The sequence below is a fragment of the Dromaius novaehollandiae genome, chromosome 6, assembly GCF_036370855.1.
Source record: "Dromaius novaehollandiae isolate bDroNov1 chromosome 6, bDroNov1.hap1, whole genome shotgun sequence".
Taxonomy (NCBI): Eukaryota; Metazoa; Chordata; class Aves; order Casuariiformes; family Dromaiidae; genus Dromaius; species Dromaius novaehollandiae.
Window position 1 is genome coordinate 28838985 of NC_088103.1, and position 144179 is coordinate 28983163.

Here is a 144179-nt window from a genome sequence, read left to right on the forward strand (position 1 = left end):
ATGCATATGTGGTACATATTTTAAAGCATTTTTTCCATTCTTTTAACTATGGCAACTGACATATTAGCCATTTCAAATTTCAAACCAGACTTCTAAAGTTAAAGTCTCATTTTGTGTTTCTCCTAATCACAGCTGTTCTAACTTACCTTACAATCCCTAGAATCCTTTCTACAGCTAATGTTAGGGCAACCAGAATTGTGCTTTCCTTCTTTAACCACACAGTCTAAATTTATGCATCTTGCATAGTGTATTTATGTATTTTCCTGAATGATTTGTCAGGATTTCAGATTTGTTTTTTGTGGACCAGAAGGTTTGTCTTAAAATAGATGGTTTTTTTCATATTTCTTAACATTATATTCTTCCTCCACATAAGTTTAATGCTAAGAGGACCAGAATATCCAAGTGGTAGATATTCCATATGAAATTCCCTTCAGGAACAGGCCAGGGAGAAAAAGGTGCAATCTTTCTCTGAAGAAGTGCAAACAGCTATGAGCATCACCTCTTTAGTAAAGCACCTTTACATCATTGGTGTTATGCCTCCCTCTACTGTTTATCAGCAGAAGTGCAGTTACTTCTAAGATTCTAAAATCTGGTTAAAACATTAGCATCAAAGATAGTTTGCAAAAATTATGCACATTGATTTCCTGCTTTGATATACAAGAATTATGTATGCATTTTAAAAATACTGATTACAAAGAAACAGTGGTTGTTTTGACAAACAGAAATCATCCATAGAAAATCATGGCTCTAAAGATTTTTTTAAGCACGATCTGCATAATCAGCACTATGTCTTCATTACTTTGACATGTCTGCACATTGCCATATATGATACTTAGCACAATGGTATCTGAAGAAAACTCCTCCTTATACCATTCTAGCTCAAAGCACAAGAAAAAGTGATGATGCTCATCTGACTTTTGCTAGGCAAGATCAGAGCACACTGATGCAGGCCAGATTAAATTGGTGGACAGAAAAAAGGAAGTTGGTAAGTAGCCCCCGCATCCTGACAGCAACCTGATTGTTCAGCAAAGTTGTAGTAATTGTTTCAGAAGGACAGTCCCCCTTCCCTAAAGGGGAGTATTCCTGCCATGGAGTATAGACAACGATCAGATTGAACAAGCCAGTTGAAGACAGCATCAGCAGGAGGCGGCGGGGAGAACTTCCATGTCTCATCCTTTTGTGTGCTCCAAGGCCTATGTATTCTCCCCTGCTTCAGTGCAGGGGAAGATCACAATCCATTGCACAAGAGCAGCCACTAGTAAATCTGCCTTATTTTTTTGGCAGTGTCATTCAAGGGGAAAAAAGAGGTCAGTAGCAAGCAAGCAATTCTTCATATATCCAGCTAAAATCTTTTTCTTTAGTAACGATTGTTGAAATGTGTTCAGTTTTCAAACATGTCCTTCTACAAGAACATCAGTAATGCTTACGATTTGCATTGCCACACAAATAACTAAGCTGCAGCATAGTGCATCATGTGCTGTAGGATATTAAAGCTTTACGAAGGAACAAAGAACTGCACGCCAAATGAACTTAGAGGTCTACGATTCTTGTCTAGTATATAAAAAAAGGGAAAACAAAAACTCTTTTCCAAAGGGAAAGAATGTTTACAAGTATTTTACCACCTACTGCTAGAAGTCCAGAATTACCTTGTCCTGAAATCAGTGTCAGTGGAAGATTCTTTGACCAAAGATCGTACTTCAAAGGTCACAGATCACTCTCTCCAATATTCCTGGAAACTGAAACAGCTATACATACGACATTGTACATACAGTTTTGTTCCCTCTGAATATTCAAAGAAACCTACCCACCCTTTACTTGCAGGTACAGCTTAACAAATAAGCTTAATAAAAGTTTCATCTTGTTGATGAAAAATTAGAAGCACTGAGCAGAACTTTCCCCACTTATCTCAAGCTTAATGTTACATGAAAGATTAACTACAGCATGTTAATACTCTCATGTTGTAGTTTATCATCTACAAACAAGTCAACTTTTAACAGGCAGAAAGACTCAAAGACCAAAGCAATGTAACAATGGGTTTAAAAAAAAAAAAAAAAAAAAAAAGTCAAGTACCAATGAATGATCATGGAAATAAACATGTCACACAGCAGAAATGTCACAAAAGTGTTATGTGTTCCACATAATTAATTTTGAGAAATGAATTCCACAGATGCATTAAAACCTTCAAACGGTAGTGGTTTTTATTTCTGTCAGACAAGTTAACACTTCGGTTAATATGAATTTACTTCAACATTTGGGAGATATGGAAATTAATGACTAATCCAGAAACGAAATCACCACCCTTCAAAAAATATATTGGATAATACATGTGTGTGAATTTTATACTGTTCCTCTGATGAGCCCTTAACATTATGTGACACCACATACAGGTCTGCAAGACAGAATCATTTACAGATTGGTTTTCAGCCTCTGATTTGTGAGCCTTTGAGGTGTCTAAGAAGAGCAAGTTGATACATGCTATAAAGAAGCAACCTAAGCATATAGATTTCCAATGGGTCTCGATTAAACTGGAAAAATCCAGAGGTCCACAAATCAAAAAAAGTGTTGAAAATAATGTATTGGAATAAATACTCAAACCTTAGTGCCCTTGGGGGCACTAAGTGGAGGAAAAATTAACATTAGCTTAAAAACAGAAAATACATGACTGTATTTTTCCAATTTTAGAAATCATTGATTTGAATAATGCAGTTATCAGTTGTTTTTGATTAAGATGAAGTTAAAAACTGCAGACTACAGAGAAGTCTTCAAATAAATGGAAGCAGTCTCCCTTTGTCATCTAATACCAAGCATGTACCATATAAATAACATCTGTGCTACAGAACTTTTTACATAGATGAGAGATTTTCAATAGAAACAAGATTTCATTTTAGTGTCGACCCAATAATTAAAGTTTTAGTTTCCATCTTGTTTAAAGTTTTCAATAATATAAATGAGAATTAATACTGCAAAAGCAATTAGCAGCCTGTTCCTGTTCTTAAGTCACATGACTACTGAAAAATTAGGATTTTAAATGCCTCCCACTCAGGTTTTCTTGCAGCCTTGCCAGAAGAAACCCACAGTCACAGAAAGCTTGACATCTTTTTTGCTTGGGGGGGGAGGGAGGGGAAAGGTGTCTCATCTAACAAAGGAAAGGCAACAAATCAATAACTAGTTTTCACAGTAAAACGCATCAGCTTTGCAGTTTCATTTGAAACCAAGAACAAATCATGAAACGTCATGAAAATATAAGATAAAAAAATCTCCTAGAGTGATTACTAAATGAAGTTAAAATTACCACACTAATCAGTAAACCCCAGAAGAAAAGCAGATGCCTCATAGTACAGGTCCTACATTAAACAGTATCCACCTTTTAAAATAAATCCATAAAATCTGTATGTTTGGCCACGTTGCACATATTTCCCCTTAAAAAAGACAGTGTACAGAAAAAAATCTTGTTATTCCCAGTATGAATTTTGAAGTATAAGCTCAAAACCCAGAAGTTAAAGATCAGCTAAAAGGATTTTAAATTATTTACAAATCCAGCAGGTAGAACTACCATAATGGCTTCATTTCCATCCTTGTAGTGGCTTTCACTCTCATCCAGCAGCATCTGCAGTAGTGATCTCTTTGATCAGCTTTATCACTGATCATCTGTCATTTTAAGCAATTCTAGAAGAGCCCCAACAGCTCCAAAATAACCCTACAAACAAGGCAAAGAAAACAAATCCAATCAAATTCCAAAATAAGACACAAACATGACCATGTAAGGCCTTCAGTTCTGGTAAAGCAATTAAAGACACATTGTCTGCAAGATATGCCACCCTATGCCAAGTGTTTTCTGTATCTGAATTATGATTTAATTTGATCTTGCTTATGTACATGGAAGAACGTTATAGCAAAAGTAGTCTTACACAGTTCTCCAAATCTGTCAAAAAAGACGACATTACAGTATCACTGTAATGACACTGTATTGAGGCAGGGCAGCTTCCATTATGAACATATCCATTTAATTGTCACCTCAAGACTACGCTTAGAAAAAATTCACTCTAGTTGAGGCTGATCTGTATCCACAGAAGAACAGGATTAGGCAGTAGGGTGAGGGAGCAGAGGTAACAGATGTGCAATTTTAGCAATAAATACTGCAAGATTTGTAATCAAGTCAGAGTTAACATACGGTATTTTCAAATGAGCTTGTAATTAAGTGATACTTATGCAATATTCAGTTTGTGCTTTCTCTTCTAGGTGATGCCACTGAAATTCTCCCTTTTAATTTCACCAGTTAAGAACCACAAGATTTTTTTTTCTTACAAAAAAGGTAAGTTTAACATACATTTCCTTACCTCATGTTCCAAAAATAGAGCTTTCAGCTGTCCCTTGGACCAATAATCCATAGCATATGCTAGCACCTTCATAGAAACCATATTAATTCTGAGAAAGTTTCCAACAAATACCACCTTGTCGATGTTCTGTAAAATTGAAAAGCAGACCAGCAAAGATTAGATTCAACTATGCTATTATTCTCACTCAACATGTACTTCAGGCTACATTAAAAAGTTAAACTGGGAATTTTGGGTTACATTTCAATTCTCCAAACTAAAAAGCTCAAGAATTGTAGCTACTGACTGCCAGGAAGAGATCTGGCAACAGAAAAGAGGTTTTATTCCAAGGACAGGGTGAGAGGCTGGTATCACAGACAGTGACTATTTACTTAAAAGCCCATGATCTTCCCATCACATGGAGCATTATGTTTTTTTCTTTGTCTGTGTGTGATGTGGTTGCATTGAAAGGCATCTATTAATCCTGCTTGTTAAATGAAGCAACCTTCCAGGCATCAACGTGATCATTAAATCCACATGGAGAGCCTCTGAAGTGTATCTGAGAAGAATTACCTTAGAGATGGGATCTTTCACTATCTATTATCTGAACATTGGTCCCATTTAAAAAAAAAAAAAAAAGCCAAGATAATACTTAACATGTATTGCATTCCCTTTTTTCAGAGTTAACTTGAACTCAGTTTTCATATAGAAGCTTAAGGTCTTTTTGAACAATTGGTGCTACACCATCAGTGAGAGCGCCTTTCCTTTGAGCACATCACTGCCTGTTGCCATGAATTTCGTTACTTATACGGTGCCCATAACTGTTTTACCAAAGCCAATTTTGTCTAGGATGCACAAAAAATGGACGCACTTGCATTCAGAATTGGTGCACCACATGATGCACACCACACACTAGAACTGGTGCAGAAAATTCAGTAGGAGGCCAAACCCTGGAGGCATAAGCTTTTACAGGAGTCTTGGGGGAACCCTAGAAACATTTTCAAGTGTCTTCAGCTGAAAAATACCAGCAAAAAACCTGCCTAGACACTACAATTACTTAGTGTTACCTCATTTGAGTCATATAGCTCTATAAAGTCTAACACTTGGCTCTGTAGCAATTACTTTAGCACAGACAGCAGTTTTGTAGTGTCCACTACCACATAGTTTACATATTACACAGAATATCCTCACCTGAACACTGAGAACTGAAGAGTGCTGACACCCAGATGCAATAATTCATTTAGTATCTAACAACTTTAAGTCAGATATCTGATTGTCCTTCTCAGACTAAACACAGCAAAACAAAAGCATTATTTAAATAATTCAGGTTTATAGTCATCTATCCACTTAGACCGCAGCTACATCAGCATGCATTCACATTATAGGAATGTGGCTATATTGAAACTTATATGGCTGGAAATGAGGACTTATGAAATTTCAAAAAGCTGCTATTAAACAAACAAGGGTAAGAGCACTTCACATCCTCTGACAGCACGGTTTTTGGCTCTGCAAGTCATTTCTGACAAAGGAGATACAAACACAACTAGTTAATTTTCTATAATGCAATACCAGCAAATTGCATTGAACTTGTATTTAAATTTCATTCTCAAAATTTCTTCTTGCTCAACATACACGCAAAGCTACTCTTCTCAGAAATTCAAGCAAGTAATACCTATCATTGAGCATAACAATTACTAAGAATGTTAAATCTAAAAATACTAGTCATATCTATCTACTAGGATAGCAGAATGTGTATCAACATGCAAATTCCATAGCAATTTGGTTTTCCAGCATTTCTTGGTTAGATTAAAAATTCTGTTAAAGACGTAAAATTACCTAGATTTTGGAACAGAACAGAAAACAGCTTTAGCATTTTTCACTAGATAGAAAATAAAGGAATGCTACTTTTATCTCTTAAGAATAGTCTTGCTAATTTTCCTTTTAGATTGTTCACAGCTGAAATATTCAAAGCTGAAAGGCAGAAGTCAAACTGATGAAGGGTTGGTGGTGAAAGGCATACTTAAGCTAATCAAATTACAACATCCTAGAAGAGACATGCGCTTTTCCACTTTGTTGGGTTTTATTAAATTGTTCAACTACCCTGCAGTAGAAAGATACAGCATACATACATTTGTGCCAATTTAATCAGAGAGTGAAGTCTCTATCAATAATGCAATAAAAAAATCCTGTACAATTTATTTTTGCAAGAAGCCTTGCTCGGATGCAGCTTGCACGCTCTGCCAGTATGAAAAATATAAGCCAGGGATATTGGTTTTCTTTATGTAGTCTATTGTGCCTAGGACAGACTGTTTCAAATGATGTGTAGCCAAATGGTTTCAGACTATGGAATTTTTCTACCCTACTGCCAACTTTGTGCAAGCAAATTTAGCTTTGAAGCTCTGTAGACAGAATATTTCACTTATTCCCCAGCCTCATTCTTTTCCTGAACATATGCAAGTCATTTTCAACACAATATTAAAGCTGCAATCATTGAAAAAAGAGTTATCAAAACTCATACTTCAGGTCATAAACTGATTTTGTCAAAGAACCTAAAGTGAGCTTCACCATAATTCTAACCTAACACACGCAATACTCCACAAAAGACTATATCACAGTCAACTGGTGTTTAAGCATCCAAATCCTTTTTGGGCATTTCAATCATCAAGCTTGGTGAGAGTCAGAGCAAAATCTCCCAAATACAATTTAGTTATCTAAATTATCTAAGTGGAACAATAGCATTTCTTTTTTCTGAGCACAAGCTATATGAAGATTAGCTGAATCACTAGAAGTGAGTAGCTTTGCCTTACTGATGACCTTAAATGAAGTATCATGTTTGAAATTTTTCAGTAAAACAAAGCTACAAAAAAGATTTTTTTCCTCTCAAGCTACAGAAGAATCTACTGCTAAAGTTTTGAAGAAAACCTATTTTGACATGGACTGGGAAATGAAGGATACTTAGCATATCAAACCACATTCCTCCATGAAATTCTATGGATTATGTCCAGTTTTTAAGTAAGCCTGTCCACAAAACAAAAATGTTAAGTTTGTTTCATAATGACTCAAAAGCATTAGAGTTACATTAGCGGCCCATTTCCTCCTCTGAATGCATCACATGTGGTTCCCTGCTGAAACTCTCCATGCTTTGATAGCCCTGTACAATGCTGCTTGAACTCCATGCCACAAGGCAACACTGTAAAGAAGCTGAAAGCAAAGAGAACATTGAAAGAGAATCATCATGACTGAAAAAGTCAAACTGCCAAAGAAACCGTATGTAGCCACTTTTCACAATGAAGGGAGGTTATCAGTGGTGTTTGATAGGGGCACACGCTGAGATTTGTGCTGTTGGACATATTTAAAAAGTACTCTAGAAAGGGGGATTAGCAACACAGTGATAACGTTTATTGACATACAAAGTTATTCAGGAGAGTCAAAATTAAAAATGAACAGCAAAGCAATGCTGAAGAGTCCTATAATACTGAGTAACTAAGTAATAAAAAATGGCAGATAAAATCTAGATTAAAAAGACAATGGAAAGAGGCCAGAGGGAGAGACATTCGATCAGTATTCAGACACAGGGATGGACTCTAAGTTAGCCATTATCACTCAGGAAGGACTGTGGAGGGACTGTAGATGATTTCTCAAAAATGAGCTCCATTCTCAGTGGCAAAGACAAAAACCAAGCATTAAAAACTGTTGGTAAAGGAAGTGGTAACACAGAATTCATCAATATGCCATTGCCTAAATTCAAGCACCAGCACATTCTGAATACAGCATGAAGATCTGATCATTCAGTCTTAAAATTAGAACTATAAAAAGATTAAAGGGACAAAATGAAAGAGTGGAAAAGAGATACAATGTCTTCCATAGGAGGAGGAGACTACAAGTACCATATCATTTTGTCCTGAAAAAAGAAAGAGGGAGATGTGGCAAAAGGTTTAGATATAAAAAATAATTAAAAAACCACCACAAAAGAGGACCAGTGATAAATGATTTACTATTTCTCATAAAGCAAAATACTAGATGGCACCCAATAGAATCATCAGGTATCAGAGGTTGGCTTTTGGGTTTTTTTTTTTTTCCCTCCTTTTTTGACAGTAGAAACACTTTTTCCTCTCACCACAGAATGCTGTGGTGCTAAAAACATGAATATATTCAAAAAGAAGATTACATAAGTTTGGAGATCAAAGTGACTCATTATCACACGTATCGAAAGATGCAACTTCCAGCTCAAAAGAAGTCCCTTGATTTTTGCTGCTGGAAGCCGAAAAGGTGTATTAATGAAACAGTCCATCCACAGTTCTCAAGCTTAAGGAAAAGAATGTAACAAGCATCCAATAGGAGTTTGAGACAGGGCACTGAACTATATTTCTCTTCTCTCTCACCCAGTATAATGGATCTCATGCACATCAAAACCTAGACAATTCTAATTCATCAAGCTGTGAGAAGAGCAGACCAAGCAAAAGCCTGAGCAAATGCCTTTTTTTTTTTTTTTTTTTTTTTTTAAATCTCTCATGGAACAATAAGATCTGTTAATAGCTAAGAGATGACTAAGAGTATTGATTTGGATTACAAAGACATTAATATCCACATCTTACAGCTTGAGAGCAACTGGACACCTGGAGGCACCAATTGTTCAAGGATAGCTTTATAGTAAAGCTTTCTCTTCTTCTCTACCTTTGTTAGGACCCAGCATTAAACATATGCATCTTTATCAAGGCCAGCCATGTAACTACTATACCAGCAATCAGCATTTTTTAATTCTGATATCTGTATTGTGTTGTTTGCAAAGGTTTTAAGCTCATAGTAAATATGCCATCTTACCTCATTCAATGCACACATGCGAGCAATAGAACCTATGTTGTTGGTGATGGTGACCAAAGTAGCTCTGGCCAAGTCCTCTTTACTGATGGAATCTCTCTTTTCTTTACTCATCATATGGCCAAAGCTGTGTGAGGAAGATCACTCCTTTTAATATGAAGTATTTAAGAGTGTTAAATGCCCCTAGAAATTTAATTATTTCAGTAAGAGGTTTTGCTTGGATTTGATATTCATTGACTTGAGGCAAAAAGAGGAACACGTGAGAAGGGATCTCACTGTAAGGACAAAACAGTGATCAAAGACACCTATTCTAAAGTAACTGTAATTTAAATGGAAGCAAATTATATTAAGTATTGCTTATACCCGTTTAAAAAAAAAAAAGTAGAATGTAGGTGAGAGATCCTAAGCACAAGCCACTTGATACACCAGGGCGACATTTTCACATGGACATAGTACATAGTCCAAGGATTACGCACTTAGTTCAGCATGTGCAGTAAACTTCCCTGGAACTCTTTAAAAACAACTGAATTAACAAGTACCTTGAGGCTACAGCAGATCCTTGAAGGCCAAATCGCTCATAATCTCCTCCATAAATATCTTTCACCAGCTTATCCACATTGGTGCTGTCTCCTTTTGCAGCCATTTCTAATGCTTCTTCAAATGTCTCACAGCCAGTCAGCAAACAGCACAGGCCCAGGAATGTTCCACCTCCAAGACTAGAAAAGCATAATTCTTTGAGACCAGCAGCCTGAAGTAGCATTTTCCAGAGCTGTTCAGACCCCTGTTTTCAACACATTCTACACAGCTACCCATCATGACCTTGCAGCTCCTACCTTAGGGAAGTGAAGAGAGACACCCTATATTGAGTTTCTGTTTAACAATAGTGTGGCTCTAACTGAAATATTCTTAAGTCCCTAATATTTAAAAGGAAGAAATCATGCCAAATAAAAGGACAGCTAAGAATATGGTCCAATCCCACTCACTAGTCACCAGTTTGCTATTTGTAGCACTCTAGCAAGTTTTCTGTGGCTAGGAATATGTAGCCAGCAGATAACTTGAGTCAGGGATAAAAGAACCACCAGCAACTAAAACTAAATATCTATGCAGAGGTAAGCAGCCAAGACAGACCATATCCCCCTAGCCAGCAGTGGGAAGCAGTTTGGTTGGTTCCTTCTAAAAGACCAGCATCAACCTTAAATGTCACAGCCTTCTAGGGAGCCCTGAAGAAGGAATAATCAGTTTACTTGAAACCTTCAACAAGCTCAAGTACAAATATGTACAATACTTACTGATTACATAAATTTAGCAGTGAGCATTCAACTATGCATAATAAGTTGCTAACTTCTTTCATTAGAATTCTACTTTAGACCCTTTAGTCTCAACAAATACAAACTTCTTTAGCTTAATAAAAAGTTACACAGGTTCAGTGCTTCTGGAAAGCATCAGTGCAACAGACTTGAAAATCATTATCTGCAGTCAACTGGGCTGAGAACAATGGTTGTACTGAACTTTCCTATCTATCCCCTCTGCATCCTTCCTCACTCTTATCACCTTTGAGAAAGTTAGTTTATTTGCACTGATTGCGGTTGCGCCGATTGCAGTCACTGTAAAAACAAGAGGACCAACAAATCTCAAATGAGATACTTCATTTGCACTCCATGAAAAACACAGGGGGGCTACCTACAAACACCATTCAGTCAGTGCTGTTAGATTATGAGTATTTTTCAGAACACTTCTAATAGCAATACGATATATTCACTAAGTAGTAGGAAGCTCTGCACGTCAGCCACAAACAATATTGATTTTATCATCTACAATGAGTCAACAACTCACTGCAGTTACAATTTTCCTTCTGTAATGCAAAGCATTAGAAGCATATCTATAGATATCAAAAGGGCTATGCTTGAAAAAACACCAGAATTGCAGGAAAATGAAGGCCTCTCAGCTTCAACTTGTGTTCACTTTTGTTGTATACAGAACATAAGTTTATGCCTACAGTTCTGACAAAGATATATGCAGTCATGTGCAGGATACAGGTGAAATTTCATTAGTATACACCAAGGACTGAAGAAAAAAATGCAACTTTGGAAGGGGCTAGCAAATCCAGAGAGCTGCTGTGGTTGCTGTTTTCAAAGGGGAGGGTTATTTTGTTTTCTGATTATTCTTTTTTCAAAATAAAAGAAGTCTAAATCTTTTTTCCCAAGGTTTCTAAAATGAACCATTTCAATTCAGTTTGCATGTACAAGCAGCAAGTGGGATAGGTTTATCAGTATTTTTACTACTAAGTCTGGATGGACCTATCTCCAACTACAACAGTTCCCTAGGGCCACAGCAGCCACATCTATACCAGTAAATTTAAACAGACTGCTTTCAGACCTCAAGGACAAATGACATGGGATGCTCTGTATCCACACTGTTGAATTCCCAGCTTCCAAAACAGAGTGATCACATCTAAATCTCTTACTGAGTATAGGCCAGAGACCATTCCAACTCAGCTGTACCTCACAAATTATTTCAGAGATTACTAGCTGACCCAGGCTGAAATTATGCTGAGGACAAAGAAATAATACAGACAATCAAATTCTAGTCTTTCACCCTGGCACTGCTTAATTTACCAGCACTGTCCAAAGAATAGGGCAATCAGTAAAGGAAGAGAGAGATCTAGTAAGATTCCTTTGCCAAAATCCAGTAGTAGCAGGTAATTCCAACAAAGATCTCCTGTATTCTGGATACATGCCCTAACCATCAAGCAAAAGGTTTCAGTTTAGCCCAAACATTTTTATTTTACTGCTCTGGCTGTTCTGGGGGATTAAAGGTAGGGGTGGATTCATTTACTGGAACAGCTCTATTCTGTAATTCACCACAAGAGATCGGAAGCAGACAAGAACACCAAGAGGAAGAAAAAAGCAGCTCTAAGTAGAATGGAGCAGTAATTTTGCTGACATACTCCTCTGCTCAGAGGAGATCCTGGGCTATTTCCAGCCTTGCTACTGGTGGGCTTTTACTAAAAACAAAGATGAGCACAATTTGGGGCTGCACCTACTAGTCACACTGACTACAATCTATTAAAATATTAAGGAAAAAAATACATAGGATTAAGTTTACCTGGACCCTGTGACTCTCTTATAGTTATCCTTAGAATACACAGCTAGGATGCTGACCCCTGAGCCTATGTTAACCAGCAACATAGGATATGGATTATCAAGGCAGTAAGGCTTTTTCTGGCACTGTTCAGGATCCGTGGGATTTTCAAAATAATAGCACTCTGGTTGGCCATTGAAACCAACAGAATCAACATAAAGCAGGCCCTGGATCAAACAGTCCAATTCATCCAGTTTATGGAGTTGCAGATCAGCAATCTGGAAGAGAACAACAACAAGTTAATAACTGAGCATCTCTTGGTACAACACAACACTGAGAAAGACAAAAGGCTCCACTGAAGCACTTTGATTACTTTAATAGTAACACATTATGCAATTTAAAGAGTACAAAGATCTGTCTAAGCATGAAGCCTCAAATAAAAGGAGTTTGCCATCTGCCTAACAACAGGTAACTCCCAGAACAGTGACATGCTGTGCGGAACTGGCCTTGGGTTCCCTTGCCTTTAAGATACTCCATGCTCTGCAAGCAGACCGGGAAGCTTCCCCCTACCCTCCAACAGTCTGAGGCAATAAATGTCCTTCCCCTCATCCCTAACGCAAGAGGACCTGTGCTCTGCACCTTTTAGCATTTCTCAGAATGCAATGGGCCTTAACTCCTAATCCAACTACCTTGCCCAGCAATTTAATGAAACGTTTAATAGAATAGATCAAGAAACTTCAGGTAAACAACAAGATAGTTCAAGCTTTACAAAATGCAGGTTTTATCTTAATAGGCATTAAATTTGCAGTGCAACACTCCTGAAAGACCACATTTCTAGAATATTTCACAAGCAGAGAGCTATTTCTTAAAATTATGATAAATACTTTAAAATGCCTCATGAAAAAAGCCAGTATTCCCAATATTTGGTGAAAAACAATGAAAATCCCCAAGCAAAAATATCCTGAGGTTCATGCCCCAACAAACTGTTTGTAATAACATTATTGTAACAGAGGGCAAAAAAAAAAACAACTGTAAGAACTTAGAAAGGACCTTCTCCTTGAGATCTCATGAATCGCCCAAGACTGTACTTAAGCAGGCATGTCTACTTGTCATAGCATTGTATTTACTAGAATTAGAAATCACATCCCTTTCTGTCATCATATGATATGATGACAGCCTGTAGGAAGTCTCCTTTCCAGATGACACCGGGTTTAGAGCTGTGTTAGGGAGATGGGAGGTGGGGACCAGAAAAATCACCCACCCAAATCCTGAGGTCATCTGCATCCTCACACCTGGGCAGTGTGTCTTACCTACTCCACTCTCTACCCGAAAAAGCAATGGGATGTTAGGAACAGGAAGGAACTACATAAGCAGAGATGGTTCTCAGAGGTTTTCATATTGCAAGATAATTTTTATAACTACCTCCTATTTTTAATTCTGGAAGCTATATTAAGTTACTATAAAGAGGAAAGATATTTTAGTAGAACAGACATAGACAACAGGTTACATTCTTCTGAGCTATTTAAATCTTTTCCCTTCCCCTCCCATATAAGCAGACTCAAAACAGCAGAACAGACCCAGTAATTCATAGGACTCCTGCCTGTCAACAGATAAAAGTGGAGATCATTGCTTCCTGTTTCAGTATTTTACTACTGTAACTGTTGAAATTCCTAGGTATTTTTTTCTTGGTTACCAAGTTGTTACACAAATTACAACTACAGAAATACAGCATAAAAAGACTTAAGCTATTTGCCCAGCACATAAACAGAATGAAAGCAAACAGGAAAAAAAGTGTTTTAAAGAAATGTTACAAAAATCTTAAGGCTGCTTTGCAAATACCATGGATTTCAGCAGTATCCTGCCCATCTAATAGCAGGAAGAACTGCAACCAAGAGACATACAATATAATGGATTAACATAATAAACACTTTGTGCACTCTCTCTCAGAATGAGATATAGAGTCCACTAAGCCATCTGTACTTAGAGGAGGGGTATGTGTGTGGGTGTGTGTACATATTTAAAAAAAAAAAACCCTTAGTGTTGCACATAGCTTGCCAAAACACAAGTAAAGGTTCCAGACTAACCAAGACCTCTTCTAGGTTATGCACCATAAAAATCTCATTTTCATCATTCTACTGCACAAACTAGATGCAGCATGACAAAAACATGATTTAACATAGATATATGATGCACACAAAGCAATGTCACATTTATTCTTATGCATATCATTATCGAATGAAAGATACAAAATACTTTTTCTTCCAACACATGTGATTTCCAAATCTTACTGATCATTGTTCACTCAGCACTGCACAAACATGCTATGAAACAAAACCCTGCTATTTATGAAAGAAGAATTAGTAGATTTGTGGCCCTTACTGTCAAAACCTCTATTCCTCACCTAAGCCAAACAGAGGAAGAAGCTGCTTTTGTCTCTTCAGTGCTGCACTTTAATAAACAGGTAAGCATGAGTGACAAAGCATGAAAAGAAAGGGAAATCAATCCAAATCTAAGAATAAAACGCGGTATCAATGCAGAAACACAGACAAAACCCTTCTTTCTACAAACTCTCAGGTCAGCCTGGCAATTTTGCAGGGGAAGAACAGAAGAAACTAAACGGATGTTTCTTTCAAGCACCAACCATAGGAGCTTTATCAGGTCTGATTTCTCACGTATAAGAGACATACTAGAATTTAATCATACTAGAATTTAACAAAATTTTATATCCAGTAAGCAGAAAAGCGGTATTATTGCTTTTTTTCCATATACAATATTCGCAGCAGACAAGCTGTTCTACAGCATTCTGTTTCTCATTATCGGAGGGAATAAGATCAGCGTCCGTATTCCACGCTGATCCACCTTTCATTTCAGAGAACCCTAAGTTCTTTAGCCATTAAGTCTCCCAGGCTCAAAATAGCCCAGTGAGCTACCACTGTTCTTGTTTCTAAACACAAACTAGGGCACTGTTGCAGGGAGCGTAGTTACCCGGCCTCGTAGGAGAAGCCATTATAGAGTTGGGGTCAGAATTGCCAGTCCCTTTCACTGCATATAAAACTGTCTTTTCTCTATTCATTCTCTGCTCACAATGACTCAAGCCGCTCAACTGCACCACAGAATAGATGTGCCTGTAAACATCATAACTAATTTATGAGTATGCTTATTTCTTTTCTGGTGCCATCACCTGACCTTACCACGTTTTGCTCCTCCTCATCTTTCAGCCACTCGCACCAGTTCTCCTCGCAAAAACTAAAGTTTGTGTGACAAACACAAAATAAAGATGGAAGTTGTATGTAGAAATACATTTTAATATGACGTATTTCCTCCAGCTGGTGTTACAAAATGCATTTGCTGATGCTTTCCAACCATTAACAACCCTCACTAGGAGCACAGACAGCACAGCGCTCAGCTTCTCCTGCTCTGCACTCCTGCAGCTATATTCACCACGTTGCCTCTCTAGAAAAAAATTTATGTCAGGATGTTGTACTATGAGAGAAAGAATAGCAGAACAGAGTAGCATGCAGGACTCCAGAGGGAAAACCTGTAACGGTTACAGGGAAAACATACATGCATTTTTTAAAGGAATGATTTTTCTGTGTTATGGCCAGAGCCTAAAAATTCCTCTTTATTTTAGACTGTTTTCAAATACTAGAGGAGGGGAAGGAACAGAACACACAGGACCTCAAGGAATTCTTCAGGACCATCAAAAGCAGGAACTCAGGACTTCAACCAGATGTACAACTGGGTACCACACAGCAGAGCAGCAGTGAATGCTGCCACATGACAGCTCATGCCTTAGCAGTAACTCCTGAAACGGAGTCAGTTCAAAGGATATGGAAAAGGGCCCACTCTTACCATGTAAAGAAAGATGCTGTTTTAAGGAGAATGAAAGCCTGCCTCTTGCTGTAAACTTGCAAAAAGTGCTAGAAAGTTGCATCTTCAAGATTTTTGTATACACATAATGCCAAACATAAGTTTTAGCTATATTCAGATATCAGACTATAAAAGTAACTCATACCTAGCAGGATCACGACTGCTGTGACCACGGCAGGGCAGCGGACAGACCCTTGATGCCAAGAAACAACCTGGCACTAACTTGCTGCTTCTTTCAAGTGTGGGAGAACAGAAGTCAAAGACATGGGTCATATTTGTGTGTTTTTACGGGTGAGTAAATATTTCCACTCCAGCAACGAAAACATGACACAGCTCAGTCCTCTTGAGGTGAGCTGTGAGGGCAGCCATGACATACGTGCAGGGGTTGGGGAAAAATGCCTAGTGGATCAGCATGGGTACAGATGCATCTCTTCAATGAAACGTCAGCTCATGAGAGATTTCACAAAGTTTGAATTTTTAAACTGTTACTGAGTTATGGAGAAAACAGGAATTTTAGAACCTAGATGCAGTTAAGAGTTACAGCTGTTCACCTGTCTCCTGAACTTCCAAAGAAAAATATTTCTGTAAGAAACTGTTATGGATGTAACATTTTGGAAGTTTTTAACTATCAGTTAGAATAGCCTTGCTTATTATATCACTCTGGCTTTTATAGCCCTTCTGGGCTTTGCTCCAGTTTTTCCTTCTTATAATAGCTCATAGTCTATCTTTTCCTTCCATCTCTCTCCCATTACCTCTCCTCCACTTTCATAAATATGCACTTTGCTTTCTTTATATTTTGATTGTCTTCATCTCGGGGGAAAAAAAAAAAAAAGAAAAAAAAAAAGAAACTCACATCTCTCTAAATCTGTTCTTTTCTAGTTTAGATGATGTATTTTCCCCAGGTCATCCCATATACTGAGGCTGGGAAATTTCCACTCACATTCAAATAAAACAAAACCTAATACAACTAAGGGGTCAACCTAACATATTCGCTCAGGCAGAAAAGAAGGTAGACTCTACACCAGTTTTGGGGAAAAAGCACTAGTTTGGGATCCTCTTCAGAGGCTCCACCTTCTTGGCCACTTAGTTGGAAGGATCCCTTTCCTCTCCTGACAGGGGAGAGCAGCACGTGCTCGCTGTCGCCATTCCCCTCTGACGAGTCTCCTAGCTGCTGGCAGTGGCAGAAGGTATCTTGGCTACTTCACCCATTCCCTGGATTCCACTTTAACTCCAGCCCAGTCTCCACACGACAGTACGATACAGCAGCTTTCCAGCCTCCTTGAGCAAGTGAGAGTCAACAAGAATCTTGAAAGTTTTACACCACCCTCGAGTTAGATACAGCTCACTGTTATCCAACAACACAGAGTTTGCCTGAAGGTAAATACAGTCTACAAGTCATTCAAAGGCATTCAGTTCATATCACAACAGCTAGCTTTAGAATGAGCTAATAACTGGTACAAGGAAAACATTCTCCAGCAGCCACGGTTACTGTTAAAGCATTTTTCTATAGGTTACGAGGAAGGTCAAGACCCGAGTTTTAAGTTTGTGTTGGTAACAGATTTTTTTTTTTTTTTTTAAGTTATACACATGCATACACACACATATATATGAAAGTCCTTCATTAAGTAGTTTTTGGCTCAGGCCCTGCTTCCACTGAAGCCAGCAGCAACATCCTATCAAGACAAGTCAGAATCTGTAGTAACCTACGCAGGACGGTAGTACAAAGATCCCAATTTCAACCCATTGCAATTGACAGAAATCTTGCAATATAGCAGGTTTTAGATAAAGGTCTGGAGAGCCAGTCAGACATTCTTTCCTCCCTCTTCCCCCATGTACTCTTTATATTGACTTGCTGTACAAAACTAAGTGACAGCCTAAGAACTTGTTCCTCATAATATTAACAGCATACTTTTGTGAAAGTAATATGCATGCTACCATGGAAAAGGCAAAGATCATAAGAGATTTATATTACAAGTAAGCAAGCAAATATGCCCAGGTACTCTTCAGTTTTACAAAAGTGATGTTACTTATACATTTACAGAAGATGCAAAGTGACAGCAGTTGGAGGAAGGAGGGAGGATGATCAGAATTAGGTGACAGATTCATCCATGCCTCAACAGCATTGCTACCTGCAAACAAAGAAAGTCAGCCATAAAGGCCCGTCATTCAGAAAGGGATGAAAAAAATACAAAAATCCCTAAGCTAGAAAGAGTCCTTTTAGTGGATCACTTACTGATGCTCTTTAATGAGCATTAAGTATAACCATATGGCTGGTAAAATTACTTCTGTGGTGTAGCTTAATGAATACAGTCAGTTTTCCTACTTTTAAGGAAAACATTCAGATCTTAAGAGTGAATCAAATAATTTGCCAGACTACTGATTATTGCCTGCAGCCAAACAGTCCCTAGAGACTTCTGCCTGTCTCCTCCTATCCATCATCGTCATTCACAAAAGAGGGAGGCCAGGCAGTCAAACCTCGCTTAGACATTTAAACCTAAACCTTATAGATTTAGTTGGTTTTCTATGGCAGAGAGCAAGGACTTCAGGTAAACAGAAGAAACTTCCCACTAATTTTTACAAAAGCAATGGAGATTTCCATATCAGACCTATTTAGCTTATTTAGAGATTCAGAATCAGATACTGTAATAGGCAAGCAGCAACAGAGTATTTGCTTGTTTGTTTTAACAAGAAGAACAGCTGCAATCTTAGAATAAAAGTTACTTTGTAATTTGAATGCTCTTTTGCAATATGCTGAACCTTTTGTCTTAAATCTATGCAATCCTGAGAAACTTGCAAGCATTTAGAAATACTTATAAATACAGAAATGACTGTTAAAAGCATGTGTGTGGGAAAATAAAGGTTTAGAACAACAGCAGGTTACATATATCATAGTTCCATAAGTCTGCTAGCAGTTAACCAGATTTTGCTGTAATTAACACTCAAACATACTTCAGTTTTTCCATGTTGCTTCCAAGTAACAGAAACAGTAACATTTAAGCCTCTGCCATATAAGGCACTATATAATATGGAATACTCCAACAGCAGGATATTGGACTTGGCACTAGTTCTCTATTCCTCCAGGTACCTTAGAGTAATCAAGTATGTGAAACAGACATTTTAATGCTTTGAAGGAGCAATTCTGCAACTGTTGTCCGATGCCAATTTACAGTCAGCAGAGCACATCAAGATAGCCAGCTGCTATTACAATAGCTAACGAAGTGTGCCGATTTAAATGCCAGCACCCAGGACACTTAGCCCTCCTAGAGATAATAAACAAGCAAGCCTTCATATAAGAGATTGTATTTCTTTTGCTTCTATAATACTGTAGAGATATTACAGTTTGAGCCAAGTAATGTTTGCTTTAAAAGAAGGTGTAGAATTGGATAGCTGTAAGAAGAGTTGTGCAAAGCACTCTGCTTAAGCATGACTTCACTCCACTGATTGCACTACACTGCAAAATACCCCAGCCAATCTCCCAAAATAATTTTTTAAAAGAGACTTCCCTTGAAGTGTTGCAGTACACAGAATGTAAACTGACATTGCAGAGCCTCAGGATTTCATGCCCAGGTCCTCTAGTAATTTACTGTGTGTCCTCATATTTTCATACAATAACTAGCAGAACAACCCCAACTTTGGCTAAGGCTCTTAGTGCTACATTAATTGTATTGCAGTAGCAAAGCACTGCAATATACAGAGTTTGTGTACTAAGTGACCTAGAACTGACAGGCGGATTACTAACTTGACTGGAATTACCAAAGCTAATAAGAAAAGTGAGCACAGTGACAGGTTTACTTGCGCACATAACTTGCTAGCTAGAGATGTGTTGGGATCTGTACTGGGTAGAGACACTTGCAGCAAATATTTGCTCGACACAGTTCCCAACTCACACTCTTCCCTCGACCCCCCATTAAAAGCATTTAAAGCAGACAAGCTGGATCGCATCTACCATTATAATGAAAAAATGGACATCAGCAGCCACAAACTATGAGTAGCTTTCTAACTTCCTTGCTCAATTTTGCCCCCAAATAGAAAGTTTTAACAAAAATCTAATACGCCATTTCTCATGTTTGCTACAACCTGATGCCAATGCAAATCATCAAGAAAAAAAGAAAATACAGACGCACCTCATAGGACTTTTTGGATTCACCACTTAAGTTAATGTGAGATTGCAGAACCCAGCTCAGTCTGATACAGGCAAGCTAAAATTAATCTTGAGAAAACCCTGCAAGAACGACTGGGAATCAGAAGATCAAAAGCTGAAACAGCCCAACGTTTGACATGAGAGAGATTGGACCTTCACTGTATACTGCGTATTTTATCCCAAATAAGACCAAAAGTACGAAGAAAGATGCTTAAGTGTGATAACCACGAGGTAACTTTCAGCTCATTTCTACAGCTGCAGGAGCAAGGGACATTCCACTCTGAACTTCCTTATTAAGTTACTCTATCTGCCATTACACGATGCAGAGCACAGATGAATTCAGGAAGACTGACCATACCAGAAGGATAACTAACATCTTCAGAAAGTCTCAAAATGACATCTCATTGTCACAAGAGTGACCTGAATCACACCTGGACATGTGCAAGGAAGGCTCCAAAACTAAACTAAGGCCCCGCAGACTTGTGACAGAACTCACTTCAGACTGTGGACTTAGATACCTCTTACGTAAGACAAATGAAAATTGTCCCTTTTGTGGGCACAATCATCATCAGAGCCTAACTGTTAAGGGACTTGGTCCTCAGGCTGGTCCCAAGAAAGAAAATCTAGTGCTCATAGTCATTTACAGCAATTCAGAAACTTGATAGTCCTTCATTAGATTAGCTGCTTTTATGTCCAACATTTACTGAAAATGGTTTCACAGTATAACAGCTGGAATTTGTGCTCACCTCCATAGTATTCTCATTCCCCCTGAGGGATCAGAAGATCTTGATCCTCTGGTAGGCAGAGAATATTAACAAAGGAAAAAATTCCTGTAATGCAGGAATGGATGTTGGAGCTGAAAACGAACATTTCTAGATTCCTAGAGTCAATTTTGTCTGGAAGGAAGCTGTCAAGAGCAGATGGGCAGTTTCTTCCCTGTGCAATTTCAAGACCCTGGTGTATTGCCTATGCAGGAGACACTAATTACCAAAGACTGGATTCTATTTAGTTGATGCTTGGCAAGCTGTATGCGATGAAGTTCATGCATCTCAATACCAAGCGTGAAAGAGGAGAATCTGGATCTATCCCAACTTTTTTCATTTGCCTTCTCAGATCACAGTGAAGTCACTGTCTGCAGAGTCAGCTCCACAGAGCGCAGCCTGCCAGCCTTCTCTGCTTCTGCAGTAGGCCGGGGATGCGCCAATGCCGTATGTCACAGCTGCAAAATGAGCAGAATTGGAAAGGCCTAGCCTCATATTTTTCCCCAGCATCACTGCTGCAAGCACACTTTGCTCTGGTGCTAAGAGCCTTCATCAGAACAGAGGAAAGGCACATATGCCAGGCAGAGCAAAGCTGTTTTTGCCAGAATCATGAGAGTTTACTTTCAGAAATTTTACTTCCAGTGTCTGCAGGATCTGCAATTTATAGACATTTCTGCACCACAGGCCCCTCACCTAGACAGCACAGCAACTAACATGAGGATCTACACACAGATTACAGCTCTGACAGGTGGGACAAGGCTGGAACACTCCTATTCTCTGCCATGCAACGTGTCAGGTAGATGAAAACAAACCAAGGATAGGTTAACAGTAGAAATCTTAAACTACAATGATTAAGAGAAATGGTAGGTTAAAAGCAGGGCAGGAAAAAAGCAAAAAAGGAGACTACACAAACTTGTCTGTAGATACCATAGTGGGTGTCAGTGAGCAGCTGATAAGATCTGAGATGGCACTGGAACGGACAAGGAACGCACGCATCGCCAAGGACTAGCGCTGCTGTTGGCCAATCAAGGTGGCATCTCTCTAGCATGAGGCAGTTAGAGACAAGCAACTGCTGCAGCCTCTCACCCTCAGCAGCCACTCCTCACAGCCACTCCTCACAGCCAGGTCAGAAGCTAGGGACAGAAGCATCAGATCTGCCCCTCCTAAGGACACTGATCACATTAATCATGCAGAGAACGCTCTGGTACAGACAGGCTAGTCATTCTTTTACAGAAGAAAAAAAAAATGGAGATACACTCCTGTAGAGAGTCATAAACAACAGGCAACTGCCTCCCCAGTGACTGTTCCTCTGCAAGGCAGTTTGCAAGACACCTGTCTATGCCTCTTGTCACAACTGGTTTCTGCAGTGCACTCTAGCTTCATTCAGAAGCTGCAACTATCACAGAAGTTAGTAGAAAAGCAACATCTCAATACTTCAGATTTGCATCATTTTTTTGAGCATTTTTTTGATGTAGGGGACCTTTCCCATGTGACACACTGCCAGAATTGAAATCTAAAGCTGACCATATTACCATGCTTCCCTAGGCTTTCTCCCTCCACTCCAAGCTTGGTCTTCCAGAATCTAGACTTCAGCTTTCAAGGAGACTAATACAGAGAAGGGAAGAAGAGTCTAGTTGCCAGCCTGTATGGTTTCATTTCTGGTTTTGCAATGCATATCCAGTATACAAGATGCATACCTGTAGTCTCAGGCTTCAAGCTGCCATTAACATGCTCTCAATTGATTATGAGCCATATACGGTCATACGGTCACAGCTGCACCTGAAGAAACCGTTCACTGAAGACAGGCTTCACATCAATACTGCACTAGAACACTCAATGAGTCTCCACACCCTCCCCTGCCCTCTTCACGTTCTCAGCAGTTCCATCAAGTAACAAATTTGAATGGATTCTGTTAGTCTTAGCCAGTTAGAACTGACAAAAATGTTATTTTCTATGCAAGTTTTCATCAATAGAAGGACTCCCATAAATTCCGCCCCCCCCAAGGCCGTATGAACTGTTCACATACCGTTCTAAAGTCCTCCTCAAATTTGTAAGCTCCACCTCCTGTGGCACACAGTGTAGTATGCAAACTGGAGAAGTTCTTTTCACTACCCATCTGTATGAATCTGTGCATGGCACAGCTGGGGAAGCGGATAAAATGCAGATTTCCTTTGCGTCCACACATAGTCAAATTTTTCAGTTCAAGATGGACATCACGAATGCCAGTTTTACCATAAGCTGTATTGGAGGTCAAGTATTTCCTAATGCTTTTCAGGTTTTCCACCTCCTCCTGTTCCTCTTCTGCAGTAATGTCTTTAGGTTCAAAGTAGACCAGTTTAACCAGTGTTCCTCCGATGTCCATTCCAAACCACGGGAACGCTAAGGGCAAGGGGAAACAAAGAGAAAGCCACTATAAATATACAGGTTAGCCATATCACAAAATATTTGCTGAATAACAATTCAGTTGGTGCAAGTTACAGTATCAATCTTCTCCTGAAAGCTGTTGGTCACTTACATATCCAACTCACATGTATTAGGTACCTCTCTGAATTAGACTTTATAATCAAGCCTCAGTTACCAAAAACAGCAAAGAAAATCTCAAAATACCCTTCTTCTCTGAAGAAGCATATTCTAACAAAGTGAAAATAAATTCTTCCAGGAAAAACTTTTCTTCTTAAGTCAGCACCTCTTGAGAGAGCACACTGACTGCATTTCACCCAGTCTGACTCCTGTCACCAATTCTTAAAATAGATCAAGGCAAGGGGAGGAAAGGGGGGAAAAAACCAACCAAACCAACAATATTTCTCAAGTCACATTTCTACTGCATAACATCTATAATTCCTTTTCCACTCCCTCTATCCTTGATCAGCTCTGCTCTTGATTAAAAAGTCTCTCCAAAAATAGTACACTCATATCTTTAACACCAACCAGAATTTCTAGCATTACAATGCTCCTTCTGAACTGCAGCAATAAGTAACACTCCTATTACAACGGGAGTCTCCTCAGCCCACCACAACCAGGATCTGTTAGAACTGTAATATTTGCAGATATGAGCAGAAAGAGAATGAGCTGCATGAGTTCAGTGTTTAAAACCCGGTGACAATTCCCTTTTCTGAGCATAGATCCCCTGTGCTGGGGCAGGCAGTAAGCTATCACACAATTATGCTAGATATGGCTAGAAATGCCACTATCTGCCACAGCTGTCCCAGGCGCACCAAAGCCTTTGTTCTGTTAACAGCAAGAGAAGTTCATTACTGAAAACAGACCACTGAGACAGAGGATACTAACTGAACCAGGTTAGTTTGGCTGCCCTAAGTGCTCTGCTTAAATATACACACACACAAACATTTTAAATACTAAGCCAGGTAACATCTTTATGGAAAATGAAAAGTGAAAACACAAAATTTATACACAGGTATTACAGAAGGAGGCAGGTAGCAATATTTCCTACAGAAATTTTAATTATAATTACTTGACTATGTGGCTTACACAAGATCAGTTTCTTAAATAGCAATCACACAATCTTTTGTGAAGGGCAGATGGACAAATAATATGACCACAACTCTATTCATAAGTCAAAATGACCTCCCTACTTTCAAGAAGAATCAGGTAGCCCTGCTAGAAACATGAGTCTATGAACTGGGGCATCTCAACTTCTTAGTGTTGATGCAAACTGCAAGCCACAGACACCATATGCGTTACTGATTTTTCTATTGGCGAACCAAATTGTAAACAACTTGGGGCAAAGATTTCAACAAGCATAACAGATACTGATCACACTGTTATTCCTCAGGTAGTCACAGATCAGTATGAAGTTACTCAACTTCAGGCTAAGAGCAGCTTAGAGTCTCTTCCTTCTCACCACAGGGGACAGCCTGCACCTCATCCTTGTCTAGCTGAATAATCTGAAAGACTAAGTTTCACAATTATTAATACAAAAAAATTAATCTGCAAGTGTCAAACATTTGACACCTATTTTGTCCCAGTGCTGTATGCCAAATAATTAGTCCATCTGTTCCTCCCTCCTTTCCCTAGCTATAGGGAAGGCATAACACAGTAAGTTCCCATGAAGTAGCTTGCCAGTGGTTCAGTTTTCTAAGAGCTACTACTGTTATCTCTTGTAAGGTCTGTTTAATTTCATTTTCCATCCCTCACAAACTGCAAGACACAAAGATATCAAAACAACAGGCTTCAATGAAGTCTAATTCGAGGTTTGGGAAGATAAGCCTCTACAGATGCTAAAATGGGAAGAAGTAGAAACAAGTTTTTTAAAAAACAGGCTTTAAAGAGGCAAACTATTTTATCATACATTAACCTGTAATTTAGTCACTTTACTAAGTGCAGGGTAAATATTTAAACAGAAGTGGTCCATACTGTACAATGCTACAATGCAGTAGAGCTCAGGATGGCAATCCCATTTGTGATTTATGCAAATCTTTAAACTACCAGGAACTTGAATTATTTGTCACACTAAGATAGTAAATCTCCTCTTCAAGATGTATCCTAACTATGCAAACAGTAAGTTCAACATTAAAAGCAGCATGGTTAAACTGTACCATACAGAACCAGCCTATAGCTAAGTATAAGCCAGTTGCCAGTCTTGTTCATTAAAGGCATAAATTCTGCTACGTTCTAATTGCGCTGACAGTTGCTTTGAAGCTATAATGTAGACTGTACAGTAGATCACAAGTAATAACAGCTGAAGAAACTGCCAGGATATTTACTCCTATAACTTAAGATTTTGAAGAGAAATAATTAAATCATTAATACAGAAAAAGTACTGTAGAAAATGACTATCAACTTATTTCAAGACTATATAGCCCTCAGAATAGATGCATGTAATTTCAGATTTAAAAAGCAAGTGGAAATACCAAGACTTTTTTTTGTTTTTTAGTTTATTCTCCCTGTGAGTCTAAGCTCTTTTCATTTTGTGGGCCAAACTGCCAGCTGCAGAGGGAAAAGAACTTTGGTCCTAGAACAGAATCAGTTTTCTTGCAGCACAAATAAGGAGTACAAGATCACTCCACAACCACTAATACTTCAGTTATGCAGAACAGCTTTGTTTTCTTCACAGTTGCTAACACCAGCTTTCTGTTGAAATTCACCTGCAGTAAAGGAGACAAATACTTTGACTAGTTGGCCATCTAGGACAAAGAAACCAAGTCTCACAGTCCCTGAGAAGTCCCACTCAAATCCATAAAAGCTCAGTGTAACTGATATCACAGTAAAAAAAACTTTTGTACTCCAGTAATTACTTTAACAATTTGTTGTAACTTCTGTTACTATCAGTTTATTCTGAAACAGAATGCAAAACTGAAGCACCACTAATTCTTACCACTTCTTTACAGCTTCTTTAGATACCCCATCCTAGTCTGTACCTACACACTTCAACTTTGTGGAGTCTACTGAATGCGGTGCTAACAGAAACATGCACGCAGAATGCAAGGGGGTCCTAGGTCCTCCTGTCTCCCTGACTACAGAAAGTAAGACCTTTCAGCCATCACTGAGATTATTAGGGCCATCACTGCCAGCTGGTGGGTATGAAGAAAGGTATTTGCATACATACCGCCTCTACAGATCTGAGGGGAGAAGGGTGAAAAAACATTTTTTTTAAACTGGGAACCCAGCATTTCATTAATAACATGAACTAGAGTTCAGTTTCTTGTGTTATTAAAATCTAGAAGAGAGAGGGGAGGAAGGAAAAGCCAACAGATCTACATCTTTGCTAAGTTATTCCAACAGTATTCAGAAAAGTGTGATCTGTTATGAAAAATAAAGACACTGGATGTGTCACAGAAATATCTTCAGTGTAAAAAGTGCAATTCTGCTTAGTTAAAATTGTCTGACGAGACTTATGAGTTGATTTCTCTTTTTGCAAAGAGAGTTAGCATCTATTACTGTGGGGAAAATAAGACTGCCCTACTATACGGCTGCACTACAGTAAGTCATTAAAAAAATCTTGATAATACTGTAAGTCTAGTTCTAGGCTTCACAGAGCTGATATGGAAAGCCTCAAGATGAATCATTTACTTTTAAGAGTCTGGCACAAATCAAAGACTCCACTTATCTTCTTAGGAAAATTAATTCTCTTTATGTTAATAGACTGCACCAACGACTTACTGGCTTATTATCTAGAGATAAAAGTCTCCATTACTCCAAAACTTTGCTGCAGCAGCATGTGACTATGCAAACAGAAGGTATCTCCAAGCACTGCATGAGGTAACCTGATGCACACCAACAGCTGTGCTATCTGGGGGAAAGGTTCGCTCACGAGAAATTCCACAGCACACTTCACCTAGTTTCTCCACAAGCTTTGAACAGCATGAAGCCATAAAGCTACCCCTACAAGACCTGTTACGTTCAGAATTGAACACATTTTATTTTTTAAAAATTCTATGCTTAACATAAAATTTAATCAGGGGAGAAAAGTTATCAAAGCATTACCTGTTCCTCATGGACAAGAACTCCAGGGAAGTAAGAATGGAAGGGGACACCTTGGTCATTAAGTAACATTTTCCCCCATTAAAAGGGATAACAAATGATAATCCCTTTCGTATGTTTAAGCAACCTCCACATGAGGTTAGTTGAATCTTTTTACTCCTCTATTCTTACAGAGAGACTGTGCCTGAATCCTGCTGGTTAGATCTTTCTTCTCTCCACTAGGATCCCAAAGTTATTTGTGACCAGGTAACAGCAGCTTCTCCTTTTGCTGAAGTTGTTTCAGCTTACACATCTCTCCTTATTCATTACTGCAGATACCAGTGAAAGGCTGTAATGTCTTTGCAACCTTGTTTCAGCAGTCAAACCCAGCCAATCTCCACTTGTTAGTGAGGAGCTCCATTTCCTTTTCCTGCACTTGTCTGAAATTATTTTTCCTTGAACACGGATAACTAGCGCAATGTATGCTATCTCAATATTTTATAGATAACTTGAATGGTGGTATCAATACTCTTCAATATTTTCATCACAAATACCTCACATAACCTTAGGTTTAACTGCTTTCTCCCCTCTCCCAGATACACACATGATGAAATCCTATGATTTCATTTACATTTTTCCTAATGCTTTGCTGTTTCCAAATGAGCCCATTTTCTAGCAGTCATTCTTAACAGTTATGAGTCCTTGATTAGTCCTATTAACATCCAACAGATAATTATCTAGGCATTCTTCAGAGATCTAAAAAACTTTTATCTCTTACTTAAAACACTACACATAATTAGAACAACGAGATACCAGTTTCTGATCAATAGGAACATTGTGTTTGTGTGCGCGCACGTGTATCTATGTATCTATATATATATCGTCAAGGTCACGTGATGAAGACTAATACTAGTTTCTCTTAATCACGCTATTTAGCAACTTATAATGTAAAGACCTTAGACTCTTGGACTTCAGTACTTATTTGCATATTACATTTTGGGAGCCTTGATTTCAGAGACATGAGAATTTAAAAGCAACTGCGCCTTTTAGAAAAGCAATATCAATTACTACTGCACAATCTGGCTCCCCATCAGTTTGCTGCATAACCAGCTTTTTACACTGCAGATACATATGCTTGATCTTTTGATGAGCTAAGAATTTCCTGTTTCAACTAGGACTGGAAGAGGGAAAAGCAGAGTCAAAAATAAGAACAGAGAGAAAAAAAACAAAATAAAAGTCACACAAGATGGGATAGCCTTCTCACAGCTTCTGAAAGCTGCTTTCTATTAAAAAAAAAAGAAGCTGATAATAGCTTACATACATAGCCCAATTATTTCTTTCTATTTTACACATTTATTTTGAGCAGTCTAAACATATGTTTTAAAATGGAAACATTTATTTTCCTTTGAGCAAAAACAGAATGTATAGCTAGAAAAGAAAAAAAAAAAAGAGTGATCTCTGCCTAGAAAGTTTCTTCAAGCCTTACAAAATTACAGATAAATCATGTGTGCATATTAGATCAAGCTTTCCAGATAATCTAAGGACACTGAGGTAGCAAGGGCTTACTGAATTTCTACCTACTCACTTGAAAAAAAAATTCCAAACCAGAAGTACAGAGCTGTTTGTTAAACAAGTGTGACCATCCACACATACTGTAGTCATATTACCAGAAACTGATTTCTGAAGATAGCAGTGCGAGACTAAGTCAGCACCTGAACAGCATACCTGCATAGAAAAAAACAACCTCCCCCCCAACCCCCCCTCCCAAACTTACAATGACAGCACCCAGCCTAACGGAAGTGAGATGTGCACAAGTTTCCCGTTCTTGCCGACAACGCAACGCTATCTTGGTGGTAACTGTGATACTCGAGTGCAACACCCAGGATGCTGGGCCACAACACACAAACTGGTTCAGCTGTTCTCATGACCAGTCCTACTCCCTAGGCAATCCTTACTCCTACCTATATTAAAATCAACTGGAGACTTGCTTTAAGCAGCATGTGACCACAAGTAATTCTTAAGATTGAAAAATTGTGGGATATTCTAATGTCTTGGACAAAACTCCAGTAACCAATAATGTTATATTTCTTCACTGTGTCATACAGTATGAAGACCAAAACCATTTTTACTCCTGTTCTCTTCATCAATAGTATTATATAATCATGGCATCCCATATCCAACATAACTGTCGGTGAAAAATCCTAGGTTTTCCACAGTTAAGTACCCAGACTAAGTACATAACCATGCTGTACTCAAACATCACAGATGTAACAACGTAAATACGGGCAAAACCATTCCTTACTGTGAAGCTAAACCTTGAAATGTCTAGAAATTAATCAGGGCAGTTGTAACACATATTAGTTGTAAACAGTCATGCTGCTTCAAAATACAAGTTCTTTGACCTCTAATAATTACCAGCTAACTTGGGGTGACATGTAAGGTGCTGACTCAACTTGAGACCTGAAAGCTTTATCTTAATTTTAAAAAGGGCAATACAATTAAGATGTCCAGCTGGCTTCTTCCCTACGGCTGGAGTAGAATAAGGCTGTGATGCATCAGTGTAATTAACTGTCATGCTGAAATCTTTGTTCCTACTTGGCTACAATACCGTTTCACAAGGATCGATTAACGGAAAACAGAACGAGGACAGTTAAGTGCCTTCAAAGATTACATTTAACCTGAACAACACGATACTTCATCAGGCTATTTTTACAGCACTGACAGCATTTGAATATTTTGTTCTCTTCTGGAGTGCCCTACAGTACGAGGCATCATAACAAGATACCCTTCTCCATTCATTAGACTATGCTGTGGTACAAAAAGCTAATGTAAATCCTAGTCTCATTAAGGGTCTGCATTAATGATTTGAACCAGGGACGTTAGGCTTACATCGGTTTTCTGACAACTCATCTCGTACAAGTGAGAAAAAAAACAAAGTGAAGACAAGTTTCTCAATGGAGGGAGAAATAGGGGGAAAGTCAAAGGGAAGACAAGCTAGCCTTCAAGCACCACAAGCCCACCAGCAAAGAGCACGGGTTTCCAAGGGAAACTTCCCTTTCCTGGGAGTACAGAAGTCTACCTCACTCTTACATCACGACAGTGAAAATAACCATGAAAACATGTCATTCATGAGGAGTTAAAGGAATAATTGCTGCAGACAGGTTTTATTAGTTGGAATATTGGGAAATGCCAATTATCTTATCTTTTTCACCACACAAAGCAAACCCCACAGTCAATACTGAAGTCTTATATGCCATGTGGCAACAGCACTTCATTTTGCAATGTATCCTCAGGCACAGAACAAACATCTGCAAAGGCCAGGATTGAATACAAAACCCAGAAAAACGGGACTCCATAATATTCACTAGAGAGGGATGCAGTAGAAAGCTGCGTAGTAGCAGGAGAGTCTGAGTAGAATATAACAAAGTTAAGCTAGTGACAATGTACTCCGTCACACTTTTCTGCAAGACTCATGCTAAATTGCAAATTTACTCTCATACAAAATAAGCCATACAAATTATTAAAGTATAGGATGAGCAAGAACTAATGTCTTCTACTTAGCAAAGAAACTGTCCCCAAAATAATTTTATTGAGCACTCCTACATACGCTTAACTGCTCTTTTTGTTACAGCCTTGTCAAAAACCCCCACATCTGAACACAATGTTGTCATGTGTGGGCAATATAAGCATTGCTGCCTATGCTCTCTACTTTCACAGGCTTTTTTCCCTCCTGAAGATGAGAAGGAAAACAAAATCCTCACTCTCTTATTCAAGTGACTACCTGAATCCCTAGAAGTCTTATCCTTTTTTTCAAAACAGTTCTTAAGATTATGAAGAGTTTGATATGCAAGTGCTGACTCCTCTTAGTTACACCAAAAAGTATGCTAGTCCGGAATCTTGTTTTCCTGTAGAACAAAAACTACACTGCAGTTTTTATTCTTGAGTGAGAGCCTGAAGCCAGGAAGGGACCGGACAAAACCAGTCTGCAACAGAGAATGGTTTGATCACCAGCAGGCTGAATTTGGTAGAAGACAGAGTAAGTTAAATACCCACAGGTACCGTAAGCACTAAATGATTATTCAATGCAGATAACTTTCTAAGGGAAAGGAGCATGCATAGTTCATAAAAACTTTGAAAAAGCCAGTGGAAGCATTGGCTAATAAGCAGCTCCGAAAGCCACAGCTTTTAGAGACGGTTTCCAATCAGTTTGCTATGCTCATACGGATAAGTTTTCAAAACCTGGATATTCATTTCGAGAGAAAATAAAAAAATCCAGAGTAGCTGAACGCACACTATTTCCTACAGCGTAGACACATCCTTAGATGTTGGCAGCGGGTAGCTGTGATCCTGGCCATCCCCGATCAGTCTTTCGGAACACGCTGAACTTTTAACAAGGAAGCAAGTGCATTTGTTGGCTTTACTTGAAGGGCTACAGAAGCGTGAGCATAAAGAACCGGGCTACTTGTTCCAGTGCACTGTTTTAGTTGTAGAATTTACTCTGGAATTATTCAATAGCTCTAAGTTTACGTATAACAAGTCAGCTATGACTAAGTGAGTAAAGCATATTATTATCAACAAATTAACACAATTAAGTATGTTGCAAATACAGAAGCTAGAGACTCACAGCCTTAAAACAAAACCAAGCAGCCAGCCAGCCTACTGACACTTCCCACACTAGCTAGCCAAAAGCTGCAAGCAATGCTCATGAGAAGCATATGACAAGTGTTATCTGAAGTTCACTGTGTCTGCTACATACACATGCAATCTTTTTCTCCCCTAGTCAGGGGAATTTGTCCTCGGCTTCTAATTTGCTCCTAGTTTTAGCCAGGCTCGGGGGAGAAGGCGCACGAAGGCCAGCGCGCTGCGCCTCCCCGCATCCCGCGCGCACGGCAGGGGCGCCGGGGGCAGAGCCGCGCGTTACTTACAGCGCTGCTTGGCCTCTATGAGCTTCATGGGCGCTGCGGCGGCGGGGCGCGGGCGCCGCCCGACGCGGAGCAGGGCGGGCAGCGCGGTGCGGCGCGGCGCGGGCAGAGCTGGCAGCCGCCGCCGCCGCGTTTGTGCCGGGCCGCCGCTCCCCGCCCGCCGCCGCCCCATTGGCGCAGGGCGGGCGCGGCCCACGCGGCGGCAGGGCCGTGCCCGGGCGCCGCCGCCGCATTGGCCGGCGCCGCGGGGCCGCGCTCCGCCCGGCGCGGTGCAGCCAGCCCGGGGGGCGCACGCCGCGCCGCAGCCCCCGGCCGGGGCTGGCGCCCGGGCCCGCGGAGACGGGGAAGGGGCCGGAGGCCGGGCCGAGCCTGCGCCGCCCATCACTTACGCGGTCGGTGCCTGCGGCCCGAGTCCACCCTGCGGCGCAGCCTGCACTTCTTGGCCGGCGAGCCGTGGCCGAGCGGCGGCAGCTCCTGGCGGAGCAGCAGCGGGTGCGGCGCCTCCCCGCAGCCGCCGCCGCCGCCCCGCGGCTGGGGCGCGGGGTGGAAGCCGTTGTGCAGCAGCCCGCCCAGCAGCGGGCAGGGGGCGGCGGGCGGCGGCGGCCCCGCGGGGGCGGCGGGCTGCGCGCGGAGCTGCTCCCCCATGGCGGCGGCGGCCTCGGCCCTTTGTCTGCCGGCCCGGCGGCGGCGGGGCGCGGCGGAGCCCCCGCTCCTGCCGGCTCCCGCGCCCGCAGCTCCGTGCGCCGGGATGCGGCGGCGCCCGCCCCCCCCCGCCGGCGGCGGCGCACGGCGCACGCGTCCTGCCCGCAGCGCGCTGCAGAGGGGCGGCCGCCGCCGCCGCCGCCGCCGCCCTCCCCCGGGACGCGGCGCCCCCGCTCACGTGCGCGCTCCCGCCCGCCGGGCACCTGCCGGGGGCGCGCGCAGGTGCCGCCGCGGGGGGGCGGCCCCGCCCGCGCAGACGCACGCGCTCGTGCACGCGCACAGCCGGTGCCGCCCGGGCCCGAGCGCGCAGCCGGCTGCGCCCTGCGCTCCGCGGGCCCCGCCAGCGAGGGTCAGGGTGTTGTCCGCGCTGTCACGTGTTTCTCTGCGGCTCCCAGGGACTAGGGCGACCTTGAGTGCGTCTGACCTCCTGCTTTCTCAATACCTCCCCGCACAGCTTTGGTTATCCGCTGGTGACTGTCACTTGCTGCCTGACCGCTGAGCCATCCCGAGCTTAAAAACCTATTTTCTGAATGCAATGCAAGTGTATTAAATACCAAATGGTCGTGAAATAAAACTGGGTGAACTGCACCGCAGTGCCACATGTGTACTTGAAAACCTGTGTAATTAAATCCTGCTCTGCACCTCAAGGTCATTTCTTCATACTAACTGCTAGTCACTACATAGATGATTTTCCTTAAAGGACAAACCAGCCACATAATGGCTCCTCGTCATACCTACGTTTAGTACAGGACCCAGCCCCTCCACTGTGAAACACCTACAGAGAAACAGGAGTTGTCCCAATTGCCCCCAGAAAGGGATACTCTATTACTAAGTTACTTCACACAAGGTAACCTGTGAAGTTCTCTCCGCTTCTTGGCCGAGGTCAGAATATTATGTTTAGAAAACTGGTAAACGGGCAGGTCACAGAAAACAGATGTGCATGACGCTGAGGTATAAAACATGAAGGATAAACTGAAAACATCAAGCTTTCCTTTCTCAGAAAGGAAACACTTGAAGGACTATTTCAATCTGGAGCAGGTAACAGCAAGGAAGCAGATAATAAATACATCATGGTTACTGAGAAACACGTAAGAATTCATAAGCATAAACTGACGGAAGGGAAATTTAATTTAGACTTGAGGCAGATATTTCCTAGAACAAAGGAAGTGAAGCATTAGATTGCACAGAAAGATTGTCTAATTGATGCAAGTTTTAGAAAAAGCTTAACCAAACATCTGTGCAGAGCGGTCTAGGTAGAGTTGATCCTGCCTTAGAGCAGGGAGAAGGCAGGGCCTAGACGCCTTTCTGAAGTTCTTAACAATCTTATTTTTTCTAACTAAATATTTCCCTAATGTTTTGCTGTAGGTTATTGCACAACGATGCTGAGGATAGAAGGGAACTAGATTGTGCTGAACAGAAGTAGTAGGTCAGGAAAATATTCTGTTAGGATACGATCCAAATTGCTGACAAGTTTAGGGGAAAGTCTACACCACTGGTACACAACAACAACAAAGTTACCTGCAAATAATGTTGGAGGACAATAGAAAAACTGAGAAATGTTAGAGATGGTCCAAATCAACCTTTATGTTTTCCCAAAAGACAAGTTTTATGTACAGGGATGGATTCCCTTCAGAATGTGCAAGTTTCCCTGATCTAAGCTCTCTGGCAGGTATTGACAAAAAATACTCTCCAAGCTTTTTTATTGCTGTGCTGCTCCCTTATCAAAACAATTTCAGACTCTTGTACTGATAAATATCACATGAATGGATTTATGCACTTGAAAATGCCACTTTTTTGTGTTCTTTTGGTTCACACTTGTTTAATTTTAGAAAGAACTTTTGAAGAGGTTTTATATGCCTTTTTCAGTTTTGATTTCAGAATTTTTCTGCTCTTCCACAATGCAGACTAAGACAATGAGAGTAGAATTAGAGGATGTTTAATGTATTATGTGATCACCTGTAAGGGTCTGAAATGAAGGAGTCTCATGCCCTCAGACGTATATAGCATTGCTTATTTCGGGCACAGGCAAACTACATTGAAATTCATTTTCCATTGAATGGAAAAAGACCTGAGACTTCTGCATTAATAAAATTAAAACTGGGAGCAGCTAATTGCTCATGCTCTTCTGCATCAACTCTGAGCCACAGGTAGAACTACAGCACCACATTTCGTGAAGTCATCGCCTGATGTGGTGATGCAGACAGTCTGTGCTCTCCTAATATTCTGCACAGAGGCTAAATAGGTGCCATGAAGCTCTCACATAAGTACAGTTAATAGTAAAGAGTAATTTAAATTTACTTTGAAAATCTGGAACTTGTGAGAAGAGACAATTCAGAAGAAGAAATATGACAGAAGTGGCACATCATCGCCTCAGAACAGGACAAAAAAAATACACTGAAAAAATACACTGTCCTGCTATTCTCAGTTGAGCAGCTGGCTCAAGACCTGACGTCTGCTGTTTTGGGTTGTTCTTTTTTTTTTATCCATACTATTTAGAAGACAATACATCATGACACAACAGGCTGAAGGCAGATACTGTTTCAAAGAAGAGGCATTGCCCCCTATTGTCTTCACACCACATATACACATTCAGTATGTTAGTGCCTACTGTACATCTCTTAATATTAATTTCTGTGTATTTTATATATATTTGAGTTGTTCCAAATCAAGAACTAGATTGAACATTTGTCAATGAAATCATGGCACATATTACAGTCTCTAAAACTTTGTCCAACCATGCCACAGTCTTCCTCTCCCTTTTACCCTAACTTTCTAAACAGATCCTGTGAGCCAGTTCAGTTTTCAATCTAACTTGAAAGATAAGAATGCAGGTGCTGGTGCAATACTGACAAACATCTAGGATGCTTCCGGGTCTTTAAATATTGACTCAGTATCTCTATCGTCCTTTATGAATAAGCGCAGATGGAAACTACTTGTTTATTTTTAAATCATTTCTTACGTTTCCTTTCACAGTAAACCAGCAATGTGGTGGGAACGGGACTATAATCACATGCTGTACTGAAGAGTCCAGGATACAAATGGATTCAGAACAGTGAACAAACCTGCTAGTACTGAGTCACTGTGTACTACAAATTGGCATGGCAGACATTTCAGGCACTATTCTACACCTCCCTGCAGTTCAGATGCCTGGCTTTCTACTTTTTTTTTAATTATTATTATTATTTATAAGTACACGGTGCCAGGCTGTAATGTTCTCACTCCGTGAGTTAGTTTCATCAAACTAATGACTAGGTTGTGGTTAAGACACTCTCCTATAGGATCAAAAGCACTGCACTCCAGCCCTTACACAGAAGTTCCTTCACTAGAATTGGAAAAAAAGCCCAGGTGCAATAGCATCAGGGAACCTGGCCCAAAATGCTTAAGAACCTCCCCCCACTCCCGATTCTGTGGGGTTTATGCACCCCTAGTCTAAGACAAAGCTAAAATAAGCACCAAACACGTGCAGTCCACATGTAAACCCATTACCCAAGAACCAAAAATATGCTACAGAGCATCTGTGTTGCGATTCTAACTCAAAGCCAGATAGCTACAAAGCTTTGGCCATATTTTGCAGAGAAATGGTAATGAGGAGCATGCATACATCCTCTGAAATTACACAAACTGCATTATGCAATGCAAAGAGCATAATGAAACAGACTTCCCTTATAGATGCCTGCAGATTTATGTTCTAGGGATTTCTGGCTCCCTGCCATTTCTGTTTATATTTCCATTCAGATGACTTCTGTTTTTATCCTGTTTCTGTATTACAGGAAAGTCATACTAGCTCTCATTCAATTTTTTACCCTTAGAAAATAAAGCAAGTACGGTACTGCTTAATAAATTAACATAAAAATACTAAGAATATTCCTTGGAAAAAACAGATACTGCAGTTTGTTTTAGCTATATTCATGTATCACATGCATCAGAAGAAAAGTGTGAAGTCCTAGAGTCCAGTATTTCTCCCTAATTTCTTTTTAGAAAAAAAAAAACACCCTTAATTTTTTTTTGTGTGCATGCAGGGTCTTCTGTAGACACACATGTTCAAAATAGGTTCTAATGATCTTTTTCCCTCATTCAAAATTGCAGGGCCAGAAAACCAACAGTCAAACATAACTATATAATAACAAATAATAGTTGTGTAAATCAAACAGGGCAAATGAGCTCACAAACTGAGTAGAACTCTTATCTGGAAAACGCAATGCCAGCTTTTAGAAAGGGACCCAAGTAGCTCTAGTATTATCAGATGCGATCACAGGAAAGCTAAACCTAATTGTGATGATAGCTGCCTAGCACAACAATTCTGCTCTCCCCAAAGACCTATGGATGAGAGAGAGGAAGCTGACTGCAGGTGACTGAGGAAGTGAAGCGCATAAATTTAGTTGTGTGCCTAAATCTTTGCCAGATTGAGGCCATGAAGTATTATATTGATACCATCAGTTCTTGCCCTCCCTACCCGCCTCTTGGTGTGGGCTTCTTTCAGTTATGCCTTCTGTGTCACTAAAACAAAAAGTGCTGATTTAATGAAGAGCCCTGTTTCCTCTGCAGAGCGGGGAAGATCATCTCCCCTTCGCTTACACGGAAGGAGAGGAAGATGGAGAGAAGTACCCTCGCTGTTCAGGAACCTGGCTTTGGTAGTCTGAACAGCTCTCAGGAGGAATGTTCTTTCAATTCCCTCACTACAAATGGGGCATAGATAGAGCATCTCCCAACCCAACCGCCGAAGGTGAGCGTCCAGTCAAGGCAACGTGAACGTTACCTGAAAAAGCTACCTGGACCAGGGTATAACATGTATATCGAATAATACCAGCCAAGAGTAGGGAGTAACAGTCAGGAGAGTACATAGGTGCAGCCTGGCCTTACCAGTCTGTCCATCCCTGCAGCCAGACTTTGCACTGGCCCAAGTGGTTTCCAAAGTTATTCTCAGGAAGATATGAGATAAGGCTAGTGTTCGTGGTTGCCCTCTTTCTTCCCAACTGAAAAAAAGGCATGTAGCAGTCACAAAGCAGCAAGAACCTTTGTCTTCTAAAGCCTTCTCTTCCAGTACAACAGTCTGTGTGTGCCCAACTAGACAATCACAACATAGTTCGAGGGCATGTTGATTCTCCCCAACTTTAACTGATCCCAGAGTTGTTGGTGCTTCTCTCTTATGGAAAACAAACCCTCAGTGCCTTAGTTCAGACATTTCTAATATAACTCCCCAAATTAGTGAACATTTTAAAAAAGCTAGTCCTTGATTACTGCCGAGGAGTACAAGCCAGTGAAGATAAGGTAGGTGTTGGAGATGAGTTACCTTTTTCCATGCCATAGTTCCTATTCTGCAGAGAGTCTGTAACAAGCAAAATCCAGGTAAGGGATCTAAACTCTAAAGTGTGCAAAAGGTAAAAATCTTGTTACACACATACTCTCCTTTGCCCCCATCAGCTAATCCACTACACCTCCAGTATTTAAGTTCTTGGCTCAATGCACTGCTGCTTATCTTTAATTACCAAACTTAAATACATAAAAGTAATTGGCAAACATGCGAGCTCACAACCCACTGATTGAGAAACACTGTCCATCATCATAAAAAGTGATTGCAACAAGTGGCAGAGCATTTGGTAGAGAAAACAATGGCCTTTGCTCTATGACTGTTCCCTCATAGACAATTATACTGATCTATGTACGGCCACACTAGTTTTGCTTGGCTGAATATCTTTACCTCTTTTTCAACTCAGCATTTTTATATGGTCCTTCAAAAATCCATCAGTAGGGAAGTGACAGTTTCAAAACAAGCAGTTTGAAAGACAACAACAGAGTGGTATTGACAGTTACAAACAACACTCTCATCCTCATTCAGCACTGCCAGACCGGTGGAAGAGGAGGAGAAACTGGTTGTCCTATCAACATTCAGCTGCACTGAGATTTTCACTTGCATTGTTCTGTATTCCCAGAGCTTAAATACAGGCATGAAATTCCCATGGATATTAATGATTCAGGATTTAGTAAAAATAGAGGACCAGACGTTGCTATGCCTATAGGTCGAAGAGGAATAAAAGGCATCTCCCACAAGTTTTGTAGTCTGCCTAGGAATCTGACACATTTCCAGTTTGGACAACATTGGATTACTCCCCTAACCCAGCAGGGAACATACGATACCCATCAGAGAGCAGAAAGGATGCAGAGCCTTATTTTCCCTCTTCCAAACTAGTCCACAGATGGGGATCAGTGCAACAGAGAAACAAACCACACCTTCGGCACTTCTCAAACACCTTCAGTATTAGCAGGGAGGTGTACCTCTGAATCAGCATTTCAGCACAGTCCAAACAGCACAGCTGAGTCTGGAGGTAAAACTTTAATACTTGAACCATATGAGTTTGCTTTCAGATAAATAAACCAAAGGTTTGTTTAGGTTTTTGATGCTGGAAAAAACATTTAATCTGTCCTTGTGAGATTAAGTTAAAACCACAGACAATAAAACTCAATAAATGCTAGTCTTTTAAAAACATCATTTTAAAGTCCATGTTTGCAAAGAACTAGAGAGTCCTGTGTAGGAAGGGGCTGTGCTGTAAACGACAAGTTTGTTCCTGAAGGCTCCAGCTACCTAGTAACCAAAGAAGGGAAAAAAACAAACATTATGGTAATGTCAGGTTGGTTTGATATAGTTACATTCTCTGCTATTTCTGGGATTGGTGACCTTTCAGAGAAAATATTGCAGTGAATAGTCTGTTCTGTGCAATGAATTTTGTTTTGTTCAAGAGGCTAATTTAGAGATTTCAGGTTTTCACAAGGTCAATATGAACTACATATACAGGAAAAATTAAAAATAGAATTATAACCATAGACTTGTGTCTCCTCATTGGACACACTGAAAAAAACACTAAAAATAAACTTCCAGGGCCTCTCTTGCATAGGAAACAGCTTGCATTTCATTGCAGGAACCTTACAGCACCAAAGTGTTTATTTTCCTGTAATAAAATATAACTTGTCTCCCCCCCACACACACACACAAACTCTTGGTCTAATACATATTTAAGACTCAAAGCAACCATCTGGGTCATCAGAACAAGTTCTTTGCAATCAATATCCAATTTGAAAAGGTCTAAGGAACATCTACTCCAAGTACAATGGGCCACAAAAGATTTTCAAACATCCTGTAACATGTGACTGAGCATCTTTGGGCCAAAGCTTTCTTTTGATATTCCCCCCATAAGGTCCTAATTATACACATTAATTCTTTTTAACTGAAGAATGGTAAATTGGACTCCTTCATTGAGCATGGCCAACCAAAATTGTTTTATTTATCCTCAATTTTGACATGGGCGTCACATAAAGAAATTGCAGAATTAGTTTTAGTGTCAACCATTTTGCAGAAGGGAAAATAAAACAAAATCATTATGTATATCCTGTACAACAGGAAAAAAGGACACTTTTTTGTTTAGAAACCTCTGTATAGCTATTGAAAACAAAACTGATGGGGCTAACACATCTGTCTCAGATACTTTTTGTCTAACTGCTCTAAGAGTAGCAAGCACTGATTGATTTGTTTTTCCTTCATTTAGAAATATTTTTAAATACCAAAGACTCAAAGGACACAAACATCCATTATCTCTACTCCACTTCCTCTCAGAAGAAAAGAAAAAAGAGCAATGTATACAAGCCAAAAGGGAAGTGCAGGTGAAGGTATGAGGAAATACTGCTGCAATTGTTATGAGGCATCAGAGGTCAAGGACTGCAAACGCTAAGATCCCAACAAACACCGCAAGTGCAACACTTCCCAAGTTATTCTTTAGAGAACTCCAAGGATTGGGTCTATAATTCTTTGTGGATAGCCTCTTCCCTGAGGGAGTCAGGAGTGAGATATGTTCACAATCTGAACAATGCCTGAGGCTGACAAAAATCTTTCTTTCTCACCTCCTTAAACATAAAACCACCCTACTTATATGATCTAGTCTACATTCACAGGCACAAGATAAGTCTAATAAGCTGACCTAAAATCCTAAACCAAGAAAAATTGTTTTATGACCTCCTTATTTTGCCACTTTTGAGTTTTTAAATCCTCTCAGCACATGTAAACTAACAAAGTACACACAATCCAATACATTTTTAGAGGAGATTAATTCCCACACTTTCAGGCAAATGCAATCAGCATTTGATTGAAGCATCATAACTGCTTTTATAGGATCAGTAAGGACTACTTAATCAATGAAAGTACTTAATAAAACTTCTGTGAGATCTCTTCCCTGCAGAGAGAAATCAGGCTGGAATCCTAGTTTCAGTCAATTAGAAAGTCTGTAGTAAAAAAATAAACAAACAAAAGAAACCCCACATATTTACTAATGGAGTATACATTTGATTATAAGCAGATTGATTCCAGTCACAGCACAGGCTGGCATAAGGAAAAAGGAAGAAGACATATATAGTGCTCTGTACCCACAGATCTTCAGAAACTTCACAAACTGTGAATAATTGCTCTTCTCACCTCACATTTAAAGAAACAGAAGCAACAATGACATAAACAAAACCGAATAATACGAGAGCTGAGAATGGATCTGCAGACAGCCCTCGCCTTCAAACTAAAACCAATATTAGATCAGTTTGACTCAAAAAGGAAACGAAACCCCCACTCCAAACAGGAAAATGTAGTTATCTTATTCCAGAACCACTAGGATTTTTAAGCCGTTTACCTTGGCAGGATCAGTACTGAAATGATCATCTGAAAGACTTCTGTTTGACGACATCATTAAAGTACATTAATTCTCTTAAAATAAATTCCCATTTTTTCTCAGCCAATCACAGAATCAAACAACAGCTTCAGTTCTCCTAGAATTGTATTCTCAGCAAACTGGCTATTAATCTAGAAATGCTTTGGATTGTCTGATTAGCAGTCAAACTTACATTTCATCAGACAGAACATGCTGTCTTCCACTTGATATGGCAGGGCCCTGGAAAGACTCCTCCTTCATGCTGCATATTGAAAACAGGACCCATTTATGTTTTAAAAAAATCTTGCTTGCAATTTCAGCAAGCTAATTCATCAGTATTAGTTTCTTTTGTTGAAGCTCCCTGAGCCTATTGGAAACATACATTTTCACTTCACCAATGTTTTGCTGTTTGTAAAATTCAGTGAAGAGGTACCTATTTATCTTTACATGTACATCCACAAAGGTTATGTCATTTGGTTGCTACCAGCGTGATCAAAGTTCTAGGTGCTTAGGTTACTGACCTCAAAACACACCGTTTGAAGTCCTTGTTTGACATAATTTCTGTTATTCTCTACGTCAATAGTTGTTTGATCTGTTCTCTAGTACATTTAGAGCTGAATAAAATCAGGAGAACAGAAACTCAGTGCAGTTTTCTTAGACATTCTCTTGTGTCAGTACAGGAATACTTTCAGCTAAACCAGCAAACAGCCGACTTTTTAGAATAACGACGTATGGCTACAAGCAATGAATTTGAATAACTTCTAATGTTATTTTCCCCTACCAGTTTAAGAATTATATTAGAGAAACATGAACACTTCTCTAAAACTTGCCAAACCTTCCTCTTCATTGCCTCAACTGAAAATAATAACACTATGATAAAACTGTTCCATGATTTCATTGCGTGATGAATGTCTAGCATGCAGGTTACATCTGACTTCTTTAGGCAAGGGTGCATGTATAGCCAAGTGAGACTGAGTTCCCTGCAACCGGTGACACTGAACTCTGATATGAGTTAATCATACAGAGGAAGAAAGGGGACAAAGGGAGTCAGGGGAAAAGGGGAGGGTGAGCAACAGACTTGCCTAATATGAGGCCAATGTTCCCAAGTTCGTCATCTGAGTTCTGTTTCCATCATATGCAGGCACCAGCATTAGCTTTGGTTTCATCAGATCAGACCCGCACTGTGATTTCACCTTGCAAACTGCAGTATTTAAAATAATAATAATAAGTTGCCAGAGCCTTTTGAAATTAATTGTTTTTAAAAAATATTTTATGGGGAACTTCAGCAAAGCTGTGTACTCCTTGTCTTTTGTTCGTGCTTTGGTAATTTCTTTTATGTCACCTCCCACTTATATCCCAGATCATGATGGGATGAGGCCAGATTATAACGTACAGGCTCTTACAAGCCCTCCTATTTGCAAAGCACTTGGACGTAGTGGGGCAATAATAGCATTTGAATCTTTCACAATAGCAAAAAATATCACCTTACCTACATATACTGCAGTGTTACCAGACAAGGAGTCAGTGGAGTTCTGGAGAATTATTGTTGGGGACAGGAATCTCTGTGCCCTACCCCTGCCTGCATGCTCCTAGGAGGTGGGATGTCTCCCTAGAAGACTGTGATCTGAAATGAAGATTGCGGTGCAAGATAGCACTTGGTCCTCCTCATACTCCTCCATTCTTCCCAGAACACAGGATGCCTTGACCCAACACAGTCCATTCTGTGCAGCCACATCCCTCCAACTGTTTCCACACCTGTGGCAGCTCTGGTCCAGTATTTTGCTAGGGGGGAAGAATAAAGCCAATTCCTCCTCCACACCCCTCCCTCTGCTCCAACGAAGTGGAGAAGCTATGTAAATAGCACTCTCTGGAAATGTTCTGAAAAGTAGCTACAGGAGAGAGGAGGGAGCAAAGGGGATCTGAGCTTAATAACTGGACATACTTTTCAGGGGGTATAAAAGATAACAGTGCATAGCAGTGCTGAGCTGTGCTGTCATGCTCGTGCACGCCATGGCAGACAGAGCACAAGGCTAGTAGTGACCCCACCATTTTGGTATTACTGGGCAGTTCAGAGTCATGATATTACTAGAATACCACTTTAAATTCCACCACTATTTAGAGGCTAAATTAAAAGAAACAGGGGCGTCTTTCTTTTTTTTTTAAAGTTAACTGATAATAAGCAAGCTCGTCGAAATTGAGAAATGATTTGAAAGCTCTATGAGCAGAACCTAGCTAATGTTCCAAATGATTACAGCCTACCAGGAATGTGTGCAGCCAGTAATATCCAATATATTTAGTTTCACAGAAGTCCACAGTGAAGAAAGTATTGTTACTGCAAATTACCAAATAGTGGTCCGAGGAAAGAAAAATTTGAAGTTATTTGCTCAGACATACAGCTTACCATTAGTAAAGGTAGGACTCAATTCCATTATCTCTCGGATCCTCCAAAATAAGCTACACCAAAAATAACTCTATAAAGCACAAATCTCTCAAGGCATTTATATTCTTATCGATACAACACTGGCTGCCTCCATAAACGAAATTTTACTTAGTACAGATCCATCCCAAGTAAAGATGGGATGGATCTTCCAGTCTTCCCCATGTCTATGTTCTCAATAATATCCAACAGATGATTTATTGAGAATTCTGGGATGAAAAGTTTATGAGTAAGAAAGTTCTTGTGATAAGGTTTTGATAAATCAGTGCTTACAGTTCCTGGAAGCAAAGAAATACACACCACACTAGACTTCCTTTTCCCAAGTTCACTGCTGAGATTCCTCGTGGCCGTGTTCCAGGCTGCTTTAGATTCCTTGTAGCTAGCTATACCATCCACCTAAAACTGAAAACAAAACATCAGATAAACAAATTTGGCATGTGCAGTACACCCTCAAACAGCACTATGGCATAATTTGCAGGGTATAGCTATATTTGTTAGACCTGAAATCAAGCCTCATGTTTATTTGTATCAGCAATAGCCATCTGACTAAAACAATAATAATATCATAGCATTTATTTCTGACTCACTTGTCTTGGATAATTAATTCTCTGAAACTATGAGTCACCTAGTCAGAAGTGAGTCATTCTCTAACTTTATACTAATATTATCCTTAAAATAATAGGCTTCCTCCTTTACCCATTAATTTTTGCATGTTTTTGGTTCTCTTCACAATGCCAAAAATGTTGCTTTATATAGAACATTTAGGTTTATTGTTAGAATAATTCATTTTACACAATGGCATGCACCCAGAAGGATCTTATGGTGATAAATCTGCATACATCAAGTGTATATACAGGAATGAGAGTCTATTCTTCACTGCACCCATATGAAAGATGATAGCATTAGAGTACATGCCAACACTCTACAAGAGCATCTCACTGAAACTGCAGCATCCTATAACCAGCTGAAATAGCAAATGGAAGTTAGATGCACAAAAAGGAATTACTGATAACGCAATTTAGTCATTTATACCTCTGTTTTCACAAAATGGGGTTTACATTCTGACTACAGAGGATGTGCTTGGTAATACTCATCATTTGCAGGGGAAACCTTTCAACTTCTTCAGATATCAGTTGTGAGCAAACTCTCAGCAAGGAAGCCTGGCCTGTTTCAAAACTCTGGTTATCTTTGGCTGGAGCATGTTGTGACAACACAGGGTAGGAGAGTATCACAGTAAGAATTGTATGTTGAACCACATTTAGAAATATTACCTCTTTAACTGCGCAAGTCTGGATAGGCCCAAGGGCAAATCTGTTAGGCTGCATTCCAGCCAGCTATTTGTGTATTTGACTCCTTGCTGAAGAATTACCAAAGATGCAACTTCACAAGCAATTTAACCAATCTAAGAGCACTTACCAGAAGAGAAGCAGCCCTGCCCTTCCGCCACTGCCTGAGCATTTCCACCTGCTGTTCTGCTGACCTTAGCACCTGTTCAGCCATGTAGATCTACTTGCTGATCTGGCTGAAAATAATTGTATTAAAATGTGTTTAAACACTGAGAAACAACTGAGACTATCATCAGTTTTCATCATATCTTAGACCTGCTTGTCCACTTTCAGGAAAGAAGACTGTGTTTCTCTTCAGTGCCTGCAAAGAGCAATGTAGCCTGATTACATGACACGAAGATACAGGCTCTTTCAAGAATATGACCTTGTTCTTTGTAGGGCAGATATTTGCTACATATTAAGAAACCCCACCTTCTGTTTCTCCTAGAGGATGGGCACTGTTCAGTCTGAAATACTAATAAAATATAAGCTTAAAAAAAGGATGAACTCAAACCAAAACAGGAAATGGCCTCGGCAATTTGCTATACTTAAAGAGCCATTGTTTTCCAGTACTTTAAAGGTAAGTCACTGGTTAAGAAATTTGTCTTCTAAATATGCATTCCTTGCTCTTTCATCATGCTGCAGGATAATCATGTCACCCAATACTGGACATCAAACTTCATACTTAAACTAAGAGACTAGTGAAGAAAGCAAGGTTCCTCCAGAGAGCAACTCAACTTGTGGTTATATTGTTCAGCTGTACCATGTTGTGTAACTGCACTTCCACAACAAGAATTTAACTTAGGCCTGAAACAATTCTGAGCACTTCTCTCCACAGACTCTACAGCAAGCCTAAATTAAACACTGAAGGTCAGTGGTGCAAATGCGCCACTCCACCTGCATCTTCACATGAGTTCAAGGAAAAGCCCAGCATGCCCAAAGCCATAACGATGTTCTGAGGAACACTACGTAATGTCAGAGAACAGCAATAGTTTCTGAGGCCAAGACAGACAGATGACACTGCCAAGAATAAAAGAAGTTATGTCTTGGCTCTCAGAGCCAGAAAGATGAATTAGACTACACTGAAATACTACTCAGCTCCCCTTCTCCCCATTTAGCTTGAAAGCAGGTGGGACCAATGCAATTGGATCCATTCATAATTCACTAGTAACCACACTACAGTGAAGTGAACTGGCTTGTAACCTGTGTAACATATCCTGCTGCTTGAATTTAGCCCTCTTTTCACCCACATTACATAAGCAATAAGCTTCTGCTCCTGAACTTTGTATTTTTGAGATACAGAAGTGTCCAGTCTTGTGGCTTCTACACAGAACTAAAAAAAAGGAGAAGCTTTAGCTTTAGCAGTTCCACTGTTTCAGAATTGCAGTATCCTACATATATATTGATTTTGTGTTCCAGTTTATCTTACGTTTCTAGTTACATGACAGTGTAACAGTTGACAACATAATCATTAACAGCATGTCTTCCTTTGGTAAAATAATTTTCTGGGGCTGCTCTGAGGGATCCAACATAGGGCAATTGAGACCATTAGACAGTTATTTATAGCTGGTATTTTATGTAACACTACAAAAGAAAAAAAAAGTATTCTCAAAAAAAGTAATCCCAAAGATTAAAGCCTGAATTTCTAAGACAAAGAAAAATTTCCATAAGAATCCTGGAACTGAAATAAAACTTCTGAAATTGAGATAAATACATGTTTCATTTTAGAAAAGTCAGTCCTGAGACTTTACTCATCATGGTTACTCTTGTTGGTCTTTATACAGCTCTATGGATGATTTACAAAGAATCAGTAACACGTGGAGAGAAACAAAGTTTTACTAACAGGATTTGGAATTCACCCCCAGGCCTTAACCTGGAGATTACAAGCTAAGACACAGTCTGTACAGAAAATAATGAACACTCTGTATGGCAAAAAATGGCAACCGGCCTACTCCCACATTCTGAGTTAAAATGATATGCAAATATTAGCAGAACTTAGGCCCAGATTTCGATGTGATAAAAAAAGAGGAGGCATTTCAGGGAACCAAACAAAAGTTGGATACACTAAAGAATACTTTAGTTCTTGTTTAGTTCTGTGTAAGCCACAAGGAGCAAGTTGGATACACTAGTCAAATATCCTTCATGAAATATAAACAGTGTGTATAAAAAAACACTTGATATTCTGAAGTATCCAATGTTCCTGGACTACTACTGTTCTTCCTCATCAACAATCATCTACCCAACAATTTTTGAACGGGAAAGGAGGCAATAACATTGTCCACTGACAGTTAAAGGATTAACTGTAAAACATCAGTGTGACTACCTATATGGGATTTTCTAAAACACCAAAAATAATGTACTGTTATACCTACTCCACTTTTTATGACCAAAGGATATGAGGACTTGAAGTCCTTCTAAGACTAAGATGCAAGATCCTGACTATATGAAATCAGTAGCAAAGCTTAAACTGACATCTCTAAGTACAGGATTCCATCCATTATTCCGCCTGCAGAGCAGTTTCTAATGGTATGTATTGGGTCATCAGCTTAATGCTGATTAGGAGGCAAGAATTTAACATCCTTATTTTATACCAACCATCAGTACTTGCTACTTGTGGATTCTGTATCTAGGCCTCCAGTGATGTGACTACCACCCTTCAAAAATGCAAAGCTTACATGTTTCAACACAATCATAACCCAAAGTGAGACAGGTACATCACAAACCCCCCTGAAATTATATTTATCAAATTTGTATGAAAGAGCCACCTATGCAGACTTGTTCTTAAAAACAGTCAGACAGCACATAATATAAGAGTAGTCACCTTTTCTTGTATAAATACAGTTTTACAAAATACTTTGGACTGTACACTTTTTAAAATAATTGTTTTACTGTTCACAACACACATACTGTCATAAATACTTGATAACTACTTACACGATTCACTACATGACAATGAATTGATCAGATGAAACAGCTGATAGATTTCTAGGACAATACTTGGGTCACTTAATGTGAAAATAGTTCTTACCATTTTCTCCAGTGGAGCACACTTTTGCAGTAATGTTGACTAATTTGGATTTGTGTTGTTTGGTCTGATCAGCAGACTGATGTTCAAATGCTTCAGTTCCTTTCATCAATAAAGAAGCAAAATACTTAGCTATCAGTAGTGGTCCTATAGTATTTGTTGCCAGAGTTACGCAAAGGCCCTAGAAAAGGAATTAAAAAAAAATAGATCTTTTTTGTCCTCCAGTTAGTAAAGTTTCAGTTCCTTTTGGTATTTTTATATATACGTATGCATACACACACATACACAAAATATATTTACGTACTGGGATATCACCATATACATGTATATATTTATGTATCGGGATATCATCATTATCTTTTTCAAATATTTCTCAATTATTATTCATCTTGGACTTAGCTCATTACACTTTACTCAGACTGGCAGTTCAAATAAGTAGACTGCAGAAACACTTAAGAAAAACACTTTATTATCATTAATGCTGTGGTGATGTTAAAAAGCCCCTGTGAGGTTAAGGCTCTCATTATCTTAGGAAGACTAGAGTACAAATGCATTGGAAAACCCTAATGATCCTGTCTTCAAAAAGCCCTCCATTTATAATGACAAAAGATTTAAAAACGGGGGGGGGGGGGGGGGGGGGGGGGAGAGAGAGGAAGATACAGCACACTAATATAGAAAAATTAATTGCATTACTAATTCCTCAGAATACCTAAGTTATTAATTTACTTTAGTCACTAGAGCCAATACAGAATAGTAGTGATATGTGGCATTTCATTATGTGTGCTTATTAAGCAGCTATTCTAATTAAAATAACCTAAGAACCGAAGTACACTTGTAAGCATAAGGCACAAAATTATTCCTTTAGGTATGTGTTATGCCTTTTCATAACTTGGAGAGGTAGAGAGTTCTGATTTCAAAATACTAGATCTGACCTGAACAATGACTATTATTATACTACAGAAAATAAACAATTCTGAAACTTTTCATTTTAATCACAAGGTTGAAAGACTGATTACAGCTCAAATCATCTCTTTAGGTCATCAGAGAATCATGAAATAACAAAAAGGGACAAAATGAATAACCAGAGGGTGGAGGGAGGAGCAGGAAAAAAACAATAGCTTTTTCATCTCAATTACATCCTTTCCAAAGATTAACTTAGTTCTGAGTTACGCAAACTGAGCAAAACACACCTTCCTAAATATACTTCAAACCTTCTCTTACATAATAAAATGTAGTTCCTGCTCAAGGAATAATACCACGTTTACCATACACAGGTTTTGAAGTAAAGCCATAAACGTCTAAAAACAATTATGCTGAGCACATGCAGCACATTTTCATTACGCGAAACACAGACATGGGTCCAGATGGCCAGACTCCGTCTACCAGAAGCACACATACTGTGTGGTATCGAAACAAGCCTTCCTAATCCAACTGTGGCCCCGGCTGGGAGCACCTGCAGCTCCTGCAGCTCCTGCAGCTCCCGCAGCTCCCGCCGCCCCGGCCCAGTCCACGCCTGCACCGCCCAGCCCGCCCAGGCTCCGTTCCCTGAGGGCCCCCGCGGCGGCGCCACCATGTCAGCGGAGCGGCCTCCTGCGAAGCGAGGAAAGGGCTGCAAGCCGCCGCATCCGTCCACGTGAAGAAAGAAAGGTAGTGTCAGTAACTTGCACAGGACAGCGAACTTCAACACTCGTTTGTTTTCAACTGAGGGCCCCTGCGCTTCACGGTTCAAGGGAAAGCTCGAAAGTGTGTATGCTAAAGCTCAAAAATTAGTCCAAGGAACCCAAGCCAGTTTTGCTGAGTTTGTGCTTTTAAACCTAGTCTTGAGGTTTCTGATAGTATGACACCAACTTTTACAAAATCTTGAAATGAAATATGATAGGAAGGAAGAGGGGGAAATAAGAAAATAGGGAAAGAATCAAAAGTTAATCATAGAAAAGTTATATTAAACAAACTGGGAAAATGTGGGTCTGAAGAAATACCTCACGGCTTAAAAGATTTGATAAAGGAAAACATACCTATACTACTAAAGAAAAATACGAAGTACATGAGCAATTTTCAAAGTCATGTGTTCTTAAAAGTAGCTATATATGCATTAGAAATGATGCCCTCTGAAGGCAGCTGATTGGAGAGGGGCAGTGAGGGTACAACTATATAGGCTCCTATTAAAGAAAGTGTGAAATGCACCTACCTCCCCGTGGAAATGACAGGAGAAATGAAAAGCATTGCCCTCAAAGACAGGGGTGAAAAGGGGTGCTCCAGCTGCAGGTCAAACTGGGCTAATGATGAAGCTTTCCAAGAAGATCACATGGACAAAGAGCTGTTCTCCTCCGCGACAATCTTCCTCCAAGCCTCCTCTGTGACAAGGAACTGGAGCCTCTGTGCCGATCGGCTCCAGAGTAACCCTGCAGGAGAGAGACTTCAGCTTCAACGAGGACAGGAAAGCAGTTCTGTCTGGGCCTGATGGAGCATGGGGCAAGCACCACAGAACCAGTAATGGTGATGGCAAATTTACGTGGTTTGCTAATTCTCTGAGGGAGGTGAGTTGAGTACAAAGAAACAGAAGCTGAAGCCAGTCCTGATTTGGATGCTGCTCAGATGTGCTGAAGGATGGTGGGCCAAGTCCCAACAGAGTTGACTGTGTCTCTAATTACTTCTGACAGCAGCGTAAAAGCTAGCTGAGACAGGCTGTCTCACAGGGCAACTTCTCATAACTCAGATGAGTAGAATATCTGTAACTTTTGAATCTTGTCCCAGATAAAAGAAACACATGTTTCTGAGGATAACGGGGAGAGTTCTAACAAGTCATTTCTAAAAAAAGATTTCTTTTTCCCTTGGGGAATGGCAACCTTGCTCTACAAGTTATAGAGAGTTTGAAATAGAAACATAATCAAATTTCAGGGAGTAAGGAGGTACTTTAATAGTTCTGGCAGCAGATAATTTTGTTGTAACTGGTTGTCATAGGCAGACCACTTAAAGAGAGTGTATTGGTGGAAAGCCATAAAGATTATTTGCATAGATGGAATTTCATAATCTCCCACTCCAAAGCAGGCTGGGTTCGTTGTGCTGATCTAATGTTTTCTTTATCATGGTTTGTGTGAGGCTAGAAGCATATGTTGTACTGCATTTTAGTTTGCTGCTTTTGTATGTTGATGATAGTGCTTGGAAATATTAGATTAAGTTATGCAGGGTGTGCAGTATTATAAAAACAGTTTCAGAAACTTAATATTCAAATAAAACCAAAGTGCGGCTTGTGGCATAAGCTTTATGCCTGGGCTTAGCAAGGATTAATTTTCTCCATGAAATAACTCCCAACCTCTTTGGCAATATCACTTGCAAAATATTCTGAGAAGATCTTCAGCTTTCCTTCCCAGCAAGTGGAAAAGAACAACTTTCAAGTTTGTTCACAAGAGCCAATTTTTCCTTTTCTGTGACAGATATTATTAACCCTCTCCTGGTATGAAAAGAGGTGAAATAAGGTGAGTTCAGAAGTTTGCTGTTCTGTTTAGGATACAAACTAAGATAGTTTTTAAAAGTTAGCCTAAATCTTAAATCTTAAAGAATGTTTACAAGGGTTTTGCAGTTTTGTTTCACAAACAATTTCAAATTCAAAGTTGCATCATTTTGTGGTGTTAAAACAGACCAACTTTTGCAATATGGCCTGCATCCAAACTGAAATATGCATCTTTTACTGATATGACACTGCCTCTATTTAGAAGGAAGGGATTTAATCTTAAAGATAACCTCATCAAAGCAGGTGATACAGGATCTGTGTAGAACTACTGTTTTTACAGAATTGCTTGCACTAGGTGATGTTCTTTTCTTCAAATGAAAAAGAAACCTTTGCTTTTTCGTAGTTACTGACTACTTCCAAGTTACCTTTTATTTACAGGCATGTGTTCCTCATTAAAGTTCAAAGAATTCCTGTGTGTATCTAAGGAGAAACTGTGGTGATCTTTGTTACCAACACCTGTACATTTCCATGCCCCAGCACTCTAGGAAAGGATCTGTCTGGGATTATGACAGTGGACTGAAATAAAGCCAAAGGATTTCTCTCTTTGCTGTTTAAGAAATTGACTCCCTACCACACCAACCTCGTACCAAGCCACAGTTTCTATCTGGGGAAGGCTTTAAACCAAGATGTGTTATGAAGTATTTACACTGCTGCCACTGGGTCGATGTTGTAACCCAAGGTGAGGAACCGGCACAGCCTGGACACAAAACACGGGTTTCCTACCGCTGCTGATCCCCGCTCGGGTACAGGGCGTCGCCTGCAGCTTCGGGCAGGTCGCCTCGCCTCGTCCCCTTTCGCTATCTGCGCAATTACACTGGTTGTTTACCTTACCGACACACTGCGAAGCCTTCGCCTGCCTCGGGGCCTCCAGCCGCATGTGGAGAGAGCACTGCCGCCACCCGGGGCACCGCCGTGCGCAAGGCTGCGCCCCGCCCGGGCGGCGCCGGTAACGGCCCGACTACCGCCCGAGGCGGGGGCGGCCCCGCGCGGCCGGGAGCGCGGTGCCGCGGTGGCGGAGGTGCTGCGCGGTGCCGGCACGGAGGACGTTGCGTGTGACGGCGAAAGGGCCGCTCTGAACCCGCCCTCGCAGCAAAACCCCGCCGCTGCCTGAGAGGGAACCCGCCGCACCGCTCGGCCCCTCCGTCCTTCAGACTACATTTCCCATCGCGCCTTGCGCCGCGCCGGTGCCGACGTCCGGCTCCTCCCCCTCTCCCAGGGTGCCGCGCGGCGCAGCGCGCTGCTATTGGGCGGATTTGAAAAGAGTCCGCGGCGGCGGCGGTTGTGCGGCGGCCGTTCGGCAGGTGAGGGGGGCGCGGAGCAGGTGTCGTGGCGGGGTGTTGCGGTCGCCCGAGGGAGGGGGTGGGCGGGCTGGGAGCCGCCGTGGCCTCTCGCCTCGCCCCTCCGCGCCGGGTGGCGCTGGTCGGGGCCGCGGGTGGGCGCTCGCCCAGCCGGGTCTGGGTCCGGCGGTGCCGGGAGCGGGAGCAGCTGCCCCTCTCCTCCCGGCACCCAGCGAAGCCGTGAGGATAAAGATTGATGTTTGTAAAGGAATCTTGTTTGTTTAAACGTCAGGGGCTGTGTTCTTTATATTCTTCATAACCTGCCAGGCTTTTCGCCTGCTTTAGAGCCTTTTATTCCCCACCCCTGTGCGGCCTGGCAGTGTTGCAGGCTGCGTGCTATGGTGACCGTGCTGCTTAGTACCCCCTTCTCTTAAAGTGTCCGCAGCTCTAAAGTGGGTTAGGCGGCTGAGCAGAGGTAAAATAACGTATCTCCAGGTACAAAAATCTTTCAATGGCTACAACTAGGCTACAATTACAGTGGTTAGGTTGGTAGCCCTGATTAACTGAGAGGCTGGAGCTTTTTAGCCTGCTTTTTTTCCCTCTAGCTAATTCTGTTTTAATCAAAACTCATAGTACTTTGTCAAACAATAAGTGAAATATCTAAAGTAACCAGAGTGCTGTTTGAAACTGTAGAGAGAGATAGTCTGCATCTTAGATTTTGCATGCTATCAGTGGTCAGACATTAATGGTCTGAGTGCTATAGTTGTCTGTTGACTTTCAATTCAAGCTTTGAATAGAAACTTATGTTTGCCTTTTGCTTCTTAAGCAACAAGGCATGGAAAGAGAGCATAATCCTGACAGATCCCAGTTTAAAAGAAGCCTGTGTTTAAAGCAAATAAAATATCAGTTATCTAACAAACCTGATTCCTGACAAGGCCTGATAAAAGTTTAGCAGTGTGATTTTTCTTGTAGCTGATGAATAAGGCCTCTAGATTGTGACAGCACAGATGTGTTTCTTTCTGGTCATAGCTTATTCTCAGGTCAATATTTAATTGGGCTGTGGTAATATTTCAGGCCAAGCTTCTCCCTGTTTTTATTTTTTATCCTGCAACTGGTTGAAGAGCTGTGAGTCAGAAGAAACAAAGCAATGTTTACTTTGTTCCCTCCAACCCACAGCTCTTCGTCATGGCCAGGCTCCACAACTGTGGGAAGCCAAACAGTAGGTAACTAATCTCTAGAATACTTGCTGCTATGGGCCATAAGCAGTTTCTAGTAAGTTATCCTAAACTTCATCTGTAATAAAAGCCCCAAAGTCACAACTGTATTTTGCAGAAGAAGCAATAGAAGTACAAAGAGCAGACATAATATACTAATATTTTTGAATAAAATTCACTAATGATTGTAGGGGGATGACCATGCTTCAAGAGGGTGAAAAATTCCAATGGTTCTAACCAGATCTGCCAAAGGGGAGGAGCTGCCTTCCTGATGGTAAATCTGGTGATTGGCTTAGTTTTCTCTCTGAGGTCATACCAACTCTGGAAAGATTTTAATGCTGCTAGATGCCCCAGTTCACTGTGTCTAGTATGTCCATGGCTGCAGTTAATCCGTCTCAGAAAAGGAGGGGGAAAGAATTGTTTCTAGAGTTAACTTTTTAAAGGTTTTATATGAAAATTTAACCTGTTTACTGTCTATTAACACTGAATCAATTTAACTTTCCCTTGCTATAGCAAATGTTCGTTGCCCAAATTTTGAGATGCATAAAAGTCAATAGCTTATGGAGTTAAAAAAAAAAAAAAAAAAAAAAAAGATGAATTACTGATCAAATGATTAGAGTAATAACTTGTACTCTAACAGGGAATTTTCTAATGTCGCCTCAATAGCTCAAAATATGCTAGATTTTGGAATGTCTCTGAATTCTGCCTTGCATTAAGATATGTTGGGTTATCCCTATAATACCAAGCATAAATTGAGTCCTGCATAGAAAGTCTTGAAGCTTGGGTTACTCCTGCAATGAGCTCTCATTCTAAATAGACAATATAAACACAGTGAGATAATAAGGCTGTGGGGCAATATGACTGCTTTGTCACTAATGATATCTCCAAGCATTTCTGCCTCAGACATCATGGCTTTAGTAAGGTGGTAGTATATGCCCAAGATTTTTCTCTAGTAAACTGTTGCTTTTCACTGAAAGAACAATTTCTGTTCCTATTTCATCCTGATGCCAGCTCCTAATCCCCCACTATCAGAAACTTTCTATACAAATTATAAGCAGGTTAAAAAAGCTCTCTCCTTAAAGAAATTGCACTATCACTTAGTCTCAGACTGACTTGCCTTCTAAAAACTATGCATTTTGTGGTCAGAGATGAAAATTTTTTTATTGTATCATCTTGCAGGATGGAACCAGCTTTGGATAAAGAGAAATTTTTCAGACCATCCTATATTGCTAGTGTTGAGCTGCCTCAAAGAACAGGACCAGTAAATGTGGAAGATATTAAAGCAGATCTCTCTGATGAATTTTCTTTGGTTTCTTCAAGCTCAGACACAAGCCAGGTAAGAATGCTTTAGTGTTTGCATTGTCTGGTGCCCAAATGAAAAGACTAAATTATCTTTAACATGCTTTTTATCTGAAGGAAATAAATGAGATGGGCTAAGTTGTTCTAATTGCATTGATACCTTGTTAGGTGCATCAATTTCTTGTGCATGTGCTTAATGCCAGTTCAGAGCAGCTTAATCATAGAATGTTGTTATGGATTTCATTCTCAGTTTCTAACTGACCTGAATGTAATATGTGTGCTGCAAGATTGTTTTGAAACTCTAAGTTATTATGTACAGTGAATTTCTGCGGGAGTCCAGCCACTTCAACTGATGTAGTGAATTAATTCAGATTTATTTGATGTGGGAAGCAAAAGTTAGTTGTAAACCCTCCCCTTGCTCCAGAATACTTAGACCTGATGAAAATAACACTGCTTCCCCCCTCCCCTGCTTTTTTTCTTTTTTTCTTTTCTTTAGAGGAACAGTTTGGAGTCTAAGGGACACATACAAGTTTGCCTTCGTATTAGACCATTCACCTCACTGGAAAAAGAAAATGAATTTCAGGTGTGACACTTTAATTCTAAAAAATATTTCTAAAGTTTTTTTCTATAAGCTCTTCATGTTTTTTCATGCATGTATTGTTTGCACTATCATTTAATAGGATTGCATTTCACTTGAAGACTCAACAAGCATCATACTGAAACCCCCCAAAAACTCTTTGAGTCGGCTGAGTGAAAAAACTGCTGGACAGCTGATACAGAAGTTCACTTTTTCACAAGTAAATGAGTTGTCTTAAGCTTTTAATTCCTAAACAAGTTGTTGAATTTTGGTTAGTTAATACCAAGCAAACTAGATAAATTGTTGATACACTTTAAGACTGTGAACATATAATTTCTGACTTCTTAAAAGCCTCTAATGACTGCTTAAACAAAATGAAGATGTTAATCAATTTCTTGGTGATGCGCAGGTGTTTGGACCTGAAACAACTCAGGAAGAATTCTTTGACGGTACTATGAAGCAACCAGTACAAGATTTCTTAGAAGGATATAATCGGCTCGTTTTCACGTATGGTGTTACAAATGCTGGGAAAACCTACACGTTCCAAGGTATGAGTAGCAATGGTGTGTCTTCCCTCCCCTCCACCATCCTCAAATGGTGCGTGTGTGTATTTGTTTAAAGGGAGGGGTAGCGATAGTGGGTATCGCTCCACTGTGTGGAGTGACAGGGATACTCTAACTTTTTATTTTAGTTAAACTGTAGTCTGTGTTCATTGGCTTATTTTGAATAGTAGTAAATGATCTTCAAAAGTCTCCTCCCCTAACAAATATCACTAAACTGACAACAGTTGGAGTTTACATATCTGTATAGTGATTCTTTGGAGGACCATAACACAGTTGCTATGCCTTGTCCTACCCCCCATCCCCAAGTATTTTGAATGTGGCAGGGGTGGGGGCAATTATGGAAATGAATGTTCTATGTATCAGGATGTGAAAAGCTTGTTTAAAAAAAAAAAAAAAACCCTCAGATGTTCTGCCTTCAAAGAAGGAATACATTTATCATAAAGAATAAACATTTTGAAGCATGTTTAACTGCTTTCAAGTATGTGTCTATCTTCCAGTTGTTTCTAATTGCTGAGCTTAGCAATAACAATACCATTAGTGATCTTTTTTCCTGAGGCACTATTTCTGTACTATTGAAGCTCAGTATCCTCTCTGGGCAGAAGATGTCATCCTTTCTCTAGTTATATTTCAAACCTTTTTAACAAATGAGAGAATTTGATTCAGACAGTAACATTCTTCTGTAACAAAACAGCAGTGTCAGATGCTATGCTAGTTATCTGTTATGTAGAAATTGTAGAAAGATGCTAAACTTTTGTTGTGCCATGTGAAATTAATCTTTATCTGACTGATCCATTGTCTTCTAAGTAATCTAAGTATATAAGAAACTTCTAAAATACACAGTCCCCTATACTTGACTAGTTTGATTTTTAGAACTTTGAGTCACAGCTTTTTGGATTCTGCGGACTTTGTTGTGGTATTACATTTTTTAGGAAGTAACTACCCACTAGTAGTAAGAATTGGCAGGGTAGAACGGCAAACAAATCTTTAATACAGATCACTCTAACTTTTTTTTTTCAGTAGAAAATCGGCACTTTTGCTTGAGGGACTTGCTGAGCACTTGCTGAAGGTCCTTCTTTTAGAGAATCCAAAACTAAGTTTTGGATAAGTAGAAAATGGAGGCAGCTGTAACACCTGAAACTCTTGAAGATGTTGAGGTGTAGTGGTAGCTTTTTAGGTAAGCACTATTGAGCAGCAACTCCAGGGCAGTCTTTTTGTGTCCTCACTTCTTTACACTGGCTGTTACAGTCGAACTAAAAGACTAGATGGTAAGAATTGTAAAACTGTACTTTTAAAGAGACAGATTCAAGTCTGAGTAGTGACACATCTTGTTAATCAATTTATTACATCTTCATCACATATAAGAAGGAGACTGTGAAATCATAATGTAGGAGAATGTACTTACTATTGAGGAAATATTTTCAAGTAAACACTTTTGCTAACTTGAAATACTCCTAGTCTTGCAATGGGTAGATAAGTAAAAGTTGTTGTCGGATGACTATTCTTTCTGGTTTTGCTAGTAAACACAGAAAATACTGCCTATTGGGTGTCAAGATTTCCTTCTGTTTTTTTTTTTTTTTTTTTCTGGAATTGTTAGTATAGCTTTCCATTGTGGCGTTACACAGGAGTCTATATTCATTCAGTGGCAAGGGAGCTTCATGAAGGAAGAATGTCTTCAGGATTATTCATATACCATAGTTTAGCCAATGGTTCTGTTTAAGTTGAATTACAAAGGGCAATAATATAAACAAAGAATGGTTAGAGAAGAGATTAGGAGAAACAAATTAACGTAATGGTATTTGAATTTAAAATACATACTTGGTTACTGGATTTTTTCTTTTGAGTGCCAACCAGATTCTGCTTAGGCTCTGACTTTTGACAAGACACCTAGTGATGTAACTGATAAGAGCCCATCTTTCTCAGGAATAGGAAAAACTGTCATCTGCTGGAGGGTGATGCTGGCAGGAGAAGAGTCTCATCCACTCTCTCTGGGTTAGAAGTCAGAATTAAGTGAACCTTTAAAACTTGCATTCGGTTTAAGAAAGATAAAGCACACACATGGATTTTCATTGTTTGACTCCTTTTTGCCTTTCTGGTACATAAGCAATATGCTCTGAGAAAAGGGCTGAGATGAGGAAAGGAGGGAGTTGCTTTCATCCATTGGTCACAGACTTCTACAGTTTTTGTAGGCTCTGTGGGATTAGTGCAGGGCTGCAGCTGCGAGATAATGTTGCTGGTTGTCTTTCCAGATTATTTCCTTGAGAGAGGAGAAAGCAGCCTATGAAATACAACTGAAAAACTCCAAATATGTATAAAATGTTTTTTCTTGTAGTGAGGTTTGTGCAGAATACCTAACTGTTTTTTATTTTACACCCCTTCCTATTTAAGAGAGTGGGGCATGAACTGTTGCTGAAAGCCAAATACCTTCTAAAATGCCCTATTAAAATTTCTGACATCTAGAGAATACAAAAAGTATGTTTCAGGTGGTAAATGGCCTACAAGTCCTCAGCTGTGCCTTAAGATTGGAATCTCATCTTTCTGTCTTCTTTTTTTCTGCACGCCTTGTTCATGAAAGAATTGGGTCCTTTGTATGTTGCTTACAGGGACAGAAGATGATGTTGGCATCCTTCCAAGGACTATGGATATGTTATTTAAAAGTATTCAAGGAAAACTATACACAGCAATGGATCTCAAACCCCATCGGTGTAGAGATTATATAAAGCTAACTAAAGACCAAGTGAGAGAAGAAACTGCTATTAAAAATTCAATACTTCGTCTAACCAAAGAGGTAAGAGGAGTGCTTCCTTCTATTCCGATGAGTATGCTCATCTGCAGATAGCTCAGTGTTACCCTCTTCTGCAGCGTGAAGAGGCTGTCTGCATTTGAGCATGGATGCTTCCATTTGCTGTTGGACACTTACTCACATTAACAGTAGTTAAGTGAGCAGTGGAACCGGTGAACCCTGATCTCCTGTGGATTTCTAGTCTGTGGCTGAACACTTGACAGGATGTAAACTCTGTAGTTTGGGCATTTTATAACTTGTCCTCTGGATCACTGGTGCTTAAGAAGGACTGAATACAAGTAGTCATGGGACACTATTAGGTCTGCTTCTTAAACAATTGACTCCCTTCTAGGATTTTAAAAAGATGCTCAAGCTTTTGAGGCTGTTCCCTCTTTCAGTTTGGTATAGTATCATTAAAGGAAGCTAAAAATAGAAATCTTCTTGAAAAGACAGAAATAAGCCAGTGAATTTCTAAGGAGTTGAATCAGAATGGGTTTCTAATGGATTTTATTCTTAAACTGATCACTCTATTGTTCATTGCTGAGCAGTCTTAAAATATAGTTCAGCTCTATGAGTTGTCTGGAATTCTCAAGCTGTTTAGTCTAATTACAATTGTGGGAGACTTGTATCTTGTATGAGCATACTTTTTTTGGTGTTCTAATTCAGAAGTGAATGAAACACTAAAAACAAAATTGAGCAGATGTCAAAAACTGAAGTGAGAAAGGAATTCTTGTCCTTTATTTTCCCTCCCCTCCATGGAAAGGCTGAAGCATCTCCCAAATGTCTGCTAGGTTTTACTGAAGTATTACACTGTTGTGTGATGGAATATATCTGCTATCTTGATTTTTATCCATGCTTTGAATGTGGACTTCTCCTGTGTTGGAAGGCAGGTGGCAGTAAAATTCTTTAAACAATATATGCACATTTGTGTGGAAGAAACAAAACAGACAGAATTCTCCCTCCACTTTTTAATTTGCAACTTACTGATTGCAGGTAGGGATATTACATTTCTGAGGAAGTCTTGCTCAACAAAAGCTTTTGATTACCTTATTCCATAAGTATAAAGCTGTGTTTTATCTCTCTAGATGCACTTTTCACTTTTTTTATGGTGATGAAATTCCATTTAGCATAGCAGCCCATTCACTACAGTATTTCACAAGTATTCACATGGATTTGTCACTCTTTCCTTGATCTATTTAAAAAAAAAAAAATCATTGCTAAACCAGTGAAAGCAGATTGCCATGCAGACTTTACCTTGGTGTGGATGAAATGTTCTGGCTTCTTCCAGAATGTATAAACTCGCTTTCCCCAGTAAAAGTCTGGTTTAGTCAGAAGATGCTTTGGTTCACTTGTAACAGTGATTCAAGCTTGTGAAGCCAACATATGGTTCCATTTAGACAGCTAAGAAATCTTGAACAAGTACAGTAGAACTTGGGATGGCAAACTCTGTCCTGTACCCTTCCAGGAGCAACCAAGATTGAATATTGGGTTTCTTAGTATTTTCTTCCTTGCCTGTTTCTCAGTTACTTTTAGTAAAGCCTCAGATCTCATGACCCCATATGTAGCAGGACAATAAAGCTATTACGAAAGTGGCATATTGTAACTGTTTTTACTGTCAACAATACATCTTAAAGTCTTTGTTCTCTTTTGTAGGTAGACCATCAATATAGCACTCACAGCAAAGCACCGGTTGATTCTAAGGGTATGTTTTATATTAAAGAATTGCAATTTAAACAAGGGCTGGCAAAGCTGTCTTTTGTTCAGGTCAACAACTGATTTCTGGCCTAGGTTAATAACAAAAGAACTATTTGGTACTTGTTTACATACCTGTGATTTGGGTAGTGAGTGAATGTCGGGGTAGAAAAGCCAAGGATAAAAACAGTAGATGGTTACCTGCGCATCCAACCCAAAGTGATACTAAATGAGGTGAGACTCTGGCAAAGAGAGGTAGTACTGCTTGGCCTGTGGGCCCTAATGCTATCCTGACAGTTTTTTTGAGCACTTTAAATAAATATAGAAGCTTAATAAAATAAAACCTTTAAACACTAAGTTTTTCTTAAAAGAACAGAATTAAATATTTGTTTTACTAGTTTTTCTTCTTTACTTTCTTAATCAAGCTCTGTTTGATAGCATTTGCAACTGAAAAATAAGTGATAGAATAGGTTTTTTGTACCAATGTAGGGTAAGCATATGACTTCCAGCTACTTGAGGAAGAAGGAAAAATTCCAATGGATTCTTGTCTGGAGAATTTCTTTTTTAGAGGTTGCTGTAGTATCAAATTTCACTTATATTTACTTTTTGGAAATGAAATTCAATCTACTAGGTCCACGTAGACTTGTAATACTTTGTACTTTTTGGCAGATGTGAAAGAACTCTTAAAAGAATCGGAGCAATCTAGTCCAAGTGTGGAGAATTACATGAAATTTTCTGTCTGGGTTTCATTTTTTGAGATTTACAATGAATGCTTTTACGACTTACTGATTCCAATATCAAATGACAAGAAGAGGAAAACACTACGTCTTGCGCAAGATGTCAAGGGATGCTCTTATGTAAAAGGTGATTAGAATACATTGCAAATACCCAAACTTGGCTGTGGAAACCTCAGTTTTCCTGTAATAAGAGGTGTGTTTCTTTCTAGATCAGAAATTCTAAACTGCCTTTACTGTAGCACTGTAAACTTCTGCCTTGAGTAGAAAAGGTGACAGACTCCTTATACATAAATCTGTGTGTGTGTGTATATATAAAAATGTGTGTACATATGTCATTATATTACATGATATACTTGCCCTCCCTTTCCCATGAGAGGGGAATATTGATCCTCCTCATCATCATACAATAGTTTCTATCTGAAACAGACTTACATCTACTCAAGACATATAAACACTGTAGTACCTGATGTGCAAACACTGTCTCCTGCTCCCTTTTTCTTTGCTAATTATATTTACAAGATGATCATGTTTCTTCTTCCTAAAGATCTCCAGTGGGTTCAGATTTCCGATTCTAAAGAAGCTTTCAGACTTCTAAAGCTGGGGTTGAAACACCAGAGTATTGCAAGCACAAAACTAAATACTACTTCCAGCAGAAGGTGAGAAAAACATTGAGTATAGGGTGATTTGAGGAGTAGAAGAAACTAAAATATAATTTGTGGCTTTCAGGAGGGGAGGATGCTTTACTAAATACTAGATATCTTGGTTTCAATTCCGATAGCCTGTAACAGTATGTGACCCAATGTTTTGAGCTATAGGGATTCAATCTTGCCACAGGATGAACACTTATAAAAGCTAGTAGCATTTTTTTAAATATTCTCCTTCAAGCAAAAGCACTTAGCTTCCTTCTATCTAAATGTTAGCTTCTATTATAATATGAAAGGTTGGTAGTACACCCTGAGTGTGTTTAAAAAAAAAAAAAAAAAAAGTCTCTCTAGAAAGCTTGTTGTATTGTAACTGAATGAATAAATACTTGGATATGCTGACAGATTCTGTGAAGTTCTAAACAGGTGTTCTAGGGACTAAAAATACTTTGAAGATGTTGGTCTCATTTCATCACTTCTCAGCTGTCTTAAATTTTTCCTTTTAGTCACAGCATATTCACAGTTAAGATGCTAAAAATTGAAGATTCAGAAGCACCACGAGTGACACGTGTCAATGAGTAAGTTCAGAGCTGAGTCTCCCTCTTTTTCCTGTAGTGATGTTGCCAACTTAACTACCATCCTCTATAGTGGCGCAGTAGTACTGCGTTATGTACCAAGCACTTCCCCCATAGCACTTCATGCACAAATGGTGGTTTCCCCACTTTGTGCACTCATACAGTATTTGGTCCTCTACCTTAAGCCACCAGATAGCAATGCTGTTCTACGTCTTGTCCCCTCTATTCAGCACGAGATTCCTGTAGTCAACAGTACTCAACTTCTGATCCTGTACAAGTCCTCAGAAGGAAGAGGATGGGAAAGCAGTATTGAAAGGGATGGGAGGGTTCGTGTGGTTGAAGACCAAGAAATTCTTTCTCTGCAAAAACTAATTATGTTGAAAATGGTGAATAATTTGTAGGTGTTTTGAAGGAAGAAAATTGAATTTTCCTTATTTGCCTTCAGATTGTCACTTTGTGATCTTGCTGGTTCAGAAAGATGTACCAAGACACGCAATGAAGGTGATAGATTGAAAGAGAGTGGAAATATAAACACCTCTCTTCTGATTCTGGGCAAGTGTATAAATGCACTCAAGAACTGTCAACAGTCAAAGTAAGTCCTTCTAAGAATTGCTAACAGTGGTTTTAGGTGTTGCAGTGTAACAGTTAAAAGCTACTGTTTAAAATATACAGTATTAATACTCACAGTAAGTTTTGGTGGAAAAAATGTACAGACTTTCCAGACCTGGAAAGTCTTGTTGACATACTGAAGTCATTTTTAAACTTGTCACTTTTGCTTTTTGGTAAATTACTCAAATTCTAACATCCTTTAAACATGTTGTCATAGACCTCAGTGATTAACTTTCTCTTTTCTTGAGTTTTACTTATCAAACAAATCTTGGAATAAGTTTTAAAGCTTTTTTCTCTAGTGTCATAGTTAATATTGTGAAGAGTCAAAATTTCACCTTTATTCCTCCTTTTTTAACTAACTCCATTTTCTATGCACTTCTAATGTAACCTTTCCCATCAGTGGGATATTGTTGTGCTCTGTCATAACTGTGTACTCTTCTACAAAATATGTTGGCTGCCAAGTTGATCTTTTTCTTTCTCTCCCCAAATCTCAACATATTTTAGCACTCCTCCTGCTGTCCTCCCCACCTCCACCCCACCCCCAATGGTATAACTAACCATATGCAGACAGACAGAAAAAAGCCTCTGCACTACTTAAGCCCTAGCTTTAGAGACCTAAAAGAGACTGAAGTAATACATACATTTCTGCTAGCTGTCTAAACAGTACCATATATAGTCACATTTAGGCATAACTGTCCAAGAACAGCTTTCTCCATGGGTTCTAATTTGAAGGTCTGTTTCTGCCCCAGAAGCCGACTCCCAGTAGATCTGCTGTTGATTTTCCCCAGTGTGCTTCGCCAGATTAATTTGCACTGTAACATAGTTCCTGACTGCTTATTCAAAGTCGATCACATTTCAAAATTAGACAAAGATTTGCCTTTTGTTCCTGATAACCCTAACTTTTGTGAATTTACAGTTTTTCTTCTCTTTCTGTTGTTGCTAGATGGGACAGATGCATTAGAACTAGCTACCTGTTAAAAGGTTGCTAACACATTCTGAATGGTTTTCTTCTGATCCTAGTAACTCAGGATTTTTAAACAGTACGGAAGAAATGTTCTTAAGGTATTAACAGATGCATCTTTTAGGCTGAGTAGGAAGCATTAATTTTCTTAAAAAGACTGTTTGTCACTCTAGCAGCAAAGCTACTTATGAGCCCTATATGGTGTTCCAAGAGTGTTGCTCTCTGGAGTCCTGTAGTGCTATTTGTGTAACTCAATAGCTGTCATATGTCCAAAATACAGGTGACCTACACAGTGGCAAGTGCATTTAGTCATGGTTTGGGAATTGCCTTATAACTTCCTATAGACATTCAAACATCCACCACTAGCTGTTAAGGTCAATGACACAGCTTCTGGTTAGGAAATGCTGAACTGCTGGGGAGTAGGAAGATGTTCTGGGAAGAATTTCCATGTGTTTTGTGTGTACTCATTTTCTTGCCTGGGCACTTGCTGTTGTCCATTCCCAGAGACCAGATACTGAGCAATAGGGATCTGTGATGTATTGAATGCTTCTTGCCTAGAACTAAACATGTCCGTTTCACTAATGTGATAAGGAAAAGAGAAAGGTGGGATATGGCCTACCCTAGGTTAAATGTTGGACCTACTCTTGATTTAGGTGCTTGCATTGATTGTATTACTGTAGCCTATCAGAAATGATAACCAATAGCTAAATAGCAATCTAAACTGCTATACAGATGGCTATGCAATCTCTACAAACAGCTGAAAATAATTCTAAATCATTTAAAGACTGCTGCTACTGCATGGTATAAATATTTTGAAGTCTTCAGGCTAGATAGGTCTTGCATTGACAGGAAGTCATCTAATTTCTGATTATCTATTTTTGTCTTTTAAAGGTTGCAGCAGCACATACCATTTCGGGAAAGTAAACTAACTCATTTCCTTCAAGGTTTCTTCAGTGGAAGAGGGAAAGTGTACATGATAGTAAATATAAGCCAGTGTGCTTCAGCATATGATGAAACACTCAGTGTGCTGAAGTTCTCTGCCATCGCACAAAAAGTAAGTGTGCTATAGTTGTGTTGTTGATTGTACTCTTCTGTTTTGCATTTAAAGGGAAGGCTTCCTCATTTTTAAAAACATGAATTCTATTACTAATTTTCTTTAGAATCTCTTGTACTGCAATTAAACTTTCAGATTACTTTTTTGTCAGGCTTTATTTCCTCATAAGGCTATTAAAAACCTCTGGGTTTATGGTTATAACCCAGTTACATGGTTATATGGGGGTTATATGGTTAATATAGGGGTTATAACCCTCATAAGGCTATTAAAAAGGCTATGCCGGGGAATACCTTCTTTGGGTATGAGCATCTCCAGCTCAAAATCCATTATTCTGACAAACTTTCACAGACTTCATATTTGGAAGAAGTTCCCTGTGACTTAAGTAAATGTTCCTTCCCTACTCATAACATGTTCCCACCAGGGAGAGCACTGCTAGCTGCCTCTGTACGCTACTGCTATCCTGCTCATGTCAGGTATTGAAAAAATATATTGAGCAGCAAAAAGGGGCCTGAAAGGTCCTTTTTGTGTCCTTAGAGTCTTTGGTGGGAAGGTGGAGATTAAGCAGAATGTGTAAGCGAATACAGTGTTGATAAGCACTGAAATTTGCTGCAGCCTTAAAGGAAAGTCATGGAAGAATGTTGAAAGCTAATGTGTTCAAAGGACAATAGATACAGGCCTTTGGGAGGCAGACTCATCTAAGTAGGTTAAGCATAAGACTAGAGGGAGAAGAGCGTGAGGGTGACGCAATTGTGCAAGAAATAGGATTTGTAGGGTGATATTCAGTTGCATGTAATGCAGCTAGGAAAAGTAAAGTAAGCGGAAATACAAAAATCTTCTTGTAGAAGAGGTGACAGCCCTCCTGTGGGTTGTCCTGCTAATGAAACTTGGTACTCCAGGAATCAAAAGAAGGGTTGGATGTTGAGGTAACTCCTCTGTATTCTAGCTGGAAGCTGGTATAATAGTGACTCTAAAAAGAGCATACACTGTGGAAGTACCATGCCCAGGAGAGCTATAGGTAAGTGCAGGTGTTTCTTGGAAGTGCCAGGAAAGGTTTAAGAAATACTGATGGCTGTTCCTTATTTCCCGAGTAGGTTTTGGTTCTGGACACTTCTATTCTTCCCCAAGATCAGTCATTTGGCCAGAAATCAGCAAGAGAATCAGCACTTCTTAGTGACACTAAAATGCTAATAACAAGGAAAAGAGCTACAATACTTTGGGACAGGAGCTTGGAAGATGTGATTGAAGGTGATGATGAGATGGAAGAACAGCATAATATGTCAGGAGAAGAAGCAGTGCAGAAATACGAAGAAAATAAAGTTGTTATTGGAAAGGATGAATATATGGTATGTACCAGGATTATTTTAAGAATCGGTGTAGCACTGAGTTTTAAAGCAATGTATTCTCCCTGTTCCCCTGCCCCTCCCCTGCTTCTTCCAATCACCCTCATTCTCCCCAAACCCCATGTTGTGAACTGAAAGTGGGATTACCTGTATCAAATGCCTGTAAATCCAGACTGAGTAATGAGAGTTGCAGACTCAGTTTTCTCTCCTATTCGTAACCTGTGGTCATTGCACAGCAAAGAATATCTGTTTTTCAGCAGTACAAATATCTTCTGTAAGTTTTCTATGTACAAGAAAACTCTGAAAATACTTTTAAAGTGACAGTAATTTTGGTCTCTTTTGGAACACTACTTGTTTAAATATCACTCCTAGGAAAGGCAGAAGGGAGAGAATAGAGGGCTGGAGGCTATTTGGAAGTTTCCTTAATATCATTCAGGAAATGGGAATTAAAAAAAAAAAAAAAAAAAAACCTAAATCCTTTATAACTTAGGCTTGATTTTTTTCAAAAAAACAAAAACCAAAAACCAAAAGATTTCAAGGAATCTTGGAATAAACTTAATGTTCTTGGCACATGCCTGTTCTGTGCAGACTTGTAAACTGTTGTGCCAATACTAAACACTAGATACTTTCATCTAGTCATGAATGCTTCTATTCATCATCTAATAAAAGAAATGGAAGAACACCTCCCCCCAGATTAGAAGAATAAAGTGTAGTGTTAGTGTTTCAGGAACAGGGGAAAAACTCACTTCTGGGAAACCACTGCCTTATGGAAAAAATTAAAATACTAATGATAATTCTAGACACTGCTGAGTCTTATAGAAGACTTGAAGAACAAACTTATTACTGAGAAGAAGGATAAGTTACTTCTGGAACTAAAAATCCGTGAAGAAGTGACACAAGAATTTACCCAGTATTTTGCACAGCGGGAAATAGATTTCAAGTAAGTAAACTTAAACAAAACCACTCCTTAATAGTTTTAAAAATGCTTTGTTTTTTGTTTTTAATTTCTTAAGTCTGTCTCTTGGCCAGAATAGACTACACTTTTCTGCTAGAATTGACATTTCTGTTAATATATCATTTTCTATTTGGACTATGAGTTCAGGAATAATTCTGTGTGTGGAATCTATAAGCAACATGTATTCTTGCTGTGCAGAACTTTCTCAGGGTAAAAGGTTTCTTAACATGTCCATGGAAAGAATAGCACCAACAGATTCTTTGGTTGCTGTAGTCTTAGCGATACTCTAAATGAATGTTTTGGCTCAAGAAGTTTGGAAATAAACTTTTTCAGTGGTATACATAGCAAGTTTGCACATACTTGTCTCCCCCCATTCTTGAGCAGGAAGTAATGAAGTAGGGCTGCTACAGCAAAATAGAAGTATTATGCTACTGTGCCAAAATACAAGAAAAACTTTCTCTTTGCCTATAGGAGGCCTGTTGTGATGTTCTTAACATCTCAAACTACTTGGCTTTTAGCAGATGTTTTTCCTTCCTACTGCAGAGAGTGCCTTTCTCATGAACGGGAACGGCTCGAAGAAAATTCTGAAAGACGTTTGGAAATCTTTAAGGAACTTGTAAATGGTTATACCAAAAGCCTTGATGAGGAAAAATTAAAGGATCTGCCTTGCAGTGAGCAAGCTGGGCCTCTGGTATTTTATTTTTTTCTTCCCAAATATCTTGCCTTTTACTAACCTCCTGTTAAAGGGATTGCATCTCTTAGCATTTGAAGGATTGCTTCAAGGAATTGCATATTGTGTAATTGTATCCTTAGAGAAATATACCTGTATCTCATTCAATAGGAGGAATTGTTGAGCCTCAGGCACATTCTAAACCTGCTGCACTCCGCCCCCCCCCCTCATTTTTGGAGTGAAACACAGTGACAATTACTGTATACAAAGACATTGAAAATAACTGCTGTTATGGCATAAACTAGGGAGTTAAGTGCCTATTTAGTGTTTGAAGTTGGGATGTTTTTCTCTCCATATGTGGATTGTACTAAAGGGTTCTTAGGTGGTTCTTCCCCCCCCCCCCCCCCCCCCCCCGGCCCCCTTAAGGCTATTGTAGCTACAACTGAAGCAATGAGAATTGTATGTACACTTAAAGTATAGCTAGACTCTTAGCTTGAGGCAGACTCTTACAGCTTTGGAAAATTTTGAGTTTAAATCTTTTCCTGTTACTTTTAAAATCAATATCTTGTGTATGTCTTTTATTTTGCTTCCTATGAGGTTACCACAGAACTCATTTCACCTTCCAAACTTTCATTTGATGTATGGTAATTCCAGGCATATTCCTCTTTCCAAAATTGTTCAACTACTATGCTCACTCTGTATTCTCATCAGGAAAAAAATACTAGCTTGCATAATAAAGTGGAGTGTCTTCATGGTGGTGTAACAGGGAATAACATGGTCATTAAATGCTGTGAAAATAAGGTGGCTATTAATTGATAATAGAAATCTAGGTGTAGAAAAGACAGAAGTTATTTCATATGCTATTTGATTGCCAAGATGTTGTTGAGACTGGCATTAAAACTGTCTTTATATGGTTGAATTCATAAGGGTCTTTCAAATTTTCTGTAGAAATAATGGCTATTTTGTCATCCTTTGCTATTTCTAAAAGGATGTGTATTGTCTTCCAGAGTGGAGGATATAGCATAGCTCCAGACAGCTGCACTGATCTCGAGGGCATTATTGATTCCCTGCAGAATGATGTCATTGATATTAAAAAGCAAGCAGAAGCGGCACACAGGTACATTGTGTCCCTAGAGGATCCGCAGGAAGCTATAGGTTGGCTTGAAAATCAACTAGGCAAAACTACCGCTGAACTAACTAAGACTAAAGAGGAGCTGACAAAGAAGACCACTGAACTCATGAAAACTGAAGAAGAACTGACACAGAAAAGCAGAGGTGAGTTAGACATAAAAGGAGGACAGAAGAAAAAAATGTCTGAACTTCATATAGAATAGAAATAATGCTAGTTTTTCACCCAATTCAATTGATCAGGAACTTTAAAAAAAAAAAAAAAAAAAAAAAAAAAAGCCTTGGATTTGGAAACCAAATTGTGTATACAGTGATGGTAACTGGTTAACCAGTTCTGTGTTGTTTATAAGTGACTTCCACTGGTTTTGGTTATTCTGTCTTTAAGACCAAGCTTAAAGCCATCTGTTAAACTTTCAGTAAGCTCAACTTGCGATGTGGGGTGAAGTGTCAACATCATTAATTCCTAATTTCATGGTTATATTGTAATCCCTGCACTCTTTTCCATTGTACTCATCCCTTTATTACAAAAAAAAATCTAGTAACACTTTTAGGAACACTTAGCACTTTCACATCATACTGTGCTCATGTAATTTCTTGTTACTTTTTTTTTAATGGCTACTCTTCAAACACTTCTGCTTTAGATAAGTGAATAGGCAGAAGTTAGTGGGTCACTGTATGACTGTAGTGTGGAACTGACTTCCACTGAATACTGAAAATAGAGAGGTAATAGTTGCTGGTCTGATACCTTTCAAAAGCTTCTGGAATGCATGCAAAGCATGTTAAAACTGGTTGACTTATCATATTCTATGAAATCTAATGTCAGCTAGTGTTTAGTACCAGACAAATGCAAACTGCTGGCAGGAATGGCTGATGTGTGATTGCATGATATTAATGTGCTCCAAAGTTAGTAAGGAACATAGTTCACTGGTTTTATATAATGAAAACTGAACTTAAAACAGTTGTCAGACCTGCTCAGTCTTTGACTTGTGAGAGGTAAAGCTCAAAAGAGCTTGCTTTGGCTTATAAAATGGTGTTCATCTGAACAATGTTTATAGACCTCCTTCAAAAGCAGTATGATTATCCCGTAAGTGTTAAAGGCATTCCAGTGTTACTTTACTATTCTTATGAAGACTGAATCCTCAGTTTATTGGCCTTATTTAAACTTGCTGCTTTTTTTCTAGATACATTTCAAAATTGTATGTAATGAGCAATTTCTGTAAGTTGCAGAAATTTTTGGCCTTGCCTATGTTACTCCAAGTACATTTGAACTTGGAAAAATCTGTTGCTGTGTGCTGCAAGTCAAAATGAAGTAAATAGGAGGAATAAAAGTAAATATTGGCTGAAAATATAGAATAAAATTGCTTAAAACCTGTTAATTTCTTTGTGTGTGTAACTTGGGTGTTCTTTGCTCAGAATTGTAGCATATGGTATTGTCACCTTCTTAAGCAACTATTATGCTGTAGGTGCAATCATGCTTAACTTAAGTGTATTTGGTGAAATATAAAACCTGCTGAGCTGCAGATAAGAGTACCAAATCCCTCTTTTAAAGCTCAGTTTGCAAACTTCAAATCCTCCCTTGAGCCACTACAACCACAAGGACTTTCATCACCACAGATAGTGTTTTGCCCAAGAAGTTTATTCATGTTTTAACTTGGCATAGCTACTAAAAGCCAGGGTAGGATCCAACAAAGGAGATGGTTTCTATTTTAAACTTACAGTTTCAGTGGTGACTTTCAATCTTGTGGGACTCCTGACTATGGAGATATTGAACAGAACAAAAAGGAAAAGGGAGCCTTGAGTTAATAAAAACAAAAAACAACCAAAACCATGTTCACCCACACAATTTGACTTTCATACTTGAATTCAAGAGGCTGTATGTGTGTCTGTGTATCATCTTGGGAATAGTAAGCACAGAAGTGTTTGCTGTGGCTTATATCAAAATATGGAATATAACTCAGCATTTGATATGCTCAAAGATGTGTGTTCTGCTCAAAAGTGACTTAATTTTTTTTGAAGATTCTTGGTTTGTTTGCAAGTGTTTGGGAAGAACAGGTCAAGGAATTGCTGTTTTTGAGAGAATATGAGCAAAGGTTGCCTTTGCAAGCGGGTACTCCAGTTGTGCTCTGCTGCAGGCTTGCAGAGTCTGTGGAGGCAGGGAGGGGGAAACAACGATTGGATTCACTCAATAAAAAGCAGTAGTGCATATGTAAGACTTGATACGTAGTTGGGTTTTAAATCAACAGAAATAGTTTTGCTCTACTGGGAGACAGCAGAAGAAAAGAATTCCAATTCTAAATATCTTGTTAGTATTTCCAGTATAAAACCTGGAGTACTGATTTGTTGGAGCAAGTCTATATAAAACAATCTGTCAGTGTTTCCTAAAGAGCTTTTGAAGTGTCCTACAAGTAGAAGCCAACACAAAAACAAATGATTCTCTCCAAAAGCAACTCAAATACCAGAAGATGTAGGGAAATGGGTTATTAGGAAAACCATGTGCTGGCTTTTTATTTGATGTGGACTTCTGTTCCTATTACAGAGTTCAAAATGCAGACGACTAAATTGGATGAGTCTGCTGAGCAACTTAAAGAAGCAACTGAGGTAAGCTGTTGTGGGGTGCATGTGTGTGGGTTTTTTGTTTGTTTGTCCCCCCCTCCCCCCACCGAAAAACCTCTGTAAGATTCTATCTTCCTTTAATTCATATACAATTCCAGTAGCTTTAAATGATATATTATACTTCTAGCTTGTTCATATCAAGCTTAGTTTAACTGACCTTGCTTCTAACTGCATAGCATAGTTCAACTTAAAACACTACTTCAGAAGCTGACTGAATTGCTATTCTTTATCTCTAAGAAAATGAATACACAGAATAAAAGGATTCAAGAGCTAATGGACATTGTGGAGCAAAAAGATGATGTTATTACAAGACTACAAGATTTGATATCCCATTTAGAAGCAACTGTGAAAGACTATGTAAGTCTTAAACATCTCAATTTTCTTTATACAAAAAAAAAAAAAAACCCTAGGTCTGTGCTTGCAGTGGGCTTAACTGTTTTAGAAAGTTGACGCTTCCTGTAAGTAATGGATATTTGTGTGAAATGGTAACAGATGAGTTGGCATTGAAACCAAAGTTATAGTGAGAAGTGGGGAGCGGAAAAAGACAGGACTTTCAGAAGCGTGGATCTAGAGATTTTAATGGATAACTAGATGAGGCTGAAACTGAAGAGCCACTCTAAAGAATAAACTCAGAGTATGGAGACTTAAGCAGTGGGACAATAGAGATTCTGTCACTGTCTCTCTACTTCTGCCTGAATGGAAAGGAGGAATGAAAGGAGGTGTTGCTGCAGCAAGAGGTTAAGTTTGAATGAAGTTAGGAAGATTAATAATGTGGGAAAGACAGTGACTGTGTGAAGTGACAAGAAGAGTGATTTGGAGCATTGTTTTTTTGTGTGTGGTCCCCCTAAAGGAAGAGCGGTAGTACAAATGTACTGAGTAGGTTCTGAAGTATGAGTGGATGGCTGGCATTTCCGTGCTGTTGATAGAAGTAATAAATTTTGTGACTGGCTACTATATTGGTAGCTACTGAGCACCTAAAGGCTAGCTTAGCCCTAATGTGTGTAGACTTAAAAAATCAAAATATGCAGTTGCTGACTTTTTCGAGGCCTGATGTCAAGTAGCCTGAAACAGTTCAGAGAACACTTTTAAAGAAATTCACCTTGTTGGTGCTCTGATCTATTTTTTTTTTTTTTCCCCCTGTAATCTAAGGTCTTGACCCTCTTCTTAATGTCCCACTCCCTCCTGTTGCTCCACAGTAACTGAGCTTGCTCATAGTATGGGTGCTCTAAGGGTGGTAAAAGTTGTGATGACTGCCACCTATTACTACTGTTCCTTCCAAGAACAAGATGCCAACTCTCTCATGTTTCTATGTGACTTTTTTAATGTGATGTGAAATTTAAAACACTGCCATGAGTGTTAACTCTGTAGATTTTTTTTAAGTACTATGGATGAGTAATTGGTACTTGGCTATGCCATTATGGCTTACCACTTGTGTGGTCCTGTGAATAATGAAAATTTTTTGTAGTCAAATATATAGTCCAAAGTATTGATGGCAGAACTTACAAGGCTTCCAGGTTGCATTGTATCTTTCATGATAAACATGATCTGTTCCTTTGCTGAAGTTGGTTAAAATGTCAAACTCTAGCCACTATGACAAGGAAGCAAGGAACTTGTAGAGCTATTTGCTTCTTGAACAACTTGGCAGTTTCTTCGGCTTCTTTGATGTCAGAAATTTTTTTCATGTGGTAAACAAGCTCCTCTTATATGATGCCTTGAATTTCATAGTTTTCCAGTCTCCTTTTCTGCCTTCTGTACTGTGCTTTTTAATATCTGAAGGTGTACCTGTTCCTGCTTTAAGTAACAGGCAGCTGACTTATATAGGGGCTGTCAGAACATGTTAGGCAGATTTTCTAAAAGCACTTGCGTATTTAGTTTACTAAATCTTTTAGGCACTCACTTTGTAAAACTTCAAGGTAACTGATCTTACTTGAACACAGGACAACACTGTAACTGCCATTAAAAGAAAACTGGCAAAGGAGAACTCCAAGAAAATTGAAAGCTCCCAGCTCAAGGAATGTGAGGAAACTGTGGTGGAAATAGGAAGAAAACGTTGCTTTGAAGATAAGCCTACTGTGGAAGAAGAGCCACCTACAAAGAAAGGTACAATTTCTACCATCACTGAACAGGGAATCTTCCAAAAAAACTTGATTCCTGTTCCAGAACAGAAACAAAAAGTTGTGAAGCGTAAATTGTATCGTATGAGGAGAAAATCTACTATGTTGAACTGTAAATGGAAGTAACTTATGTAATTATCTGTTTTGCAGTAGGTCTGTTCCTGTTTACTTCTAATAATCAAAATAAAAATCAGTTTTTTTCGATGCTGTTTCCTTTCTGCTGCTTTTCCTTATCTGCCGATGTACTTGCAAACTCAGCTGTAGTTTTCAAGATGTTGCTTAACAGTAGTTTTTGTACTACATTTGCTGCTGTTAGTTTTCTGGGAGAGTAGCATTGCCTGCTCAAGTGCTTTAAAATTGTTGAAGGAAGCATCAGAGGTGTCTCTGACTTACTAGTTGTTCAGTCATACAGTATGTGCTGTAGAACTTGATCTTTTGTTCTCTAAGAACAGTGTACACATCGACACTGGCCAAGGTGATGGTGCTGGCAAAGGAAAAATGCTTTGCAGTTGCCTGAAAGTAAAACTTTAAGTTCATATGTAGCATGTTCTTCTATAGCTCTGTCATGTCTGCACTTCCTGTCCTCATGCTTTCCTTGCTTTACCTGTGAGCTTACCAGTCTTGTCAGAAGGGGGTAAATATAGAAGCTGGAGTTAAGGATCTTTGAGGATAAGGGACCACACTTTAATGACTTTTTTGAACTAGTAGGGTCTCTATCAGTGAACTTAGCGCTGTGGGCCTGACTTGTGCAAAATAGTATTTGCAATGTCTGTCAGCCTCTAACTTGACCTGTGAACATAGATGGACTTCAGTCCTTCATAGAACTAAGGAAAGGATATGCGAAAGGAGGATCAGACATCTCTTCCCCTCCCTTTCTTTCTTATCTTATTACTGCAAAATAAAAGATTTTCCTATTTGCTTGTAGGCCTTGCTTGGTTGAGGATGGGGATAGGAAAGGAAACAAGCTTAGAAATAAGAAGCAGAAAGTCCCTTTCTCCATAAAGGGAGATTATAATATGTTAAAGAGGACTTGCCAGATTCCTTTCACATGGTCACAGAAAACTGAAGCTAAAGCTGGTGAATAAGCTGAATGTAGAACTGTAGTTCACCAAATCCTGCTGTGTAAGAAATAGGGGGCACTCCAACTCAGACTGGTTTAAAGTGTGTAAAAGCACTTCATGCAGTGTGTAGTGAACTACTGGTATCCCCTGCCTTAGGCAGGGGAAGCAGACAGTTCTCAACAGATTCAAAGAATGATGAGACAAACTAACAGCCAGCAGGTTCATAAATAGATACTGGAAGAGCTGGGACATAGCCTCTAATATTCCCCCAACACCCCCCCCCCCACCCCCCTTTTGAACGTGGGGAAAAGTCTGTAGAAAGTGACTCAGCTTGTCTTGTCCAGCAGTGACAAAGGAGGTAAAATACTGGGGTAGGGCACACCAGTGGTGTGACCAAAGGGGCATATCAAATGTTCCTATCACTTATTTGAACAAGCTTCTGATGTAGACTTGCTTGGTAGAAACTTCTGTCTCCATACCAGGCATGTTTTTGATTTGCCTCTAACATCTTTGATTGGGATCAATACTGGATCCTAGCATAATCATTTGATTGTACCACCTGTATGAATGTTACAGGAACAAAAAAAAAAAAAAAATGAAGCTGATGGTAGACCCTTGGATACACTAGATGGTAGTGAATTTGCTATGATCTTGTGCCTGAAGCCAATTTAAAAAATAGTCAGAAAAGTGATAGTTGTTCTTTTTAATTCCGTGCTTGATTAAAAAGCTAACACTGCTGCTTGATGTTGGCATTGAGATTTTTTGTTAGGAAGCACAGGCTATCTAGTGAAGTTAAACATTGTTTCTCTTATCTGTGGGTACTGGAAATGTAAGGTGTCAGACTTTGAAACTGAATTGTTAGATGTACCATAATGGTGAAACTTATTCTATAGCAACTGTTTACTTACACTTAGCCATTTTTGTTTAAATGTACATGGCACAATAGAAAAACAAACATAGCTACATCATAATGGCTTTTTCATAGAATTTAGAGATACCAGTGGCCTATAGGCAAAGACTGTTTAGAGAGAAAATAGGTTATCTTGGCCTGAAGCTAATGTTTTGTACTCTTCAAGCTTTAGGACTTGCCTGCCATGTTCTGGGTGGGCCTTTCTTGTTTGCTTGTTTCTTAAGGCTTTCAGCATAAAAAGCTTCTAGTCTGAATGTCATGTATCTTCTTGCAGTAATGTTTATCCTGCTTTCCTGTGTGATTGTGGCTGTCAGTACAGAGCATCTAGCTTGCTTCTAAATCCTCTTACAAATGATCTTATCCTTCTCACTACGGGTGTTTTGGCTAGGCTCTGATACTATTATTTTTTCCTCATTCTACCTTAGATCACTGAATAGGTCCTAAGACACCTTATCTTTACTAAAGGGAAAAATTTATAAAAGTTCATGTCTAATATGAGGAATATGTAGTGTTTGATCTGTTTTCCTGGGCCTATGGGACTGGGCTTTCACAGAAAACTGCCTCCTAGTCTGAAGCTCTTAGTCTTGTGATTCAAAAACATGCTTTTGTTCCATAAGTATTACGTTATAAAGCTGCCACTGTGTCTGACCCAACAGGACCAAAAAATGCACGGGGGTGGGGAGAGGGATGGAGAGAGTCCTGTGGAACTTGATCACTTTAAAAACAATGGGGGAAAAAAAAAAGACTTTTTTTTTGTAATCAGCAATCAATGACTGCTTGTGAAATGTCAGCTCTGTTCAGAGGCCATTGCCATGCAGTACACATGTGTCTGTGTGCTCATGCTGGCTACATGAGGGGACTACCAAGTTCTGCCTTACTGTAGTTACAGTATTCAATATCTCCCCAAAATATGTAGTTGTAATAGCCTTACTATTAGGTTTCTCTTTAATACTAAGACATAACATGCATGTTACTGAGGGAACACTGTTTAGGTTCTGAAACACTCAGAAGTACAGCTTTTTCAAAAGTGACTCCAGTGCTGTGTCATTGTAGTGAAGAGTTGCTCATTATCTGTGAAAAATCAGTCTCATGCTAAAAAAGTACTTGGAGGAATTTGAGCTTGTATTGCAATTTTGTACTTATTTCTGGGAGCATTTTACATCCAATATTAAGTGGGGACAGAAATAACTCTTTCTCATATTTACCTAATTGAAAATCCAATTTAAAAGGGAAGAGGGGAAGGAGCCAAGCATTAAGTGAACTTGTGCTGCATTTTAGCTTTTTTTTTTTTTAATTAAAGTAAGACTATCTTGAGTGTGAAAACTTTTCAGAAAAATATCCCCCCCCCAACTGTAGAATGAATGATTACTGAATAGATTAAAGAGAACAAATTGTTGAGACAGTGAGGGTAGCAAACTGGTGTAACTAACTGTAGACACTATCTAGCTCATGAGTGTTACTACATAGTAGTTTAAAAAAAAAATTGTTTTCCACCAGCAGTGCAAAGTGAAAAGTTTGAACAGAGTCATGGTAAAATATTCTTTGAGGTTACTGAAAGCATTTTGCTACAAACTATTCCTAGAAGTCCCAAAGGCACTTACTACTCTGTTCAGAGGGCTTTAATGACTTCAGACTTCAAAATGCTACATGATGTGAGGGTTTAGCTTCTAAAGCGTGAGCGTATTCTACATAACACCAATAGTAATTATTAATAGTGATCTATAGTATTGACTTAACTGACCTGAGCCATATCTTTTTAGGAGCTATCAAGGAATGTTGGGAAGATGATTTGCTAGAGCAAGAGAGAACTGAATATATGAAACAAAATACTTCTGAGAACAATGCAGAAATACTAGCGTTGAAGGGAAGAACTGAAGCCTTAGAATCTCAATTAGCTGCCCTTGAAGAACAATGCAGAAGAGAACAGATCGAAAAAGAAGAGTGCATCGGACGGATGACAAACCTGCACTCTGAGCTCTCTGCCTCTGAAGAAAGAGCTTCTGGTCTGAGTGAAGAACTTCAGCACTGTCAAGCTAACTATCAGGAAGTTGCTTCTGAACTGAAGAAACAGAAAACTATAAATAAGGAACAAGAAGAAAAGATTACTCTGTTAAGTAAGGAAGTAGAATGTGCCAACCAAAATATAATTGATAAAGTGTCCCAAATAAAAACAATGCAGTCCAAGATAGATGATTTATGCAAATGTCACTTAGAGTCTTGTGCTATGGATGTTGATCTAGTTAATCTAAAGGATCTCCTAGAAGATTCTCAAAAAGATGAACCAGAGAGATCTCAAGTTGGTCCTTTATGCATGCAATCCCGAGCTGCTTCTACAGAAGACTTGAGACGGGACAGCTCCTTTCGTTGCAGTGTCGAAAGCATTTGGGAAGAATGCAAAAAAATTATTAAGGCTTCCTCACAGAAAAGTCAACAGATTCAAGAACTACTTCAACAAGTTGAAAACTTAAACAAGGGACTTGCAGACAGTGAAAATGATAATAATCAGCTAAAAATAAAATTAAGTGAGCTTACAAATCAAGGTAGTCTGTCCATAAAGGGAGAAGACCTTAGGAATCAATTACAAGAGCAAATCCAAAAGAAAACCCAGGATTCTGAAAAACAGGCTGCTGAAGATCATAGAGCAATTGCACAGTTTGAAGAGGAAGTTACCAACTACAAAGAAAAAATAAAGGAGCTTGAATGTATCTTGGAGGATTTTAGAACTAAAGAGGACAGCAGAACAAACTTAGAAGAAGTACTTAAGGAAAAAGAATCTATTATTTTAAGTCTAGAAAGTACTACAGTAGTCCTGCAAGAAGAATGTGCTAATTTGGAAAAAAAATTGAAAGAACTAAATGATCAGGAAGCAAATCTGAAGGAGCAAGTTGTGCAATTGAACAGCAACTTGGAGAAGGTGAAACATTCTCTTCATGAAAAAGAGAAAAGTGATAATGAGAAAGTACAATCTATAGAATTGTAAGTAAATACTGAGATACCTCATAGTCCTTTGAGAAGGGACCCAAGATAAAACTACCTTCTGTGAGCATCACTTTCATATAACACATATGTATGCTTATCAATATTATTATCTAAACAGCTTCTTTAAGAAGTTTTGATACATTTCTTGAAACTTGTGTTTGTATGTTCTGCTTGCCTTTTTTTTTTTTTTTTTTCCACCTGTTTGTATACGCCTCCAGGAATATGGATTTAAATCATGTGCAACTACTTTAGGGACAAGAGAAGAGCATGCAAGGAAACGAAAATCTTGCAGAATAGTAATGTGGCCTTTACTTAAAAGTAAACCTGTCAAAGTTCTTAATTATTACCTTGTAGTGCTTGCAACTGAGAGCAGTATTTGTTGCAGTGTTGTGATTTTTTATTTCTGTCTCTTCTTGACCCTTACTAAGCCTGATTAGGATGTAGATATCCAATTTAAATCTACTTGATACTAGCCTTGTTACCCTGTTAATCTTGGGTGTTTTTTGTGTTTTGTTTTTGACTTTGGTTTTTTTTGTTTTGTTTTGCTTTTATTTTTTTTAATTGCAGTGGTCGGAAGTGAAACTGACTACTTTGTTATTTCAGGATCTTATTATGAGAAGCTCAAATCTGAAAATAATGTAAATTTGGTCATAGATCTGAGAGAATGACTTATTTACAAATAGAAATCAGTAGTCAGAGCTTGAGTTAACCTGTATGTGCTGTTCCTTTCTGAGATGCATACCACTGTAATACTATTCATATCTCTTATTTTCTAATACAAGGCTAAATAAGGAGCTCTCTGAGAGTTCTGCCCTCATACAGAGTCTGAAAAAAGATCTCCAGAGGAAAGATGAAGAATATACAGATTTGAAAGAGAAGTGTTCTGATGCCAAGAAACAGATTCAGCAAGTACAAAAGGAGGTTTGTAACTATAAACCAGGTGTTTGTTCTGCAAGATTAGGCTTAGGGGTCTGTTAGTTAAACCAGTTTTCTCAAGCTATGGATGTCAAAAACATTTTATACTAAGGCTCTTTAAAGGCATACATTTAGAACAATAATGCCCCCTAAATAGCAATGTTGTTATTGAAGCTATAAGCTAATGAGAAGATTACAGGTCAAAATATGGATTAATATACATTTTGAAAGGAGGAAATTATTTTATTATTGATATTCTTGAAAAAGGTGTATGAAAAAGATGGCTAACCTGCTTATGGAGAAGGTACTTTCTAATAATTGTTGTAGTAATAATAATAGCCTTATATGGTTGTTGTGTGCTGGCTTTACAGACTTGTGGAAAATACTGATCTTGAGGAGGAAAAGGAGGGTTACCAGAAGAAGAAAGTGCTAACTTACAGACTTAAAGAAAAAAAAAATATATATATATATATATATATTTTATATTTATAATTTTTTTATACATAAATATAAGCTATGCTTTCTGTTAAGCTTGGAGAAGAAATGAAGGAATGCAGTTGCATTTAATAATGTGAATTGTTAGTGTTTAGTTATTAAGCAGTAGCAGTTCTTAAAACCTAGCAAGATATTGCATCAGCTTACAATCAATAAGATTACTGCAAGAGCTGGGGCTTGAAAATTGAGGTTTAAAAATGTATTACTCTTCCTTAGCAGCCGTTGACATTTGCTGTTCTTGTTCTAGTCAGCATTCAACAGTTAATCCTCCTCTAGTTGAGAAGGAGTAAGGAGTAGATGAGATCATATTTTAGAAAATTTTCATTTTAAATGGACAGCTGTTCAAATTTGATTAAGCTATTTGTTGGCTGGTTGTTTTTCTGTCAAGTAGAATACCTCATCTGATGGTGAAGTCCTTTCTTTAGAAAGGATGTACAGTACAGAACTTCCAGCCCCTGAAATAATTTAGCTGAAATCTTTATATGCTTGCAACAATTTAACTTTTAAATTCAAATATTAGGTTATTTAGCTTAAAGAGATTGTCAACACTTTATGGTTACCTATAAGCCTTCCTTGCTATCTTTGTGGGCTCTGTTGCAGGTGTGCACAATGCGTTCAGAGGAGAAATCCCTGCGGAACAAAGTTAACGAACTTGAGAAAATTAAAAGCCAGCTTGGTGAGGAGTTAGATATCAAACAGCGCACAATCCAGCAACTTAAAAAGGTTTTTTTTTTTAATTTTACTTGCTTTTCTTTGTTTAACCAATTTATTAATGAGGTAAGAAATTTTCCAAGCAACTAGGGGAAGCCTACAGAGATTGGGATAAAGTAAGATTAGCAGGCTGAAATGAATTTTCATGGATAAAAGATGTTGAAAGAACTTCTCATTGCAGGGTTTTGTCAACTTTAAATAGAACAATCTGTCTAGTAAATATGTACTTTATACCAGAAAATGCCCTGATTCTGATTTGAAGCATCTGAATGTGTTAGTTGAAAAGTCTCTCTAAACTTTTTTATTTAAGTGCTCCTTTATAGTGTATATAGAAAATCTATTTATTCCAGACTGTCTCAAACATTCTGCTTATTATTTACTAAAACACAATGAAAAACTTTCCAGACTGCTACTGATTTCCTTGTATGTGTACTTGTTTTTTCCATTCATTTTTCTCTAAATTTGCTTTCAATGTGATGTTTAGGAGCAGCTGAGTAATAAGAAGCTGGAAGAACTCTCCATGCAGTATGAGAAATCATGTAAAGGTCAGCAAAAGCCATTATTGTTCTGTTCTTAATGGATAGTATAATGAGTCATGTTATTAATCAGCTTGAAGAATCTTGTAGTAGTTATTTTTAAATGTTGTTTGAGAAACTCCAATTTGGACATTAAAATGTAAGAGTCAGGAACCAGATATTTATTGATTTATAATTATGAGATATATTTGAAAGCAAAGAAACAGATACTAAGAGTAAGAAATAAAAGTGCCAAGGGAAGTGTGATCTTTTTCAGTATCAATATGTTAAATCTTTTTTTTTAAAAGTTATTTGGGCAGGAGTTGCCATTTTAACAAAATCAAATATGGAAACATGAATCAGTACAATGATGGTACCTCTCCAGGCTTGAGAGAGATAGATATACTAGCTGAGCAATGGTGATTTTCTCAGATAATACAAGCAATAATGTGACCTACAGTAGTACTGAAACTCTCAACTAAGTCATGTTGATGAGAACATTAAAGAATTTCAGATAGAGGTATTTCAATGGAGATGCTCTGTTTCTTTCTAATACAGCTTTTGATCCAGGGTAGGGGGAAATATTTGTAGTGAGGGCACTTTGGGAGAGAATGGTGGGGAGTAGGAGAAAAAGGCTTAATTGCAAATTTATTCTGAAATATTCAGATCTGTGTGCAAAAGAAAAAATAATTGAAGATATGCGGATGACATTAGAAGAACAAGAACAGACTCAGATTGAACAGGATCAAGTGCTTGAAGCCAAATTAGAAGAGACAAACAGATTAGTTTCAGGTAAACTATTTCTACATCAAGGTAACAGGGAGGCAATAATTGTGGTTTTAATATATTGTGTTTTGCTGCAAACTGTTTGAAAAATCCATTTGTAATTGTTAACTGTTATTTAGGCATTAACTTTTGTAGTACAACAACAAATTTGTAATAGTTACGTTTCTGCTGTCCCTTTGTGGTTGTAGTGATAAATCCAAGTGATCTTAGTAGAAGGATGAGAGAGTGTGTGTGTGTGTGTGTGTGTGTGTGTGTGTGTGTGTGTGTGTATTTAAAACTATACACCATGTAATCTCATTTTGTATACTAACTAGAATTGGAAGCATGGAAGCAGAAATATAGAGAGCTGAAGAACCAGAGCAATAGTGACTGGCAGCAACAAGTACACAAAAGAGAGGAGAAAAACATAAATGCAAATAGTGAGGAATCAATAAAGCTGCAAGAAAAACTGAAGGTAAAATATGGTGACTTAATTCATAATTAGTTTAAAGCTGCAACTTTCATTTAAGAGGAGACTAAATCTAAATAGTTAGCTTCTGCCATTATATCCAAGAGCTAGGGCATGGTATGAAACATTCATATTGGTAAATGAAACTTCTTCTAAAAGCTGCTGTGCAGCTATGCAGCAAGGGCTGGATGTAGCATCACTGGTAATATATGAGGAATTGCATCACTGATACCCCCTATATAATGTGGAAAGCATCCTTCTTTATGTAATGCTAATGTGGACAATGCTGCCATAGCTGGGCTCCCCTATACAGTCGTCTGAACCAATTCTATTTTTTTCATTAAAGAACCAGTCTGTCACTGAGGTTTCCTGTGTGGTTATACACAGGCCACATATATTCTGTTAGTGGAATTTTTTTTTTTTTTGCTTCTGTCTTCCTGCATAACTTTATAATGTTTCTAATGACCAAAGCCAATGCCATCCTTCAAGCAGAAGGGAGAGTCTGCATAATGTTCATTGTCTCACAATATACCTATGCAATAAATGTACAGTATACTTGCACAATTTATTTGTAGAATATATGCAAGAAAGGAACACTAACTCAGAGCAACTGTGACTTCAGAAGATGTCTCTGACAAACCTGCTTTCTGTCAGATGCTTGGACAACTAAATACAACTCTCTCAAGATCATGGGCTTACTTTTTGACCTGAAAGCCCTCCTTGTTGGGCTGAGGAGCTACCTCTAATTCTCCTTGGGTAAAAAAGGTAGCTTTTTCCAAGTAGTGTCTCAGGGGCCATCTGCCTTATGTGGGAGAATATCTGACAAAAGATTTGATTGGTGGAAGTGGTGGGAGGGGGGGAAAGGAGGCAAAGTTGCTGTGGGTTGAAGTGACGTTCTCTGAGGTACACACTGTCTCTTCCTGTCATTCTTATTTCTGCCTCAGTACTGAAAGGCAAAAAATGCAGTGCAGTTTGTTTTCTAGCATATCCTATAAGGCAGCATAAGAGATTAGGAATTTGGAAGTTAAGAGGTTCTTTTTATCATTACTTCCTGTGTAACTTTCATAGAGCTCATGATATATCCAAAGCAATTATTTAGAAAAAATTCTATTCCATGAAGTCACCTCAGTCTGAATAAAAAGTGCTGAAAACTGTTAGCTTTTTTTAAATAGAGAAGAATAAGTAAAAACTTAATATTTGCACTTAGGAATATGCTGGAGTAAAACTGGGCTAGTATTTCCTCTGTCATTTTGAAACAAGTCCGTTTAATGGTAATCCAACTTTTAAGACTTCTTTTGCTTCAACTCTACCTCTGGTTTTATTTCTGATTTCTTTAAAATAGGAGTATGAGGAAAAGTATCAAACTGACAGAAAGAAGTGGCTTGAGGAAAAAATGGGACTCATAAGTCAAGTAAAAGAAGCTGAGAGTCATCGCAACAGAGAAATGAGAAAATTTGCTGAAGACAGAGAACGTCACGTAAAGCAACAAGTAGAAATTGTAAGTGATAGTGATGGGGACTTCTGCAGTGCTCTTGTGGGAGGTCTCAGGGAAGTCTTGTGTGAGTCTGTAGTGTAGAGCAAGTCTCATGTGAAGTGCTAACAGTATGGGTACTTGAAACTAACTGGCATTTGTCAAAGCCAAAACTCCCCTCATTTTCTCCCATGAGAGAGCCCAGATGAGATCTGCTCAGTATGAAAAATAGAGCAAGGGTCACAAAATGAAAAAGCTTAGTCCATAATAGAAGGTAACATGTCAGTTTTTCTGCAAGAATCTTTCCTTTCTATCCCATCACCTCACTAGGAGTTCTTGAAACCTTATCTTGTGTTTAAAATGCCAATAAGGAACCTACACTAAAAAAATACTGTCTAATGCAGCTAAGAAAGTATTCTTTTAAGAAACAAATCTTGTTTTGACTTTTCCAGAAATAAAAAACTAGACTAACTAGAAAATTTCTAAAAATAAAAGCCTTGTATTCTAAAAATATAGAAGCCTCTTTCTCCTCTAAAAGAAGAGAAAATGCAGGCAGAAGTTGGCAAAAAGACCCAGCTTTTCTCCCTATGTTTAATAAAAATATTTGGTCAAAATGCCACTGATTTTGCTCTCATATCACTTTCAAAGTAGTGTAACTGAGATTTTAATAACAAGGTTGGATACCTTGACTGTTCATGGGACTGTTGTGTCATGGTTTTAACATCTTAAACACATGAAATTGTTTTATGAATCTGTATAATCTCCAAAGCTATATGTGCATCTGGAAATAGTTGGCAGTGAATTTCTGGATCTGCAGCCAGTACAGGGCGATGTGAGTACTACTATTGCTTCGTCTCTGACTTTGCCTGACATTTTGTTAGTCATAGAATCGTAAAGCAAGCAAACAGGCTTGGAAGTTCCTGCCAAAAATTCTCTGCTTTTCGGAGAGTTTAATATAGATGTAGATTTGTTATGTGAAGCATGGTTTGCTTTTGCATATTCTTGGTGAAATTAGATCATTAGTTTTCCTACTGAATTGATACAGAGTCTATGTGGGCTTTAATTTTCAAGTTTACTAGTGGCTTTTTTTAAAGCCATAATATAATATTAACTATATGAGACCAAACAGTCAGGACAGTTCAGATAAAGTATGTAGGGAAAGGGTGTTCAATTCTAACCTATATTTTTCCTATTTAGGAAAGACTTACTGCACAGCTGGTAGAAAAGGACAGCAACCTTCAAAAGTGGCGTGAAGAAAGAGATAAATTAGTAGAAGCTTTAGAAATACAGCTCAGGACTCTGGCTTCTAGCACCACCCAAAAGGATAAAGAAATAGCAGAACTGAAACAGGCTGCATTAAAGGATTCGGGAAAGGTCAGCTTTGATTTTTGTTAACCATGATTGTTGCAAACACCGTATTCTTGCTCTTCTCATTTTGGCTGCATTTGTTTTGTTCTTAAACACTGTCATGCTGAAACTATTTGCAGCTAACTTAAAAAAGAAGAGCCTTATTTACGTTCTTTGGAAACTGAATTTGTAGTGGTGACTGATGTTCCAAAATGCTTAGTTGTTCAAATAATGCTTATAATCTATTTGATCCTTCAATTGCAAAGTTGGATGAGAAATCCTAGATGGACTTTTTTTTTGGTAGCTCCCAGAGCTACTCTGCCCCCAAGCTTGAATTGTCAGTGGGAAGTTTTCTCTGAGATTTCTTTGAGTGTTTCAGGGCTAGCAGTCAGAGTGACAGGAGAAGACAGATGGGGAAGACAGGAAAGAGGTTAAGGTGGGGGGGGAGGGGAATTCCACGAGTTAAATTTTTATTTTAATGTCCTGATGTTGCCAGGATTGGTAATATGAGAACTAGAGTTAAGGCTTCAAAATCTAAATATAAGACTAATTAGTTACTGTTTTGTGGTTGTTTTGGATTCAGCTTCTTTGGGGACAGATGCTCATAATATAAACAACCAGCACAGTTGCTGCCTTTTTCACCACACCAAGGACATCATGAATGAATGGGAGGAGAACTTGTTATTGCTTGAGGAAGAAGAATATGGAAGTAGATAAGCAGAGTAAAATAGAAAATGTTATGTTGCATCTTCCCATGCTTTTGTGTGACTTTTCTTCACTTTCCACAAGGACCCCATAAACACAGGGGATTAGCTGGCTTTTTGTTGGATAGTTTACTTGTTTAGTATGCGATTCTAAAACATATGCTACTGAATAGTTGTAGTGATGCTTCTATATGCTTTAATTTCTTTTTTCAATCATTCTTCAATTTGTGCTAATTTTAATATGTTTTAGGATAATGAAAATGTGATAGAGGAACTAAAAAGAGAGTTGGCAGACAAAGATGACATTATAAAAGAGTTGAAACAAAGCATTCACCAAGAAAATCTTCAGTCTTTAGCTGTACCATTGCCTAAAAAAGAACAAAATACAATGGATCAGTCTGTGTGCAGCAAAGAGGTATATTTATGACTAGTAAATATCTTCTATAAATGTAATGTAGTGTTAATAACTTTTTGTTGTACTGCCTCCTTGGTGTTTATTTCAGAGACGCTTCCAAAAATTAAAAAGAAAAATGTTTTTCCTAATACAATACTTTAAGTGTATCTTCTATTTTAAGTTGTGTTCTCTCTCATTTTTGCTGTGTAGTTTAGTTATGCAAGTATTAAGGGATTTCAGTTTAAAAATCTTTCATATTGCCTATAGTGTGGTAAAAGGAGTGGTTTTGTAATTAGAGACGCTAGACCATATTGGGATTCAGAAGAAAAAGACAGTATCTTGCATTCCACCTATAAAAAGTATCTGAAGGTTGTGCAGAGAGATCAACTCTGCATTTTTCCTGAACAAGAATTAAAAGTCTTGCAATTGTACTAAGACTTGTGATTCTGACTGCGCCCTTGTGTGTTGCTTGTATTTCAATATTTAATGAGGTAATTTTCCTGCTAAACTGAGTTAATACTGTGTGGCTCTGTTGCTAATTAATAATGAACAGGACTAAACATAGATGGCCTAACAACCCCTTCTTTAGCTACTGGGAGATGTAATTCTTCTTTTGCTCCAGAACTGGATTGAATGCTAAAATGCATTCATCTGTGTAGCTGCTGTCTACTACCAAAAATTCTGACTAGTTTCTTGCTTCTTCCTTAGTTCTGCCAGTGTTGTGTAGGCAAAGCTTGTGATGTATGAGACAGGACAGAACAGCTTTTGGAAAGCTGCTCTGTACAGCTTTATAATAGCTGCTAAGAGCACCAGCAGCCTATACATATGTGTAGCATGGAGACTAGTTGTGGGATCCTGTAAGGGCAGCTCTCTGTACTGCAGTGAGGAAGACTTATTACTCATCCTTTGTCTGTGTATCAAGGAAGAACTAGAAAATGATGATGGGAGATATCCCAGGTTCTTCCGGAGAAACAAAGGAGTTGTTACCTTAACCTGCTAAAAATGAATTATGGGGGTTGGACATAACAAGGCATCTGTACTGCTTTCTTGTAAGCATGATCTCTTTTCCTGGTCCTCTTTCTGGAAAGACCCATAAAAACTAAGAAACCTATTTTACCATATGTCCAGTTTACTGAATACTCTTCTGATGTCCTAGGTGCTTTGCTCTCCTATCAAAATTACCATATATTAAAAAAAGAAGGTAAAAGAATTGAGGAAAAACAGTCTGAGCACGTTTCAACATTGTGAAACATTGCAGCTTCTCAATCCTTTAAAATTGGGAAGTGTGAACTCCAATGTATACACTTCTCAGTCCTTGAGTTAAACTTGTCTAAATTAAACTTTAGTGTATAGGGAAACTTGTTTTCCACTGTACTTTCTAGGGTTTTTTAGTATTTTTCCCCTATGGATTTCAGTGCCAGTCTTGCTAGAGTCTTTAGGCCTGTGGTCTGGTTCAACCTTCAGAAAATCTGCTTGCCTTTTAGATAGGTTTCATGAATTCCAGAGACTCTAGTCACAGAAAAGCAAAAGATAACTTGTGAAGATAATGAGCAAGTGCAGTAGCTTTTTTCTCCAGCACTTCAGGCCTTTCTCCTTTCACTGTGCTGTCCTAGTAACTCCTCCCAGTACCAGAGCTTTGATTTGATTTGGTAACACAGGGCTCCATCCCTGCTCCCCAAGTAAAATGTCTCCATAGATGTCATCTCTGACAATGACAAGTACCATATGTATCAATGGAAGGTCAGGAAATTCCAAAATGAACTTTGAGGTATTTGGGAATACCTTGGAAAAACATCTTACTGACTGTTACAAACTAGATTATGATGCGCAGTATGAATGGCTGATATCCTATTCAGAAAGCAAAGGATTTTGGGGAAAATGGAAGAAGCAATTTCTGGGAAAAGTCTGTTCTGTAAGATGGTGATAATTTTGGTCAACGGAAAAAAATTGCTTTCTAAACCTTCGGTGTATCAGGGATATGCTCTTAATGACTACTGTGGAGAGTCATTACATTTACCAAAAACTTTTAAAGCAAGACAGACCTCTTCCAATAAGCTATATTATATCCTGGACCTGCAAAGGACTGTAGCTCATCAGGCGTTCTCCGCTGGTCCTGTTGATCCATTTCTGGTATCCAGATTGAGCTTACAAATTTCATTACTTCTTCCCTCTGGCTTGAGAAGAAAAGTTAATGGCTGTTGGACTTCCCCTTTGGTTAATCTCAGGTGTCCAAACCCATAAACCAGTATGGCTAAAAAGGTTTGTGGCCGATGTTTTCTTTTGCTCTTGCTTCCAGAAGATCTTTTATGCTAGTCATAGCTACAGAAGTAGTTTGTCTGAAGCTTTGTTCTGTTAGCTTTCTCATGAAACTTGTAAGCACCTGCAGATCAGTTTTATTGTTTGTCTGAACTTACCTAACTGGCTTTACTTTTCCTTCTTGCTTCTGTGACTGGATATTCATGGTTGCCTCATCTGTTATAAATGAGAAGCCAACCAGGAGCACGACAACTTTCTTGTTAATCTTCTTTCTCAACAACTTTTTACCTCACTGAATCTAAGCTCAGTGCAGGCATCAAGTGATGAAACAGGATAGAGTTGTTTGATTTAATCCTTTTTCTTGTAAAAGAAACAATTTGTTGCCCTGATTTTTGTTGAAAACGATTCAAGAATCATTGCTATAAAATTAGTGCTAGTCCTTCACAAGAATTCTTCTCACTAACTAAAGTACTTGTCTCAAGCCTGTAGCAATAATACTTGAATTCTACTGGTGAGTAGAATTACTTGTATGTTATAAATGAGGAAAGAGGCTGTTTATGGGATTATCGTATGAGGAAACTATTATGATGTTCTTCAAATAAATGCCATAAAGTTTTGGGGAAGTGGAATCCTTAAGAAGGATGTAGTGGTGTTAGATAAGAATCAGCTAAAATGATCAAAGGATGGGTCACTTCTGCCTTAAAAGGAGAGTAAAAAGCTGGCACTCCTCATTTTGGAGAGGTTAAGGCTACTGGAAGTGTATGACTGAGGTTTACAAAATCATGAAGGTCAGGGGTAAGCTGAAAGCAGAACTGTTCTTGCAGGATTTAGTAAAGGACTAGGGAGCACTCAGTGAAACTAACAGGAAATAATAATAATAAATAAATAAATAAAGTACTCATTATGCAGCAGCTAGTGGTCTTCTGGAGGTGGGTGGTGGAAGCAGGTAATGTCAGCAGGTATTAGACAAATTAACAGTAGGGAAATCCATAAACATTCATAAATGGACACTATAAGGATTAGGTGAAGGTATACCTTTTGACATTTCTAATGTGGTGCTTCTGGGTGCTGGGAGAATATGGAGAGAACAGACTATAGAAAGTAGCCACGTTCTTGTTAAAAAAAATCTCTGTCTACCACTCTTGGCAGAATACTGAACTAGATGGGCTACTGGTGAGACCTAATAGGGCCTCACCTCACCAATGGCCATATCCTCAATAGATGCAACTACAGTCTTAAAAATTTTGTTGTCTTTCAGCCTAGATGTTCCTTAGCTCTATGTGTTGGAGCTTTCATATTGAAACTTCTAGAACACTCAAAACATTTTAAGGTTTACCATCTAGCATAATCATTATTCAATCTAAATATTTACAATTTATGGAAAAACAGAGCAAAAGTAACCCTATAGCTGGACAAAGTATTCCAGTAAGATATGATAGAGTTAAAGACAATTATTCGTTATTTCGATGTCCTAGCAGTGCTGCTTTATTAGGTGAAACTGAGGTTGGTATACAACTTCAAATCTGGCTGTTTCCTGTAGTTGTGTGGATTTTGATAGATAATGATGGATAAGGATGTCTGTCACATTACCTGAACGATTCTGAAGCTTTATTCTGCTTATCCCTTTCTGGCTGCTGGGAAGAACAGTTAAATCACTTGATTTAGTCGCTTTTGGTAGAAACAAAATATGTAGAAAAAATAATCATATGATTAACTTTATCTGACTTTAACTATGTGCTGTTGGAAACACATCTTTCAGTGATGCTTATGAAGCAGTTGATTGTTAGATGAGAATCACCTGGAAAAAGTACTTATAAAGCAATTCAAATGGGCAAGCCACAGCAGGACAAATTCAATTTGCTTTCTTCTGTTGCAGGATTCCTGTGTGTGGTGTTGTTGGCTAATGACTCTAACCATTCTTACAACTTTTGAATTGCAAACTCTTTCATGCAATAGCATTTATAAAGAAAAATATTTCTATTAACCAACTCTCTAGTCCTTGGGGATGGTGGTGGTGGTACCCCCACTCAGAATCCCAGCAGAGCCTGTTGAAGAGGGTGACAGCCTTTGACTTTCTTTGTGTTCTTGGTTTGAGAAGAGGAAGGTCTCAGCACTCTGCAGGGTGAACCAGCATAAGAAGCAACAACAGCTAGTCTGTGTTTGAGATGCTACCAGCAGTAGTAGCAGCCACCTGCCACCCCCTCCCAGAGCAGTAGACTAACTTCAGCATTGTATCCAAGCAGCTACTGAATTCACTTTGTATGCTTGTGAGCAGCTGTGCTGCTGCCATGGAGAAGCAGGAGCCAGGGAGGCTACCACTCCAACTCTTTCTGCTAAGAGAAACAGGGTTATGTGGATGGTGGACAGCAAGTGCTGCTGGGAAAGAGTTGTGCAAACTGACCTTTCCATTCCACTCCCACCATGTAGTTCTTCTGGTTGTCAGCTGGAATAAGAGGAGGTCTTCAGCTTGTTCAGGCTATGTTGCTGCCTGAAAGCCTTCTCTCTATCTCCAAAGAAAAGGTAGTGATATAGAAGTCTCTCACAGGTTGAATTTGGCTTGTAGTTTGACAACTAGACTGTTATCTACATAATTAACATCCCTAATGTAGAAGGGGAAGGGTGAGCTCTCCTAAAATAGGCTGAAGAAGAGTTAAACTTGTCTGTCAAAATAGCTCCTGCCCAGATCCTGAGGAACAGCAGTGCTGAGCAGAAAATCATGTTAATTCTATCAATTGACAATCATGTCAATTTTAGCTGTGTAAAGTGTGACTAGGTGTGTCCTTGAAAAATGGCTGGGAAACAAGGCACCAGGTTGAATTCAGCTTGGAAAAATTAAGTTCTGCGGTCATACTCAGAAATGTTAATTTTGTTAAATTTTAACAAAAATAAAGTTTTAGAAAATAAGGCTTAACTCTGCTGTAATTGAAGATTTTCCCACTTATATTACAAGTCTTGCATAAGCTGATAGCTGGAAAACATAATGCTTGCTTTATGTACGTTTCCCCACCTTTTTCCTCAAACTTATTTTAAAAGTTGTTTTTATTAAATTTTCTGTATGCTTGCAGAGCCATTCAGACATCGTCCTTGATTCTTCTGAAGTGTCCACAGACAACGGAAGAACTAGTCGGTTCCCAAAGCCAGAGATGGAAATCCAGTTCACACCTCTGCAACCTAATAAGATAGAGGTGAAGCATCAGGGCAGCACCTTGCCAGTAACAGTTAAAATGCCCAAACCAAGAAGGAAAAGAAAGAGTGAAGAGATGGATGAGGTATGATGTAAACCAATGACAAAGTCTGTTGTGCAGTTTTTCAATGTATTATTGTGATAGTTTTTGTTAGAATCGTACATTTTTTTCTGGTCTTCACCAGATTCACTAAGGATTTGTCAAGTATATATTTAAAGCCCCTTTTTCCCCAGAAGTGATGAATCTCTGGTCTGTGTTGAATATGGCCAGGGACTTGAATTTATCCAGACTTTGGCCTCCTCTCCCTGACTTGCACTTTCTCACTGCCTTCTACACTGTTCTCTCCCTAGGAGTAACCATTTTCTCCTGTCTGCTGCTCTGATCTGTGGGATCATGGATCAATTCTATAGGATTGTTTATTTTGCCTTAGGCAATTACTGGTATCAGTTACAAACTTATACTGTTATCAGTAGGTATGGGTATCGGCTATCATGCTTGAAATCTCTCACTTCTTCTCTGAAAAGCTGTAGGCACAAATCATCTTTATTGACTTCCTGATCACTGGCTTTCTATGTTCATCTGATGTATTCGAGTATATCTTTTGATGGAATTATCAATGTGCAGTCTTGCTTCACGTGGATCTTGCAAGAAAAGTTTGTTATATACAAAGATGACATCACATCCCAAGATAGAAATGTCTTATACTGACAGCTTAACAATGGTACTATGCTACCAACCTGTTCTTGTAGCTGTCACCATAAATCTGAAATTGTATTTAGATTTGAGTGACTTTCAACTTGTATGTTCACTTGTCAAATATCTCTAAGCTGAAAGCATAGCAAATGATGGAGAGAGAAAATAGCAAATTTCAGAATGGTTTACCTACAGTTATTTCTAGTTTCCTGTCTTTCACAAGATTGTTCAGCATTTGATTCAGATTTGGATAGTTTCCTCTATCCAGTATCAACCAATACCTCTCTACTGTAAGCCCATGGCATTTAAACCATGTCTTCTGCTATGATATAATCATTATTCTTTCTGGAACAATAATAGCAATGCTAATATTTGTCATATATATGTTTTCTTAGGATTTCGTGAAAAGTGAAAATAAGAAAAATGAGAAATCTGCTATGGCTATTAATTCACCTTCTACAAGCAACACGAAAATGGTTTGATCTTCTGCTATTTTTATAGCTAGTTCGGCTTTTTTTCTAAAGATGGATATGTGAAAGTAGCACACATTTGTACTCAGCAGTATCTTATCTTTATCCATGTACTTAGGATGGAGTCCTTAAACACTTATGTTATCTTTCTGTTAAACTCTCTAAGCTAACTGAAGATATTAAGTATGTATTTGACAAGAATATATACTAGCAGTTGTGTATAATGATTCAAGTGGAAGTTGCATACCAGATAGCTATGAAGACAAGTTTGACCATATTATGAGGGTATGTGCTGTTGTAGGTGATGCCTTTCAATAAAGTTAAGGCTATATCATCCATATGCACAAAATGAGGATGTTTTTAAGCCTTAGCAATGTCCTGGGCAAATTCAGAGAGTAGGTAGTAGATCTCCCTGTCAGTAATCCTCCTATTTTATTTATAAGTAGAAGAGTTTGTGTAATGAAATACTCTGCATCTTGGAATCCTTTTTTAAGAAACTTTACTTGTAGTTTCATATATTACTCATGCCCTTAAATGTCATTTATCAAATTTTGAGGGACTTCTAACTTTTTTTTTCCTGGGTGTGAAAAGAGATTCTCTAAATTGCTGTTGTCTTGTCATTAGTATAATGAACAGAGGTGTCAGTAGCAAAATTCAAAATGTCAGCTTGAAAACAATATTTAAGTTAAAGTCAAAACTGAATTAAACTCAAAGATAGTCAAATTTCTGCTTAAATAATGATCTCGTATTTCTGTTTAGATGTCTACCACACAGTCATTTAGAAAAGAATACCAATTAAGAAAGCACGAATCTACTTCAAGTACAAAGTCAGCTAGAAAGAAGGATGGAACCCTACAAAAAATTGGAGATTTTTTCCAAAGTTCTCCTACTATTATTCATTCTAAAGGTTTGTACAGAGAAATGTTCCCCCACCACCATGTTTTCTTCTGAGCTTTGCAGAAAGACTTGTAACTACTATAACCATTTATATGTAGCTAAAGACTATGTCTGTTGTATGAAGTTGTTCATGAAATGATATCTGAACTGGGGCCTGTTACATCAGATCTTGCAGAGTAGAAAAGGCTGTCTTGGCTTCACAGAGCTCATGATTTTGAGCTTTAGGTTAAGTGAAGAAGGTAAACTAGGTGGGATGAGAGGATGCAGTGAGAGATGTATGTGTATAAATTCAACATAACAGCAATGGTAACTGATGTTAATTTCAAAATGTCTGAGTTATTTTGTTCTTTCTTACATTGAAACAATTAAAGAAAATTTCAAGGAAACTTTTGCTACTGGTATAAAAATCAAGAACTGAATCCAAACCCCACATCATATCTTCTTCTATAAGCAATCTCTTCCCCCACTTGGTTTCTGTGGAAGCTATATTAGTCATTTTTGATATGTGCATGTGGGAGGGGAAAGATTAGCAAGATTTTGAAACACAGAAATACAGAATTTGAAATCTGGTATCTCACAAAAATATTTGGAAAACTTTTATCAACTGACTGTAAGGCAGTTAATGGATTTATTATGTTTAAGCGTAGCCTTGGGAAGTGTAATTGCTAGGACTTTCCACTGAGGAATATATTTTTATTCTTCCCTGCGGTAGCATATGGATTCTGAGTTACTGGGATTTTAAATAAATAAAGGGGGTGGTGTGAGGTGGGGCAGAGGGCACAAGGCATCTCCAGAGTTAAATTCTAAAAGACATTGTTATTTGGTTAGTTAAAACCAGGTCAGTCAGCATTCTCTGTAGATACTAAAAATTAGTATCTCTGTACCAACTTCAGAACTTGCTACAGGAGTGCATGGCACCTTTTGCTGTCAGATAGCCTATACAATGATAGTGGAATTTTGAGAAGTTTTCAGGTTTGTCAGATATGGTCAATGAGGACTGTGCATCATTCTCAATGGAAACCAAATTCAGACAACTCAAACTTTCACCCTGGAAATACTTAATTCCAGCAAACAAGTCACAGCCAAAAAAAAAAAAAAAAAAAAAAAAAAAAAAAAAAACTTCTTGTAACCCTTATTCCCACATCCTTAACTTCTTTGCCTGTTCCCATAGCTTAGTATTGTTAGGGTTTTCTTCTTTCCATCTAGTTCATAATACACACTCTTCTTATTAGAAATCTAGTCTGAAGCTATACAAATATATAGAGAAAATTGACTCCACCCTTCACTTCTGTCAGCACAGAGGTGTTAAGCCCATTGTTCAGCTCCTGTTGAGGCATCTAACTTCAAATAAAATCAGTACCCTAATTGATTTGATGTGCTGTTTGAATGTGCCCCTTAAAGGTTTGCATCTGATGCTATAGAATGCTTTTTCAGAACAGATCTCAGATTCCATAGCAGTATGGTCTCAGCGACAGCCAAATACCACTTCTGAATTCTTATATTTAAACTTTATTCAACATCTCTTGAAACAAGATTTACTTAAAAACTTGTTTAATCTTATTCATTTGTTTTGGGGCTCACAAGACCAGTAAGATACTGATTTATAATACAATTTTTCTTCTAGCAAAGAAACTGATTGCGACGATAAGCTCTCCTAAGTCTGCAGAACCAGAAAGTCTCAAAGAAAATGAGATTAAGCCAAAGCGAGCCAAGAGAAAGCTGTATTCAACTGACATTTCCAGTCCTCTAGATATCCCTGCTTCTTCGGTAAGTGATTACAGTTTACTGTTTGATGTAATGTGAAATAAGTATTTCTGCAATTTTGGCTCAAAATAAACAATTAGGGGGACAGAACAAATCGGAAAGTCTAATCGGTTTGAGAAGGGGGTTGAAAATAGTGACTTATTTCTTGATTCTGCCTAGCCTTTCTTTTTGGTCTTACAACCTTGCTGTTTTATTTTTCTCCGTGTTTCGGCTATCTTCTCTGTAGCTGTTTGACTCCTGGCTTACTGTATAAATGATATAGCAATCCTGGAGATATCTTTCTGAATTTGGATGCATAGCTATTTTAGCTGTGGTATGCAGGGATTTTTTTTCCTCTGCTACAGTAGTTGAATCATAACTTATTTGTTGTTCCAGCAGATAGTATTTATTTAAGTGTAGCATAAAGGGAAAATAGAAATAGAAACTGCAAGTGAACCATTGACTGGGGACTGCATGTGTGAAACACTAAAGATGAAATTTCTGTGCACACAATTAACTTTGCAAGGAAAATGAGTACCTGAGGTAGTCCCAAAGTCTGTTTATACCTGGATGATCTTTGGATTACTTTAGGATGTGGATACATCTGTGTTTCTCCAGAGCACTGTTCAGACAGCCTTCTGGATATGCTTAAACTATGCTGTGCTGCCTAAGCCAGCCTCTAAAGGGTTTTACATGCCAGGGCTTGAAGTGGAGTTACTGAAGTGCAGTTTCATGGCTTTGTCAGTAGGTCTGGTGCTGAGAGGACTCCTGCTCTGTTAGAACTACATCTCTTTATTCTGTTCAAGCCTTTCTTCCCTTCGCTATAGCAAGCTTTTGCCTGTGCTAAGATATCCCATTGACTTTTTTCTGTAAGTTGTATGAGTGGAGACAGAATCCAGAATGCTGAGTGTCCACGAGCAGGAAACAAGACACAAATGCAGACAAAGGCTGAGAAGCACAGGTGTGAAAGGAAAAGTGAGAGAGACTGAATCCTGAAAAAGTCAAAGAAAGATGAAGGAATTTAAGCTAAAAATAGACTTTCTAAATACTTCCTGTTTCATAAAATTAGTATCAGAGTTTAGAAGAGAAAGTAGCTTTTAGATTAGCTTTTTCCTAACAATTTTGGACACTACATAAGCTAAATTTGATATATTCTCAGTAACTGATCACTTAATTTATGAATTAATTTCATGCTGTGCACTGAAAATGTTCTATGCATCCTATGGGCCTTCATTTAAAAGGTAATAGGCAGCTTTCATTCACAAACAGCTTATGGGAAAAATCGTGTAGTTAGACACTTCTAGACCCATGTAACTAATAGAGTGACTGTTTAATATGCAAAGTTGCATGCCAGGCATTTCTGAGGAAAAGGTGAGTAACCTTTGAAATATCTTTTTCAGATTTTCATGGAACAGAAAGAAAAGGAAAGCGATCACCTAATCATCAAGCGACGTCTACGATCAAAAACAGCTAAATAATCATGTAAAAGCATGTTTACTTTTCCTAGTTAGATGTATATCTATTCTGTTATTTCAGCTGATTGTACATAGGAAACCATACATACTTCATCATGCTCCTAAGCCTGTGTATAGATGTACAGATTATTTCTGATGTTTTCAAATTCTGACTCCATTAAAGCTGAAATATAGTTCAAGAAAGCCTGTGTCTGAATCTTTCTTTTCTTTTTTGGACTGGTATCTTTTGAGATGTTCATTATTTTCCCATTGTACAGTAAGAATTATGCCTATACAAAATGATTTAAGTTGCTTTTTAAATAGCCAGTCTACTTACCATAACTTTAAGAGTGGGGAAAAAAAGAGCAGACATTAAAACACTTGTTTATCCTTAAATTTTAGAAAAAGACTTAAATATGCTGTGCAGGGAGAAAATTAAGAAATTGGCACTAAGGGGAGAAATGTGACATGTTTTCCATTATCATTTGTGTGGTTTTTAACTGTCTTATTCTTCTAAAAATAAATAATTTATAAGCCTAAAGCTTTTTCTTTAGGGATTATACTGTCTCTAAATTATAATTTGCTATCTTAAGTGACCCACTCTGGGGTAGCCACTTGACAGTTCATTCTAGACCCAGTAAGGTTAGATTCTTACCTCTAGAACTGATTCGATGACTTTCACCCACTTAATAGTCATAAGTTCTTCTCTTTGACTGTTTTTGTGTATTGTCTTTGGTGTGATTAGAAAAAGAAATTCAGCACGACTCGTTATACCTGCCATGAACATTAGAGAGATTAAAAATTGGTTCTCTTGAAAATAAGATGTAACCTTTTAAATGACTGTTGTAGTTTAGCCTTAACTGATAAGGTACCTTTCCTAGTGTAAATTGATGGAAAAAGGATCATCTGTCACTTTGGTAGAAATAGTTTTGCTTTAATTCTTGTGATTATAGTTGTGTGGACAAAGATGCTGTCAGTTCAGCGGCAGCAAACTGATACGGTTTTTCTAATGTATGTTGAGCGTGAGATGTCCCTACAAAAGGACAATGCTTAGTTCAGTTCTGTAGATTCTAGCTAGATAAGATCAGGTTGCAATACCAAGTTGCTTTTCTAGCTTCTAGACTGTAAAAAAGTTGCACCTCTAAGCAATACTTTCTCTTATCTTCTCCTTACTGTTGCAGACTGAAGAAAGATTGGTGCTTTGCTTTCTCAAATATGAAGGTGGCAAAGTGAGCCTTTCACTCACAAATTCACAAATTACATTCAGCTTTTCCAAAGCTTCAGTTTTGTTTTCTTCGTTCTGTAGGTGTGAATGGGGATTTAGGTTTCTTTTTCATTGGCTTCAAATCTCATGCTTTGTGTTGCCACCTTCTCTTCCCCCTTTTTTCTAATAGGAAAAAGTGGAACCTGGGAGATGGTTGGATCATTCTACTTCCTAAATAAAATGAATGTATTGTCATTAGTTTCTCCCGAGGTAGGATTTTATACCTGGAAACCTGTGTCCCTCTACAGACTTTCTGTTTTCTGCTATCTGTAGTCCAGATATCTGGACCAGTCTCTTCCAAGACTACAGAAGAGCACAGCACTGAGGATTCTTATCTGATGTAGGTAAAAGTTACTCATTTTACTCAAGTGTCACACTTGGAGATATATAGCTTCACCTGGTAGATTGACTATAATAGTCTTATACATTGGCTTATACAATAATGCTTTCCATATTTATTTTTCTGTCTCCTAACATTTTGTCTGCTTTTTTTCCACATTCAGATGTTCTCCATCAGCTGTTCATCTTGACCCTAACTTGTTTTTCTGAATAGTTTCAGTTAATTTTAGCACCCATCAGTGTGTGCATGTTTAGCTGGATTGTTCCTTCCATTGTGAATAACCTTGCACGTGCCTGCAGTGAAATCCATATGCCATCATGTTGCCTTGAATGACAGTTTGATTGCTTATCATTAAATCATCAAATGGGCTTATGGCTCTTGTTTAGCAGAAAACCATTTGCAAGGTAAATGCAGGATAGAAAAGATGCTCAATTACTTGATTGTTTCATGTATGATTTCTTTATTGATTCAAATGTATGGAAAGTGATAGAAATATCTTCAACCATTTGATGTCTCTATTAAACTGCTGATTGATAGTGTTTGTTCCTCTCCCTATCAAATATAAAATTTCATAGTTCCAAACAGTTGATGCTTCTGTGAAATTTTATGGGTAAGTAAATGGCAAGTGACAAACCTTTAAAAGACTTTATTTTAATGAATTGCTCTGGTAAATTGCAATTTATTTTCAAGTCATCTCTGCAGCTGACTAGAATCCATCAACTTAGTCAAGCTACCAGGCTATTCAAAAGTACTGCTTTATTTCACTATCCATGGTGTTGATTTTTGTAAAATCTTGTATTTACTACTTAAAGTTCATCAGTTTTGCAGAGTTATTTGTAGGCTGTATGAGAAACTGTTTTTTCTGGAGGTCATTTTAATGTTTTTGGTACGACCACTGACAGGACCGAACATTAGAGTAGCTATACACACAATTTTTTTGTCTTTTGTCTTTTTCACTGTATTTTAGGGTTTTTTCAGTCCTTAGGGTAGCCTTTACATTTGCAAGAACTGCACTGAATTAATTTGCTTCAGAAGTGTAGGTTTGGTTACCAAACTCCATGATTATAGATTTTAATACATACAGAAGTAAATTATGTTCCCTTTGCATCAGTCAAGGGATTGTGATTTTTGTACTTCCTGCAGTTCTTGGAGGTTGAACCTATACTTCACTAGCCTAGGAAGTGAGTCATGCTTTGTGCATCATCTTTGTCCATGTTGGCAAGAATCCAGTGGTGCGGTGTGGACTTCAATCCCTCCCTGTTCTCTTCAGACCTTCCTTGGTGATAAGAAGGTGTACCCCTCGCAGTGTTGCGTGATGCATATACTACCACACATCACTGGCTGAATGGGAGGGGACTATACATGGACTTGGGTCATGCAAGGCTGGTATCCCGAGAGAGTTCAAATACTGTGAAGGAAGCCCTCCTGGGGTAGCAGCAGCAATTTCCACAGGCCTTTCCTAAACTTGAGTGAGTCTAGCTTCTGGAACTATTTGGAATAGGACGATTTAGTTTGGTATCTTTTCCATATATTGAAAATTTTTGATACTGAGAAGAAAATTTTCTTTTCCCAGGGAGAGTAAGCTTAGATCCTTATAATTTACTTTAGTAAAGGACTTAAGACCTAGCCTTATTTTCTGGTGTTTTGCTATCCCACCTGAGGAAGGAAGAATGAATCAGTTCTGTAACTGGTGTGACATCTGAATTCTACTAAGTGCCTTGTACAGTAACACCATTGACTCATTGTTTTGTTTGTTTTTTTCTCATTTCTTTATCAGTTGGACCTAGCAAAATACTGTGTACCATTCTTATTTGAGCAGCAGCAAGGTGGGGAGGTATTTGCAGTCAGCTGTTAGCATACACTTTGTCTCTTCAAAGACTTGGGGTTGTGGTTTCGGGAGCGGGGGGCGTTTGTTTTTTGGGTTTTTTTCTTAGTGTTGGAGATGAGCTGTTAATATATTCAGTTCTTAATTGCATGTTACAAAATGATTGTCCACATTGCAAATTATGGTACACCATGTGAAGTGATGCATGATACTGGCTGGAAAGTGTTTTCCCTGACTGCGATACTGTTTCTGGAGTCTGAGAACTTGAGAGGATGAGAAAAGGGAACAGAATATTTGGGAGTGATTTTTCAATAACAAGATCACTTCCTATAGATAATGCAAGTAGTTCAATGTTCTTGAAACTTTCTAGTGCTGTGAAAGAAGAAAAATCAAATCATTTCAACAAAATGCTTACTCAGGTGAGTACCTGCCTCTGCAAGACCTAGTTAACATGTGAATGTTGTCAATGACAGTAAAGTGCCCAGAAGATGGCGCTGAGGCACTTCTGGTCTCACCTTGAGACTCTGGAAACAATTGCCATTGGGAGGTGCAGGAAGGCAGAAGTGTTTTGCTTTGTTTTAAATTAATCCACTTTTCATCATATTTAGCCAAGCTTCATAAAAAGTTCAGAAAGAAGCCTTGCTGGAGTATGTTCTCTTGCAAAGGTGTAGTCCTTCATGTCTTGTCCTGCTACAGTGATGCTGCCTTTGCACACATGCATTCAGCATACAACCCCATCATACAGAATTTTGTCTTTCTCAGGTCCTGTTTCATTTCAAACACTGAAGTCTGAGAGGCTGAAGTGCCCAGTAACCTTCAAGGTGGCCTGCTCCCTAATGCAGAGCTGTGATTCCCCCGAAGCAGGTGAAGGGATACTGATCTTCACTGCTAATAATGGTAAGTTCCTCAGCTCTCATTCCTGGGTGACTAGCCGTCTCATTTGTGGTGAGCAGCTCAGACACAGTGGACTTGGTGTCCTTCCTTCTCTGTCACTTCTGGAGATACTTTTTGCAGTTCTTCCATGGGATATTTCCAATATCTTGTACTTCCTTCTTTCATGCTCTCACCCCCACCGCATTTAGAAACATATTGCCAATGTTTCACTTCTTTATGGAGTTCAGCAATTCTCAGACTTCTACAGTGCTTCCTATACGTAACTGCAAATTATATAATCAAAGTATTCCTGCCTGAACTATCTGTTATCAAAAGTTAGGTAACCCTCTGATCATCGTTTCCTATGCTGGTACCCACTGTTTTCAGAGAAGTACTGTTGTAAATTTCTCCTGTTTTGGGCATATTCAGAAAATTCAACTGTTTGCGCAGACATACAGAGTTTTAATTACTCACTCTTCTTTTATTTTACTCCTAACTTATGATTGGTATTCAACCATAATGTAATGCCAGTGAACATAAAGCTCAGCTTCATTCAGCACCTGTTTTGCAGCTGGGCAGATTATGTAATACCAGGTTCAGTACCACAATACAGTTCTAATCAGCTCTTACAAGAAACCTTTAAAAACTTCTAATGGTGTAGTTTCCCATAGTAGGGTTTCATAGAGAGGGAGGAATTTCAGTTTTGGTCTAAATCCCTTCCTACTTAAGTCAATAGGAACTTTTGCTGCTTATATCAGTTGGAGCAGGGTTAGACTAACACTGCACACTTTCAAAAGCCTACCTTTGCTTGTGAAGCAAAACAGGCAAGCTTGAGAGAAGTCCAGAGATGACACACAGTTTAATAAGACCCTTATGAATGTTCAGTGCTGGTGCTAGACAAGCAACATGTAACAATGAGCCAGTGGGACATCCTCTTAAAAGTTCTGTAAAACAAGAAAAGTAAGAATTGACTTACTACTGACTACTGTGTGCTTACAGAAGTGGCATCAGTTTTGCCATTAAATTCTATAGTTGGTGCAGAATGCCCTTCCTCCCTAGAAGCTAGAACCATTTACTCCATCTATCAGGAGCTGTTAGCAGGCACACTGTCTGTCAGGCACATAAATAAGGCCTTTGCCTTTAGAGACCATCTAGTCTAAACAAGAGCAAGTGCAAACAAACAAATGGAAAAGCAGTAGCAAAAGATTACCGGCTGCCACCTAGATCAAGATTAGCCCCTCACTCCCCTTCTGATACTTACTCTTAGTAAAGTGCTGACTACAGAGCCAGGTATACTTTGTCTTCCCCATTGTTTTTCTTGTTAATTTTATTACCAGTAAATGGGCTTCTATCATAAACTGATTATAACTACAGACCATTAAGTGTAAATTTAAAGCTGTTAACAATTTTCAGGACTGAGATAAAATATTGGTTTATATGTATTGATTTGTATTGATATGTATTGATTTGACTGCATCCTGTTCATCTATTGCCCTGCACTAACATTTTAGAGTTTACATACTTTTTGCTTGTAACTGAGACAAAAGATGCTTCTATCTACAAATTCACTAGGCAGAATTAGAGGACCTCCAAAAAAAAAAAATTTTTTTTTTTTTGAGATCAATTTCTTTAACGGAGAGTAAGTTTTCTAATAAGGCTGAATTTTAATGTTTTTAGACCTTTATCTCTGTAGATTAAGGGTTTTGCTGTTTGTTTTTTAAACAGAGATGTTAATTAAACAAAGCAAGTATACTACTACGGGGACTTGTATTGAATGCATCTCAAGCAAGTGTTATAACATTGTTCTGTTTTTCGAATGGTCCGTGAAAATAAGGAAACTCCTCAGAAGCAAACTTTGGGTTATTTTGTGACATATAAAAAGGCCAAATTTTGCTTCTACTAAGCCAATTTTAAAAGTTACATTTGACTTATTCTGATTCGATATAGGCAATGTCTTACTCTGGAGAAGTGCATGTACCACACCTACCCTACATTACTTACTTTGGTTTGGCTTTTAGCATAGCCTTGGAAAAGAGAGAGGGGGAAAAAAAAATACTGACAGACACAGAAGAAAAAGTCCAATCAAATGAAGACTGTCATGTCCTCACAGTATTAATGAGAGTTGGGCAAATGCTTCAAGCAGACAGCAGAATGCCTCATGAGCAGATTGCAAAATAACGCAGACCATAACTTGAAATGATCAGTGAGACCATTGGAGCTGACTCTTAACTACAGTTTGCAAATTACTTGAGCAAATACTTCCATTCCAGAAGACTACAAGTTATTGGCCATGTGATATTAGAGGCAAGGGCATAGCAGGGGTGATAGTGAACAAATTGTTCCAAGAGATGTTAATAGAACTTTCATCAGCACCAAGCTTTTCATAATACACATTTTATTACATCACGGAAATACTATTTTTAAAGTACTGTTTTTATCATTAAAGATAACCTAACTGCTAGCTTCCCCTATACAGAAAATGTAGCAGTATATTGTCTATAATCTTACGGGGTTCTCTGTTACAGAATCAACCTTTTATAAAGCATCACATGCAGTGTTTGAGTCTCAGACTTGACTTGTTTGTGTGCATTTTCATAATGCAGAATACAACAGGAAGGAAAAATAAATCGCTTCATCTGAAGAAAAAAAAAAAGTAACTGAAACATTTAATATGACTGTTCTTACCAGTTTTACAGCCTCTGACATTTTAACTGCTGCGGCTTATTAGGGTATCTCAAGGAGCCATTGGGAATTTTTTAAGACCAAGTGTTGTTAATGGGATCCATCTCAGCTTAGGCTTTGTGAGGTGATGAGGGCCAGAGGGAGATTATTTTGTGACTGCTTTTCAGGACTGCTCTTTTGCTATTAGATGTTTCTAGCAAATTAGATGGTTCTGGCTTCTCTCCACCCTTAACCCTGTGGGATGCTGCAGATCCAAAGCCAGGCCATGGGCACTACACAGCAGTCAGCAAAGGAGTGGATAAACTCACCAGCTAGTCCTTTCTGCAGAGTCGCTAAGCTCTCTACTGCCAGTTAGAAATGGAAACAATTTATCTGCATTTATTCTCAGCTACACCAGCATCTCATCTTACTTAACATGACATTACTCTGCATGTTCTTCTTATATTTCTTAGACCTTGCTACTGACTTCAGTGGACCTGGGATTTGACTTCTGAGTGAGAAGTGTCAGGAGGTCTCAGACTTGCTCTACACACATGAGGTCACAACCTCCTCTTCTAAAATAGACATTACAATCATGGATCCACAAATTTCCTTACTGGAGGAAAATTTTGTGACTATCTGCGGCAACAGATAGTTTTAAGTGATAGCTGAGACTGTTGTACAGGTTGATGCCCACCCCTTCTCCTACTAAAGAAACCTGGCTTTATGATCCATGCCAAGTTGGACATGTTTTATCTGTAGCTTTGTATTTTGGTCTTGAGATGTTGATGAGAGGAAGACATTTGGAGAAAGGATGAAAAAGCCTGTGCCATTGCTCCCCACAGGAGGAGCACGCTTCTTCTGTAAGAGGAAAGTCTTTGAAAAGTGCCTTTGAAGCAATCTTATGCTTTGAATGCGGCTAGGTGTTGAAGTAAAGGCAATGACTGAGTTCCTGAGGAAACTTGCTTTACAGAGACACCTCTATGCTCACAGGTATTTGAAAATGTTACTTATCTCTCTTCTGGCAGGGATGAATCTCACTAGCCCTGACCTGGTATCATTAATACGAGGTTCATGCAGGTAGCTGCATTCCTTTTAGGAAGGAAATGCATTCCTTTTACGAAGGAAAACACAAACACACCCGCAAACACTTTACTCTGACATATTCCAGTTTCTCTCTGTTTACAGAATTTCTGTCCCTCCTTAACTGTGATAGGAGGACAGGAGAAAGAATATTTTCCAGCAACCTGTTCAAGTTTTTGCTCTCCTTATGAAGTGTAAATCATCAGGTATGCAGGTGTTTTTGAGCACTAAACCCTTTACAGGGGTTAAGAAAGAAACAGTCTTAGTTTGTTTGCTTTCAGTGGTTCAATGAATAATTCCAAAATTGGGGAAATGATTGCTTTGTGGATAGTCAGCGTGCAAGATGCTTTGGTTATGCCTTGCTTTCAGAGACATTTAGCCAACTAAAATGTATTATCTGAGTAATACATTTGAATAATCTTTGTTTTTCAAAGCCATTTTGAAAAAAAATTCTGGAGAAAGTATTTTGAGTTCTATTTATATCATCTTTTTAAGACTGCAATGTTAACATGTGAAATGCCACGTGCCCTTAATTTCCTCTAGCTTCTCTTAATGATGTTCAGAAGATTGACTGTTAAAGTTCTTGCTTATGGAGAAGAAAAAAAAAAAAAGATGAAGTGCTTATACCTGCAGACAGTGGTTATACAAAGCTCCTAGTGAGATCAAATAATTTTGTACTAAGTAAAGGCCGAAGGCTGGAGCCTGCATGTGTCTCCTGGAATGCTGCGGCTGGAACACAGAGTTCAGAGTACGAAATCTCTTGGACAATAATCTTGTATGAAGAAAATAAGTTTCTCTTCCTGGTAAATTAAACTTCATAAATATAGTCAGATTCTAGTGAGGCAAATGAGTAATAAAAAATGAAATAGCAAGTACAGTCAGTCTCCTAGATCTCATGACAGCCTTTCAAAGAAAACCTCGAAGCTGAATTTCACTTATGGGATGACTTCTGTTTGTTAATGCAATAGATATAACTGATAAAAGAAAAAATTATCTGTTATACAGATATTGCCAAAATATTAAGTACTTCCTAACTTAAATATTTCATTGTTGTGGGAGGTAGAAATCTACATTTCAGTAGAAGATATGTATATTTATATGCAAGCTATACTTGTTTATCATGTGTGATTTATTGAAAATGAAATGTTCTGCTTGATTCAAACACACATATCATTCCCAAAGAGTTTTGAAATTTCACTTTCGTGTTATGGAAAAATTAGGCTCACTGGCTACCATAACAGGGTCCAACACTAGGTTCCTGCTGAGATAGAAGTTCAAAGCCAAATGGGAACGAAATAAATGTTAATGACGCACATGCAGTAATTACAGCTCGAGCTGGGTGCCTCTGGGGGGGGGGGGGGGCAAACAAAGAAACCTCTGGGCAATTATACCCTTACAATCCAAGTTCCCCACCCCTCACGCGATAGTTCGGACCAATAGTAATATTTAGGTCTGGGGTCTTCCCCTTCTTCACTGGGTCCTTCCATTGTCTCTAGGCTGGCCCTTGCTTTCCTTATCTCTACTGCAGCTTCTGCTGTTGGTTGTAACTTTCGTATCTTCTGGCCTGAACCGGCTCTGGGGCCTTCCTTTACTTAACTAGGCAAGTTCAACATATTTTCTGTGCATGGCCTAAGGCTTCAGCAAATTTAGCTGCTAATGCTAAGCAACTTTCATATAAGCAGTGTTAACTCATGCATGCTGGCATAAGCAAAAGGGTTTGTCTCTTGTTAGCTTTTACAGCCTAGTGCTAAGCAATTGACTCTAGACAGCTTCAGTCCAATATTCTTTAATGTTTGCTTGGAGAAAAAAAATTCAAAATCCTGTGCAGAATAACCTTTCTAATCTCTGCATTCCTTTAATGTTATAGCCACTAGAGAATTTTTTTTATAGTGCTCTACAGATAATGATGGGAAACTAACTGCTATATGCCATAGATTCCTAAACCTTTCTAGAAAATGAGATGAAGTTAAGTGGAGGAAAGAAAAAAAAAAAAAGAAGAAGAAGAAGGCTTTAATTATGGGGTATTTCAAACAAGCCAAGAATGCTACATTAAAGATTATATATTGCATCAAACACTATCTGCATATATCCTTAGAATTTCCTCTCAAAACTATTGATATCTACCTCGGTCTCACTTGCCTTTCATTCTTTTGACTTGTTTTCCCTGTCTTAGATGTCATTTTTACTGTTACCTTTTAAGCCCTGCTGTTGTATGCATTTTTAAGTGTCTGTCATTCCCTCATTCTCTGTTTCTTAGAATTTACAGAGTGCTGCACTGTGTATAGTTCTTGCACAGTTTTAATCCCCAATTAGTATTTATATACAAACTTAATCATTCCACTTGAAATCTGATACCTTGTGCTATTTTATAGCTTGACAGGGGGGTGCAACTGCCTCTGGTTTTGACTACTTTAATAGCTCTTGAGTTTGCATCAGCAAGTGTGCTTCTACCAGCAGGAACTTGAGGGAAGAAGACTGGGGCCTATCTGTAAATCTGATATTGGGAGCAGAAGTTGAGTCTTTAGATGGCTTCTCTTATTGCATATTACTTTACCCTAGTGTTGTCAGAAAGGGCCCATTTCTTGCATTAAGATTTTAAAAAAGAAATCAGCAATGGTGGCATTATTTGGGGAAACTAGTAAGATAAAGATTTCCAAAGAGCTGATGGAACGGTATTAAGGCATCTGTTCCAGTTCCTGGACTGACTTTCCTGACATCGTTGCTGAATAACGTTCAGTGCTGAGCTGTCTGCAAATTGCTGACTTGGACTAGTCTTGGGTTTAGAACTGGTGCCAGAGTTGCACTGCGTTCACCTTTACTGACTGACATTTTTGGAACAGAAGTATCACCAAACTTGTATGAATTGTTAGTGGAAGAGACATGTAATGCTTCTTCTCTCATTAAGGTTTTCCCATGGGGACTCCACTTATTCAAATGCTGAAAAATTAGTCCATGGCAGGTTAAACTGGGGCAGGTGACACAGAAACCACTCCCAGTTGTGCACCTCTCCTGCCCTCTTCCCAAGTCCCTGCCCCAGCAGTGGGGCAGCAGGACGATCAGATAAATGCTCCTAAGTTGTAAGAGTTTACAGCCTAGCATACTTGAGAACTGCAGTGGCTTAGGATGCACAACCAGTTCAGCCATCCTTTCCATAGCAAGAGCTTCCAGGAGCCAAGATGGCTGGGAAAATATAGGCCTCAGCCTTCCCTGCCAAATCTGCTGCTGCACATGGCTCCTTGGACTCCACTGAGCCCAGGTGCCAGGACTGTACTGGTGGAAGGGGTGTTGTAGGACTCTGTGGACAACCATAGCTTTTGATGCCTGAGAAGTTGGGCACAAAACTTCAATGAAGTGACTGCAGTTGCTCAGAAGTCCTATAAATGCCTGCTCTGACTTTCTATTCAGTGAGCTAAACGTGAATGTTTGCCTCACAGAATGGCTGCTTTGGCTTCTCTGTGCTGCAGCACTTGCTTTCCTCATGTCTCTGATTGGAAGTGGGAACATACTTCTCAGAAAGATTTCCCCTCCCTTGTTTAGCTGGATCTCAGGATTCAAGAAATCACCTGTGCTGCTCCCATTCCACTGGCGTATTTTGGAGCTCACCAAGGGAGGAGGGAATGCGCCTTGGTAGGAACAGACAAATGCTCCCTTATGAATACAGGAAAGTTGATCCCAGGTATCTAATGCTGCTAATGTCCTGACCTACTTTTCTGCCATCCTCTGTAAATGACATAGCAAAAGCAGGGGAGACAATAGGACTGTCTCTCCACAGTGAGGGGTGCAAAGCAGCATCACAGCAGAAATCAGTCAAGTGTACTTTTTTTTTAAACTCATAAGAGGAGCAGGAAGGAGGTGATAAAAAGGAGGGGGAGTCTAAATGTCTTGCAGGGATGGAAGGCTAAAGCTTTAGGTAGAGAGGTCCTGTGAGCTGGTAAAGTAAATACACTGCACACTGTAACAGTGTATGCTACTTGGTGGTGACATTGATTTGGAGAAGATTATTTTAGGTATGCAAATCCTGCTGAAAGGCATTTAGGCATTTCTCTTTTAAGCCTTTGGGAAGAATGCCCAGAATTAGTCTGGAATCTCAGCTTTTTACTTATGCCCTTTCCTGGGTATGGGACTTCAACTTATGTAAATCAAAGTAGCTACAGCATGGTCCATGCCTGAATTTTCACTAGCTGAGCATTTAGTCTGTGAGATCTCAGGAGTGTTTTGGGACCACCAAAGGAGTCAGCCAGCTTGTTTGTAACCACGCTGTCTGTTGTGCTGATGAACTCTGTCCATATATCTCTAAGAGCTACCTGCTATGAGCTGCAGGAGCTCCCCCAGAAGCTGTGTGCCTGCCTGATTGCAATAACTGTGTTTACTGCACTACTTCTCCTTTGAGCTGTCCTGTGCTGTGAGGGCTCAGCGTCACCAGCTCCGGGTCAGGGCTCGTTACATTCTTTGAGTAGCATCTGAAATTGCCTCAGAGAACTGTGTCGACTAACACTGCTGTGTTGATGCTTTTCTGCCCTTGTAAAGGGGGAGAAGGAAGGAGTCCTATAAAGCACTGAACTTGCGTTGTCTAGAGATGGGAACGAGTGTCTTACTGACCACCTTCTCCACCCTTTCTTCCTTCTCCCTCCTGCAACCCCCTCCACCCACCTCTCACCCCCCCCCCCCCCCCAGTGGCAGCTGATGTGGCCCAGAGAGGCAGAATTGTGGGCTCGCAGCCAAGGAGCAGAGCTGTCAGCTGTGCATCGCCTTTGCTATCGGGAAGGGCAGGGTTTGAACCGGAGCAACGGGAAAAGGAGAAAACTTCAGACAATTCATCAGTCACCAAGCACCTCCCCTTTTCCTGGGAAGCTACTGTAGTGGTGGAGTCGAGAGAAAATCTCAAGAGATCAACTTGCATGTTACAGTCAGAAGGACATACAGAATCTTCTGCAGCTCTGCCTGACATCTTTTTTTCTAATCCGCCTCCTCTTTTGGAAAAGAGGCAACATTTTTCCTTCGTCCATTCTGTTCTCCTTTAAAGGTTTATGCTCTTCACCAGTATTTTGGTTTTGTAGTTCAATAAAGTATCATCTAAAGTAAAACAGCAGTTGAAGGTCCTGCTTACTACAATTGAATGGGCTGATGGCTGCTAGTTCCCATTTTGTGTAACACTAAATCACTTTGCTCCTTCTTTTTTCTAGCCTATGTGGGGTATCTTTTTGTTTCTAACTTTACTGACAAAGAGCTTATTGCTAGAAAAAAGCACAATGCCACTTCTCACTTCTCTTTTTAACATATCATTTTTCAGATTTTATAAACTCCATTAGTTAACAAAATCTTAATGTTTAAATCAAAAAATTCTAGCTTCCAGATGCAAGGAGTCACTAAATAATATTTTTTAACATCAATATTCAAATGACTGAATTAACTTATTACCTTACGGAAAGCAGTGAATAAAATATAAATTGTGGGCAGAGAATTTCAAAACTACCTTTTACCTTTTCCTTCTTTTGATGTAGTTTTCTCTTGATTACTGTCATTGTTCCTTGTATGAACTAAAGACACTTGAAACATGGATTTAGGTAATAATAAGACTAATTACAAAAGATCTGGAACAGCTCATGATAGATTCAGTAATGGAGAGAAAACCAAAAATATGTTCAGAACTAAGGCATTGTAGAATGTTATGTACTTGGATTATTAGACTGGCATATTGGGATTGTGGAGAATTTCAGATAATGAAGTTATTTTTTCACACCTCGCAGATTTGCTTTTCAACCCTATGATTCAAAGTTATGTACACTAAGGACCTTAAAGTGGAAAGAAGAGACTATGTCATTATGCTGGGAGCATGCCTTACTGATAGGGTTCTATCCCAGCTTGAAAGGTGATCTGGTTTGTGAATTGCACTGGAACAAACTGCCTGCGTGATAAAATGTTTATATTAGCTGCCATATTATCTAGTTGCACTGACTGACTGCTATGTTAACTACACTGGGCCAAAGCCAGTCCTGAAATGCAACTGTATGTGCTATATTGGCTTCCATGGAAATCTGCCCGCAAAGCAGAATTTAGCTCTGTGGCTGCATGAGAGACTGTATTTAGAAGCAAGTATTTTAGGAGATAGGGCATATGAATTCTGAATTAAAAGTAAGAAACCTGTGGCTTAGAGTCCACAGAAACAACAAGAAATTACTGTTTTATGGACACTGATGAAACAAAAGCTCCTGAAGCACCAAATTACTTGTTGGCGTTATCAAAGTGGCAGGCAGTCACCAACAGGGTGATTTTGTTTAAATGAAGAGCTGGAGAAGCTTTTAGCAGCTGCTACTAACAGCATAGCTTCCAAATCAGTAGAAGCATAAAGGTTAAACTACTTCAGTCAGCTATTTTAAATAATTTTTCATCAGTGGGTGCTTAGTCTCTGCAATGCTTCTTTATAGCACTCCAGATGAAGGGATTAAAAACAAATGGATTAAACAGAACTACATTTCTAGCCTCCTGCATTTAGTGAACATCATAACCTTTTTGACAAAAAGCAATCCTACAACTCTGTCTCCACAAGCCAGTGTCAACCTTCTCTTGTTCACAGTTACGGCGGCGTTCTCGGGAGCAAAGAAACCTCCTGTAGCTCCATGGGTGGCCAGGGAGAGCAAAACTCAGCATAGAAGAAATCTGAATTCCTACTTCTCCTTCTGTCAAAGCCATTATCTGAAAGTTGTGAATTTTCCCCTGCAACTGCATAAAGTAAAACAGGAAAGATCTGAACCTGAGGGTAAAAATCTGAGGCAGTATAATCTAAATTGCCTGTAAGGAAGAAGAGTTTCTAATATCAGTGCTGTAATTTTCCTGAAATGGAAATTAGTAGCTTTTGCAGGCACTTCAGCTGTGATCTCAGTAAGAGGAGTACAACAAAAGCACAAAAAAGCAGCATACCTCCAGAAGGGGTAAAGCTAATTTTTAACTTCCACAGTATCTGTAATCAACCTTTGCAGGAAACAATCTTCAGAAAATGTCCTATTTTGCCACTCTCTGTATAATGTATTTTTTCCTTTAAAACTTTGGAAAATATCTAGAGATAACCATTTCACATTTGTTTTGATCTTATGGACTTGAAATGCCTTTCATGTGGTTTTGCGTTTTGAGTGCTTCAGTAGATTCAGTGGCATAAAATTAAGAGGGGAGAAAAGGGCGGAATACCTCCACAAAAAATTACGGAAAGGATTACCTGAGTGGGGTCAAAATGGTCTGAACAACAGTAGCATGTAGCACTGTAGGAATGACAGAAAAAAAGCTATAAAAATAAGAGACTTGAAGAGGGTTGGTCTGGAAGAGCTTTCCAAAAATTAACTTTGCTTCATCCATTACAGATAGTAATTCAGGCCGATATTAAAGCTCGCTAAAGTGGAAGTCCAGACCCGTTGGGACATCTTGTCCAACAGCTAACCCTCTTTACACTTGCATTTCCCCACTCTCTAAATCTCCTTCCTGCAATATCAGTTCATTATACCTTGTGCTATCCTCATAGGATATACCCTCATTATAGCTACTTTTACATATTAAAGACGGCCTATCATGTCCTCTGATTTCCTGAATGGTCACGTTCTCTAGATCTTCGCTCATTCCCTGTGCTCCCGTTTGGTTACCCCTATCTGCCTATGTCTCTCCTGGCCACCAGGAAGCCCCAGCTCCACTTGCTTCAGGTCTCTCCACCGTGTTACGTTCTGGGGGATCTGGAAACTGCTCTGAGACTTGTGGTATTTTGCTGTAGCTGTGATGAACCAAAGATGTAGATAGAATGAGATATGTTAATACAGATATTTAGGTATTTTTTAGACTGACAGGTGTATTTGGAAAAATCAGACAAGTTTGTGGACCTCTTCAGGCCTCATTTTGTAGTTACTGTTTCAAATAGCAAAATTTGTTATCTTCTGTGCTCTGGTGGATTTGCAGCAGCTGTGATGGCCCAAGCATGTAAATGTCCTTACGAGATCAAGGAGGGCTTATGTGTCTAAAGGCTTACCTAATTTTTTCTTCTCTACAAGTTTGTCTAACAAGTGGCATTTCCTCTGCTTATAAACCTTGACTAGCCATTTTACAAATTTACCAGATCCATGGGTGGTGAATGGCTTCTCGTTATTCAGTTATGTTGAAAGTGCTCTTAACTCAAGCCCAGGTTAAGGTAAATTGTAAATAAAACACCCAAAATAGAAAAGGCAAACCTGATCTACTGACCTTATGGTTAAATCAAAAATTATGCTCTCTTCATTATTCAGGGACTGGCTGTAAGTTTTTTCTGATGTGCTGATTCTGCCAGGTTTTTGCCCTTTTTTGCATTCTTGGAAGTAACTTCATCCTGGCAGAATATGTTAACCTTTCCCCTTTTGAAGTATTCTGGGTGACCTCATCCTACCTGTAACTTTTTTTTTTTCTTTTCTTATTCCAGATGCTTTGGCTGTTCTTAGAATGAGTATTGTTTCATTTCTCACAGGTGCAGATGTCTATTTATTGGCCAGATGTCACATCTAGTTCTTTAACAGCTGAACAGCAAGTCCCCGCCTGAGCAGGGATCCAGCTTTTCTGCTGATTCAACACACTTGTTTCAGCCTCTGCTCAACCGTGCCACAGGATGCAGTTTAGTGGCTGAGGTGAGCTGCTCTGGTGGCTCTTTGCTATCAGACATGGGAGTCCTGTGCCTCTGTTGTGCCACTTCTTATTCCCCTTTCTTGTGCCAATGCCAGCACCCAACAGTCTGTATGGGGAACCGCAGAAAACTGCTCCAGGAGCAAAGCGAATAGGCCTAACTGTTGCTTGAGCAAGTGGGATCAGCTCAGCGAAGGGGCTGACAGCTCCCGTGGCTGCGGCAGAGAAAACAGCAAGAGCGCAGAAGGGCAGGAGGATTTGGGTGGGTTCAGGGGCTGCGTGGGGCGGGAGGAGAGGTCCCGATGGCCTTGAGCCTGTTCATCGGCCTTGTTGAATGCTTGTGCTCCCTTTCAGTCTGACCTGCAGCTGGTGTATCTAATGTAGATATCTACTGGCTGTAGCTGTCAGCAGTTTATTACTGGCCCTTGATAGAGGCCAGACACATTGGTAATTGATTTGCAGGTGACTGCTTGCCCGTGTCTTTCTTCTCCGAATACTATAATGCCCTGTCTGACGCTGTAGGATAGCTGGGGCTGTGTCGGGGCAGGGAGCTCAACTCTGAGGCAAAGTCTTGCCCCGCAGTGCAATGGGGGCACTTGCAAAACTCAGAGGGCATGAGAAGCATTGCCCATTTGAAAGGGGACTGAGATGGGCTTAGATGTCATTTTGGATGGAATAAAGCAGCTTTTTGCTTTAGCAGAGTTTTTGCAGTCTCAGTGGAAGCTTAAATATATTTTCTCTAGAGATTAATATTTGCTACATAGAATAAGACTTATGTGCTTGTAAGGAAAAAAATAAAAAAGTAATTTTCATCTGTTTTTAACTATGAGATTCCAAGCTCTCCAGGGAAACATAACACTAAATGCAATCTATAAATGAACATAAAAATTCTCTTGATCAGAAGGTGATGTTTTTTTACTCTGTGTAATCTGAGTATAGTTTTCCTCTGTATTGAGGATAAAAAAGAGTTGTTGCAAACTGTGCTTCAGCCACAGTTTTCCAATATTAGCAGATAAAACTTAAGGTAAATTTTTTCCTTAGGAAAAAAGATCAGTTCTCAGCAGATGCTGTCTCCAGACTCCTCTGACGACACAGCAAGGTTATTCTTCTCTTAATTAAAGTTCTGGTCACTGATGTTATTAATGTCAAAGTCTTAGCGCACAAAATTGCATCTCAGTGAACAGTTTCAGCTGAATATGAGGGATGTATCAGCATTACAAGTTGTATGCCTCAATATTTGAACAGAGAAGCATATAGCAAACTCACTGAGGACATTTATAAGTACCTGTAGTGTCCTCCTTCAAAGTAAATCTAGATTTGTCACACCTGAGGTGATGCTTTGGCTAACAGTCTGCTGGCTATGGATTTTGCTGCGTGGGATGTGGTTTTCTACTGGCTTAGTAAGCAGGATCAGCTTGTAGAAAGGCCCAAAAGGTGATAAAAGAGAACAGAGGGGACTTGTGTGAGTCAGGAATTGTTTTACTTCATTGTGCTGTACATTTTTTGTCTGTATATGTGGGAACGATGGAGATAATTGGAATTATCATTTTCAGTTGAATCAAGAATTTCTAGGTGCTAAATGGCTCCCAAAGATGACGTGCAGCAGATACAGCGAAAGATGGTGGAAAGAACTTTGGCATGGATAGTTATTATATGACCTGGTTACTTGTTTACCTGAGCTGTAGACCTAAAGGGCACATGTGTTAGTGCCCATGGAACAACGCTAAATTAAGGGCTCATGTGAATCTAACATGGATCTAGTAACTGTGCCTAATGGGGAGCTTGATCATGTATCTTAACTCTGCAAGCAAAAATACTCCAGAAGAGATCTGCCTTCATCTCAACCAATTTGGTTTCCCTTTTAGAATCTTGCATTACATGATATACAAATAAAATTATCATGTAAAGCCAGTAAGGCATTTGCAGCTTGCTTTATCTCTCTCTTTATACAACTTTAAGTACAGAGCCTTTTTCAGCCTGACTTCCCTCGTAGCATCATGTGTGCTGAGGTGTGCACCCTGGTAAACATCTTTCTGTCAGAAAACTTATAAATAACGTAGGAGAAAATCTCTGAGTCAAATATAGAGAAAAGTGTGGTGTGGTATGGTGCTGTGGGTCATCTTCATTTGTCACCTTTGGCAGTGTGTGGATTTATTTCAACTTCATTAATTAGTTAACAAATCCCAAGAATACCATGAGGCCATCTTTGTAAAATCTGGTTGAGTCCCAATTCTCAACTAAATTCTCTCCTTCACACAGAGGAAGGGAAGGAGCAGCAGGAATTTAAAACCAGGTCTAAGTGGTTAGAAAGGGGCTGTAACTATGTGTTGTGATTTATTTTGTTAAGAATCTGAGGATTATAGACTTTCCAAACTTTCTGCTCTTATTTTCTTTAACAGTTATAATTCCCATTCCGTTGTATTTCACTGTTTACTACTGACTTTGAGAATCAATGAACTGGGCTTAAGTCAACAATTCTAGGTATAATTGATTCTTTTCCCAGAAAATAACTAGATTTGAACCCGCCACAGAAAAAGCAAGTTCCCTGGGGGAGAGAGAATGTGAATGTTTGTATGCTGTTCTCTGTACAGACTTCTGCTGGCTTTAACGTCAGCGCTGGGGGCACTGTCCTACCAAGCTCTCCTGCTAACGATTGGCCAAAGCTGGTTACAAATGTGCCTTGAAAGTCTTCTCAGCATGACACACGTGCATGTGATGAGAAAGTGAAAATCCTAGACATTTCCTTTTCATTCAGTCCTAGTTGCCGTATTGCAAACTATATTTTTGCTGTCAATATTGTCTCGACCTCTGACATGTTCTTGGTACTATTGGAAATGTCGTTCACCGAATTAAACTTATTTTCCTTCATGTGTGATTTAAACAGTGCAATTCAAAAACAAACAAACAAAAAAAGCAAGGAACCATGGACAAGCTTCTCAGAAAAGAATTGGTGTTTGAAGGCACAAATAGTACATGATTTTTTTCCATAATGCGAGATTTTTTTGTTGTTGTTTCTTCTTTAACCAGTCCCTTAGTGCTTTTGATTTTTATAAGAGACATATTCTACTGTTTTTGTTCCTTATTCTGTACATTGATCCCTTGAGCATTCCAGTCCATTTCTGTTCATCTTTTCCTGAAGGGGACAGGAAGTCTAGACAATGACTCCTGTCAATGAATAAATATATGTCTGAAACGGCTGTTGTCCTGCATGCTGCTAACACCTTACTTTCCTACGTGGGCAGGGGATATGCATTGCGTGCCCGAGGCCTGGAGAAGGAATGAGGATCTATTGCCTTCTGGCTCTGTTCTAAGACTGAGCCTTTTGAGGGGTAATACCTGTAACAAAAACCAACTAGCATTATACTTATTAACACTGTAAGTTATCAAATATGGGGAAAACAAGGCAATAAATAAAAGTGATCTGCACCTTATATCTGACCTCATCTCATATATAATTGCAAGGTAGGTTCTTCTCATAGAGAAAGAAGGAAAATTTGCACCAGAATTCAATCTCTGATCAGCCTAATGGTCTTTCTTTACCATTGAGAGAAAAAGTCTCTCTGGCCTTCCTCAAACTGTGTCTCAAATATGGATGTCAGAGCACATTATCATATCAGGTGAAGTTGCACCAGTTTCTTTACAGAGCAGTGTGTAATTGGATCTCTTATCTATAGCAAATGCCCCAGCCTTGGGTTCTCATATTCAGTATGTCATTGTGTCAACATCTAACCTTTCACAAGGCAGTCTGCTCTTGCCACACCTGGGTAATCCTTGCTAACCGGAGTGGTTAACTTCTGATTTTTGTGCCGTTGTGTCAGACACAGAAATTCAACTGCATCCTCACACACTGATCAGTTGTCCTTTTTCATGAAATCTAAATCATCCTCAGGTTAAAAATCCTCTGTTAAAGTGCTTGTAGGCTTTTCAGGTTAATTGCAGTCCTAAGCAACAGTTCAAGTGGTAACAGCATGCAGCAGCAGATAGTTTTTGAATGTTACAATGAGGGAGGTTATAGGTGTCCCAGGCATACGCATTTCACAACACCATAATGCACCCACACACTCTTACATGAGAAACATCATCCTGAGAAGGAGGCTTTCTTCTATGGAGTGTAAATAGAGTTAGAGAGGCTATTTAGTACATCTCAAAGGCTTGCTGATAGCAAAGTGCCCTGCTGCGCCAGGTGAAAACCTTGCATTTTTAGAAGCAAGGCAGCTGAAATTTTGGACACAATTCTAGCTCGTTGACATCTGAGAACAGGTCCTAACTATGGACACAAACTTCAGTCTGAATGTCTGACCTTAAGGAGTGTGATGATCTGTGGGCTACACAGATTGCAAGGGCTGAGCAAAATGGATTTAGAGGAAAAACTTGAAACTCAGCAAGATTAAGCCCTTGAAATGAGTCAAACATCCTAACAATTTCTAGGTAATGCTCAGTTTCATAAACATGAAGAGCCTTACCTAGGGACTTTCCTGTGTCACTTAACTCAAGAAAAAAAAGAAATAAAAGGACTATATGATAACAGTAAAGCCTAGGATAAATGGTGTATGGACTGGCAGATCCCCCAAAATAGTCGTCGCTGGAAAATTTTCATTATATAGCAGTATTTGCAATGGAACTTTATAAAGACTGGTGCTAGGTCTGGTGCAATTCAGTGTTTTAATAAGCAACAAGGGAAGTTACATAAAATCATTTACAAAGGTTCAGATTCTTGAATTACACTGCAAAATGAGTCACAGAGGTAAGGTAAACTCATTCAACTGACATGCTTTAAATGCAAACAAATGCAAATTTCAATATCTAGGAGCAGGCATGCAAGGTCATACAGAAAGGAGGAATACTTCCTGGAGTATAGTCTCTCTGCGTACCTTTGCAGGGTTTAAATATCAGACATTAAAATGCCGAGTTTAACAAAAAACGCAAGACCTGACTCAATATTTAGGACTGCAGACAGCAGAGCAATTCGAATGAAAAACTAGACTTCACTTTGTATCTTTAGAAAGATTAAGCATTTGTAGCATATTGCTCCAGGAACAGGTGAACTCCTTGTTGCTTGGTGTCCTCAGGCCTTTCTGGGAAAGATGTTTCGGCCAAACACAAGTGAGTGGGTTCAGTTAAAGGATGATACCCTGCCCTATTCTAAACAGTCTCAAAGAAATCTGAGACCAGAAGGCTCTAGTTAGTCTCATCTCCATGTGACCCCTTCTGGCTTCAGTTCCTTTTGAACCTAAACCAGGCCAGTTGCAGAGGTGCTAAAGACCCTTAAGCAAAGGCTGATGGTAATTACATTCCCATTATTTGCAATGTCAGTGCAGGAGAGTAGGAGCCCGCAGAAGATACGGTGCTGAAGAACAGCCACGGTGCTGAGGTTGGATGTTTTGTTCCACTGGAAATAGGGAAGTTCAGGCGTACAATGTAGCAAGACTCATATTGGAGACGGTAGATCTCTACTACATTATGGCAATAACCTAAATTTTTTCTGAGTAAGAAACTGGAAGTGGATATTGTGATGTGAAAATGTTTAGAAGTAATCCTAGTCATCAAATCCTGGATGGCAGTAAGAAAGGGAAATGGAATTTTCAGCTGAACTTGAAAAGGTGCCTCATCGGCACCCAGGAAATAATAGCATGTTAGCTCTGGAGTGACCAATTTTGGACACTGTGCTGAATATCAGTAGTTAATCCCACAGAGCTAAATCAGTTTAAGCCATTCAAAGAGCTTGTCCTTTACAAACAGAAAAGGGTGTTAAAAGAAAAAACAGAAAAACATGAGACCTGGGAAAAAGTGGTTAAGAAAATAAAGCAGTTTGTTTTACTGGAACAAGAGTACATTGTATAATTAAACAATTACTGCCATTTCTATAATTCTGCTGTTTCTAGCTTTTAGGACTGGTTGTGCAGGGAATTAATGCCAGGCTGGCCTTGACCTTCCTTTCCAGTTTGCATTTGAAGTGGCTAATTGTACTATGGGGGGTACTCTGAATTGGCAGGCAGATATGTGAGTGGTAAAGAAACTCTTCTAACTCCTATCATTCTATAATTATTCAGCATCCATCTGTCCTGAACTTTTCACAGCTTCTGAGCAGCAACAGTTTCCATGCATGGCTTCTCTGCCTAATCCAAATTTCTGTTCTCCCAAGGCTTTTAGATCTCTCTTGTATAAATCGGAAACTAGTTTAAATTGCCACTATATACAGCTATTATCTGTATAATTTATTTTGGCTAGAAATTAAAGGCTTAGCTGCATTAACAACTACAGTGAGAATTAGACGGTAAGGCTCTTTTGAGAGGCATCACTTTCTATTAAGAACTCTCTGAACTGTAGTTGGAATGAAGGATGTCTTTGGGTGTGCCTGGAACAGCAGCCGTCACCTGGTCCGTAACACTGCTTTTGGAGGCAGGTATTCTCACAGCTTCAGAAAGGTGGTAGGCTTCTGCTCTCTGCTGCAGTCAAGGTATGACCAGGTATAATATTCTTAAAGACTTAATTTTATAATAAATCCAAACAGTTTTGGCAAGTGTTACTAAAAGAGGTTATTTCTCATGTAAATCAGCTTGTTCTCTGTGTCAACGACTACATTATAAACTGTCTATATAAAGTCTTCCCTATTTAAGGGAATCTGCAATTAGCATAACTGTCTTTTCAAAGAAATTCATTTCAAGAACTTTCATAGCCCTTAATTATAAATAGCTTTCCATTTCTTAGGAAAAGGAAGAAGATATAATTGCCTTCTTCCCTTCTTTTTCTTATAGCTTGTTTCTGATATGCCTTAATCCAGTTCTGAAGCTCACCCATTTTTTCTTTTTAAGCCTTGATTCAGACAGATACTTGCCCGAGTTTAAGCAAAAGGAATATGCAGAGTGGTTTTAACTGGGCTGAATATTCACTGAAAATATCTTGCTGAATTTGCACTAAGGTAGCAAGAATAATATAATTATTAATGGGATGATAATTTGGTGGCCGAACTGGGAAAAAAAACCTTGAAGACTGAGGTTGCAGCGACTAAGATAATTTTTGAGTTTATTGATTCTGGAATAAACATGCACATACAACCGTCTGCATGGAACAAAACATTTCACTTGATCCAAAGCAGAATACTTTGATTTGGGAGCATTTGTAATGAAGCCAAGGAAACAGAAGGCTAGAATTACAAAATCGGAGGCCATGGTGGGGGGTGGCAGGACAAGGGGAGGCCCCACTAGAGGGTGATCCAGGCCAGCAAGGCCTGCAAGTGGCTCAGGGCCGGGCCAGGACCCTTCCTCAAGCAAAGGCAAATCAGAGCCAGTCCAGAACTATTTTACTAAATAAACCAAAGGAGAAATAGGTTTTAGTGTCCTGGGAAATGATGAAACACACAGATAGGAATGTCTGCATTTCCTTATCTCAATTGATCCTGGCTTCCTTTGAGAAGCTTTTGTGCAGCTATGAATTTTTTTTTGATAAAAGCCTGAGCTTTCACTCTAGCTGAAAACAGTTTAATTGAGTACAATTCAGCTGGATGATTCTCTTCTGTAAAGAGAAAAAGAGCTGTGACTTTTTAACAGGGTTCTAGTGAATTTACCACTTTCATTTAGTGCTTCTTTCTTTGGCTTCAGATGCCACTCTGAGATTTTGGTATTAGGACAGCCTGTCTTTGTTGCGTGTTTATCTGAAAGATGTTTAATGGACTCGAATGTTTCACAGAGCGCTGTCTGTTCTTGAGAGGGCTGGAGTGGGTCACTGATACTTACAGAAATTGCCAAATGACAAGACGATGCGCTGAGACATCCTATAGCTCTCTTCTACCTCTCCCCAAAGTAACGGCAAGACTAAAACCCAAAGCTTTTTGTATGATTTTTTTCCTTTTTTTATACAAAGGTACAGAGAGGAAGGAAATAGAAGTCCTAAGGGAAGTTTTGTTATAAAAGTTCCATCTAGAATATGGCCAAGGCATATTCTTCCAGGTTGCGAGATGGTTTGCCTCTTCCTTATTTACTACCAATATGTAGCAATAATTAGTAATTGCCATTGGCAGCTGGTTTTCATTAATAGCGAAGTAAGTTTTATGAGAAATGGGTTTGCAGTTCCAGTGAGTTAATTCAAGAGCCCTTCACCCCTGGGGACCTGCCTTCAGATTCTGATTGAAATAGATGTTAAAAGGAAATAATGTTTCAGTCCCCATACTGCTGCTTTTTACAACATCGGGGTGACTGAAAGTCTGCCTCTGTCTCAAGCACCTAGGCAGGGACCGCTCCCGGACTTCCTTTAGGCTCAAAACTTAAAAACACGTATCTGGTGGCTTGGAAGGCAGCACAGCAGCGGGGAACATGCAGCAGAGGAGTGTATGGGGACTGTGGCAGCCACATCCATACCCTGGTGAGCAGATTTACAGTCCACAGGTTTAGAAGATGGGCTGCTCTGGTCCTGCAGAAGTCACCCATGGCTTTTGCTGTGCTCCAGTCACAGCAAAGACCAGCTGTTGAAAAGTTATGATGCCAGCAAATTGATACAGTAGCCTGTGAGCGCTTTTACTCGGTTTCCTAGAGATACAAGATTTGCACAATCATACTGCGTGAGCATGTCCACATCTTAACTGCTGAATCCATTGGGCAATTGCAGACAGATTTAGAAGTTTGTCAGACTCACCAAAATTATTACAGCCCTACAGGTTTCATGAAAATAAGCAATCAGGGGAGAAAGGAAAAGGCTGCAGTATGATCTCATTCCTTATCAGATAATCTGCTCTGATGAAATTCACTGTGCTGTAAATCATATGAATCTAATCACTGAAATTGAAAATACTTGAATAAACAGTACCTTGGTAATAAGACAGCTATACAGCTATTTTAGTGCAGTAAATGGGTTTCATCCCCATTGGACAATATGTGTGCTAGCTCAAATAATAGCTTACATTAGAAATAATGTCATGGAATTTAACTACAAAATCCTGCTATATTTATCTATACTATAATCTTGCTATTGTGAATTAAATGCTTCAGCAAGTTTGTGAGAGCATTTAATAATGATTTAATTTAGGAAAGCACAGTGTGGTTTATACAATAACTGAAGATAAGAGGTTCACTGTTGAATAGACAGAGCTTTACATGGCAGGACTCGTAGATTCCTTGGTCCATTTTTGTCATCCCCACTGTTCTAACGTGTCCACACAGTATTAGACCAGGACTGGCAGTGGAAACTTGCATCTACCTGTAATCATTGCATCAGTTACATAGACAGATGCTTTACACTCTCAGTCTTCCCACAACAGCCACAAATGTATTGGCTGCTTTAGTTATTTAACCTATGAAAGAAGTTGCATAGCTTAAAGATACATTGCACTAATTTTAACAATTCTTGAAGTATCTTTTCATAGCATGACAGACACTTGGAACCCATTATCAAAATTATATTTCTGTGGTTTTACTGTTGATAGTTTTATTAATCATCCTTTTAGACTCGTGATATATAACTTTCCCCAGTGGTGTAAGAAGAGCAGCTATAGCACTTTTGGTCTGTTGGCAGAAAAACAGTACCTCAGCATACTGGCCTGGAGGTCATCAGGTTGCAGCTAAAACTATAGGCATGGTACTAGGTGATTACATCTAGAAGTAAAAATTCAGTTACTTTTCACTGTCTGCTTTCCTTCCCTTCCTGCCTAGTCTCACACTAGATGTTTTTCATTCCAAGAGCTACTGATATGCCATGTTCATAGCTTGCTTTTCTGAGTAGTTACCTATGTGTCTTTCTCATGCAGTGGTTTATGTGGGCTAGGTGTAATTTAATGGCAATTAAACACAGGTGAATCACTTTTTTATTTTAAATAAATACCAGTCTTTTGCTGAAGACTGGGAATGAAAAATCTTCATCTCAAAAGAACTACTTAAATTTATTGGGTTTTTGTTTGTTTTTAAGGAATAAATGTTAATTCATAGGCCACAATTTGAAGTGTATGGCATATCTTAGAACTAGAAATGTTCAGCAGAAATTCAGTGGACCAATTTCTCTAGGACCAAGGGTTAAACCTCTAGCAGATGAGGATTACAGTTGACTGATAGAGTTCTCCTTTAAAGAGAAAGCTACACTGAAAATTGCTTTCTATGTTTATGAAAAAACTGTGCACATCACACTGCCTACCCACCAGTTCACATTTTGATTTTCACTAAAGTGGGTATTGAAATTGTTCTCAGTGGTTGGCTGGGAAATGCCTGCTTTAACTCTTTTATACCTGCCAGAATACTCTGAGTAGAAGAGCTGCAGAGACTAATCTTTTTTCTCATACCGTGAGTATATGGGGCAATGCTTGGATGAGGGACAGAGGTAGCTTTAAAGCACACTCCTTTCCTGTCCCTTAACCTCTGCGGCAGTATTGTCAGTAAGAGTTCAACAAAATTTTTCTACTTGAACTCACCAATTTGTTAAAAGCTAAATATTTAATACAAATGTGTCACTGTCTGAAACTTTATTTGCAAAGGAAAATTGAGGAAATGGAAACATGTTGATAATTATGATTTTTCAAATGATCTTTGTGAAGAAATGTTTTAATCATTTTGATTTCAAACAGTTTTCTGGTTTAGCTAATTTATTCAGTAAAACGCTGGATCAAAACAGGAACAAAATAGTTTAGTTTCATCAAAATAAAAAACTTAACTGCCTGAAAATGTAGCTTATTTTAGAGAGTAAGCTGTGGCTGTGTAGTCTTTCTGTTTGTATGTTTTAAAGTCAAAAAAACATATAAAAGAGTCCCTTTCTTTCACACCTAGGCAAAAGCAATTTCACCCACAAACTTCTGGAGGCAAATATAAGGTCTTCTAGCACACAGAGAGTGACTTAGGGTCTGTTAATATTTAGAGACTCTAAACAGAATTATTTACTGAGGTAAATAAATCAAAGGTGTGAGAGTTTGCAGGTGTCACTGCAGGGGTAATCTGATGCATCAGAAGTTGTGCAGGTGTTGCTGATGATACTTGATTGGAGAGGTATTATTTACAGCTGAGGCTGGTAACTATACAGCTCTTCTAGGTATAGGTTTAAGGTTGGGGAGAAAGGATGTATGGTGTAGAAGCACAGTGTGGTGTCTGCTCGGTGGTATGGAGAGCAGTGTGGAAGAAGATGACTTTAAGGAGCAGGCACTGCTGAAGGTCTGTACTGCTGAGCACCAGTCTGAGGCTCTAAGGCACCAAATGAATCTGTGCAACTCCAGTCACCTGGTAGGTAAAATACTTGTTGTCATATAAGTTATCACTGCTGTGGTGCTGATTTTCTTTAAATCTTTTATTAAATCTTTTTCTCAAGAGGTTAATATTTTTCCTCACAGTCAGGATCCTCATCTGTAAAATGTTTCTGCTGTTTGTCTGGGAGGTTATTGGAGTGACTTCTGATGTGGGCTTTATCTTGTCTGGTGCAGAAACAGATAAAAATACTGAAGATTTTTCAGGTTCTCTGATCTTTATTTAGCCCACATCTTGTAAAACTTTATTTCACTTCAAAGAGAGCTCTGCTTGCGTAAGAACTGGAGTGAACTGTTTTAAAGAACAGCTATTTCCGCAGCAGGAAAGGAAACGGGGAAAAAAAATGCTTTTTGCAATGTGTTGGACTATGTGTTCTGTATCATGGAAGTGATTACTTCATTAGGAACTCTGTTAAATTTTAGATGTTGGGTTTTTTTTTTTTATGATTTCATAAGTGCAAGATCTTGTTTCTTATCAAGATGTCAACAAGTGGATTTTTAAATAAATGTATAGATAAACTTATAACACTGCTTTTATATAAAAGCATATGAACTTAACCAAATATTGAAAAACTTTCTGAAAGAACTTTGTTTTTTTATATATAATTTAAAGTGAAAACTGGTTGTGTGGTCACTTCAAATAAAATTCATGTGTGTTGTAGTTTAATGTGAAAACATAGTGCTTTGCAACCATTCTCAAGTTGTATGGTATTTCACTTTCCCTGTGCTGCCGTGTGTGGTACAGATGACTTTGCAATGTTTCAATTCAGAACAGTAGGCAATTTGAAGGGTTCATTGTATATTGCTTAAATAATCTCTAAATCTTCCCAGTTCACATTCAGATTTCAGTCTTGCCTTATTCTAGACTACGATGGATAAGACAGTTGTGAAAACTTGTATCTGAATTTAGCTTTGGTGCTCTAAGGCTTTGAGGCAGCAGAACATAGGCTATGGTGTAACAAATCTTTGTAGCTTCAAGGTCTCAGGTAAATAAAGTCAGGAGGTATTGGGCCTCCTTTCCTATATATGTATTGCTACTTAATTCTTCAGCTCAAAAAACTAATTCTATAACTGACTTCACTATTATGTGTGGCTAACCCTATAAAACAGGCAGAGTGCTTCATTGTGTATATTATAGACGACAGATGTGTATACACATGTAGATGGTTGAGATTAGTTTTCTGCTGTAAAATCAGGTTATTTCTGGAATATGAGATTTGATTAAATTATTTGTGGATTTTTGATACATTTTGGCATCATTTTTAAAAAAAGTCTATATTGTACTGAACTTGTTTGCTTCCATACAAGCAAATGTAGTACAGAGCTTTTTTTTTTTTTCTCCCTCCCCCTGCTCCTAGCTGATCCAGTAATCCAACAGAGAAATAGAATGGAAACAATGAGACTTTGCACGCTACTGCTGTTTTAAATAATACCTTAAGAAGGCTGCTGGGCTGGAGTCTTTGAAATATCTACTTGCATATGAAAATGCTTGTAGTTTCACATATGGTTCAGATGGGAATTAGTGCTCTGACTGTGTGAACTTTCAGAGGGCTGGGCTGATGGTATAAAGACCAGTGTCTTTGAGACATCTGGTGCCTGTTCTTCATGCTGTTCTTGTATTAAATTCCAAGTTCCTGGAACTGCTCAATCTCTGTGGGTAATAGATGACCAATTCTGCCTTGGAAAAGGTTTAGTATTTGGCTGAACTGTGAAAACTGCTTATAATTAGGGAACTGATGGTGTGATTCTTCTATGGCTTGTGTAAGAGGCATTGATAACCATAATATCTGATAACATTTCCTTTTTTTCCCAAGGAAAATGTAACCTCTCTTTGTGTTTGAGGCACAAATAATCAAAGCTGTCCTCTAGTGCAGCAAGGCTCTGCTGTACAATTATGAGACCAAGCCATGGTCAGACTGATGCACAAGACTTAGGTCATTGTTTCTGTGTGATGGTGAGTTCAATGGGGGTTTGGTTCCCTTTGCTTTTGGTATACTTCACAGGTTTTTGATTTCAGCTCTAATGCTGCTGGTAAGGTGAAGTTGGAAATAAGAACCTTTTCTTTATCTTATTGTATCCATGCTTCTAAGGACTCAAATGCATAAACTAGAATCTGCTGTGATTTAATACTTAGGGAGCCACGGTATGTATTCTGTGATGTATGTGATAAAAATTGGGCAGTTACCAAAATGAGAAGGGAGGGATTGGGATCAGTCTGTCAGCACTCACTATGTCCATTTTCACTATTGCTGTATTGTGTGATGTGCTACCAGTGTGTGTGGACATACTGCTGTAATACTATAAACTTAATTAAAAAAATCCTTTTAGTGAAAAAGGAACCTTTGCAACCCGGATCCTGCATATTGCAACTATCATTTACCATGAAGATTTGTACTTTTGAGGCAATAGATGGTCTTTGGTTTTGACCAAATGCTGATATCTTTGTTTGCCCATTGAACGACACAGGTAAAGTGTCATTGACTAGATGAAGTCAGAAAGGACACTCGGGTCTGATGCATTTTTGTAGGAGTTAACCTTTCAGTATCTGACTGTTACGGCAACTTCCTTTACCCAGTTGTTCTGGTCCGACCCAGGTGAGCAGCGCTGCCGGCGCCGTGCCGGCGGGTTGGTCCACGCGGTGCTCGATAGCGGCACCCTGACACCTGAATGCGGCGCCTGCCGAGTCCGCGGCCGCCACGCGTGTGCCGCTGTCGACCGCAGGCTGTGCAGCTCTGGCGATGCCCTGGAAGGCGGCAGCTGCCGTATGAGGATGATGAATACGGGATTGCCGACGCGCCTGACTGAGAAAGGGCCCCGAGGGACTTTCTGACCACCTTCCCGGAAGCCAGTGCAACCCTCTCCACAGTGAGCAGTGGGAGTTTTCCTCCCAGTTATTGTTCCAAACTGGTAACTGTGAGTGAATGCTTTATAGCCCACATGGTAAGTAAGAGCGCAGAGGGGAAGAACTGGAAAGGCACAACTTGGCAAAGCAGGAGGCTGAGGAGCCGTTAACACGGGGCTTCAGATGCCCAGAATCGGACGCTTTGCCTTTGTTACCATAAATAGCGAGGTTGTGTGTCTGAACAGTTTGCAACCCCCACAGCTTATTCATTGTGCAGAACAACACGTGGAGCAATTCACGAGACATTAAATGGTTTATTTTTCTAGGAAATCTAATAAAATGTGCAAAAATGTTATTGCACAAAAGTTCAGTCGTCTCCAAGGAGCAGCTCGCCTGTTGTGACGCAGGGGGGAGCAGTGGCTAGAAACTGGCACACCACGCTTGCTACGTGCGGGTACATGCATGTTTTTGTTAGAGCTTCTGGCAGAAAAATCTGCTGGCTAGCGTGCCCCAAAGCAGGAGTTACCTATTGGTGCCCCCTTTCAGCATGGAGGAACCTCCCCCAGAGGGTGTCTCCAGCCCCTGGGGGTTGTTGGTCTTGTCCTTAAATGCACTTGATGAAGAGGTGACCCAGGGGGGTGGGTGTCTTTTTCTTTATTTTTTTCCCCCTGTCCCAGCTGTCATGTGGCAGGTAGGAGTGAAGCTTCCGCACACACTGGTGTGGGTCCAGCTGTGTCTGTGGGTTTCCAGGCCGCTAAGCGCAGGGAGGCCTCCGGGTGCTGAGGGGTGGGTTGCGGGAGGCAGGCTGGCCCAATGTCGAACAGAGGGACCAAATAAGGCTGAGCGTTCGGTCTGCCCGCATCAAAGGCGATCTTGAGGCTCCTCGAAGCTGTCCGTGGTGCATCTGAGCAGGCTGTTTATTTTGTTCTAGTTGCTTGTAAAAGGACTGTCTTAGAACAGTAGAATGTAGGAACGGCTTAAAACAAATGTTCTGCTTTGGGCGAGGTGTGCTTGGAGCAACGGCATAAAACGACTTGAGAATTGGGGGATCTGTAGGCAACTTTGTGGGGTTTTTGTTACAATTTTTGGCTAACCCGTTAATTTGGCAATTCCCTTGGCTTTCACTGCAAGCAGCCTGAGAGGGGAGTAACAACAATTTTTCCATGAAATTTGACAGTCTGAAATACCAAGCTGTTAGTTGAAACACAAGAGATTTGTGTGAAAGATACCATTCTTATGACATTTTACGAGAAAGCTGTCAATACTTTTTTCAATTAATTTTTTCTGCCAGTTAAGAATTGAAATTAAAATAGGGGAGGGAGGGGGGAAAAGGGAAGTTCTGCCTGCAAGTTGATTATATTCATAAGGCAGGACAGCTTTTCGTGGGTCTGGCTTCTGTTGGTGTGAGCCCTGCCAATACAAAACCAGGTGTTTCTATTCAGACTCTGAGCTTCATTAATGCATTTCCATCAGGACTGCTGTGGACAGATTTTTTTTTTAGCAGCTCACTAAAGCAATGAGTATCTGATCTGTTAAATGGTGCGAAAGGAGAGATATACAGCCAAGAGCTGTAGTCTGTTTCCTGAAATATCTGTCTCCCTGTGTGAGGGACAGAGGTGAATCTGGCAGAAGGTTTGCCCACAGGTTGCTTCTCTCTACGGGTGCTTGCAGAAAAGGCTATGTGCTTTGGCTAGATCTGCCCTGCCTCTGTCATTGGCCATGGTAAAGGCTGTTTGGTAAAGCTTGTATTTATCCATAATATCAGTTTTGACGAGATTCAAGCATATGAAAATCCTGAAGTACAGAGGAGTTTACCGAACTTTGGCTACCACCAACTCCAGACAGCGCAGGTGAAGAGCATGCATGCAGGTTCGGGTTTGCATTAGGTGTGACTTGCTAGATTGGCTAGGGCAGTGTGGCTGTGCCCTGGGACCTGAATAAGACAACACGTGCCAGATTCCTAGCTCCTTGTTTTTATGCTTTTGTACTGAAAAGGCCCAGTACAGTCTTGCTTAAGCACTGACTGCAGGTCCTCGGTACTGAGCTGTGGGGGTGAGCCTCCTGCAGACCTCCTCAATGGCTGAACTGGAGATCAGCAGGATCCTGAGACATGATGAGGGTAACAAGGATCTCGAGAGACATAACAAAAGGTAATAGGGTGTGAGTGGGCTGATGGCATTGTGGGCATTGACATGCAGAGCCTGTGACTTTTATTGTATGGGGCATCCCTCCATGGATTGAGGGAGGAGGGTAGTAGAAATGATCTCAGATGTTGTCTGGGGAGAACAAAGTTGAAAGGAAAATGTTTTGTGTGTGTTGCTGGGTTTTTGTTTGTTTTTTTTAACTTGAGTACTGCTTAACTTGGCACCCTAGGAGAGTACTAAACATCACTGGACAGCCTTAATTTTTGTTTAATAATGCTGTCTTGTTAAACTTTTCCCTGAAAAGTGCTTTTAAATGGGGGGGAGGGGGAAATCTTATATGCTTATAAGAAACTATATCCAGTAAATTGCTGCCATGTATGAGGTGAGGTTAAAATGCAGCTGTGACACCACAGCATGCCATGCGATTCCTAAATAGCTGACCCCATTCGTGTGTACTCCCACTGGGATGGGGATAACAGCCATGCGTAAAGCTTGCGAGGAGAGTGCGTTCAAGTGAAGTTGCTGGGACTGTCTCTCTTCTGTATCCTGTCAGTAGTATTACATGATGGCTGTAACTGAAGCTGTCTTGGCTATGCCTGGCTGGTCCTGAGCACTGCCTGCTAGTCCTCGAGGGCTGGAGGTGTCTATGTGCAGGCACAAAGCATTTAAGGTGTATCTGTAACTGAAGCAGGATATTTGGTCTGTATAGACATAACTTGTGTCTCTGAAATGCCAACAGATGCCCTAAGCTGAGTACTGAGACTTCTTTGAGAAGTAACTGTGGGGCTTGGTGTTTGCTAGAATTATTTAAGGTGGTTGTGGTCTGGCTTTGGGCTGGGGGATGGAGCTGAGTAGCTGCACAAATGAACGTTAGCAAAGGCACTAAGCATCTGTCCTTTAATGTTGCTGCATTTGTAGTGGTTTTCATGGGTCATCAGTTGATGCAGTGCGCTGAGCGTGTGCTGCCAGCTGCAGTGGGATGGGAGAGCTGTCGGGGCAGCCTGATAGAAGACTCTTCATCCTATTTCATATTGGTTTGTTTCTCTGTTTCATTTTCCAGGACCTTAAGTACTCTGGACAGCTGTTAACATTCAGTTAGTCTGTGCTTTTAATAGTGGAAAAATACTTAAGCCTCTCTGAGAAGAGAGCCTACAAATCCTACCTCTTTGGCAAGGGAATCTGCCAAGGGCAGCAGAGGCCAGCAGGAATTTGCTTAGCTTACTGCATGTCTGAGGACAGGACACAGCCTGATTGAGCCTCAGTTTCCCACTGGTGGGAGAAAGAGTAACCTGTATATTTCATAAAATGGTTAAATTCATAGCTGAAAAGTGTTGGGTATATACCTGCAAAGTGCTAGTTAAAGGGAAAGAATTTTTCAAACTTTTAGCTAGTCATCTGACAGTCTTTGAAAAAAATGCTTTATAGTGTAATATTAAAAACAAGAGAACTTAGCTATTTTTATTGGCAGCTTGTTTTATATCCTCCTTAACTTGAATCACTTAACTTTCAGCAATAAATGTATTTTATATTTGCACAGTTTTAACTGGAACATTCTTATATGAAAAGATACTGCTGTATTTCCATGCTATATATTACTTCCCCCTGCATCTGTTGCACAGATGTGTCACACAGCTTGGGTCTGTTGCGCATCTTCTTTCAGACTTTCGGGGGAGTAAACCAAAATAAAATCCTCAAACAAAAAAGTGCCCTTGTATTTTGGGCGGGGCGGGGGGACCAAGCAGGGCAGGACTGTGATAAGTAAGGAAGGAATCTGAGGTCTGTTCACACCATATAGTGGAGAGGATGAAGTAATAGTGTTGTGTTCTTTGTTTCTTGCAGTTCCTGTGAAACCACAATCTCATCTGGTCCTTCACAGCTGCAGGCTGCACTGTAGCCAGTTTATAGCACAAAATGAGTTTCATCTTCTGTGTATGGTAGGCCTGACTCTTCTCAACAGCTTAGCTGAAGTTCTGCATGTGTAGAAGGCACTTGGCACGCCTGCACAGCATGGTCCTGCTTGACAGTGCTTGGGCTAACAGAAGAAGGCAGCTCAGAAACCAGAAGCAGTATATATGCATTAGCAGAGATGTCCCTTATGCTTATATAACCAGTTCCTCAGCTTCCTGGCCTTCAGGCACATATGAGTCTATTCCACAGAGCAGTTTGGGGTTGGAAGGCACCTCTGGAGATTGTCTGCTCCAACCCGCCTGTTCAAAGCAGGGTAAGCTACAGCAGGTTGCTCAGTGGGGCTTTGAGTATGTCCAGGGGTTGAGTCTCCACAACCCGTTCTAGTGCTCAGTCACCCTAACAGTTAACAAAAAACAAAAAAAAAAACCCAAAACACCAAACAACCCCCCCACACACACACCCCAAATCCTTGTTACATTTAAATGGAATTTCCTGTGTTTCAATTTGTGCCCATTGCCTCCTGTCCTGTCACTGGACACCACTGAGAAGAGTATAGCTTGATCTTCTTTCCAGTCTCCCATCAGATATTTATACACATTGATAGCATTCTCCGTCCTCTCTGCGCCTTCTCTTGTCCAGGCTGAACAGTCCCAGCTCGCTCAGCCTCTCCTGCTATGGCATATTCCTATCCCCTAACCATCTGTGGCCATCTGCTGAACTTTCTCCCCTGTGTCTGTGTCCTTCTTCTGGAGAGCCCAGCACTTCAGATGTGTCTCACCAGTGCTGAGCAGAGGGGAAGGATCACCTCCCTCAGCCTGCTGGCAGTGCTGCTCTTAACGCAGCGCAGGATGCTCTTGGCCACCTCTGCCCTAAGATCACGTTGCTGGCTCTTGTTCATCTTGCTTACCAGGTCTCCTGCTTTGTCCTACATCCTGCGTCATCACCCCCACTTGTCCTACTTCACTGATACCTTAACCATCTGATAGGAATATTCCTGTTCCATCCAGGGATGGGAAGAGAAAAAGGAAAGTAGACCTTCTTACCAACAAGCCCTGCTTCTGATGTAACCTTGCTCCTGCCAAGGGATCCAGAACTGAAATGCCAAAGATATTAATCTTCAAGGCTATGAAGCAAACTGTAGCTGAATGTACTCAAGAACTTGGATCTGCTCTTTCCAATAGCTAAAACAGTTAAGGAAGAGTGAACCAAGTGGCTTAAGACCTGTTCTTCCAGTCTTTGTATCCCAGTGCTCAAATAGAAATGAATATAGATGTTACGGAGAGGCTTATTCTAGCATAGTCCTTTCCCAGAGTGACTACAATAACAATACACTTGCTTCTTGGTGAGAAGAGCTCTTTGCAAATTTTCTGCTTCAGCTCCTTGGTTTATGGGCAAATGAGATGCATGAATGGCTTTTCAATGTTCAGTTTTTGAAATGATTCATGTTTTAAATCAATGTTTCAAAAGAGAGGCTAATAACTGCTAATACTGCTTCTGTTCAGTTAATGCCTCTTGCAAGATGAATTCACTTTACTGGAATTTCTTTTTGTTTAAGTTCTTACTACAAGTTATCTTGAGGAAAAGAAAAAGGGGCGGGGAGGTATTTCGAACCATGTCACTGGGTATCAGCAAGGTGCCATTTCAGTCAATGACAATGAAAAGATTAGGAGTTTTTGTGGTAGCACCTTTTTTTTTTCTTCATCAGGGGCAGAAGTAAATGTTGAAATGCAAGAAGCTGCTTCTAGATGATAATTGCATAGTGCTTTCTGACTCCATGAAGGCATAAAACAGGGAAGTAGGTGTTCAGTGAACTATTCTTACAAACATTACTACTGATTAAATTTTCTCATAAATTGTGGATGCTCTCTGATGCTTCAAGGAACAGGAGGGCGGTACCAGTTCTGAAATAATTGACAGTGGCACATCTCTTTCCAAAAGAGATTTCAACTAACCTCTTGGGTATGGTGTAATACTAATGGGAATAGGTTAGAGGAGCATGAGAGAGCTTTGTTCAGGCCTGTCCCAGTGGGGCTAACTAATATGTATATATGGTCTTACTCCTGAGTTCTAGGTGTTCACATAGGTTTTTCCAGTTGCTGGAAAAACCTATAGTAATGGTACATCATTTGTACCCTAGGACTTGGGTTTCAGTACATTTGTAACATGAAGTCATGGTGACATGACAGATGGGGAATGACAATCTGACAGTTATGGATGGTGGGTTTTTGCACCTTGATCTTGCTGAGTTTTGTGATGATGCTGCAGATTGCTGCCTCTTGTGCTCTGCCTGACCTGTGTAAGGCAAGTCAGAATAAACAGTCTTCTGTTGTGTTATCACCTTCATGCAGCTGAGCTTTTTCTGTTGGCATGGGATTACTCTTTCATCTTGGAGCTGTATTCTTGCTTCCTACCACTGTTTTCAATGATATAAATTAACAATAAATGGCAAAAACTTGACTTTCTTTTGAATGCATTTGTTCATTCAGAATCACAATGAAGAAGGTATTTTACAGGTAGTTAAGGAGGGGTGACTTCTGTAACAATTACTGGCATGAAGCATGTAATGCAAGATTGAAGTCCTTCCGTATTATTTTCTCTCTTTTTAATGGGAGCTGGATAAAAGCAATAAGGAGACAAAATGTATCTGAAAAATATATAAATGAGAAGCAAGAGGCATGAATAAAGGATCTACTGAGCTGCTTGGGAATCTCTTTAGAAAATGTCATTTTGAAAAACTTAATGTGGAAACATATGTTTCGTTGCAACTTTGATCTAGAAGAGCTCCCTGTTGCAGAAATGCAGGAATGTGTGCCCAGTGCTTGAGAGCCAAATGGGTGTGAGAGAGCAGATGGATGCTTCCACCACCTGGCTTGTGCTTCCCTGCATATAGGCAGCTGGTCATGCAACTCAGGAAAGTTGCTGGGTTTTTTCCCCCTTCTGGTCCCCCTACCCCAACATCTCTCTTTCCAAAAAGTCTCCTTTTCAATCTGATATGCTATTTAAAATAAAAAAAATAATTTTAAAAAGCTACTAATTTCTCCCCTAACAGAACTCTCATCTTTCTGGCTAGCTGTAGTTTGACTTTGAAACCTCTTATGAGATATAAAACATAATGAAAGATCTCTTAAGTAAAACTGATAGATCAGGTGAGGAATAGCTTTCCAATCTCTTACTATTTAAAAAAAATATATAGAAAGCCATTGGTCAACACATAGCAAACCATGGAATGCCACTGATAGAAAATGTTTATGAGCCAATTTCAAAACCATAATTTGCATTTGGTAACAGCAAGCAAGATCCCCCCAGGTGGCTCTAGTCATTTCATAATGGAAAAATAAAGCTGGTTTGTAGTGATTGGGTGAATACTTTAATAGTCTCTAATTTCAATGTTATGAATAATTAAGGTTTAGAAGTACAGCTGAACAATAAAACTGCTTATCCTGGATTTAGGGTAGGTATAGTGATTATCCAAGTATATTTAAGAGACAAGTTTCTCTTTATTTTTAATATAAAAATAGAACTAGCTGCTTCTATTTTGCGCATAATTAGGTAGATCTTTTTATAAACCTCTGCAGTCAAATCCTTTCTCTCGCCTTGCTCCAAAAGCACACCCACTGTCTTGTTTGTATAAATGTTCACCAGGATCACAGCATATTGCTGAAAATGTCTGAAAACAAAATGGGCAATATTAACAGGTGCCAGGTACAAATATACTAATTTTTGTTTTGTGGGTCTATGAAGAGACAGCTGTATTAACAGAACCTCACTATTTCACCAAACTTACTGAAGAGTTATGTCCTCAGTGTGTTACATGATCCAGTTAGCTGAGTTGCTCTTATTTCTTGAAAAAATGATAGAAAGTCTGATTAATTCCCTTATTTTTCTTTTGAGTTTTACAAATAATTTGACATTTTTTAAAGATTAATGTCTAAGAGATGTCACTTTGGTCTTTGTTCCAATCTGATATCAATTCATTTAATTTTGCAGTAAGAGTGAATTAGGGAATTTCAGTTAATGCAGTAATCTGTCTTCATGGATAGAAACTTGCCTGTGAGTACTCTTTTTTTAAGCTGAAAGAATTTAAAAGTAGCAAATATTACTGCTGAAAGAAAGCACTCAATCGTAGGACTCTTGTGGCCTGTGACAGCAGTACCACGCTAAACAAGTTCTAAGAGGTAGCTGAGTTGGCCATTAACTCTGAAATACTTTGGTGCAGATGCCACTGCATTTTGAAACTGATAGGTTTCACCAATGTCGTGCTCCCTTGGATGCTCTTAAAAGATCTTCATGATACCACAATCTTATTTCTTGTTTCTTTGTTTTCAAAGAAATTGAAGATGCTGAGATGAATAAAACTAATTCATGAACTGGCTTTCGTTTTCTAAGACATACATCAGTCAAACATTGTTCACTGTATTGAAATAATTTTGGTTGCTATTTTGGTCTAGGCATTAACTTCAGGTGCTTCAAAGTATTTTTGTCATAATTCATGAAACTGTTTCAGTTAAAAAATCAAAATGACCATCTCTAATATATCAAATTGGATATTTTCCCCTTATGTAATACTTCTATTCCTGAGTTTACACTATGGCTTCCATTAGAAACTTGAACAACTTCTGAAAAACTCCAGTTAGGTTTTCTGTCACTTTAATGGAGGAAAAATCTGAATAGGAAAAGAAGCAGATGTTGCCTAGGTAACTGCAGTATTCACAGCTCTGACTCTAAATGATGCTTAAACTTGCTGTTGCTACATATTTATACTTCTGGGGTTTTTTTAATTGGCATTTGTCTTTTTGGCTTTTGTTAGCCTGTGCTCTCTGCCAATGTCCAGGTTACTACATAACATCAGCTAGCAAGTAAGATCCAGAACAAGACTGGAGTTCTCTAGAAACAACCAGAATCAAAATATGTGTTGTCTTTAAAGTCTTGGCATGTCTTGTTTTTATTAGGTGTGTTGTAAGCACTGTATTGGTTTTGAAAGTCTCTGTATGCATGTCTTCAAGTTACAGCAGCCTATGACTGTGTGCAGGGGATATTGGTAGACTTTAAAAAAATCTGTGGCGTTACAAGGTGTATGTGAAGCCTAATTGGTTGCAAATGTTTCACAGAAGAATCAGAAGAGAATGTAATTCACTGCATGTACGTATATGCATCTAACTCTGCATGTCAGGCATGCCCATATGAATGATGGGCTAGGGAAGGTGTCTTAAATTGTGTTGGTGGGCTGGAAGAAGAGGCAGTCATCACTTTAACTTTCTGGTTATCACATACTCATGTATGAATTTGCTACATATGTGGTTTTGCAGGAGATTGTTAATCAGAAAATTAAGCAGGTGCCTCAGTCTTTATTCCTATTAAACATAAAATGGATTTGACTGAAGCTTAGGAAATGGAGATTATATTGATTACATTTCTTCTTGGGATTAGGTTCTTAGATCCATCTCAGTAATCCCTTTCTTGACTCTTTCTGTCTGCAAATCATGCGTAAGAGCAAGATTCTTCCATCTCGAGCATTAGCATCCTTTGCAATATAGGTATAGAAAAAGCTGTAAAGTTTTAGCTGTGTGTTGTACAGGGAGCTAGAAGAAAGATGACTGGTAATAGCCAAACAGCAAAGACCTGAAACAGAGCAAGATGGACATCCTCCAAATGAGGAGAAACACTTAATACGCAGAGTCACAGGGGCTGAGGGGGTTCTCTCATTTTTTCCTTATTTGTCTCTTGCTGGTATTTCCTGGTCTTCTACCACATCAAGAAAGATGACATGCATGTATTAGCCTCCTGAAGAACTTGCATAACTATGAGACAAAAGAAGTCAGTGCTACTAAAGATGTCTTGGTATTCCAGTCTGGTGTGTTTGTGCCTGGATGCAACAGGCTTCTGGATCGAGGAAGAGGAGGGGGAAATGCTCTGCCTATGTTGCTGCTAAGGTTTATCCATTTAAGCTACTTTGATAGAGTTTCTCTTGGAAGCGAGCGAGTGCTTTACAGGTTTTTTTCCCTAAATAAATGTGTTTGGGGGGGAGTCTTGCCAAGGTGAGCTGTGCGCCCACATCAGGTTACCGCTCAACATGCATTGACGAAGAATGGGTCCTTCCTGCGTGCCAAGTACGGTGGAAGCTTTTTAGGGGCTGGTGTGGCACAACCCTCATTTGTCACTGTAGTGACAGTAACTGAAAAAACCATCAAAAAATACTGAGAGCTGAGCATGAGAATTAACTTAAATTTCTCCAAACAAAAGTTCAGTTTGAAATAAGAAAAGTCAGATGTGTTTGTGCTGTGCCTTATAGGACAGAAACTACTTAAATGGTAAGTAAGAGCAGGACAGCCTGCTAATATAGAACCAGTGAAGTACTCAAGTTCTATTATTACATAAATAACAGTTTATATAAATCAGCAAAAGCTGTTATATTTGTGCATGAAATATCAGTAATGCATGTTTTCATAATGCATGTTCCCTGGATACTGCTGTTTCAAATGCACTAATTTTTCCAAAGTGATTTCTTTGATTATATTCTGTACATAAATCACATGTTTAGAACCACTTAGCTTTGCTTCGCCCCTCTCTAAAGAACTTCTCATCACCTGTATTAAGTCCACATATGTCATAGTTAATACTAAGGAAAACATGGGGATACATGACTGCAGCAGATGATAGACGCACGAAATACTATGGGATTTCCGTAGCTGCAGAATGGCGGGGGGTGCAGCAACGTGATTCTTTTCCCCCTTCAGTGGCACTGTGCCTTTCTGCAGTGAGACTGGGGCTGCCGTCACTTGAGATGGGATTGCTCTCTAATATCCTTGAAAATTTTTTCTTCAAATATGTCATTCTTGTAAAATTAAACTGAGAAATGATGACCAGAGAGAGTTTGTGTTATTTATGTGTGTTCCTGGTCTGCCGATCAGGTAAAAACTGAAGTTTTCTGTTGTGCTCTGTTCATCTGTAGCAACTTTATGGTGCCTGATGAATTCTCTGTAAGTAACATACTCAACTGTACTTTAATGTAATAATATAAATAATGCAAGGTAAACTTTACTAAATTGTACACCAATATAATACCTCAAGTTAACTGATTTGAAAAATTATATTTTGAAGTGCTTCATAAAAACTACTAGAGTCAAAACCAATTCTCAGTAAAACTGGGAGGATGACTAGAGTAGCTATCAGTTTTACACAAGAATAGTTTCTGAAATGACTTTTCTAATGTTAAACTTAATCCTTACTGAATTAAAATTTGGTCTCATTTGGGAAACTTTTTTGTTTGTTTGTAAGCTAAGTGCAATTTCAGTTGTCTTATAATGAGTGAGGAAAACTGAAATATCCTTTGTCTTTCTTTCAGGCAATAAATGGCTCCATTTCTATATCTGCAGGGACTTCTGCTCGCTACTTCCTGTGTGTCAGGAGAAGGCAACGAGGCAATAAAAAGCAAAGAAGCTCAGCCATTGGGATTGCGCAGCTAGGGAGAACGATGACCTGTTGGCATCCTCAGTGTCCAGAGCTCCCTTTCTTGGCTGTCCCTTTCCCCAGTACCATGTCCTGGTCTTTGCTGGCATGCTTAAACTTGGGGCCCCTGTGTGTGTGAGGAAAAGCTTCTCTGCCTGCCTGTTGCAAGCAAGAGGCATATTCTTGCAAGCCTTTGGCTTCTGGAAATGCCATAGCAGAGGGACTATGCAGCGATATCCATCTTAGCTTCCTGGGGAGGGTGCTTTGTATAACATCACATGTTATTTTGGCTCGCGTGCCAATTAAATGACTTACTGCCGTAACTCTGGATTTTAGCCCTGTTGAGTAAGTGCATCTCCCTCAGCCAAGTAATGTCTATTTATAATGTGGTGGTTCAATTTTCTCCTGGCCCAGAATTCCTGTTCTGTCTTCTCTGATCTATACCTGGTCTTTGCTGTACTGCATGTTATTTACAATCCTGTGTTCAGTCAGTCTGGAACTAACCCTTAAAACCCATTGCTTCATTGCCCTGAGAAGGGATAGGAGTGTTAGTCACATTGAGGAGATGGTTGTTATTTATTGGTTTGTCTCTACTCTTGGCTGACATGAAGAAAAGCTGGTTGAATTTTACATAATGCTGTTTACTTTAAGAACGATAAGGGCCATGCATGAGAGGCAAAACCAAGGGGCAAAAGCAGGGTTCTAGGCCTCTGCAATGTTCCTCAAAGTTTCACAAACCCTTTTCTGTTATGGGTATTCTCCTTGCAGCAAGCAGGGTTTTGTTTTTTGTTATGGTTTTAATACCTTTTCCCAAGATGTGCTTAGGCCTCCCCTAGATCTCTCATGAGCCTTTTCCTATTCCTATGACGTAAATGATGAGTTATTACCGTCTTATGTAAATTTTACGCTGTTTTGCTGTGAAATTTAAATACACAATGAAATGATTTACGCTGTGGTAAAATGGAACCCTGGGGGCACCTCTTTTTTCATGTAATGACTTGTGCCTTTGTCATGCAAAAAGGTTATTGCGGTTCACTTTACTCTGCAGGACCTACAGCTCGAAAATGTAATGCTGCAAATATAGTTCTGACTCAGCTGGTAGCCTGTGGTTTTATGTGCTCCCCATAGTGTGGTGTGGGGGTTTCTTTTTGTTTGCTTTCTTCTTTTAACCAAAGATAGAAGAAACAGCCCATATTAGCCTAAGATAATGGCATGTCCTTTTCAAAAAGATTGGTAGGCTTGTATTTTTTGCTGAGCTTTGTTTTCAGTTTTTTTGTCTGAGAAAGAAACAACTCCCCCCCCCCCCCCAAATATCCTCCTCACACCTGCATTAGCTCAGAGCAATCCTGTTAGTCCACCACATTGCTCCTTTTGAATGTTCTCCTGTGCTGCTAATACACTTTCAAGAGACTAAGGTGATATGATACTGTTGACACCTGAATGTGATACTCAGCATGCAGGAATTTTGGTATTTTGCCACTTTGTCAATATTTTCCATTCCTAACCTTACCAGAAAATGTTACCACCTCTGCTTCACTCCTGTGTAGGAGATAATAGCACCAAGAGCCAACTTGCATAATGATTACCATCAAGTGTGAATACTTTTTAATTTTGTTCTTTTAGCTTATTCTGAAGTACTTTTTAAAGGGGCTCTATGACTCAATAAATAAGTCATAACAACACCACAACAGAAAAACTTCTATGTTTGGACATACCTATAAAAGATAGCATTAAAAATAAGTTGTTGTCTGGTACTTATTTTTAATAAGTTATAATGTATCAGTTGCAATGATCTCTTATGCATTTGTCATATTGCTGTTCCAAACTCCCTTCCTCTTCAGCTCCCTCCTACACATCTCATTATTTTAAATCCCAAACTCTTGCAGCGAGTGTTAACTCTTTGAGATGATTCTCTATTGCTTTTAGGGAAAATAGCAAAATAGCTAACTACAAGCAATGAAGACTGGGAAGGGACTGCAAAATGATTCAGTGGAAGAATACGGAGATGAGTAAAGTACTAGTGCCAAAACTTGCATAACTAAGTAATCACTCTGAGATAATAGGATGTTGTTATAGAAATTTTCTTATTGTAGACAAATCCAGAGCCAGCTGGCTCTCAGTCTGGTAGAACTGTAATATGAAGAGGTACCAGTTGGTGTTTTAATATTAAGAAAAATCATCCTGGTGTAGAGGTCAAACTCTTAGTTCTCTAACTCCCCTGCGGTACTAAGGGGGGTGATGTACTTCTGCACACTACTGGGGCAAAAAAATGCTTCTGTTGTGGGGAAAATGGATTAAACTTTTCTAAGCACATGACAGAGCTAGCCATCTTTTTGCTTTGCTCATTCTGAAGACAGTTTAAGAATGTATTTATCACTTCATGGGTGACAAAGCATAACATGAAAAGTAAAAGTAGTATTGTATATAGTCAGCAGTTTGCCTTAAAATAAAAGGTTTACTAATTTTTACCGTATTCATCTCTCTTCAGTACTGTAATACTAAATTCACTATTGGGGTGGGGAAGATGGGTAGGGGGAATCCTGAAAGGTGAAAATGGCCATGCAACTGCAGTTCTGTGGTCAGTACTGGGGTAGGGGAAGAAGAGTTATGCCTCATTATTTAAGAGTTAGAAGAGAAATGGCTATTCCCAAGTTATGGGCAGTTACTTAGAGAGAGAAAAAAATCCTGTATACCTATTGTCTAACTAAAATATATCTTATCAAGAGGCAATGAAACATTCTTCTTGAGAATGATTTTTCTCTGCTGCTTTTTCTTCTAGTTTTGGTTTACTATATTATTTAATAGCCCAATAACTGAATAATTCTCTGAAGAAGCTTAAAAATAAATAAAAAGTGTATCAACACCTATAACTTTGAGCCTTGCCCTAAACTCTTCCTGCTTTTGCTTTCTGTAGTCCATAAAATTGGGGCCCAAAGGCCCCTGAAGTTTTTCACCTTGAAGTAGCTGTCAACAGCGCCATGGCTACTGCTGTTGGCTGCATGTGATGAAGTTGGTGTGTTCCTTCCTTGGCATTCTTGTAACAGTCAGTTTTCTCCCAGGTTTTTACTAAAACATGGGGTGGTCTTTCAGAAATACAGGCTGATGCCATTCTTGTTCCAGGAGGCATAGAAAACTGGGCCTGTCCCTTATCAGTAGTGAACGGTGACTATAAGGGACAAGCATCTTCTGTAGGGCAGATGTCAGCAGGTTTGAGCCCTACCGAGTCAGTAAAGGCAGGTATGCGCTTCTGTTGGCGACAGCAGTAAAGGCATCTCTGCAGTCGTGTCTCATCCACAGCTGAACCCAAGGCTCTTGAAAAGCAGCAGATCTCACCACTGTATGGGAAAATCCGCCTGTGTACAAATACAAAGCTGTAATCTCTTGTCTCTTAAAATGGTTTTCAAACTATGATATTAACCTGCTGTTAATAGCTATTTTGACACAGGAAGCCTTTTTGACTGTTTTGCCTTTAACTCTGAATTCTTGAAACAATTGATGCTGAAATATAATGGCATATTTGCCACCTCAGATATCTTAAAGTGTCAGATTACTATTATTGTCTGGAAAGTGTCAGGATGTACCGTCTGATTAGTTAAACTTCATGGCTCAGAACATTTTAGTGAAGGGGAAGGCAAGTGCACTTAGAATTTTCATTGTCTCCTTATGACATCAGATGAGAGTTTAATGTCTAAGAGCTGAGAGATGCAAAAAGATCAAGTA

At 39.2% G+C, this 144179-nt stretch overlaps 2 protein-coding genes across 14 annotated transcripts; one reads left to right on the forward strand and one right to left on the reverse strand.

The window, feature by feature from the left end:
* Positions 1-2176: 2176 nt before the first annotated feature.
* On the reverse strand, positions 2177-53015 carry PANK1 (pantothenate kinase 1). 13 transcript variants are annotated; one of them, XM_026094115.2, is made up of 13 exons: positions 52834-53015; positions 50685-50898; positions 48500-48677; positions 45563-45668; positions 44447-44548; positions 42792-42910; positions 41903-41971; positions 23011-23363; positions 12237-12490; positions 9671-9847; positions 9135-9258; positions 4338-4463; positions 2177-3697 (listed from the first exon to the last, which is right to left on the reverse strand). In XM_026094115.2, the coding sequence occupies exons 7-13, from the start codon at positions 41919-41921 to the stop codon at positions 3638-3640; spliced, it is 1113 nt and encodes a 370-aa protein (XP_025949900.2). In that variant the 5' UTR covers positions 41922-41971; positions 42792-42910; positions 44447-44548; positions 45563-45668; positions 48500-48677; positions 50685-50898; positions 52834-53015; the 3' UTR covers positions 2177-3637. The 13 variants fall into 13 exon arrangements, with proteins under 13 accessions (XP_025949900.2, XP_025949897.2, XP_064370096.1 ...); XM_026094112.2 differs by having other exon boundaries at positions 43199-44548; XM_064514026.1 differs by lacking the exon at positions 41903-41971.
* Positions 53016-53156: 141 nt separating this feature from the next.
* On the forward strand, positions 53157-98443 carry KIF20B (kinesin family member 20B). Its single transcript, XM_026094109.2, has 33 exons — positions 53157-53308; positions 55678-55834; positions 56294-56380; positions 56478-56594; positions 56784-56922; positions 59538-59722; positions 61370-61418; positions 62078-62272; positions 62690-62801; positions 63293-63364; positions 63807-63953; positions 65823-65985; positions 67077-67328; positions 68126-68265; positions 68824-68971; positions 69958-70225; positions 72615-72676; positions 72929-73048; positions 74629-74791; positions 78537-79752; positions 80538-80676; positions 81766-81888; positions 82361-82421; positions 83058-83183; positions 83492-83631; positions 84968-85123; positions 86294-86470; positions 87398-87562; positions 92863-93066; positions 94071-94151; positions 94905-95052; positions 96667-96809; positions 98186-98443. The coding sequence occupies exons 2-33, from the start codon at positions 55679-55681 to the stop codon at positions 98261-98263; spliced, it is 5532 nt and encodes a 1843-aa protein (XP_025949894.2). The 5' UTR covers positions 53157-53308; position 55678; the 3' UTR covers positions 98264-98443.
* The last annotated feature ends 45736 nt before the right edge of the window (positions 98444-144179 follow it).

Excerpts from the sequence above, each read along its gene's own strand:
- KIF20B (XM_026094109.2), top strand. The coding sequence starts at position 55,679 with ATGGAACCAGCTTTGGATAAAGAGAAATTTTTCAGACCATCCTATATT. Across the intron at positions 68,972-69,957 it reads GTGAGCAAGCTGGGCCTCTG|AGTGGAGGATATAGCATAGC; the intron begins GTATTTTATTTT and ends ATTGTCTTCCAG. Across the intron at positions 95,053-96,666 it reads TACTATTATTCATTCTAAAG|CAAAGAAACTGATTGCGACG; the intron begins GTTTGTACAGAG and ends TTTTTCTTCTAG.
- PANK1 (XM_064514019.1), bottom strand. The coding sequence starts at position 32,971 with ATGGGGGAGCAGCTCCGCGCGCAGCCCGCCGCCCCCGCGGGGCCGCCG. Across the intron at positions 9,259-9,670 it reads GGATCTGCTGTAGCCTCAAG|CTTTGGCCATATGATGAGTA; the intron begins GTACTTGTTAAT and ends TTCCTCACACAG. Across the intron at positions 3,698-4,337 it reads CTCTATTTTTGGAACATGAG|GGTTATTTTGGAGCTGTTGG; the intron begins GTAAGGAAATGT and ends CCTTGTTTGTAG.